The sequence below is a fragment of the Phascolarctos cinereus genome, unplaced genomic scaffold (assembly GCF_003287225.1).
Source record: "Phascolarctos cinereus isolate Bilbo 61053 unplaced genomic scaffold, phaCin_HiC Scaffold_8;HRSCAF=390, whole genome shotgun sequence".
NCBI classification, from domain to species: Eukaryota; Metazoa; Chordata; class Mammalia; order Diprotodontia; family Phascolarctidae; genus Phascolarctos; species Phascolarctos cinereus.
In genome coordinates, this window is record NW_027556291.1 from 23,101,528 (window position 1) to 23,238,931 (window position 137,404).

At 44.4% G+C, this 137,404-nt stretch overlaps 2 protein-coding genes across 3 annotated transcripts; both read right to left on the minus strand.

Moving 5' to 3' along the window:
- Positions 1-7,405: 7,405 nt before the first annotated feature.
- On the minus strand, positions 7,406-102,539 carry LOC110193056 (sodium/hydrogen exchanger 2-like). The gene is given in 13 exon segments (XM_020964617.2): positions 7,406-10,169; positions 15,280-15,346; positions 34,842-34,976; positions 37,340-37,451; positions 40,200-40,364; positions 42,784-42,854; positions 47,110-47,199; positions 54,234-54,430; positions 64,614-64,831; positions 97,178-97,428; positions 98,034-98,497; positions 101,995-102,232; positions 102,234-102,539. Coding segments are annotated over 13 exon segments (2,316 nt in total). The 5' UTR covers positions 102,411-102,539; the 3' UTR covers positions 7,406-10,038.
- Positions 102,540-127,757: 25,218 nt separating this feature from the next.
- Positions 127,758-135,848, minus strand: LOC110193048 (TLR adapter interacting with SLC15A4 on the lysosome-like). 2 transcript variants are annotated; one of them, XM_020964599.2, is made up of 2 exons: positions 135,315-135,848; positions 127,758-130,715 (listed from the first exon to the last, which is right to left on the minus strand). In XM_020964599.2, the coding sequence occupies exon 2, from the start codon at positions 130,671-130,673 to the stop codon at positions 129,759-129,761; it is 915 nt and encodes a 304-aa protein (XP_020820258.1). In that variant the 5' UTR covers positions 130,674-130,715; positions 135,315-135,848; the 3' UTR covers positions 127,758-129,758. The 2 variants fall into 2 exon arrangements, with proteins under 2 accessions (XP_020820258.1, XP_020820259.1); XM_020964600.2 differs by lacking the exon at positions 135,315-135,848 and adding an exon at positions 135,221-135,308.
- Positions 135,849-137,404: the final 1,556 nt, after the last annotated feature.

Sequence of the window (137,404 nt, forward strand, 5' to 3'; positions counted from 1 at the left end):
CATCTCCAGTCATCCTGATCTACATCTCACCACTGGACCCAGATGGCTCTGGAGGAGAAAATGAGGCTGGTGACTTTACACAACTTTCCCTTACTTAAATCCAATGTACTTGCATATCATGGCATCACCTCCCTAATGTCATGGTCCTCTTCGATAACAAAGGACAAACAACAACAATATGGCTTCAATATTCATTTCTGGTTAATGGCCTTACAAAGTCTCACTGAATAGCAATTAATAATACTAATCACAGAAAAAGCAATCAACTTGCCATCTCTCCTCTAATGGACAATAATGAATGAATGTCTCTAGGACTTTTTCCAAGATTCTCAAAGCACTGAAAGGCTAAACCAATCCTCACAGCAATGTCTACACTCTGTTCTCTGACTCCTTGAGCTTGGCAAGTCCACTGGATTGACAAGAAATAAAACCAGTACACAATTTCACACCACTAATGATGGGCAACAGACCAGACTGAATGCTCTTGGTGCTAATCTAAGCCATTCTACCATCAAATCATTTCATTATGAGAAGCAAAACTTGGATGCCAGTTTGTCTCTTCCCAGAGAAATTTAAGATGAGTCCAAGTGGACTCTCTAAACAGACACCAGACTTCACGGTTACACGTCATCAGGATGAATCTGGAAACCATTATTAGTGAAAAGGCCCAAATGCATCCAAAATGCCTTCTGGTCCGGGCTGTCCGGCCTGTCCGGCCAAGGCTTTCACTGCAGACCTTAGGGTAGTGAGAGGGGGCAGCAGAAAGTAGCAGGGTTGCCAAATGAGGAAGGATGACCTCACCTTCCCCTTGGTGCGTTCATTTGCTGCATTCATCACCTTCAAAGTTCCCTTCATGTTTCTCTAACAATTCTGGCATCTTTCCTTGATCTCACTGAGTGAGCAGCTCAGATACTCCTCTCATCCATTCCACCACTCCAGGTTTGGGATCTATCAAGAGAGGAAGTGAAGAGGGTTCGTGTTTTCTCCCAATTGCCCTTCTCCCCTCTACCTCATTTTCATTAAGCACCCTTTCCCTGGGCATTGGTAGTCCGCTAATGTTAAAAGGACCAGAGAACAGCTTCTAGAACACTAGTTTAATATTAATAGCTAACATTTCTATAGCACCTACTATGTGCCAGGCACTGTGCTAAGCATTTTACAAATATTTCATCTGATCCTCACCGATAATCTTCTGAGGGAGGTGCTATGATCACCCTCATTTTATAGATCTTCTATGGATTATTTATGGAATGACATGGATAAGAATGGCCTAGGATGAGGTATGGATGAGCTGGGATCCATACTGGTGGATGGATACCTATACCAAAGAGACCATGGAAACCTCACAGCATCTAAGTATCTCTCAAGACAATACTGCCTCCTATTCCCAATGGACCACCTTTGTTTTCAAGTCTTACGAGCTTTGTTTGATTTTCTTTATTTTCTCTTCTCCTGTATAATAGTAATTCAATAAGTTTTTATTAAGCACATATTATGTGTCAAGACACTGTGCTAAGCACTGAAGGTAAAAAGAAAGACAAAAGACAGTCCCTGCTCTCAAGCAGCTCACAGCCTAACTGGGGAGAAAACAACTATGTATAAACAAGATATATACAGCATAAATTGGGGGATGGTCTCAGAGGAAGACACAGAAATTAAAAAGGACCAGGAAAGGCTTCTTGCAAAAGGTGGGGCTTTAGCTGAGTCTTGAAGGAAGCCAGGGAAACTCAGAGACAGAGATGAGGAGAGAGAGAGTTCTAGGCATGAGGGACAGCCAGTGAAAATGCCCTGAGTCAGTAGATGGAAATGTCACATTCAAGGAACAACAAAGACGACAATGGCACTGGATCGAAGAACACCTGGAGAGCAGAAGGTATGAGAAGACTGAAAACATAAGAAGGAGTCGGGTTACGAATGGCTTTAAAAGTCAAACAGTGGATATTATTTGATCCTGGAGAAAGGAATGTTTACCCAAGTGGGAATTATTTACCAATCAGCTATTTGTGTAGTCAGACCACTGACCTGTTAGAGTACAGAGCAAAATCAACAGCAAGTTAGAAGGAAGAATAAAGATGAAAACACATGGTGTCCAATTAAAATAGTTCTAATCTAACCTTTTTAAACAAGTTCTTGATGCTAAAAAAAAATGAGAAGTTGATAAGAGAACATATCAACACAGATCATCACCATTTTCTATACAGGTCTAGCCAATGACAAGGCCAGTGAAGCCAGCAAACAGTTGATCTTTGCCAAACAGAGAGATATGACAGCCAAGGGCAACAGTTTAGCCCACTGGTTCACTTGTAAAAATCTGCAGAATAGTGGAATGTCATTGGTAGTATCCCCTCATGACTCAATGAGAAATGGGGGAAAGAGGAAACAAGCCTGCAGAAATCACATCATTCTAAAGCATTGGAGGATAAAAATGGAAGCACAAAGAATGTGAAAAATGGAAAAGATATGTCAATATTTTGATAATAAACTCTTGTCTCCATCAATGACAGAGGAATTACTACATTTGGATTCCAATATTATAGTCTCATTGTGCTCAATGAGGAAGCTGAAATGGAAAAAACCCCAGAAAGGCAGCTGGGCCAGACCAAAAATACCTAGACGGTGTCAGTGCTAGAAGGCACATATTTTGAAGGCCATTGGTCAATCAGTCATGAAGATTTCTAAAAGAAGGGAATGATATCAAACAATTGAAAAAATCATGAATGGCATTACTACTTTAAAAAAAAAGCAATTCAAAATGGCAGACAGAGAAGCAGCCAGTCAAGATGAGAGTTTAGTTGTAGGTCACTCAAGGGCAAAGTGATTAAATAGTTTGCAGAACCGCCCCATAGAGTGAGGGGGGGGAAAGGATGGCATGTGCTCTAGGTCAAAGTTTGGCCCAAATAGCAATCCTCCAGCCCACTGGAAAAGCATATGAACTGGCTGGCAAGGCTCAGACTCTTCTTGCAGCATCCCTGGAGGTGGTCCCCAGGGAAGGCAGTACACATGTCATGCCTATACATACTATGTCTACATGGACAGTGCTTACATATATTATGACTAGACATACCACGCCTAATGCATGCCATGTCTACACATACCACGTCTACATGTATAATGCTTACCTATACCATGCCTAGACATACCATGCCTGACGCAAACCATGCCTACACATACCATGCCTACACGTACAACATCTGACACACAACTCTGATGGAAAACATTAACAGTGGCTCATTCCAGCAGCTTTTTCTAATCACACGGTAGAACTGCTTTCACATGCTTTCTCTCCTAGAAATCTTTGCTAAGCAAAGGCATCAGTGATTAAGAAGCTCCAGAATAAAGACTGAATCCCCCCTCTCCCCCCCTCTCCTCCCCCACCCCTTCCCTCCTCTCCCTGCCGGATGTTTCTGGTAAGCTCCTTTGAAGACTGAGCAGTGAGGTGTGACTTTAGGAAAGAAGATGGTGTCCCAGGCATCTTAATGAAGTGGGCGCTTTGTTTTCTTGAGAACCGGGATTTTTTGAAAGAAGATAAAGAATAGCTTTTTGAGAAAGAAGAAAACATAGCGTCTCCCACTTTGGGGGGACCCATTGTTGGGGGTCTTGAAAAACTTTACAGCTGAGGGAGAACTGTTAAATGCTTGGGCTGGAGCATGGAGAATGCATTTTTGGCAGGGTTTTCATCCTGTAAAAACTGTTTCAGACGTACGTGGTTTCATGCTAGCATTGTGTATTGTGCAGTTGCTTCAGGTCCGTGGGTTCGTGAAAGTCTGTTTTAATGGTTGGATTCCCTGAAAAGTTCAGATAGATTGCTTAGAAAGACTCTCGCTCTCTCTCTCTGATTCTCTCTCTCTTTTCTGTTTCTCTCTCTCCTCCTCCTCTGTCTCTTTGTCTGTCTCTTTCTGACTCTGAGTCTCTCACCAACTCTCTCTCTTCCTCTGTTTTTCTCTCTCCTCTGTGTCTCTGTCTGTCTCTCTCTCTCTGACTTTCTCTGCATCTCACTGTCTCCTTTCCCTTTCTTTCTATTCCCCACCACTGTCTCCCTTCTCTCCCCTTTCCTCTCCTCCTTTCCCTCCCTGCTCTCTTGTTACAATGGTAGAGAGAATGTCTGTGCAGAGCTCATTCAAGATCTAGGATAAAAGGGCCACGGGGAAATTTGCTGTTGGTGGAATGGCAGTTGCTTCAAGAATGAGTAGATGAGAAGAGACAGGAGTTAGACGATTATGGAAAATAAATAATATATGAAACTGAAAACAGTCCTCTACCTGGCTGTGAAAATGAGCTGAAACTAGAGTAAGGCAAAGGAGGGGGATTGCTTGAAAGTGTGTGTTGCCCAGCTTGAGCATATTTGTTTCAAGAGAAAATATGAAAAGGCACAGTAAGCTTAATTCATTAACATTGCTACCACCACCACCTCCAAATTCAGAAAAGCACAATTAGTGGTCAAAACCCCATCACAAGAAATTGCTGCATGACAAAAAAATAATATTAATAACCAAGGCAATGGCCTACTTATATCAAGTAATTGGATGGAAACAAAATTTGTAGGAAACCAAAAAATGTAGAGAGTCCTTTAGCATCTATTAAGATTCGATCTTTAAATTGCTATTTTTTTTTCTCTTCTGTTGAGTTTTGTTTCCTCTTTCTGATGGTTCCTCCTATTGGTTTTAGTTTTTACTTACAATATCACTAACGGGAAAATGTTTAATAGGAATGTAAATGTATAGCCTATATCAGGTTGTGCGCCGTCTTGGGGAGGGTGGTGGGGAGGAAGGGGGAGAAAAATTTTAAACTCAAAAGCATATGGAAGTTATTGTTGATAAATCAAAATAAATTAATAAAATAAAAATAATTTTAAAAAAAGATTCAATCTTTGAGACATAACATTTTCGGGCTAGAAGTACCCCTAACTTAGCCCCTCCTTTTACAAATGGGGAAATGACTATCCAGAGACTTGCCTAAGGTGGTCCCCTTCATTAATGACAGTGTTGGAGCTAGATGAATGATCAAGTTTCACTGTAGGAGGGGGCAGCAAGGAAGAAGAAAAGGAGCCATGCCATCCTTATTTTCTCACTTTCCCTGGCACTTGGTCCTCCCTTCCACCCTCTGGGTTTTTGTCTAAATTATGCCAAATTCAAGGAATAGCATCCTTCCATCTGCCTGGGCTTTACTCAAGGTCCTTCCCTCCAGGAAGCTCTTCTAATGAATGGGAACCATTTCCTTCCCTCCTCCCCTTCCCACCACCAGCTCGGTCCCTGACTCACTGGCGTGCTGTGGTACATTCTACATTACTGTGGTTGCCTTTACAGTCTCTCTTGTTGAAGACAAAGTCCCTGCAGACAGGTGACATTGCATCTTTATATCCAATATTTTTAGAATTGCCCTGGGGACTCAATACATAGAGTCAAGCAGCAGTCTGACTTGGTTTATTTTTTGGGCTCCCCACTGCCATCTTTCTCTGGTGCCTCATCGTGGTGTTTGGGCGCCCTGGGGCAATTACAGAGTACAAACTCTGGCAAGGCCTCTACCGAGCTGGAAAAACTTTATGTCTGTTGTTCAAGGCCCAGTCTAGCAAAGCGCAGAGGAACTCATCCCTCAAGGGTTAGCCATCACAATTTGTGGAAAGGCAGAGACCAGAAACTCCTGTACACCATTTACTAAAGTGCAGAGGCTTTGGGAAACCTGGGCTCAGCCCTGGTGGAGGGATGGCCCCCACCTTTGCAGCCCCAGATTCCCCAAGTAACTAAAGGTGCTACAAATCAGGTGTTCTGTAAATGGTACCCAAACTTACAGTTCTCCAGGTGCTGACTTCCCGGCCCATCTCACCACCATTGCCACCCAGGAAGCAAGACCTCCTTCCTCCTCAAGATCACATTTCCAGGCATGGAGATCTCTTGAAGCATCGATGAGGAATGGGGAGAGAAAAGAATGTGTTCTACTCTGGGAAACAAAGTATGTGGCTGGCTGGGTGCTGCCTGAGAGTACTATGAGAAGGCCCTCAATGCAAAGGCACCCGCAAGGAGAACACGGAGGCCTCCACAGCACCCAGAAGTGGCCTGCCTATTCCACTTCCAGCCTCCAGCGGCCCACAAGCCTCCTTGAACTGTGACTTGAGTCAATCTCATGAAGCTGCTCTTAGCCTGGCAGAGCAGACTGCGGCATTCCAGTGTCAAAGGTTGTATCAGATGAGAAGAGGTACTGAAAGGCTTTGAGTATTCAAGTGACTGTTTAAGTAAAAGCACGACAATAAGGGGAGAAAAATCAGGACCCCTATAACTGCAATTTTGAACACAGTGACCTAGTTCCACAAAGTAGTGAGCTGGCTTTTTGCAAGGAAATTTAGCAGAACTTAATGTACATAATGACTTCATTAACAATCAACCCTTATGTTTATACAATACTTTAAAGTTACACAGCACATTCATATACATTTCTTTGTGTGGGCCCCACAACAACCCCGTGAGGTAGGTGCTACAGGGATTACTCTGCCCATTGCACAGACAGGGGAAACCAAGGCTCAGTACAGGGAGGTTGAGTGCTGCCCATGGTCACATAATTAATAAAGGGCAAAGCCAGGACTCATCAAACAGAGGAGCAGTGTGGTGTAGGGGGAAAGGCATATTCATCATAATTGTGAGGCATCTACTCTAGGCCAAGCACTGTGCTGAATGCTGGAAAGAATGCCAAGTGGAGGGTCCTGCTGGCTCTGCTCCTTCCTACCTCTGTGACCAGACGCAAGTCATAACCTCTTCGGACCCTCTTTGGGGAAATGAGAGGCTTAGACCAGATCCCCATTTTTGTTGCTTTTTCAACTATGAGCTTATGAATCTGGGATCAGGAAGTGAGCTTGAAGCTGGCCAAGCCAGTCTTTCCCTGGCTGTGCTGCCCCTGCCCCACAACCCATCCAAGTGCTCATCTAGTCTTTGCTTGAAGACCTGCAGTGAGAGGAAACCCCCTGCCCCCGCACGCAGCCTATTCCTCTCTGGGGCCACTTGGAGTTTATGACAAGTTTAATTTTTTTCTTAAAGCAAACCTAAGCCCACTTTTCTTCAATGTCTACCCGCTGCTCCTAGGTCGGCCTTCAATGCCAGGTCTTCCAACAGCATCATCAGTCCTGTCCTCCCTCTCTCTGTCTCTCTCTCTCTCTGTCTCTCTGTCTCTCTCTCTCTCTCTGTCTCTCTCTCTCTGTCTCTCTCTCTCTGTCTCTCTCTCTCTCTCTCCACCTATCACTCTCTCTCTCTTCCCCCCCCCACCTATCACACACACATACACATACCATATTGCCTCACTAGAGTGTTTTAAAGGCAAAAAAAAAGAACATCCTGCCATGCAATATCTGATTATGACAAGAAAATTGTCTCTGGCTTTCACACTATACATGGTAAAGGTTCAAACAAAAAGAAGTGTAAAGTCTTGGAAAGTGCTAAGGTTTAATTAATCAGAAACAGAATTATCTATCTACCCTCGGCATTAAAGTTTTTGTAAAGGCCCTGCCTATGTTAATGTACATAATTATTATGCGGAAGAGGTGGAGGAGGGTTCTCTGATGTGAAAGAATTGGGAGGAAAAGGCAGCTCCAAAGCTGTGTGACCCTGGGCAAGTCACTCCACCTCTAGGAGCCTTAGTTTCCCCATCTGTCCAATGAGGTCGATGGACTGGATGGCCTCGAATGTCCTTCCAGCTCTGAATCCATGATCCTCTGGAAAAGGAGAATATCAGCTCCGGAGAACCAAAGAGGTCCACTTCTCTCTTCTAGGTAGACCAGAGGTACAGAACGTTGCATGCTCTGCCTGACATGTTCACTAGGAAGATCCGTTTTGTAGAGATGATTTTCTTTGTTATAAAGGAAGAAAGGCAGGGTACCGGGCAATGAGAGTGGTATAAAAAATAACACAAATACCACAAGAATCCGAGATTTTATCAGTTTAGGGAACTCCCCTCAAACAATGCAGAATATAATGGCCTGAAAAGTTGCCTGTGGCATAGAGAAGTCAAATAAATGACTTGCCCAGGGTCACACAGCTAGTGTTTGAGGTAGGATTTGAACTCGGGTCTTCTTTACTCCAAATCTAGCTTATTGTAAAATGCAGCTTATTGTAAAAAATAAAAGCATACAAAGAAGTAGGAAATTGTAACATCCCTCCCTGGCCGGATAGAAGAAGAAGCCAGGGGAAAACAAGGCAAAGAATACAGGCTAGAAGAGACGGTACTCAGACTCTTACAGTTCTGGCCAGTTCAGGGGACAGTGGAAAGCACAATGAAGTTGGAGCAACAAGATCTAGTTTAAACACCAATTTTACCATTTCCTAACCTATGTGACCTTGGAACAGTCACCCAGGGCCTCAGTTTCCTCATTTGTAAAATGAGGGAGTTGGCCTCTCGATCTATGGATCTCTTACTCTGAGCAGCACAAACCTCTTTTCTTCCTTCCCTACTCTGGAAATTCATAATTTTGAAAAGAAAAAAACATCCTTTTGCTGCCAGCCCTTTCCAGGCCTGACGACCCTGCCAAGACTCAAATTGAGAAGTCAGTCCCATAATTCAGTTGACTCAGCATCAGAATTAGAAGGGACCTTAGTCTAGCCTCTTGTTTTACAGATAGAGAAACTGAGGCTCAGAGAAGCAAAGCCACATAATTCAGATTTTGGTGCTCCCAGGCCAGGGCTCTCCTCTATCACACTACGTCCCCTAGAGTTAGGGTAGATTTAGCTCCTTGCTTCAGAAGCTACAAGGTGATGATTAAAAGGAGGAATAAATTACGCAGTGGGTCAAATGGAAGCCAGGTTTGGACGATGACAACATTGTACAACGAGGCTGTTCAGATCAGACGTGCTTCGGCTGAAGTTTTCTCAAATTGGGAGACGTGTATAGCTGTACACACAGTGAGGCTGAAGGTAGAGAAAGACAAAGTGTCCCGTGTAGGAAGGGAGAGGGAGTATAGATGGAAGAGACTTTGAATGTCATCTCATCCAGTCCTCTCATTTCACAGAGTCAAAAGAGGTAAGGGACCTTGCCCAAGGCCACACAGTTGGCACGCTTCAGAGAAGTAACTTAAACTCAGATCCTCCAACTCTGTTCTCGGCCCTCATTCTACTGCATGCACATCCTGGCCACAGTCTTGCAGGCTTACTAATCAGACCCAAGGCAACCTGGAGCAGTGCATTTCTAACATGACCTCAAAGATATCCAGCCCAATGAAGATCATAGACCTCCTTCAGCAGTGGTGTGCCATCATTTTCATTGGTTTTGTGATTCGGACATTACAATGGCCATGGAGGGGAGGGACTGCTGATATTATCCTCATTAACAAAGAGGGGTTGGTAACTAAACACGGTCTCAATGCCAGGAAATATTAAAGGCAAGGTGTCTCCTGACTCCAACACCAGTACTATTTCTACAACACTGTGCCTTTTCCTACATTTTAAATGGTGTGTATTTCCCTAGTTCTCATAGACTACTGAGAATTTCTTCTTTATTGTAAGTTCGTCATGAGACACCTCCATTCTCTTGCCTTCAAAGAGTCTCACTGACCTTTCTTCTTGAGCTTTTGTCAAACTTTTTGCCATTTTCCTTAACTCTTTTCTAAGCTCTCCCTGTCTGATTATATAATTTTGAGATTTGAAGTTCCAAATGGAACACTGAATTCCAATAAAGGCCTGAGTGATGCTGGGTAGCAGAAATAGGCTGCTTATCATGGTTGGCAGCTGCAGGGGAAGCCCATAGCATCATTTTCCTACAGATGTAGTGGACCACATCTGTGTGAGTGTCTTCTTGGGAGCTTCACATCTGTGTGAATGTCTACTTGGGAGCTTCAACTTCTTGTTTTATTTTTTTAGTGAGATTTAGCAACTCTATAACATTGTAAGTTATAGACAAGTTGCCAATCTGCATCAGTGAAGGGAGCTTCCACACACCTGGTGAAATTACAAGTCCTGACCTTCTTCCCACAAAAAAATAAAAACAAAAACAAAAACTATGTGCTGCATAATTGGGCAAATAAGTAAGCAACAATTCCGTGGCACCAGTGATCCCCAAGTTTGAGCCTTATAATCCTTGGTCTTGATCTGTTTCTTCTTCATCAACCCATTCCATGCCACTGAACTTCAGAGGAGTGATGTGGCATGTCGACTTGGATCGGCTGCTTTTCACATCAGGAACTGCTCCAGGATCCCCTACTGGAAAGCAGAAGAAAGGGATACCCATTAGAACTGTTGTTCTTAAGTCTCTCCTGGAATGAGAAAGAATGAGAGCAAGTCTGGAAGAGATCACAGCATCTCAGTGTTGGACAGGACCTCAGAGGTCAGTGAGCCCAACCCATGCCCAGACTTTTCTGAAATATCACTGGCAAGTGGTTGTCAGCCTTTGCTTGAAGACCCTCAGTGGCAGAGAGCTCACTGCCTCTGAAGGCAGCCCATTCCACCTGTGGTTAACTCTAGTGGTTACGGACTTCTTCCTGACATTAAGTCTCTGAGATCTCTTCATTTTGCCAACTGTACCTAGCTGGGGGTTGGAGAGGAGAAGGCAAATGAGGAAGGGAAGGTCACTTCTGCCTTTCCCCAGGTAGGAGAGAAGACAGTAAACTGTTGCAAAGGGAGTGTGTCAAGAGCAGAAAAAAACAGCTGGCAGAACTGCTATTGGGCCCACCTCTGGATGGCACTCATAAAGATGACTGAGGAAACAGCCATAGAGTATTTAGAGTCCCCACAAAGAAAATCCTGTTACAACCAGATGAGAGTCTAGGGAGTTTCCAAAGAAGCTCACCCAGGGCCTGGGTAAAAATAACAACAAAACAAACCGCTGCTGAGCGGTTCATAAGACCTGAAATAAGTTACTCATCTGAGGAGAGCTTTGCAAATGCTCTTTGGCAGCCACAGTAGAGTATAACTGCCCATTGGGCAGGCATCAATAAATATGCATATCATAGACTCATTCTTAAGTATCTCTTTAAGTGACAATACAGGGTCACTAGCGTAATAACCCAGTGGGGTGTGGGAGAAGTACTGTCTGAGCAGGACTATATGGCCATCCTTTAAGGGATCCATGACTGCAGAGAATGCTGCCTCTAATGGTGTAAACTGCAACCCATCCACACTCCTCCCCCTTCTCCTTCTCCTCCTCCTCCTCCTCCTACTACTACCACCACCACTATTATTAGGTAACATTAATATAGCAGCACCTACTATGTGCCAGGCACTATGCTAAGCACTTTATAATCATGTCATTTGATCCTTACAACAACCCCATGAGGTAGGTGCTACTGTTTACCTCATTTTACAGAGGAGGAAACTGAGGCAAACAGGGTGAAGTGACTTGCCCAGGGTCACACAGCTAGTAAGTATCTGAGGCCACATTTGAACTCAGATCTTCCTGACTCCAGGTCCAGCGTTCTATCTACTGTACCACCCAGATTCCCATAACTATTCATGGGCAATCTTTGTCTCTTACCATGCCACTGGCCCATTTCTTTTTCCCTTTATCTCTCTAGTCATTTTCTGAATGACATTTGTTTGTGCATTTCTTATACACTCACATCCACTATATAGCTTTCCATAGCCCTTTGGGTCACCTGCAACTTTTATTCTTTGGAAACTGTGATATTCCACGATTCACCTCCATAAAGCAATGGTAGAAGAATACTGATGTTATAAAAACAGAGGGAAGTATGGGATAATTAAAAGCAGTATGCACCTTCTAAAAGACAATCCACTTCACTCTCCTCTTCCTATTTAATTCTGGGCCCAAATAATTGTCCCCCCACAATATTGTGCTCTTCCACTCTCTGTTTCTAGCCATCTAGCTGCCATGGCTCAGTGGATAGAGTGCTGGGCCTGGAGTCAGGAAGACCTGAGTTCAAATCTGGCCTCAGACAATTACTAGCTATGTGATGCTAGACAAGCCACGTGACCTCTGTTTGCTTTAACACACTGGAGACGGAAATGGCAAACCACTCCAGTATCCTTGCCAAGAAAACCCCATACAGGATCACAAAGAATCAAACAGGACTGAACAACACCACACACATATATGTATATATGTATGTTATGTGTGTATATACATATAAATATGCATATACATACACACACACACACACACACACACTAATGGATTAGCTCTATGAGTTGTCCAGCCGATTGCATATCAGGGAAATTCTTTATCTACTTGGCTTTCCCATGTGAATAATAAGGCTGAACTCTTTTTGAGTGATTATGGATCTCATTTAAAGATCACTACAATGTTTTGAGGCTGATACAAACAGTACAATGTCATCCTCAAGTAAGCAGAACTGAATGACCTCACCATCAACCGGAAATTCATCTTCCATTTAGACTCTACACTAGACATTTTCCGTGAAGGTGGTAAATCCCTCTGGTGAGCACGTTTCCCTGTTTTATTCCTTGCTTGACATTAATGACGAGAGAGTGGTCAAAAACAGTGAGCTCTGTTGGATATCTTCCAAGGAATCTGCCATCTCAATGAGAGGCATCCTGTTGTAGGAGATCCTTTCTGGAAGCACTGTGCTTCACCAAATCCAATGCCTTCTTACAGTCAACAATGGGGACAATGGGAGTGTGTGTTCTGCACCTCTTTTGGCCAACTGCGTGACCGTGGAGATGTGGTTCACTTCAGAATGTCATTTATGAACACCTGCCTATTCATCTCTCATACCTTTGGCAAGGATGGAAGATTATATTATTATATAAGATAAATACGTGTTACATATTATTTAAATCTTGTAAACAAGAGCAACGGGTAGAGGATGGGGCTCCCCCTTGACCCACCACGTACGTCCTGTCCTCTATTTCTCCATATTAAAGAGAGTCATCTGTAACCCGAGAGCTCACTGATGTACAGAAAGCTTCCTGAATCCATCTTAGTCATGGAAGGGCTCAGCAGAGCAGTGAGAACACTTCATTGCAGGCATCGGTTCCCCACTCCACATTTCTGGGCCCCCTTTGGCACCATGGGGATCCTTTCCCACCTGAAACGTCTCATCAGGAAAGAATCCCCTGCTGAGATCCTGCCAAGAGGCAGAAGGGATAGAGTTAGCTGACACGGAGGCGAAGCTTGCCAGGTCTCTTCACATGACAGGTGAGAAGGACAAGGTGAGAGGTCACCATTTGCTTTCTGTTGCCTCCTGGTTAGTGAAAAGTTTGAGAGAAAATTTAATATCGTAACCCATTTATCCATCGATTATCTCCATGTGTCTAAGGTCTCTGGTACAAGGAGAACAAATTCACAGCTGTTTAAATGACTTCAGGCTGGAAAGAATTCTTTTGAGAGAACAAACAATGCTCTGGTTGCTGGGTTGGAGCCCAATGTGTCTGCTGAACGTTCCCCAGAAATGGCCTCGGGCCTTTTGCACAGGTGGCCGGTAGGCCCGTCTGCTGGAATGCATCCCTCCTCTCCTCTGCCACTTGGGAGTCTGAGCTTCCTTCAAAGTACAGTCCTGGTGCCACGTCCTACATGCAGGAATGCCAGTCATGACTGATATTTAGAGAGCACTACAAATAGTATCTCATTCCCTACCCTGTAAGGTAGGGAATATTATTCTCCCCCATTTTACAGATGAAGAAACTGAGGCTGAGAAGGGCTTAAGTGACTTGACCCGGATCATATAGCTAGTAAGCAGCTATCTGCAGTAGTAAGAAGCAGAATTCAAACTCAGGTCTTCTTGATTCCAATTCTAGCACTCCATTCATTGTTCTACCTCGCTAATTAATTTTGTTTCCTAGGAAACTCTAAATACAAATACCTATAAAAGGAAAAAGAAACTATGAGACACTTTCTTGGGGGACAGGATCCAGACCTTGGGGGGACCGGAGGGTGGTCTGTGTTCAAAGGCCTGACTTCAAATCTGTCCTCGGGCTGCAGAGAAGCTGGGAGGCGATGGCCAAACCCATACCTAGGCTTTTTTGTTGTTCTTTAGTCACTTCAGCCATGTCTGACCCCTTATAGCCCTGTTCAGGGTTTTCTTGGCAAAGATACTCACTTTACAGATGAAGAAACTGAGGCAAAGAGGGTGAAGTGACTTGCCCAGGGTCACACAGCTAGGAAGTGCCTCAGGCTAGATCTGAACTCAGGAAGTTGAGTCTACCTGACTCCAGGCCCAGGACTCTATCCATTGAGCCACATGGATACAAAAGGCATGTCAGATTAACAATTAGATACCAAAATCAAGACAATTCATCAGTCTGTTTGTTAACACACTGTCCATTGTTGACAGTACTTGAAACCCACTGAAGTCTGAGGATACGCTTTACAAAGTAACACTTTTGCCAATAGGAACTATTGGTGAAAAGCATATTTACTCTTTATATAGACACATCACCATGGGAGTGGTTCCTTAACTCCATATATGCGCGGGCACTCCTCTTCCTATACAAAGATACCATTCCTGACCCCCTCAGTCAAGAATGCTCTTTCATTTCTTCTCCCAGACTAGTGCTAGTTTCTTCCTCCATTGACATCCTCCTTCACAGAAATCCTCCTCTATGGATGCCTTCTTCCAAAGCCTCAGTCACTGCAGCAGAGTAGTGAGCCTGGGTCCCTGCAAGCTATGTTGGTGGGTCACGAGCCTGGGCAGGCTTCAAGGAAGGGCTGGTGGTGGACGTCAACATCTATCATGTCTATCATCTACAGACCAGCATAGCAAAGTATGAAGAAGCATCACCAGGTTGACCACAGGGTGATTCCTTTATTTTTGGCTGTAGCACTTCATGAAAGCCCTGTATTAAGGCCTGCAGGGGTTTTGATCTTTGTGAGCAGAAGGGGTGGTCTCACTGATGAAATCACAGGTCCATGAAGTATTGACATACCAACAGGCTTACCGACCCATCTAGTATCTCACTCACCTAGGATCCCTTGGGACGAATGGCATGTGGACAATAAGGCAGTGTACCAAGAGCTCATGGAAACCAAACTCGTGAACTGAGACTCATGAGCACTATGTTCTAACCCAAAAAGTCATCCACCCTCAGGGATGCTAAATACACATATATGTCTCAATCAAACTAAGACAGACTGAGAGAAACAGGTCATGAGACAAATATGATCAAGTCTAAATAATCCCAAAAGACAAGGTGCTTAAATCCAGTTCTATGCTAATCCATTTACAATCACTTGTGAGGTTTATGATTTTTAGCATACTGTGTTGAGAAAATTGATGGGTCGGTGCCTTAGAACGCCTCAAGACGATGGGCTTACGCATCTGGAAGGGCCGATGGGAAAATCCTGAGAAGGAAAACGGTGTAGGAAATAGCCTTAGTTAGAGGACTTCAAACTTACCAGTTAGAGATTGGCACCGCTTTGACTTCATTTGGTAGCCACGATGAGCTAAGAACTCTGCAGCTTTCTGGGAAGAACAAAGAATACAAATGATTCTTCTCCCAAAGATGGCACACAAATTATTGATTCTGCTTCTATCGCATTTGAAACGAAGTTATACTTCCCGCCATTTTTTTCATTTCTCAAAATTTCCTAGAAAGCATGAAACCCCAAGATAAGATATTACTTCCCAAAAGACCTCAAAGAAGAACATTACATAAATGTCCATGAGTATTATTGAACAGCAGTGATCTGGTAAGCTCAGGCAGGAGCTAGAGTGAGAGGAGACCACCAACTGAAAAAGAGCTTGACTAAGTTAAAAATATCATCCGTTTGAGTGGAAGGCAGGGCATAAACTGAGGAACTTTGCCCCTCTGGCTTTCCAGGGAGCAGGAGGCGGGGGAGGCTTGACTTTGTCTCTTAATTTTCTTTTCTTAGTAAATTGTTATATAAGGAAAAAGCCATAGCACAAAACTCTATGTGGTATTTGGTCAGGATCATCTATATAGGTTAATGATTGCCATCATCATTAGTTAACTTTCCAATAGCACTCTCCATTTTGCTCACAAATGAAGTCAACACATCAGTGAGCATTTATTAAGCACTGTGGTGAACGCTGTTGATCCAAAGAAAAGCAAAAATCACTCTCCTGCTCTCGAGGAGCTCATAGTCTAACGAGGCAGGCAACACGCAAACAAGTATATTCAGACAAGAAATAGAGGGATAAATGAGAATTAATCTCAGAGGGAAGGTCCTAGCATTAAAGAGAATCAGGAAAGGCTTCTTGCACGAGGTGGGATTTTAGCTGGGACTTGAAAAAAGACAGGAGGCAGAGCCGAGCAAGGAGAGAATTCAAAGCATTGGGGACAACTACTGAAAAGGCCCAGAAGTGGGTGCTGGAGCACCTTTGAGGAGGAACAGCCTGGAGTTCAGAGTCACCAGATCCCAGAGTAAGGTGTAAAAAGACTGGAAAGACAGGAGGGGACTAGGTTAGGAAAAGCTTTAAAAGTCAAACTGCATTTTCAAATTGATCCTGGAAATGATAGGGAGCCAGTGGAGTTGATTGAATTGGGGGGGGGGATGACACAATCAGACCTGCACTTTAGGAAGATCAGTGGAACATAGACTGGAAGGGAGAGAGACTTGAGGCAGGGAAATCAAAAGGCCAGCCATTGCAGAAGTCTAGAGGGGGAGGTAATGATGGCCTTTGCCAGGGTGTTGACAGTGTCAGAAGAGAGAAGGTAGAAAGGTCTGGACTTGGCAAGTGATTAGATGGAGGCAGGGTGCAAGGGATTGAGAAGTTGAGGATGACACCCAGATTGTGAGCCTGGGTGACAGGGAGAATGGTGACGACCTCAACAACAACAGGGAGTTAGAAAGAGGAGAGGAGCTGAAGTGAGAGAGAATGAATTCCATTTTGTATATGTTGAGTTTAAAATGTCTGTAGCATATCCAGGATAGGCAGCTGGCAATGGGACACTAGATGTCAGGAAGGAAGTTAGGGGTGGATGAAGAGATTTGAGAATCATCTGCACAAAGATGATAATTGAATCCATGGAGGCTGAGATCAATGAGATAGTATAGAGGAAGGGGTGAAGAGGGCCTAGGATTGAGCCTCAAGGAACACTCACTGTTATTGGGAAGAGCCAGCAAAGACATTTGAGGAGCAGTCAGGGAACCAGAAGAGATCAGTGTCACAAAAATTCGAGCAAAACCAATATCTAGGAGAAGAGGGTGATCGATAGTATCCAAAGCAGCAAAGAGGTCAAGGAGGAGGAAGACTGAGAAAAGGCCATCAGATTTGATAACTGAGAGATCAGCAGTGCCTTTGGAGAAAGTAGTTTCAGTGGAATGATGAGGCTGGGAGCCAGAATTCAGAAGGTTTAAAACTGAATGACAGGAGTGGAGGTAATGATGAAAGTCAGCCTTCTCAAGGAGTTTAGACAGAAAATGGAGGAGAGATATAGAATGCTAACCAGCAGAGGTTTTAGAGGTAGTACACAAGTGCTATCAACCCTATTTTACAGATGAGAGAACATGGTGCCATTGTGGGAAAATGACTAGCTGATGGATACATGGATAGTGTCAGACTGAGAATTCAAACCCAGGTCTTTTCATTCTTAAATCACTGAAACACTCATACCAAGAAAAGTCCTACAGAAGGACCTCTCTCTTCTCAACCCTTGCCACCATACCTAAAAAGTCCATACTCAAGAGCACCAAGATTTTTCCAGTCAGAAGAGTTGAAGCCAGAAACTCAATGCCCTGAGATTCCCATACCTGTAAGGGTTTGAGAGAGAAGCACTCAGAGGTATCTTGCTCTGTGAGCTAATGAATTCAATTTGATTCACCAAGCTTTTACTAAATGTTTATTGTGGGCAAAACACTTTTCTAAGTCCTAGAGATACAAGAATGAGACTGGCCCTCCCTTCAATGAGCTGATATTCCATTGATTTTATCTATTTGAATATCATCAATGCTGCATGAGAACATTCCCCAAGGTGAGGGCCTCCATGACCCGCCCCAACTCATTAGAGACAGCTCTTCCACGGGTACCTCTGGTACCTAGAATATGGTCAAGGGACAGCACAACAAACATAAATTTTCTAATCATGGTCTAAAGGTAGGCAAAAAAGCAATGCCAGAAACCATATCTATAGGAATCAACAGACATGGGACAGAGACAAATTTCAACACAAACCAAAGTCAACATCATTTTGGCCAGTACCACAACCCCGAATATGGCCCTAACATTCTGCTCACTGTTATCTGAACCAGCCAGCAAGCATCTCAAAAAGAAGGCACTGGGGCAGGAGGGGGTGGGGGGTTGATGGGGGGGGGGGGCTGATCCAAGCAATGTTTCTGTGATTCTCTTCTATTCTCATAAGAAAATGGTGCCATACAATTGAAGAAAGAAACCACATGAGAAAATTTCATCTTCAAAGAAGGACATTTCTCATGAGTCAAGGCAGGAGAAAGGTCAAAAATTACATGTCATTCAGCATCTTTTCTTGCCCCAGAAAGTATGAATATACCTCACTCACAAAGAATTTCATGAAATTGGATCAAAGAACAAAGAATTCCCATAATGGGCAGCTACCTCACCCCCACTCACCTAGAATAAAGTCACAACCCAGAAATAAACAAGGGCTCCCCGTGTCCCCAATGATGTTTACCTAACCTCCAATGGAAGCAACCATGTGATACTGTTTGATCAAGTCCCAACAGGTTTACTGACATCATGGCAATAGCCCCTCACCTAGGCATCTCCAGAAACTACTCTTGCTAGAATATCTAGATGGGGTGGTAATTAAGTTATTGTGGGTAATTAATATATGTTCATTTAATTCAAAAACTCCTCAAAGAGATTTTTATGGGATCACAAATTCTCCAAGTCAGAAGAGATCTCAGAGGTCATCTAGTTTAACTCTTCCCTAAATAAGAATTCCCTCTCCAGTAGACCCAACAAGTGGTTGGTTAGTTTTTCACTGAGGACCTCTAGAGAGCAAAAGCCTATCCCCTTCTAGTGTACCCCATTTCACAGATGGAAAGTCTGACCAAAACTAAGTCTGTCTCCCAGCACCTTCTCTTCACTGCCCTAGTGTCTGCCCTTAGCAACCAAGTGGAACAAGGCTAATCCTCTTTCACATGAAAGCCCTTCAAATATTTGAAATGGAACTTTCCTTTGGCCAGTTCAGTTTGGCAGGGGTCTCCAGGTTGATTTTTGCTAAGCAAATGGCTTTGTACAGAAAGCATTTAGCAAGATGTTTTCTTGACTGCATGTTGGAAAGGCCCCACAAATGCTCTTAGAGCAGAACAAGAACAGGGCACACTTGCCCCTTAAGCCTGATGTCTCCATCTTAGATGTATCTCAGTGAATATCTCCTGCTCTGCTACTCCATCCCTGAACACAGCTTTCTGGGAAAGGGTACCAGCTCCACTGGGCCCCAGCTCCTGGCTCCCCATAATCCCAATTTAAGATTCTCACTAGTCCTTGCAGAGCACCAAATTCCTCTGTGTAATGCTATCAGTGCCTAAGAAGCGACGATACCAACCTTCTTGTAGCCTCAACGTGGCTTTTTATTTATTTATTTGTTTATTTTTGGTGAGGCAATTGGGGTTAAGTGACTTGCCCAGAGTCACACAGCTAGTGAGTGATAGGTGTCTGAGGCCGGATTTGAACTCAGGTCCTCCTGACTCCAGGGCCAGTGCTCTATCCACTGCACCACCTAGCTGCCTCAACACGCCTTATCAAAGGTTGGGAATGCAGAAGGCACTTGATTCCATTCCATTCCATTCAATAAGCATTTATGTGTTCATTACTGTGAACAAGGTACCTGAAGGACTAGAGCAGAGCAGAGGGGTTAGCTTTGTTCTGCCCTCCCTGGTCTATGTGCTGTATAATCTCTCCTCCATTTCAATACTGCGAGTCCCAATGTGTGGTAAAGTACCACAAAAGGCAAGGAGAGCCTGGGCTGCGTTAGGAGAACTGGGGAGGCAACAGGGCCCCGGGTCAGGCCAAGGCTCAGATATCATGAGCAGCTCTGGGCCCCCCATTTTAGGGAGCATGTGGGCAAAGTGAAGCATTCCAGAGAAAGGGCACCAAGAAAGAGAGAGGGCTCTCCTGCGTGAGGAGTGGTAGAAAGAGCTGGGGATGTTTAGCATGGAGAAGAGAAGACTTAGGCAGGCCATGACAGCTGCTGTCAAGCATCTGAACAGCTGGCATAAGAGACAGGGATTAGCCTTGTTCTGTCTGACCTCTGATCACAGACCCATGAGCAGTGGGGATAAGCTACAAAGAGGCATTTTTAGATTGGGTGCAAGAAAGAACTTCCAAACAAGGAAAGTCATCTAACACTGTCTCTGGACTAGTGGCTCTGCCCTATTTGCAGTTCTCATGCAGAAGCCTGGAGGACCATTTGATGGAGACATTATTTAAAAAGAAAGAGTGGACTGGGAGACAGGGCACTGGACCTGGGGGCGAGGAAGGCTTGGGTTCAAACGTGGCTCTGCCCTGAGCTGTGTGACCACAGTACAATAAAGGAGTGGCTGCCTCACAAAGCCGTGTGAGAACCAAATGAGAGACATTCAATTGTATATAGACAGTATTTATAAACTTTAATGTGTACGATGTAAATGTTGCAACTGTTATTAGAGGATATTCTCAGTCAAGCAGAGATTGACCTCAAAGGTCTCTTCCAGCCTTGGGATTCTGTGAAGTCCCCGAAGCCCTGAGAGTCTCTGCTTCTCCACCCATAAAACGCAAAGGTTGGACTAGAAGATAATCACTAAGGTCCCCATGGCAGCCACTCGTCACATACTATGTCCTGTAGATCCTCATAGACATGGGTATGACTAGAAGGCCTCCAAAATCCCATCCGATTTCAAACTTGTGATTCTCAAGTGGACCAACACCAGCGAAACTCTACCAATGTTATTTTCAACAACTCATTCATTCATTTAACATGTATACATAAAGCAGGCCATGATTATGATAGTCTGGCGTTCTGGGCCTTCTCAAGCATCACGCGTGTACATATGAATACACCCAAATAAAACTCCCATTGATGTACTGCTATCAGCATGTATGAGCGCTGTGGATGGAACCATAGCTCCCTGATAAGCATGTCTGCAACATCCCAACTGCCCCGAATGGGCTCAACAAATGTATAGTCCACACAAGTTCACTGCACCACCATTTCTCATCTAGCATGTGGTCTGATATCAAGATACATGATCCAGCGAGAGCCAGGTGTCCGTGCCTGGGGCTAATCTGCAGTCAGTAACTTTCGAGTGCCTTTCAACAAAGAACATTAAGATTGAACATAATTAGCATTCCCTCCATCAGTCGCCCCAACAGCTGCCACAGTACGTCATTTCTATTCACTCTTTGGTATGTAACACACAAAACTACCCAAGCAAGGGAACCAAAAATCACTGCTCCATTTCTAAACCATGCCAAAGGCAAGAATGGGGCCTCTTCCATAGGCTGAGGGAGTCCTGGGAACAAATGTGAGTTAATAATATAGCAGTACCTACTGAATCTGATTAAGAATGGGGGGGGGGACACAGCAGAGCAACAGAGAATGAAGGCAATAGATATGGAATAACAAAAAACTGAGAATTTACCAATACATAGTAGGATAAAGAACTGGAAGATTTAATTATAAATATTGGTGAAACTAGTAGACCTGAGGTCACTAATAGTGTAGTAGAACACTGCACTTGGACAGAGGACCTGGGTTCAAATCCAGGCTCTGTTACCTATGATCTTGGACAAATCCCTTCATGTTTCTGGGCCTCGATTTCTTTCTAAGTAAAATGAGGAAGCTGTATTTAATGATCTCTAGAGTCCATTCCAATTTTAAATCGAGTCATTAAGTCAAGTTATTAAGCATTGATTAAATGCCTACTATGTGCCAGGAACCTTGCTAAAAGCTGGACATACGTAGAAAGGCATCAAGGAGCATAAATTCTAATGGGAGAGACAACCTGAAGATATCTAGATATATATACAAGATACAGACAGAGCTGAGGGATGATAATCTCAGAAGGAAGGTACTAGCAGCTGACAGTTCTGAGAAAAAAACTTCTTAAAGAAGGTAGCATTTGGGCTGAGTCTTGAAGGAAGTAAGGAAACCTAGGAGGTGGAGGTGAAAATGGTAAGCATTCCAGATAGGAGGGCCAGCCAAAGGCACAGAGAAAGGAAACGGAGTGTCACATACAAGGAATAGCAAGTTGGCCTGTGAAGCTGGACCATAGAGTGCATGGAGAGAAGTAAGGTATAAGACTGGAAAGTTAGGAAGGAGCCATTTTGGGAGAGACTTCAAATGCCAGAGAACCTTGAATACCAGAGTTTACTGACTAGGGACGAGCATGCTCAGATCAACACGTGGCATCTGCACAGATGATAACCCGAGTGAGGAGGCAGGAAGACTGCAGCCTATTACATTAGGAAAGGCAAGATGTGAGAAGAGCCTGTGCCAGGGTGATGGATGTCAGTGGAGAGAAGGGGACGTAAATGAGGGATGCTGGGAAGATTAAAACAGAAAATGAAAGATTACATTAGGCAACAGAATGGACATGTGAGGTGAGTAGGGGTTAGGAGTCAAGGATGGTGTTAGGTTGTAAGCCTGGATACCTGGGAATATGGTGGTATCTTTGATGGTAGGGAGTATTGGCAGGGGAAGAGAATGAGTTCAGTTTTGAACATGTCGAGTTTAAGATGCATATGGGGTGGAGGTCCAGCTGAAGATATTGAAAAGCTAGCTGGTGATGCAGGACTGGAGGTCAGGAGGGAGATTAGGGCTGGATAAGTAAACCTGAGAATCATCAGCATAGAGATGATAATTGAACTCCTGGGAGTTGATGAGAGGCCGGTGTGGGGCTGTAGCTTTGGAGAGAGACTAGCAAAGCAAAATGGTGTATGGTGGAGAGAACAATGGATTTGTAATCAGCAGAGATTTGCTGCCTCTGCCACTTACTATGGTCTACTGACCATCGACAAGTCACTTAATCTCCCTAAGTCTCAATTTACTCAGTTATAAAAATGGGGATAATAACAGGTATTGCCTATTGCTGTGAGGAGCAAATGAGATAATGTACATAAAGCATTTGGTAAACCTTAAAGTGCCCTGTAAATGCCAATTATTGTTACTGAGTGCTCTGTGTAGACTAGAGCAGTTATATAACATCAGTAGCCAAGGTATCTAGGAAGGCAAAGGCTGAAATAAGGCTGTCCCCGAATGCAAGGTGAACGAGACAAGGACGGCTGTGCCACCTAGACTCAAAAGAAATGGAGAGGCAAACAGGTACAAGTCTGCGGTTAGCCTATTCTAAGTGATATACCAACCACAAAGCAGTGAAAAATAAAATCACTATAAAATTTCAATAGACACAAAATTTTAAAAAAAATTTTCTTTAATAACAGTGAATTTATCAATTAATGTCTCAAGGAACTACGAAATAGAAAGGTAGAAATTTTTAATAGAGTGGATGCTTCGGATCACTTCATTCATGCTTTCTCCCTCCCTTGAACTACTCAGTCTCAGCCACTTAAAAGTCTGTTTTCTTATACAAAGGAAGGAGGACTATAAGAGAATGAAAACAGGGATGGGTCAGCTTTATAGGGAAAGAATATTGGTGATGTTTTCAGAGAACGTTGGATTGAGGATCGTCAGTATGAGTACGAGTATGACAGCATGCTTCCCTACCACCTACACACACATTGATATCCCCCCTACCCTCAAAAATTTTTCACTTGTTCCATCCATCCATCCATCCATTCATCCATCCATCCATCCATCCTCTCTAGCCTCTCCTCTCTTTCATTTCTTTTCCTCTCTCTGTTTCCTTAACTCTCTGCAGTCTGGCTTCCTACCTCATCATTCAACTAAAACTGCTCTCTCTAAAATTACAAATGGGCTCTTAATGGGCAGATGTGATAAACAGCCTTTTTCTCGGTCCTCCTCCTTCTTGACTTCTCTCCAGCCTTCCACCCTGCTGATCGCCTCTTCTCTTGGATATTCTCTCTTCTTTAGATTTCCCGGACACTGCTCTCTCCTGTTATCTTCCTACGTGTCTCAGTGCCAGTCTACTGTGCCCGACCATGTGTCCACTGGCCATCTCGATGCTGGTGACTCACAGCTCTCTATAGTCAGCCTTAGTCTCTCTGTCCAACTAGCCTCATGCATTTCCCTCTCTCTCTCGGTCATCTCAAACTGATGGGCATCTCGAGCTCAACATGAACAAAACAGAATTCAGCATCTTTGCCCTCAAACCTGCCTGTCTTCCAAATGTCTCTTACTGTTGAGGGCATCATGTTCCTAGTCACCTTGACTCCTCCCTCTGAACCCCTATAACCGACCTGCTGCCAAGTCCTGGACCTTTGTGACATCTTTTGAATACACCCCCTTCTCTCCTCTGACTCTGCCACTCCCTACCCCGGTGCAGGCCCTCATCACCTCATCCCCAGATCACTGCCATAGCTGCTAGAGGCTCTGCCTGCCTCAGGTCTCTCCCCACTCCAGTCCATCTTTGACTCAGCTGTCAAACTGATCTTTCTATAGCGCGGATTTGACCATGTTACCTCTCAACAAACTATAGTGGCTCCCTACTACCTCCTGAATCAATGATCAAATCCTCCCTCTGGTTTTTAAAGCCCTTCGTGACCTGTCCCCTTCCTAACTTTCCCATTTTCTTATGCCTTCCTCCCCTCTATGCTCTTTCCCATTCAACTACACTGGCCTCCTCCTAGCCCTTGCACAGATACCATCTCTTGACTCTATGCCTTTCCTCTAGCCATGACCCCTGCCTGGAATGCCCTCCCTCCTCATCTCTCCCTCTTGTCTCCCCTGGCTTCCTTCAAGTCCCAGCTCAAATCCTGCCTTCTACAATCCCAGCTTTCCTGACCCCCCCCTTAATGCCTTTGCTAATTATCACCAATTTATCCAGTCTAGAGCATGTCAGTACATAATTGTTTATATGTTGTTTCCCCCGTTAGACTGTGAACTCCTTGAGAACAGGGACTGTTTTTTGCTTTTCTTTGTATCTCCAGGGCTTAGCACAGTGCCTGGCACATAGCAGGTGCTTAATCAATGCTTGCTTGTTAACTCAACTTGGCAGGGACACTCGGGGACTTGGGATGTTTATTGAGGGACGTATGGGGAGGGGAGGAGAGAGGAGAGAAAAGTTACTAGAGCAGATTTATCCTTGAAAACAGCACATATGAGCTTCACTAGACCGGGTTTTTAGAGGAAATCACCGAACCAGAGCTGAGAGGAGTTTTAGAGGCTGCCCAGTTCCACTTCCACTCGGTGACACTGACTAAGGAGGTGCACCGCCCCAAAGTGGACTGGGCTGCACTGGGAGGTGGTGGGGCACCTCAGTGGAAGGTTTCAAAGGTCAGTTGAGCACTCTCTGTATCACCCACAGCAACCATCACAGCCCCTGGATATGGAGGGCACTTCAGAAATGGGTTGATTGAATGGATGACTGGATGAGAGAATTAGGGGAAAAGAAAAGAAAACCAACTGTTCTAATACCTTCCAGATCGGATCTATTAACTGCACAGTGCCCTTATTAAAGTCACAGCAGGGTTTTTACCCCACAAGCATTTTTTCTTAAAAAGATTGCTAGTTTTCCTGAAAATTAGCTCTCCTAAGCTAATTAAAATGGTGATAATTCCTAGTTTTTCTCTTTATGAACATGTTACTAAGGCATTTCCCCTTTAATATGACTTAGAAGTCTGGGTGTTCATCTATGCCAAAGCCTCAACAAAACACCTTCCCTAGAAAATACACACACAAACATACACACGGACTCAGGTATTCTCTGCTGCCATCATTGGGCTGCTATTCAGGAATTGTCATCTGTCACTGGTGAACCGAATTCTAATGGTTCCATCTGGTGGTACAAAACAGAACAGAACTCCGCCTGGCCTCTGTGATGTCTCAAATTCAACCTAATGTGAGCAACAGAAACTGTGCTCCTCACTCACTCTTACCGAAACAGCTGAAAGAAAGTTCTGGGGCGTATCCTTCCCACCCCACATCTTCCCCCGGCAGAATAGAAGCGCTTGGAGGCCAAGGACCGTTTTCTCTTTTTGTCCCTCTATCACCGTTGCCTAGCACTTAGGCACTGTGTGCCTTACACACACTAGGCAATCTCTAGATCCTGGTTAGACTGGCGTTCGACTGGAATTTTCTTCACAAGCCCTCTCTGCCAAGCATTTTGAGCCTGCCTCGGACTGTACCCAGTATACAATCATTCTAACCCAGGCCTCAGATTAAAGCAGCACCTTTCTCTATTTGAAGGAGGACATAAATCCTGACCTTCATCAAGGCAGAATTCATTTCTCTATTCTTAACCAAAAACTTTTAGTTGATTTTAATTTTTATTTCTCTAGCAAAGAAAGGAAAGAGAGCCAGGCTGGCTCCAGGCACTAGAGCAGATACAACTGGGAAAACCTCTTTGTTATTGATGGTCCATAGCAACCTCGATCAAACTTCATTATGTCAGCAGCAAAAGAAAGGTGTACATCTTGTTATGCTGTCATTGATCTATTACCCAAAACAGCAGACATCTGGTCTGTGGGCAGAAGGTCTTGAGTTGGAAGGGATCTTGGAGATGCTAGACTGGAGATCCTAGGGAAGCCTGTCCTGAGGGAGGTGACTTGAACAAGGTCATGCCATTAATAAGAGGCAGAGAGATAAGATCTGAACTCGGATCCTCCAATTCCAAGTCTAGTTCTATCTCCCTGCCTCCCAATCGGGAGCTGTTGTTGTAACACACACCTTCTTCATTCCCACACATTTTTATAATGGGTTACACAAGTCTACAATAGAAAGAGTCAGAGAACTTGGGTGTAAATCATATCTCTGCTACTTACTACAAGTGTGGCCTTGGGCAAGTCACTTAACCCCTTTGGGTCTCAGTTTCCCAAGGGGGTATGTAGATAGAACAGTGATCCAAAGAACCAGATCATGTTGAGGAAGCAAAAGCTTTGCTTGGGACTCTGTTTTCCCCAGGGAGGGTGTGGACACAGCCATTGATGTCCTCTGTTGAATGGACTGATGGATATCTACTGGGATATCCTTAGGACAGCATCTAAGGCTGAGTGATGGAGGTTCAGGGATTGGACACAACCAGGCTGACTCAGGCTCTTGTGGATGGGTAAGGGTTAGTTAGTCAACCCTTGGAACTGGTTTTTAGGGTCAGTTGCAGAGTGAATCCCATGAGAGAGGGCCGAGTGCAGAGCACAAACCTGAGTGCCAACTGCTGGGAGGAGGGGCCTGGGCACTTGCATGACCTCTCCCAGCTACTAATGGCTGCTTCAGGAGAGAGGTCAAGGCACACTACATTTGCACCAGGCTCTCACCCACTAGCTAAAAAGGAAAAGAGAGTTCTTGGCCCAGCTGTGGAGAGGCATGCCTGAAAGATGGCAGGAGACTGGGGGGGCCATTTAGTTGAGATGGGAGGTCCCAAACCCCAGCCCTCAGGAAGAAAACTTTCCCCCAAGAGATCCAAGACAGCTCACAGTTCTCCTATCCTTGTCTGTTCTCAGCTCTCCTTCTAAATGTCTCCAAAAGTGCAAACAGTGAACTCTACAAGTGATGCCCTTTTCTATCAGTCTAGCACAAAGAGGCAGACCCAATCCACAATGGGCCAGGCTAAGGACATCATTCCTAGTCACTGAGACTCCATCACTCCTCCCCTAGGGCAATGAGAAACCAAAAACCAAAAACACATAGCATCATAGGAACATGGGGTGGGGATGGTGGGGGGGGGGGAGGAGCAGGCTTCCTTACACAATATGCTCTAGGTCCAAAACAAGCCAATTCCCCCTTTCATCAAGAGAAACTGATCCTCCAAATCCCATCTCTCAACTTTGCCTTTCTATGGAGCCTCCAAATGACTCACATCCTAAAGGAAGAGGCTTCTGGGCACAAGCCAAAATAATTCTAACGAAGGTGAGTGTCACCATAAACCTAGAGGAACTGGGTTTGGACTGCCCCAGCATCAGAGTAAGGTATTTCCACCTCCACTGGGTAGCTGTCACCCCATCCTCTTCTCTTGCCAGCACACACACACACACACATGCACATTGAACATATAATACACGTACCACACAATACATTTCATGCAGATGCACACATGTGTATACACACCACACAAACACACAACAGTACACACATATACCACAGACACATGCACGCATTGCACACATATATATGCCACATACTACACACAACACATACATGCACACATGTGCACAAATATACATGTGCCCACATAGACACATATAAACATACTCCCATACCTGCGCAATGAATACATGCCATGCACATATATACATTGCGTGGTGAGTACACATACATGAACACACATGTGCACATATGTACATATATACACACATACCCCTACCTCAGTAGCTAACACCTCAGGAATGGAGCAATGCTCACGGGGACAGGAATCTCCTCTCCTTGCTCCTCCCCTCCAAGTTGGCAGTTTCAGGAGCACCATCTGGGAAAGTGAGGCACTTAGCCTAGACATCCCCTATCTGCCTGCTGAAGAAAATCCTTCTGCCTGAAGACAAGGAACCGATATTTACTCTGCTAAAGAAATGAATCTAGCTTTGGTGGAGGAAGAATATTAAGGGCTAGTCCTTTATGAGGGCTCTAGTTTTTAGAAGTAAAAGCTGAGAAGAGTGGTCCCATGCTAGTGTGAGGGCCAAAGTGGCTGGGGAAGCATACCAGAGAGGGCACTGCACACAGAGCTAGGCACACAACTCCTGGAGGAGCAGAAACAGACTGAGGCCTGAATTGGGATTCATAAGGCCTAGGTTGGGATCCTCATTCTGCTACCTGCTAGCTGTGTGACCTTTAGAAGCTGTCATAGAACGTAACCAATATATTCAGGCACTGGTCCATAGGCCCCGAAGGACTTCTCTCCTTGAAGGAGGGTTCGAGTCCTGACTTTCAGGAAGGTATAGTTCAAATGTCCTCCTGTAACCTTTAGCTGACTTTATTTATCTCTGGCAAAGAAGAGAAAGCCGGGTTGGCTCCAGGTCTCTGGGCCTCAATCATACCCTATGTAAAATTACATGGTTGTACTAGGTGCACCTTTTGGTTTTTCATTTTGAAATGTCTCCCTTTGTTTCTGTTTCACAGTACAATGAAGAAAGCATCTTTTAAATTTTAAAGCATTTTAGAAATGGAAGTTGTTATTGTTATTTTAATTATTATATTGGAATGGTAGCATGGATGGAAAGCTAGCCTTAAAATCCAGGAAGACCTGGCTTCATGTCCCACCTCTGACAGATCCAGGCTTTGTGACCCTGGGCAAGTCACTTAACCTCTCTGTGCCTCAGTTTCCTCATTTGTAAAATGGAGATAATAATAGCCATTACTTTCCAGGGTTGCTGTACAGATTAAATAAGATATTAATTATAAAGCACTTAGCACAGTACCTGGCATATAAGTACTATATAAATGTTTTTAGCTATTATATTATTATGATTATGATTATGATTATTCCTATGAAGGACAGACCACCATTCTAACTATGGTTTGATTTCCTTCTTTTTTCATGATTCTGTTGGGTTCAGATATGAAGCTATTGTATGAGAATCTTTGAGTTTCATAGACTATTGGAGCTGTGAAGGGAGGTACAGTAGAAAGAACCCGAGCTTTGCAATCAGGGGTGCAGGGTTCAAATTCTGTCTCTGCTTCTTATAACAGGATTGACCTTGGACTTGGCTTCTCTGGGCCTAGTTTCCCCCTCTGGAAAATGTGAGCTAAATAAATGTTAAATGATACAAAAGTGTTGGGGTGGGGGGGAAGGGGGTAGAGAAGAGAAACAATCTCTCTACTCCATAAGAAAGCATGGCCTTTAAGGTCCCTTTCAGCTCTATATAAATGATCCTACGGCCTGAGAAGTCATTGAGGAAACAATCAAGGCCTAAGGAAGGGAAGGGCCTTGCTCAGTGTCTCACAGGAAGTCAGTGGGAAACGTGGAATTCAGACCCAGGTTTTCAGCCTCTCACCCCGATGGTCTTCCCTTCTGGCTGTCACATTTAGTAAAGTGACCCATCATTTTTGCAAGCCTGCTTTCCTGGTGCTGAGAGCTTCTAAGTATATTGACCACTTCTCACTGTCCTTTCCAGTTCAAGGTCAGTAACAGCTCCAGGCCAGGCCAGAACAGGACAAACAATATTAACTAACATATGCAGCACAGTTCCAATAAGAACATTATTGGCATTGTATCCAAAAAACTGTTATACAACATGTTCATGATAAGCTTTCTCCTAGGTTACTTGACTCCAATCGTTATCCAACTGAACCACATTGTTGGATAGAATAAGAATTCCTCTGCTTATTTGCATTTTCTCCTCATGGCAGGTTCTTAAATATTATTAATTTGTAGCAAGCATGGGCCAAGAGGAGGTGGGTATGCCCCTCCTTCCCTCACATGCCAAGGCCTCCCCAGGGTGCACACACAAAGGGACAACAGTTTCCATAAAAGAGGGAACATTTGGGCCACAGGAAACAGAGACAGAGAGAGACGCCACACAGACCTGAAAACGGCCAGCAGTTCAGGGGAGTCAGCATGAGACGCACAACACGCGTGCAGGGAGAGATACCTCTGCTCCGTGTGCACAGCCCCAGGGGAGACGGAGCTGGTGGAGACACAGAACCACATGTAGACTCAGAGGAAGTAGGGGGCCAGAAGAAATGGAGATGCCAAGGCTCACTTGGACCTGGAGAGAGGCCTGAGCTGAAGGCCCCTGCATCCATGTGGCCCCTGAGGGAAAGAACTGACAGGAGCTGGCAGTGGACAGAGAGAGCAGCTGCCCCTGGCGCTGGAGACAGGCCTGAGCTGAAGGCCCCTACATCCATGTGGCCCCTGAGGGAAAGAGCTGACAAGAGCTGGCAGTGGACAGAGAGAGCAGCTGCCCCTGGCGCTGGAGACAGGCCTGGCTTAAAGGGGGCTGCATCCATGTGGTCCCTGGAAAGAAGTGGCCAGCGCCAGACGAGGATGCTGAACCAGCAGCAGAGTGACCAGATGCTGCAAGGTGAAGGAAAATCGATGCAGCACGGAATGGCAGAACCGAGTGGTGATGAGGCAGCGAGCAATGCTGGGGAGCCATACGGCTCAGCCCTGCCCTTTACCGGTCATGGGGCCAGTGGGGCTCCGGGAGATGAAGGTGAACAGTCATCTCCCTAGCAAGCCCAAGCTGAACAGGGCAGTACCCAAAGGGCTAGAGCCCCCAAGCTCCATAGGGTAGTAATGAAAAAGTAGAGTAGTACCATAAGACAGGATTGTACCCTGGGGGAAGGTGGGGGAAAGTTTTCCTGGCTGTCTATGAGTTAAGGTACAAATCCTTTCTATCCTTTTATTGTATAAATAAAACCTTTTCTGTCTTTAATGCTTTGTTAGACTAGATGCTTGCAGGGAAACTAAGGGCCTCTTGTTGGGGGGGGGGTGCAAAATCAGTCAAATACTGAAGTTCCTAGGGTTACCCTGGATGTGGGCATGAGTCAAGGGGTTTTTAAAACAAGGCAGATACTGAATTTCCAAAAGTTTCCCTGAGTAAGGACACAAGATTTTGAGAGGGATAATCCCAAAGTTGTACCCAAGTCCTTGTGGAGGATGGGAGGGGGGAGGGAGGAGGGGATTTGGGGGAGGGGAGAAGGGAGGGAGGAAGGGAGGAAGGACAGGGGAGGGGGAGGGGAGAAGGGAGGGAGGACTGGAGGAAGCATAGAGGAGGGGGAGGAGAGAAGGGAGGGGAGGGATACTCTAACTCCAGAGTTACAATTTACTTGCAAAGATAATTTTTATGATGATAATTCTCAAAATATTACCTATTAAAGTAAATGTTGCAAATATTGTAATTATATGCTAAAACTTGGCAAATATAGATTCTGTTATGAGTTCTTTCTGTTGGGCACTCTAGTCCTACTTTGTATCTCATCACGGTGTAGCACGGAGGTATAGCACAGACTCGTTACAGGACTGCCAAGGCACCTGAGGACAGGACTGTTTTGCTGGTTTCCAACAACCAGCCTGGCTCCCCATGAGCTGGGCCACAAGAACTCCAAGGGACATCTACGCAAGTCATCAAAGAGCTGAGGGCAGTATCCACACACCATCGAAATGCCAGAGACCCTAGTGGAGAAGTGTAAAAGAAGGTCTCCATGCATCCTCCAAGCACTAGTCAATTGTAAAGAGAATTTCTATTGACCTTTTGGGTGGTCTTTGCATTTTACCGCATTGCTCATATATGCCACGTGCCATGCCTTTCCCACTGGTACAATTCTTCCTACTAGGAATGCCCCATCATTCCCCTCTTCCTTACCAATGCAAACTTGGGTAACCCTTTTTGTAAGACTGAGCTCAAGATCTGTGTGTGTGCATCCTCACCAGAGGCCTCCCTAACTAACTCTACCTAACCCCAACCTTTTTCTCTTCTGTTGATCTCTACTTTAGTTTTGTAGATTTGGGAATGGACATCAAATGTACATCTGACAGAAAAAAGAAGAGGGGAAACAGTGGCTGGGCTGTGCTAATATAATAAAAATGGATGCTGCTACCAAAAACCACTTGCCTATTTATTGTTGCATCAGTCAAACTGCCAAGGGGTCATTTTTTTAAATAAAATTAGATAAAATAATAACAAGATTCATCTGAAGAACCCAAAGGTCACAAATTGAAAGGGAAGTCAGGAGTAGTGGTACATGCCTTTAATTCCTGCTACTAGGGAGGTCAAGGCTGGGGGACTGTTTGAGTTTAGAAATTCTGAGCTGCGGTGGCCTAAGTCAATTGGGTAAGCTTCCAGGAGTGGGGACCACCAGGCTCCCTAAGGAGGGGCACACTAGCTCAGGTTGGAAATGGAACAAGTCAAAGCTTCCATGGCAGTCACCAGTGGGACTGGGCCCAGGACATAGTCTCTGCACTTCTAGCATGGGAGAGATGGGGAGACTTAGTCTCTACTTTTTACTACTACTACTACTACTACTACTACTACTACTACTACTACTACTACTACTACTACTAATAATAATAATAATAATAATAATAATAATAATGAAATAATGGGAAAAGTAAGAATAAAGGGAGGCTGGTATTATCATAACCTAAGTAACACTCTTAAGCAGTATTCATCCAAACTATTTGGTACTGATTTGAAAAACAGAAAAGCTGATTAATGGAAGAGACTTAGTAAAGTAAAACTCAGAAGCAATTGAATTTCATAGCCAGTGTTCAATAAACCCAAAGAATTCTTTATTCAACCAAAAGTGCTGGGGAAACTGGAAAGCAATTTGGCAGAAATTAGATTCAGGCCACAAAAATATCCCAATAAAGTACAAATAGATACATGACCAGAATAATAAAGGTCATAGTATGAAAAATTAGAGAATGAAAGGAATGACATTGGTTAAGAATGAAATGAGGGACAGCTAGGACTAGGGAAAGACTCGCTGCAGGAAACAGAGGTGATAAAAGAAGATAAAACAGACCCTTTCAATTACAAAGAATTTTAAAGTTTTCCTACAAAGAAAATCAATATAATTGGAAGAAAAACAGTTAATTAGGAAAAATCTTTGTAGCAAAGATCTCTGATAAAGTTCTGATACCTAAGACATACAGGGAATTGACAGAAACATATAAGAATAGAAGTCATTCCTTAAAGCTAAATGGTCAAAGATTCTAAGAGGGAGCTTTCCAGAAGCCAAAATGCAAATTAGCCACAACCACATGTAATCACTAATACTAAGCAACTTGCAAATTAAAATAATTCTGAGATTTCACCTCATGCTCACTAGATTGGCAGAGATGCCAAAGTACAGAAAATAAGAACTAATAGAGGAAGTATGAAAAGAGACCTACTGACAGTTAGCCTGCTGGTGGAATCAGCTGATCCAATAATTCTGGAAGACAACTTGGAATTATACTAAAGCCATTAAACTGAACATACCCTTTGACCTTGCAAACCTACTATTCTCTAAGGTAGGGCACACAGGAATACACCTCAAGGAGACTAAAATACCATACACACAGAAACATTTAGAGCAGCACTTTTTGTGGTGACAAAGACCTGGAAGGAAAGTGGGTACCTGGTGATCAGTGAAAGACTGGGCAAATTGTGAGTGCAATGGGATATTAATGGATCAGAAGAAATGATGAACATGAAGACCTGTACGAACTGATACAGAGAAAAGAAGTGGAGTCAAGAGACCAATCGACATGACCACTGCAGTGATGTAAAGGAAAACAACAGCTAGACACTTAAAAAATTAATGTTGCCAGTCAAAATAGTTTGCATATTTATTGTTATTCCAATCAAACTTCTAAGGGGTTATCGAGAACTATCAAGAAGTGAGTACTGGCCCTGGAATCAGGAGGACCTGAGTTCAAATCCGGCCTCAGACACATAAAACTCACTAGCTATGTGACTCTGGGCAAATCACTTAACCCTGATTGCCTCATTTAAAAAAAAAAAAGAAAAGAAAAGAAGTATGAAGAAGTGACTCCAGAAGACCTGCTTGTGAAGCCCACTTGCCTTCCTCCTCTCAGGTCAAGGGCAGAGGGGTGATGGTTCCAAGTTCACACAAGGCCAGAGTGTCATTTTGTTTTGTCTGTCTGCACTTATTGGTGAGAAGGCAGGGTTCTATTTGGGGGAGGGGATGAAGGAAGGGAGTCACTGGGAAGTGATCTTTGCATAAGAAAAAGAAAAGGACAACCTCAGAGAGGGAGGTAGGCCTGACGCGTATCATGAGTTAGGGCCAACAGATGGCCAGCCTGAGTGCTACACTGGTATCTGTGAAATATTCAGTGACCCAGAAAATGGTCTCCCGAATCCAAATCCTCTCTCTCCAGGGACTTTCAGGAAAAGTCCCACTTGGGCATCAGTGCATTAGCATCTTGTGGTCACAGCTCTGATTGCGGATAGCCACGCTCTCCCTAGAAGACTTGGGCGGGGGAATCAAGCTCTCGGTGTCTTTCAGAAGACTCCTCCCTACCTCCGTGACAGCTCTCTCCCAGTCACTTCTGGAAAGGCTGTGGCGTAGGCTCCTGTGTCTTCGGATGAGAATTTCTTTGGCCTCTTCGGCTGCCCCTGTTTCTCCTGGAAGAGTATGCCTGTTATATGCAGGAGCCTGGAAACACAGCCCAACACAAAGTAGACAGAATGAAGTCCCAATGAAATCAGTGTCAAGAAAGCGACTCAGGGTTCTGAGCATATGTAATTTAAATTGGCTTAAATTTGGAATTCTTTTAGATTATATGCACTTCACAGGGAAGGTAAACCAAAAAAGAAAAAAAGGTAGTTAACCCATCTCACCCATACATATTCATGCCCTCTTAAAATGTCCCTCATCCTTAAACTTAAAAAAAAAATCTTACATCACATTTATTCACAATTTCCTCAGAAAAATAAACTCTTCTAAGAATATTAAAATGAGAAGAAAAAAGATTCTGCCTTTAAAAGAACTACATTCTCTTGCCATCTGTCTCTAGTCTCCTCTCTCCATGGCTCCTGGCCTAAAGGGCCAGACTCAGTCACCACCTAAGCCGAGCCTCAGGCCAATCCCCTGAAGTTGCCAGGACGGCACTCCCCAGGCAGGGAGGCTCACCCGTGACTAAGAACTCAGGCAGGCCTGGCAGGCGATCTCCTATACGCTGCTAGCACAGCAAGCCAAAGCCAGGGCCTCGGCCAGGACCTCTCTGCTCTACTTTGCTATGGCTCTAGGCTCCACTCTGGAAGCTGATGAAGCACAGGGGTGTGTGGGTAAATATTTAACAACCAGATCTGCGGTGTGGGGACTGGAGGGGAATGTATGCATGACACACTTATAAGTTTAATCTACGTTAACAGTTTCTCCCTCACTTTCTTAAGTCTTAGACAATCACTGAAACAATCCACCAAGCCCTGATTTGTAGTGTTTGCTGATTTCTGAGTTTTAAAGGCTCACACTGAAAATATAACAATTAGTTTTTGCAATTCTATTTGAAATAACTCCAGCACCACCCTGAGAATATAAGGGCTAGAAGATGTCTGCAGGGTTCACATACAGGGCCCCAGACTGTGCCTTTGGGCTGATTTTTTGGTCATCTTATTTCGTATGGGTCTGGTACGTGGTAAGCGCTTAATAAATGTTTTATCTATCTTAAGAATCTTTAAGAATAAAGACTCTAGGGGCAGCTAGGTGGCGCAGTGAATAGAGCACCTGCCCTAGAGTCAGGAGGACCTGAGTTCAAATCCGGCCTCAGACACATAACACTAGCTGTGTGACCCTGGGCAAGTCACTTAACCCCAACTGTTTCACCAAAAAAAAAAAGAATAAAGACTCTACTACCCCCCTCACAAGGTCACCCATTCCCAGGTTCTATTTCAGAAATTCCTCCTCATATCCAAGCAAAACTGCATCATGCTAGATCTCGTTGGGGCTTTCAGAGCCAGACAAAATGCCTGCTTGATGGCCTCCTTATAAATCCTTTCTTGAAAATAATAATTAATTTACTCCTTATCTTCTCCAACTACAATTCTTCTGGTTGACCCTGGTACTCTTTTCAAGGTCTTTATTGATATCCATACATCTGTCCATCTGCCCATCCATCCTTTATCCATCTGCCCATCTGTCTATCTGTCCATCCATCCTTTATCCATCTGTCCATCTGTCCACCCATCCTTTATCCATCTGCCCGTCCACCCATCTGCACATCTGTCCATATGCATGTCTCTCTCTCCTCTGCTCCTTCCCCAACCCCGCCCCAGTTTCTCTACATCTTTTTTATGACGTTTGGTGGCCACGATTAGGTCCAATGCTCTCCTATGGTCTGACAATTGCAGAGTATAGTGAAAAGATTATTTCACAGCCCTTCCATATAATAATTGCCCAAACTAATAATTAATGATAATAACTCCCATTTCTATAGAACTTGAAGGTTTACAAAGCAATAACCCTGGGCAAGCATCACTAGCCCCATTTTACAGATGACAAACTTTCACCTCTGTCCTCGGGTCTTCAAGTCTAGTGTCCTTTCAACCACAACACACTATGTCCCAACATACCCCAACATAGGGAGGAATATCTTACAGATAAGCAATTTTAGGGATAACAATATGGAATGATTCCAAGTTAGGAAAGGAACTGAAATCACATGTAAATTGGCAGAATTATAATTATGTCTTTTATTGGCAGTCTAATTACTGGATTTTTATCCTCTCTTTCCTCCCGTGGGTTCCAAGTGCTTTCTATATCTATTGAATTCTATTTTCTGCATCACTCCACCATCTAATATCTTCTTAAACAGAATATTATCAATATCTCACAAGACCCCAGAATCTTAGAAAAGGAAGGGCAGCCATCAGGCTAGTTCAGCAACTGAGTACCAGACCAAGACCACCAGTGGGGCTACTCAGCCTCACAAAATCCACGTGAAATGTGCCAGAACAGAGATGGGTTCACTCCATTTGTAGAACTACTATAGCATTACTTGAGCTAAAAAGAATCCTTACCCCTCTCCTGATTTTATATAAGTTGGTAGCCAATATCTGCTGTATATTATCCACGAGGTCTTGATCCAGAGGGGTTGGAACTGTGGCTGCTGTGGCTGGTTCACAACTGTGGCTGCAAAGAAAACAACTAGGTTGTTAATGGGAATCAAATACAAAAAGGCATTGAAGTTGAAGGTATGAAAACAACTCGCATTCAAGCTATTGAGGCATCAAAAGACAAAAAGGTAAACAAAATAAAAGTGTCAAGGGAAAGATCAGGACTGCACTTGAATGATTCTTGGTGGGCCTCAACAAGAGGTAGCTAAGCCCAAATGTTAATATGTGAATGTTTCAAGGGACACGTCTAGTACTGGGCTCTAAGAACTTCAGTATTCCTTCCACTGAACAGGAAAGGAGTTGGAGAGTCCCAACGATGGGTTCTGAAAAGCCACTGGATTGGAGAATCACCTTTTTCAAAGTGATTCTTCTTTGTAATCATGTGGGGACAATGAGAAATCCAGTTAAGCAAGGCACTGAAACAAGGCATGAAAGCTGGGCATTTCAAATGGCTTGTGGGAGTTTTCCTAGCTGTGTTACCAGCTTCCATCTGACAGTAAATGTTTATGGCCTTCCCATCTTTAGTGTTTCTTTTCCAGTTCAAATTCTTAGAGGTGGAGAACTCAATGAAGAGATAATGACTGATGGGTTCGGAATGTCTCTGGGCCTAATTCTACTGCCAGTTTTATGCAGCTAATGCAAAATGGAGGCTTAAGCTGTCATCTGGCTATTTCAGGCAATGCAGACAGTTGGTCTATGAATTTCAAATAAAACCATTTCCTACTTAGGTCCTGAATTATCCAGATTAACTATCTATATCTGCCCACATCCCCAGATTATTATTCAGTCCTCCATTTTGCATTAGCAAAAAGGTCAATGCCCTGGGTCTCCCCCTACCCCAAATAATCAGGCCCAAGGAATCATATCCCTCCACTGTGCACCCACCTCTGTCTCATTCCAACTAGTCCACCCCACCCTGAATTCACAAAGAATAGAAATGAGCTGGCAAGTTCCTCAGAAGGCCATCTGGACAAGCCAGCCCCCTTTATGAAGGCACAGGAAGGAAACCTGAGCCATCTAGGACAGCTGAATCCTGCATAGGTCTGGCCTAACTTAAAAGCTCTCCAGAAGAAAAGATCCCACTGTATTCCTTGATATCCTGTTTCAACACTGAATTGACAAACTCTCTTTTTGGCTAACTGTATGGTCTAATTTTTGGTAAGGAAAGCTAACTGATGAGCATTCTGCTCCCAGCTCTCCTGGAAGATACAGAGGAAACCTGGAGTTCTAGGCAGGTTACTGAAGCTGGAGTTGGGAAGAAGCAAGTTCCAAGGCCACCTCTGATACTTGCTGGCTATGTGACCTTGGACAAGTCACTTAGTTCTGCAGGCCTCTCATAATTCCACAGGGCTAGTCTTCTAAGTCATGGAGGGTTGGGAACTGTATTAGCAGAGGAGAATTTTCCCCCCACTGATGAATCAAAAGATCTTTCCCATGTACTTGAAGATAATTGGTCAGTTCCCCTAAGGGGAATTCTTCTCTTTTCTTCTCCAAGGTAAACAGCATCATTTGCTCTAACTTTCTCCTGAAGGATCTCACTCACCCCTTTAATCATTGTTGCAATCACTCTTCTCCAGAACATCTCTGGTTTCTTTACTTCTGGACCCATTCCTCCCTCCAGGTTCTCTGATCAAAATCAGGTCAGGATGACCTAGCCACCAGTCAGGCCAGTATCAGAGTCACTTTTTAAATAGTAGTGTTCCATGAGTAACTCTCCTCAAACTTGGGGCCTGCCACTGCTGTTTTGATCTTGGACATGAGTCATTTGTATTTGGGGCCCTGGGTCAAGCCAACCATGGCCACAACTTTAAGTCAGACTCTTCAAGCCTCAATATGCATATTGCATATGTGTATTCATGACAGGTGCTGACTGGCTGACTGAATGGGATGGGCCCAGCCATCACTGCTGTCTGGTGGATCTAAAATGGTATCAGTGTAGACACACTCACCCTACCAATGCAGACTGACCAACTTCATGACGAGCCTCTCTGACTTAGCCCGAATTCATTCATTCATTCATTCATTCATTCAAAGCCATTCCAGCTCGGTAGGATGGAGCTTTTGAGGAGGACTTTAATGGACGCATAACAGGCTAACTGCAAGCCCCCAAAGTCTTCTCCAACACTAACAAAAATTCCTTAAAAATTTTACCAAGAGGGGAAAAAAAAACCTCATGGCACTCGGAGAATTACCACATTCCCATATTAATGCACATTTAATGTGAATTGCTCTATAGAAGAATTCTTTGCTTTTTCTTCTTTCTCTCTCCCCCACTACCATTATTTTCCTTTTTCAAATTCTCTCTCCCTTAACAGTCATCCAGAAAAAAGAGCAAGGAAACCCTTGGCACATCCATTATTTCTGTCTCCCTCCCTTGCAAAAAAAAATCCTATAAAGTTCTATTCATGCCTCATTCAAGAGAAGCAAAAGGTAACTTCATTTTTATTTTCATTTTTAAAAAGTAAATTTGAACACTCAGAGTGTTTTTCCTAGGAGACGGATGTTTCAAAGAATCTTCCAGTGGCTTTTTCACGTAGCTAACCACCTCATAGCCAGCCTCCCCACTTTTAGATGGACCAGGCCCTCCATGCTCAGCAATGCAGCTGTGAAGGCCTGGGGTGAGAGAGAAGAGAAGCACAGTTCCCAAGAGAAAACTTTCAACACTTTCTTTTAGTGACTGTAGCTGTTTCCATTCTCCCAAGGGCTAGAAGGCTGGGCAGGTAGTACCTGCAAGAGAACATCATGGGTCTTGAAAAATACTTACCACTCAGGTGTACTGGCTGGAGCATGGACCAGCTGACCAGCTTCTACCAGCTCAATGGCATGTTTCCTCTCCAGCTTTTCATACAGGAGCACAATGCTAGACTTGGGCTTGTCATAATCCCGCAGCAAAATCTTCTGCAGATATTGGCTATTGAAATATTCCAATCTGCTCAGGCAACAAAGAAAAAAAATGCCAAGAATTCACTGGCCTCTCTCCTCAGAAAAGTCAAGTCAGTCCCCGAACATTTGTGAAGACCTACTATATGCAAGGCAGTGAGGGCACAAAGGCAAAAGGAGGCACAGGCTCTGCTCTCAAAAACCTTCCAAGCTAACATGGGTTCAAGTACCACCTCTGCCACTTACTAACTAGCTGCATGACTGTGGCCAAGTCACCGAACGTCCTCTGGCCTCAGGTCCTCATCTGTGAAGACTGATCTTAATGCGGTGACACACCAGTGACACAAATGAGTAAGAGACTGGGTAGGAGGTAGCCACAGAAAAGGATCATGGGATCGAGAGCTAAATGGGCCTCAAAGGACATCAAGTCCAACTCTTTCATTTCTGAGATGAAGTAATACAGGAGACAGGTAAAGTGACTTGCCCAGAATCACAAAGCTGGGATTCAAACATCAGATCCTCTCATTTCAAATTCAATGCCTCTCTCTACAGCACTCTGTGGCTATTTCTTACCTCACTACTACCACCGAGCTTTGTACAAGCCCTAATTGCCACCCCGCCCTGGGCTACTGTAATTCCCTGCCAAGAAGACTTCAAGCCTCCATTCTCTTCCCCCTTCAAAATGTCTTTCAGACTGGCGTGAGAATATTTTTTTCTTACGTATAGATCTAGTTCAGTTATTCCTGTGCTCAAAAATCTTTGGTAACTCCCTATCACTTCTGGAGGAAAGGTCAAACCCCCTCTGCCTGGCATTCAAGGCCTTCTACAATCTGACACTACCCTCCCCTTCTAGTCTCTTCCACACTCTCCACCCCTAGTCAAAAGGTGCCTCCTCCATGAAGCCTTCTCTGATCCTCTAGTGTGCACCTCTTTCCTGCACTTGCCACACGTCACTGTGTGTTGGGGTTATCCCTATTGGTGCCTTATCATCCTGCTAGACTACGAACTCCATGATGCTTAGAACTGTAATGTTTGTGGAATAAAAAGCAAAACAGAAAAGATGTGAAGGATGGGAACCTTGTAAGCCAGGTCCAAATAGTGAAATTGTCTTGAAATGTTCTAATTGGGTTAATCAAGCTTCTTAAGTACATACCTGAAAATTAAGCTGAAGTCCTAATTTTTTTAGAAATAAATCTGAGTTTGATTTCGAACATTGAAGGACATTGGCCCATCTTAAAAGAGGCTTGGTATTGAGGTAGGAATAGAGAAAGAAAGAAGGAAGCATTAATTAAGCACCTACAATGTCCCCGGCACTATGCTAAGTGCTTTACAAGCATTATTTCATTGATCTTCACAGCAAACCAGGGAGGTGCTATTATTACCCCCATTTTACAGTTGAGGAAACAGAGGCAAATAGCAGTTTGGTGACTTTCCCAGTGTCACACAGAGTGTACATGTGTTAGCTCAGATTTGAACTCAGGTGTTCTTGACTCCAACCCCACTATTCTATCCACTAAGCTACCTAGCTGCCTCAAGGAAAGGAGGAAAGGGTTCAATAGATACTGTGGAAGTAGAATGCCTATTCCTTAGATATAAGAGGTGAAGTATCTTGGCCAATAAACTCAAGAAATAATCCTCACACCCAGGAACTGAATGTAGCCTAAATACCCTTTGCATTTCAGAACAGGCCATAAAAAGCAGTGGGGGTAGGGTGGGAACATGACCTTAGAAAGCCATTGGATTTTGAAAACGTCAATGGTCCACTAACTCCAACCCTAAGAACAGAATCCCTTCTGCCCATTGCTTCGGTGTGAGAACATGATGGAGAAAAGAAGTGGCCCAACTCTGTCACTGAACTCAGGTTTGTGAATCTATACTGTGACCTGTGGTATTTTCTGACACTTCACATCTCCTGGCCAATTGAGATATATATCCTAAAAGACTCAAAGGCTTATTAGTCCTCTTTCTGCCAGCTCAGCTGGCTATGTAAAGTCATAAAGAAATAGGTCAGAAGTAGCCTGTCCTACAAGGCACACTACCAACATCTCCCTGTTGGCTAGGCCACCATGACCCAGAAGCAGTGCACATTGGACCAGACTACCAGGGAGCCCAGAGTAGACCATAAATGAAGACAATACAGTAGGGCTTAGAATCCAGTGGAAAGGGTCAAAAAAGGACCCTTTAGGAGATATGAAGCCTCTCTCTAAGGCTTTCTGCAACATTCCCAGGAGAAAGGCCTTGTCTGGGAATTTGTGTGGCAGCCTGTTGGGATCTGGTAGCCCAATCTGATGACTTTCATACCTTCTGGGGTAAGGTTAAAAAAAAAAAAAACAAGAGAGATCACCATCTTTGTTTGAGATTGTCTATTACCTTCATAATACAGGAGAGGGATGAAGAAATAATCATAGGGGTCATCTTTTTTTCCCTTTCTACACATGTACACAGTTGCATTTCTAGCAGCTTCTTACTTGTCTTTCCAGTAATACTGTCCCCAGTGTCCAGATATGTCTTCAATGCCAGCCAGCAAGTGGTCCAAGAACTGAAAAAGAAGAGTCTGTCTATACACACAGCATGTAGGAGGAACTCAACTGGCAGCCAAGGAAAAGAAACTCTGCTTCAGAGGCATGAAAAAGCACAATTCTTTATATCATCACCACCACCACCACCATCATCACCACCATCACCACCACCACCATCATCACCACCATCACCACCACCATCATCATCACCACCACCACCATCATCATCACCACCATCACCACCATCATCATCATCACCACCACCATCACCACCACCACCACCATCATCACCACCATCACCACCACCACCATCATCACCACCATCACCACCACCATCATCATCACCACCACCATCATCACCACCACCACCACCACCATCACCACCACCATCACCACCATCATCATCACCACTACCACCACCACCACCATCACCACCACCACCATCACCACCATCATCATCACCACTACCACCACCATCATCCACCACCACCATCATCACCACCACCACCACCACCATCACCACCATCATCATCACCACTACCACCACCATCATCATCACCACCACCACCATCATCACCACCACCACCACCACCACCACCACCACCATCATCATCATCACCACCACCACCATCATCATCATCACCACCACCATCACCACCACCATCATCATCACCACCACCATCACCACCATCATCATCACCACTACCACCACCACCATCATCATCACCACCATCACCACCATCATCATCATCACCACTACCACCACCACCATCATCATCACCACCACCACCATCATCATCACCACCATCACCACCACCATCATCATCACCACCACCACCATCATCACCACCACCACCACCACCATCACCACCACCACCATCACCACCATCATCATCACCACTACCACCACCATCATCATCACCACTACCACCACCACCATCATCATCACCACCACCACCATCATCACCACCACCACCACCACCATCACCACCACCATCATCACCACCACCACCACCACCATCATCATCACCACCACCACCACCACCATCACCACCACCACCATCACCACCACCACCATCACCACCATCATCATCACCACTACCACCACCATCATCATCACCACTACCACCACCACCATCATCATCACCACCACCACCATCATCACCACCACCACCACCACCATCACCACCATCATCATCACCACCACCACCACCATCATCATCACCACCACCACCATCATCACCACCATCATCATCACCACCACCACCATCATCATCATCACCACCACCACCATCACCACCACCATCATCATCACCACCACCACCACCATCACCACCACCACCACCACCATCACCACCACCACCACCACCACCATCATCATCATCATCATGTTGTATCCCATCAAGTGAATGTGAGCTGCCTGAGAGCAGAGACTGTTTCATCCTTCATCTCTGTAGCCTCACGATATAGGCAAGGGAGCCCAACAGATAGAGAACTGGCCTGTGAGTCAGGCAGACCCGAGTTCAAGTGCCTGTTCTTCTGACACCTGCTGGTTGTGGGATGTGGCTGACCTCTCAGAACTCCTGGCAACTCTCTAACAAGGTAAGCTGCCAAATAGGGCCAATCTGTCCAGTGGAGGCAATGTCCTCTCTGGGAGGTGCCAACACCTGTGAAATCACAGGTTCGAACAAAACTGTCCATCCTGCCTTTTCTGAGCAGGCACGGCCCTCCTAATACCCTGTATTAGTCTCTTTATGTGCAAGATAAGACTTTCACTCCAGAAATGCATGTGTGTGCATGTGTGTATGCATGTGTCTACATGCATGTATGCATGTGTGTGCATGTCAAGGAGAAGCAGAGCAAGAGAATAAGCTTCAAAAGGCAGGCTTACTCGAGAATGCTTCTTAGGATCACAGGATCAAAGAATCATCAAAAAATGCTATAAGAAAAAGAAACCTCAGAGGTCATCTAGTCCAACACCTCATTTCAGAGATAAGGAAACTGAGGTCAATAGGGGTCGAGTGATTTGCCCGGCGTCCCTAGTAAGTGTCTGAGGCAGGATTTGAGCTTAGATCTTCCTGATTCTCTCCAGCACTCTAGCCACTGCCCCACCTAGCTTCCCAAAAGATAGCTGTGTCCAACATGAGACACAATCCACGACCTGGGATTAAGAATTTCATGCTCTCCCAACTGAGCTAGCCAGGCACCTTGAAAGAAATGAATGTGAAGCTTGATCTTGAAACAAGTAGTAACCACAAAAGAACAATGGTTCTGCAATAGATCTAGATTCAAACCCGTGCTCTGTTACTTACTACCCCTATGACTTGGGTGATTCACCTAACCTCACTGAGGTTCCTCATCTCTAAAATGGACTGGACTCTTAGATGGCCTCTCAGGTGTCCTTTGAGCTCTACACCTGTGGTTCTAAGGCATTCTACCCATAGGAAATGGTGGAAACAAAGGAGTATAGAATGAGAATGAGTGGGATACCTAGGGCAGCAACAAGATACTTAGCTAGAGCCCATGGATCATATGAAGGGTCAGGAGACAAAACATTGGATTGGCACGGGGGCAAGGGGTAGAAACCAGCTGATAGAAGGTCCTGAACACTAGTTGAAGAAGTTTAGATTTGGTCTTACGGGTAAATTCTTTCCTTTGGGTTATAGTAAAATGCTTCTTTGCCACAATGTTTTGTTCTAAAACTACCATTTTAGACTTACTGATGCTGAGTGAAGTGAGTAGAACCAGGAGAACGTTGTACACAATAACAGCACACTGTGTGATGACCAACTTTGATAGACTTAGCAATCTAAGACAATTCCAAAAGACTCATGATGGAAAATGGTATCTAAAACTACCATTTTCATTTGGGATTGGGAGAGGGTAACCTGGACCTGTGACTTCATTAGTCTAAGAAATTCCCAGGATGGAAGGTTTCTCCATAAATGCAGATTGGCAACTCATTTAAAATACTCTGACTCTTAGAGAGTTGCCTTAGGCTACTAGGAGGTTCATTGATTTGCCCATGACAGCTGGTGCCAGAGCCTGAACCTAAGCCAAATGGTCCTGGCTCCAAGGCCACACTCTTCCCACTAAGCCATACTGCTTCTCAAGACTGACATATGGCAATGTAATGGCAGAAATGACAAGGGGTCTCAGATGGACAAGGATACAGAAAAATTGGGGATGTTCAATTCTACTGTGCCTATGAATAAAGATGACTTTAGTTATACCTAGACATAAGATCAGGGCCACAGGCCAACAATTGGATTGTAACTTATCGATCAATTTATCAGCCAGCACTCACCAGGTGCTGTGCTAAGTGATAGCAATATGAAGCCAAAGGCAAGACAGTCGCTGCCCTTGAGGATCTCTGAGCTGGGCATCTTCATGACCAAAATAACAAATCACAATGGGCTTTCTTCTATGTGGAAGATGCCTCATCTTCCATCTGATCACTTCTAGCCAACGTTAAGTAATCAGCTGTCCTGACGTTGCTAGTTATGCTAGTTATACTAGCTATATTAGTGAAACTTAACACTCACATGTGTTGGAAATACTGTTACAGGTCTGAAAAGATGTCTGAGAAACCCAGAGGCTTCTGGAGTATTTGAAGAGGAGTCATAAGGCAAGCTTCACACTTTCCTGGGAATTTTTTCCCCTTCAAACCCCCAGGCTCTGTTTCAACAACCCAAGGAGGTCCTGAACTCATTCTTTACATTTGATCATGGATAACTTATCCCACATAGAAATCCGCATATCAAATCCAATTTCCTTGAGGAACTAAAGCTAAGCGCCATATATTGCCTGGCCTGAATATTCTCCGACACTTTCCTGGGTTCAAGAGCAGACATGAAGCACATGATATGACTCCGGAGTCTTTTGTTGTGGAGTAACTCGCTCAGACAGCATAGTTTGTAATCTTATTGCTTGAACCTTTCACTCTGGGGACACTATTAATAGTATGGAATAGCAGCTCCCACATTAAATAAAGTTTTCCAATTACACAAGGGTGAGACGGGTCAGCCAATAAGTGGATGATATTCCAGCCCAAACAAAGGAGTCAAGACTACCAAACTTCATTCTCAGCTCAGCATGGCTGCAATAAACCCCAATGTATGCAGTTTGGAAGGGAGGGGGTGGTTCTCCAAGTCTGCAGAGTACAAATGGAGCCTTGACCACAGCCACTCCTCCAGGGGCCCAAGGCTCATGGGTGCTTTTTCTAGGAGGAAAAACCCAAGCATAAAAAAAGCTTAAGTTGCATAAATCACTTACTCGGATATGAATCTGTTCACTCACAGTTGGAGAAGTTTCTCTTCCTCTGGTCACATCTAATAAGTCAACAAGAGGCCGGATGGTCATTCCCTGCAACATGACAACATTTTGGTAAAATGTGAGCTTGTCAAGGGGAGGAACTGTTTTGTGTGCACTAGGCCTCCCCTCCAGCAAGCCCACTGGCTTTGGCCTGTATCCAACATTCTGTACCCTGTCACTATGTCTTTGCACAGGCTTTGAACCCCTTGCCTAGATTACACTCCCCTCACCTCTGCCTCACTGGATCCCTACCTCCTTTCAGAGCTCAGCTCAAGTACCATGAAGTCTGTTCTGATCCCTCTCAAAGGGTAGTACCAGTCATCCTGATCTATATTTCACCACTGGACCCAGAGGGCTCCTGTGGAGAAAGTGAGGCTGGTGACTTTGCTCAGCCCTCCCTCACTTAAACCCAATTCACTTGCAAGTCATGGCATCACCTCGCTGATGTCATGGTCCTCTTTGAGAACAAAGGACAAACAATGACAACAACAATTATTAGCAACTTCTCCCCCAAATTATTTGGCATTTGTTTTACATATAATTTCTGCTTAGCTGTGCATGTATAGTTACCCCCCAGCAGAATCTAAAGGTCCCTGTGGGCAGGTGCTATATGGCATTTTCTCTGTACCCTCAGTACCTAATACAGTGCCTGGCATATGATATAAGCTGAATAAATGCTTCTTGTGTTGAACTGAATTGATTAGGCAATTAATACCCACTTGTCAAGTTACTGACTATACAAAAAGCCAAACATCTTTCACATGAATTGCCATTTTGAATCCCATACCTTTTTGTACTTTCTAGAGCAGCGTGCATGTGTGTGTGTGTGTGTGTGTGTGTGTGTGTGTGTGTGTGTGTTTTAGCTAGACCCTGAACAGAATGCTGGACACAATCATAAAATCCATAAGGATGGCATTTGGGGGATAGGGAGGGCACAAGTGAATACCATGATACCATGGAAAAGGGATGAGGTTTTCTTTCCCTCAGGTCAGGGGGACATGATGGCATGGTAAAATATGGGAAGTCAGAGAAACCCATGAAAACTTGGTAAATAGCACCTGCAATTTATAGGGCAAAAGAAAGTAGTGAGGAGTTCAGAACATCAAGAATCTTCTGTTGCTGTTCAGTCATTTTCAGTTGTGTCCAACTCTTCTTGACCCCTTTTGGAGTTTTCTTGGAGTGGTTTGCCATTTCTTTCTCCAGCTCATTGTACAGATGAGGAAACTGAGGCAAACAGGGTGAAGTGACTTGCCCAGGGTCACACAGCTAGTATGTGTTTGAGGCCAGATTTGAACTCAGGGAGATGAGTTTTCCTGACTCCAGGCCAGTCACTCTATCCACTGCACCACCTAGCTGCTCCCTAAGAGTCTTCTGCCCTAATTCAAATTCTACCAGGGACTTTAGCAGGCAGGTCATTTTGTCATTAGCTTCTTCTCTGCCATAGAAGGAATCCCACAGACCAGACACCATTGTTCGGTGGTGGGAGTCCAGCCCTGTGGTTAAAGGGAACTCTCAGTGTGGGAACTACTCCATCAAAGCAGATTAGTAGCTCCTCTGTAACCAAGGTCTTAGAGAATCACTGGGGACCCTGAGAGGCTGAGCAACCCCTCCAACCAGTATGTGTCAGATGCAAGGCTTGAGCGCAGACCTTCCCAACTACAAGGCCACATTCTCTCTACTCACCAGTTACTCCACTCTACCTCTCACCTGCAAACTTACCACTGTGGCAGGCTGTAAAGGAAGCTGCTATAAAAAATGAACTCTCTATTGTAACAATCGCCACACGTAGGCATTTCAGCTTAGCTCCATGGCCTAGTCTGGACGAATATCAACTGTAAGGGTGGGAATCAAATTTTCTCAAAACATAGAATGGCGTTATTATAAATGAAGACTTAGAATTTGTGCTGAAGTGGTCAATTTTCAAGGTGGGGGATGTTCTGAAGCATCTTTTCCTGAGATTCTTGTGGTAAAGTAGAAAAGCTAGCTATGAGTCTCTGGTCTCTAAACTGATTTTCTTATTCACTGACTTCCTAAGGACATAAGCCTGACTGTCCCTATGCAATGCTAATGAGACGGCAGCTGTCCAAAGCAGGACTAGTCAGTGGGCTGGGGACCCTGTGGGGTATAGTAGGAAAAGAGCTCAAGTTCCCATCAGAGGACCTGGGTTTCAACCTCAGCTCTGCCTCTGACTTCCCGCATGACCTTGGCCAAGTCACTTTGGCTGACTGGCCTCAGTTCCTCATCTGAGGTCTCTTCCAGCTCTAATTATTATTAACACCAACCAAGTAATCACCACCACTGATTGAAATCATGTGACTCAAAGAGAAAGGGCAATGACTATGGCATCAGAGGATCTGAGTTCAAATCTCACCTCTGATATTCAAATTTTCACTATTTAAAATTATAATTATGCAAAGTGCAGTAATTGGTTCCAGCCCAGTGGAAATTTGTACGTGAATTCAAATAATGTGGCCACTTCACTAGATTCCTGAATCGCACTAGTCTGGACTTAGCTGTACTTACTGTGTGACCTTGGGCAAGAGCCTTCTCTCCGGGCCTCAGTTTCCTCATCTGTAAAATTAAGGTGTTAAACTAGATGGCTTCTGGATTTCTTTGAGCTTAACATCTATGGTTCTATGATAGGTGAAAGGTTATCTAGCAAGACCTTGTCACATCTCAGGTTGCCTCATAACAATAACGAAAAAACCAGGGACCTCAGGAGAAGAAAATGTTAACATCCTTTCAAATGTGGAAAGAAGTGCTTTAAGAGCAGGGTCTCCATTAGAATGCTGGCTCTTGGAGAGCAGGGCCTATGTCAGGGCTTTGTATGCAATGTGTAAACAGAGACATGACCTTTGAGGAAAGTGGAGGGCAGGAACATCTGATAGTCCTAGAAGGCTTTTGGAAGGACGTGGGCCCTGAGCAGAGCCTTGAAGAGATATGAGGATTATTCCAAGAGGTGGAAATGAGAAGGGAGAATGTTGCAGTAATAAGGGACAGTGCATGGCACATACTAGGTACTTAATCCTAGAAAGAGTGGGTGGTATAAATGTTTGTTGAATTGAATTGAATGGAGCTCAAAGGCCCACAGTCTGGGCACTGAGAGGAATATGCCAAACCACTGCCAATGGGCAGCCAAGCTCTTCCTCCTCCTCCTCCTCATCACCAACAGGTGATTAAGCATCTACTATGTTTCAGGCATTGTGCTAAGCACTGGGCATACAAAGAAAGGCAAAAGACAGTTCCTGCTGTCAAGAAGCTCACAGTCTAATGGGAGACACAACATGCAGAATACTGTGTACAAACAAGCTAATTTCATAGGGAAGGGGTGAGGGAGGAAGGGGGAGGAATGAGGGCACTGGGAAAGACCCTGCAGAAGGTAGGCTTTAAGCTGAGTTTTGAAGGAAGCCAGGAGGTAGAGGCAAGGAATGACTGCATTCCAGCCATAGTGGATAGTCAGTGCAAAGGCAGAGTCTGTGCTAGGACCAACAAGCAGTCCACTGTCACCAGATCAGGTGGAGAGGAGTAAAGTATAAGACTGGAAAGACAGGAAGGGGACAGATTGTTAAAGGCTTTAATATGTAAACAGATGATTTTATATTTGATCCTGGAGGTAATAGGGAGCCACTGGAGTTTCTTGAGCAGAGGGGTAACATTGTCAGATTTGTGCTTTAGGAATATCACTTTGGTATCTGAGGAGAGGACAGACTGGAATGGGGAGAAATTGAGGCAAGGAGATCCACCAACAGGCTCCTGCTATCATAAGTGCACCCACCCCACTTTGTCCTCTTCATAGACCTCACAGACCTAGGAAGAAACCAGGGCTTGAGTGAGAAAGCAACAGGTAGGAGCTACCTAGCTGCTCCTTGGCTTTGTGGCACAGAGACTCCTGGGCTTGGAAATCAGGGGCCCTGGATGCATTCACCCACCACAGCATGCTGCTGGCCCCAAGAATCTCAATCACTTTGAGATTAAATCTTCAGTATTTGTAAATACTGAAGAATTAGTCAGAAGTATCAAGTCAAAATAGCCACAGAGTACTATGCCAGTGATTCTGAATAACTTGTAGGGGAAGGAGGAGAGGAACATTCTTTCAATTAAGAAACCCCACTAAAGTCATTTTGTCATTTGGAAAATTATTCTGTGTTCTTTTATTGTTGGAGCAATTGCTTGTTAACAAATATGAACATTGTGCATGGCTTGGGAGAGGGAAGGGTGCGAGGGCACAGCAAAATCTTCACCGAACAGAGGACATGAAATGTTGTCAGCAGAAGTGACAATTCTGCTCCCTTTGGCTCAGGTCTGCCTCGGCTGGCCTGGGGCACATGTACTTCTCCTTTTTACAAATTGGGAAACTGAGAACAATCCCTGGAGTGATCAGCTGTGATTCTTACAACACTCATTTGAGGTGCGACGTACAAGAATCACAGGCCCGTAGGCTGAGTTGGCAGGGCCCTAAAATTACCCAGTTCACGTTGTTCAAAGCCCTCATTTTATAGATGAGGAAACTGAGGCCCAGAGAGATAAAGTAACTTCCTCAAAGTCACAGAGGCATTAAGTGGCTGAGGCAGGATTTGAATCCAGATCCTCTAGCTCTAAACCAGGGGTCATGCTAATGTACCAATGCTGTCTCCCCATTTTTAGATGAGGAAACTAAGTCACAATTCCTGAATGATCAGTTAGCTTCACTGGCTTTCACGGGCACAGACTGTATCCCTAACCCCACTGTCATTATATATGAGGACATTTGTCAGAATGACAAAAGGGCAAACAGGAGGGTAATTACATCACCCTATAGAAAATATGGGGTCTGTGATATTATCAGTAATATTGTCAGACATGTGAACTCCCTCCATGCAGGCCAGATCATAAGCAGCCTAGGACTTAGGGAATACATCCTAGAGAATGGCCTGAGGAGAGGAGAGACGGCCCATGCTTAGGGGGCTGATGCCAAGCTTCCATGTGAACCCAGATCATCAGACAATCTGCACCCCGGCTCTCCTTCCTTCAAGCTCAACACTGGCTCCACTAGGGCACGTTTGGCACTATCCACCTTTCCTAAAGGAAACAATCGCTATGGGGCTTCCCTGCCGTGGCATTTCAATCTTGGGGAAAGCAACAAATCCTAGGAATACTTCAGCCACTAGATGGTGGTGGAATGACATTGCAGGTTCTCTCCCCCACGCCCGCCTTCAGCGGCTTCCAGCTCAACGTCAAGGCCAAAGAGAAGAAACCGAGACAAAAGATCCAGCGGTACAAGGTGAAGGACAGGGATGCCAATGCCTTTCAATGTTTTGGGGACCCAATTTCAAACAAAACAGCAGCTCTTATTGATGACAGGGGGCGGGGCTGAACCTGTAGGGCTGGCCCAGAGCAGCTTCTCCATGGATAACATATGGATGTGGTTAAAGTCACAAGTAGAGAGAAGTGGAGCACATGTAGGCCATTTCACAGGAAATGGAAATGAATTCTTGAAAATCACGTTGTATTTCAAACCAGTATTCTTCTGCTGAAAGCATCTATTAAAGTGAAAGCTGGGTAAAGCTTAGTTAAATCAAATGTGATTTTCTGAAGGCTTAATTAAAACTGATTTTTAAATGGCAAGAAAATAAATGTTGGAGCTTAACCAAAACCATTCACCAAAAATAAAAATGGGGGCTTTTCAGAGAAGATGAGTGCAGCTGGTAAGTGGCAGAGCCAGGTTGGGAGCCAGGTCTGCTGACTCGAAAATCCAAGTGAGCATTTACATAGTACATTACGGTCTGGAAAATACTTTGAAAACATGTCAACTCATTTGACCCTCACAACAACCCTAGAAGGTGGGTGCTAACATTATCTCCATTTTACAGATGAAGAAACTGAGGCTGACAGAGATTGCCCAGGGCCACACAACTAGCAGGCGTCTAAGACAGGCTTCAGACTCAGGTCTTCCTGACTCCAAGGTTAGCACTGCAGCCCTCGTGCCATCTAAACATCCCCAAACAAATCCTCGTCTCACTGCACTCGGTGGCCACAAAGTATCAAAGTCAAAGGTTTTGGGAAAAGCTGCAAATGTGTGCATTGGCAAATGAGGAAGATTCTTACCCTTCCTCCCAGATTCTTAGAGCAATCAATACAGTACAAACTCAAGTGGCTGGAGCTGACATTGACCTGGTACATGGTTTAGAAAGCCAGACAAGTCAGGCCCCCAAATAGTTTCAAGATAAATAATCAAGTGTATTCTGCATTATAGCTGGGTGGCACAATGGATAGAGCGCCAGGCCTGGAGTCGGAAGACTCACCTCCCTGAGTTCCAATGTTATTAGCTGTGTGACCCTGGGCAAGTCACTTCACTCTGTTTGCCTCAGTTTCCTCATCTGTAAAATGAGCTGGAGAAGGAAAAGGCAAACCACTCCAGGACCTTTGCCAAGAAAACCCCAAAAGGGATCACAAAGGGTCAGACATGACTGAAAATGACTGAACAACAGTAAAACACATGGCCCTTCTCCCACTCCTCCAATACTGCATAGACCTTTTGTCTGAAGTAGATGAAATCAAGGTTTGACAGCTAGCAATGACAAGCAATTCAGCAAGGCCCACAGCCTCCTGCTTTTTGACTGCAGAGACATGCCTAGGATGGGCTGGCGGGCCCTTGGTCCCAGGAAAGCCAAATTTAGAGGATACTGACAACACTATTCCAGTGTGAACTTGCTCCCCAGACATGGTCATGCTCTTCTGCAGCCAGGCCAGTCTCTTGCAGCTGCTGTGGCTGCCACCTGGTCCTAGGGCTTGAGTTTCCTGACCCTCCTCCCAGGCTCCCCCAGCACCATAGGACTACCCCATAGCATTGGCCAGCCCTTCAACACACAGGAATCTATGGTATCTTAAGGTTTCCAAAGGCCACAGCTCAAATGAAGTACCCCACTGTGCACACCTCTTATGCCATGCAAAAATTCCTAGTTACATCTCTGCCTTTGCTAATAAATCAATGCCATGGCAGACTTGCTAGTGCATGTCATAATGGGCTGTTTTCACATACAGTTCAGTGCTCAGGAAGAAAGGCCATTGCCCCCTTCCCTCTCCTTTCCTCCCAAAGCCATATTTACCTGTACAAAAACCGTGAAGAGGATCACCACCGTGGTTGCCGCAATGAAGAGCTTCTTCCGGGGGAAGTTCGGGAGGAGAAAAACGAGAGAGAAACAGATGGCCCCCCTCAGTCCCCCGTAGGCGATAATGAACTGGTCCTTTCTGGTGACTGTGTTCACATGACATTTATTCACAAAGAAGGTCAACACGAGGACACCTACATTTCCAAAGGGGAAGAAAGAAGAGGTGAGAAGTCAGTAGAGAGTCAATGGTCACAAATGGGAGGTGAGTATAAATAGAAATGACAGCATTGTAAGAGAACTGAATTCTGAATGACATGAAAACCAGTGTGGGTCCCAAGGAATGGACCTTTCTTCTTTCAGCAAAAAGGCAGGGGCCTATCAGACTGCAATGTTGCATGTATTGTCAGACAAGGTGACTGAATTTTTGCTTAGCTGCTTTTCTCTGCTACCAAGGAGTCTTCGATTCCAAGCAGAGGGGAGGATTGTATTTCAAGAAGTGATTGCAATGGGGCAGCTAGGTGGCACAGTAGATCAAGCACCAGCCCTGAAGTCAGGAAGACCTGAGTTCAAATCCAGCCTCAGACCAAACACTTGACACTTACTAGCTGTGTGACCCTGGGCTAGTCACTTAACCCCAATTGCCTAAAAAAAAAATTTTTTTTTAAAAGAAGTGATTGCAACAATGACTGTGATGCAAAAGTAAAAGGCATCAATAAAAACTTATTTTTTAATGGAGTGCAGAAAATTATTATTAAACTAAATGAGAATTCTAAGGATTGGTGATAAATAATTAAAAAGCTGAGACTAGTTAAATTCTTAAAGGCTTTGGTCATAAGCTCATGGAATTTTTTCAAGCTGGAAAGGACTCTGGATATCCTCCCATTTCAAAGCTAAGTAAACAGAGGCAGAGAGGTCAAGCGGTTGTCCCAGATCACATAGCACAGGCCCTATTCATTCTACCATACTCTGCTGCCTCTCCATCAGAGGGTTTTCTTTAAGTGGCTTCCCTCTTTTTTTTTTTCCGCTTTGCTCCAGATTTTGAAAGTGAAACTGGAATTATGGATGGTATTCCCTTGGGGCTTGAAATGGGTGTGCTGGGTAACTGCAAAATGAATCACAGAAACCAAGGAAAATATTTCCATCCATTCTCAGAAAATCTGATAACCCATGTCCAGATTCCTAGTTTGGAGGCAGCCACCTTTAAGAAACCTGGGATGCTACATGCTGAAGGTATTGAAAGAGAGTTCTAGGGTTCTGAGTGTAGGCCTGGAAGAAGGGAGCCCTGAAACCCCACTCCTGTTCAGCCCTGCCTAGAGACTCAGGAGCAAACTCTGTCCAGGATTGGCCTTGCAAGCTTCCAGGTCATGTGACCAACAAGATGGCAGAAAAGCCATTTTCTCTGATCCCCATAACTTCTCAAACTTCTCCAAAATAGGAATTATACAGCAAAGAGAAAGCAACTTCAGCTGTCTCCATGCCCGAGGATATCCAGAATCTAAAACATTAAAAAAAAAAACCATGAACTGACTCTGACTGACCCTGAGCTCGCTCAGCACCCCTCCCAAGCTACTGGCAACAAGGCTGAACTAGCAGAAACAAGGACACAAGCTCACATCATAATGTACCCCCATCCCTGGTCCCCCCTCCCTTCCAGTGCCATGGAGGCTCCAGCTCCAGGCTGTAGCATTTTGCCCAGGCTGTAGCAGACAACCGTCATGGCCACAGCCTTTCAGGAGCAAAAGCCTGCAGGGGGCCACGACTCAGTAGCACCAGTGCTATAAAGCTCTAAAGTGTCAGTGCTGGGGTGGTCAACCCTGAACACCAGCACTGTAAAGGTCCAAATTGTCAGTGCCAGGCCGAAGGACTAAGGAACGGAGGGAGTAGATCAGGACACCAGGACAGGAAACCACAATCAGAGGAGAGAGAGTCAGGAAGTGAGCAACAGGGGAGAGAAAAAAGACTGAAATTACCAAGGAAGAAGAAAATTCAAAGACCTTGAACAGAAGCAGATCATTCAACAGGAAAATCAGTAACAACAGAAGGAAACATGGCTTCCATAGCCAATAAATGAGTTCAAGCATCTACAAATAAATACTGCAAAACAAGGAAAATGATCCAACACTAGATGAGACAGGGGACCCTGTGGAAACCGAGGAGAACATGGAACTATAACATTATGTTCCTGAGTGGTTTAAAAGAGAAATAAGAATAATGACAGCAGAATTTATGGCCTACACAGCAAAAAACATTAGCAGAATAGAGAAACTGGAATTTCCAATGGTAAGCCTTACCGAAGAAACAAAAGAGAGCATAGACCGGGAATGCAAATACAAAGGAAAGGAAATTCAAATAACGCAAGATTATTCTGTACCAACTAGAAAGTGCAGGAGGGAATGGAATAATGTGTTCTGAAGAGCAATGCAGTTCAGGATGCAGCCCACAGTGACCCTGCAAATCTGAGTTTAACCATACATGAAAAAAGATGGACATTCAATAATAAAAACGTGTTCAAAACATTTTTATAAGAAAACTAGAACCGAGGATATTATTTGCTCCTGGAACACCCCAAACAATATACATGCAGGAGAGTACATAAATTCAGGAGACAACAACAGCAACAGTAACAGTGTGACAACAAAGACACTCGTAAGAGACGTTTTTCCTAAGAGACAGGGATGAAGGTAGAAATCTGGTAGAGATAGCAGCGAAAGTGGATGGGGGCATTATGGATAGAACTTGACAACACCTTGCCTATAGGTGAATCAAGGCTTTTTGTGGGACTACATTACAACATGGAAGGGTACATGAAAAGGGAGAGGGGAACAAGGGGATAGTGAGGAGTGTGCAATGTTCCAGGGTCAAATCAAGGGCTAACAATGAGGGGAAGGTTACCCCTGTGGCCTCAAAAAGAAAAGAGCCTACAGGAGAGTGGGTGATGAGGAGGGAAGATGCATCAAAAAGAGGAAAAGGAAGAAGAACTTACTTTGGTACTATGAGGGGGTTCTACTGATGAATGCTCCTGTAGGTGAAGAGCAATAGTCTGTGAAGGGAGATGGGGACCTTACACTGGGTGTAGCCTGGGGGATTTGGTGCTTGAAAAGTCTACTTCTTCTACACGGGGAAGGGAAGAGTTGGAACCATTGGGGGCAATTGGCACTTGGGGGATTGAGAAACTAAAGACCTAAGGAGTAAATTTTTAGGAAAATCTGGGAAAAAAAGAAAAAATACCCAAGGAAGGGTAGAGATCAATGGTGGGCTGAATAATCAAGGATGTGATAGAAAAGGGGCCCTACCACAGGTAAGCGTCCTCTCCAACACATACAACAATTGGCATTGTTCTGGGAGCAAGGCACGATGGAAAACAGAAATCCATGGCAGAAACTTCCCAGAAGTTTTGAGGAATACATGCATGAGGAATACAGAGAAAAGAGAGAGAGCAGATAATTACAGGAGTCATAAATCAGAAAATGAGAGTCTGGAGTAAACAGAAAAGGAGGATGGATAATGAAGAGAATGAGAGAAACCTTTTGTGGAAAAAGGTACAAAAAATGAAATTTTAAAAACTAATGAACAGGACTAGTTGAAGGGGAGAAGAGGAAGGGGGAATCTACTTGACTAACTGAGAGGAAAAAAGGCAGGGGTAAGAATTATATAAGCAGTTACTAAGCCTTTCAAAGTTGATTATCTTCACAATATCGCTGTTACTGTATAAATTATTCCCCTGATTCTGCTCACTTCACTTTGCATCAACTCATATAAATCTTCCCAGCTTTTTATGAAACCACCCTCTTCATCATTTTTTATAGTACCATAGTATTCCATCACATTCATATGTCATAACTATGAGCATCCTCACAGTTTCCAACTCTTTGCCACCACAAAAACAGACCTGCTATAAATATTTTTGTACATATGGGTCCTTTTTCCTTTTTCTTTGACCACTTTGGGGTTTAGACCTAGTAGCAATATTGCTGGGTCAAAAGGTATGCATAGTTTAATACCTTTTGGGGTATAGTTCCAAACTGCCTTCCAGAATGGTTGGAGTAGTTCACAATTCCACCAATAGTGCATTAGTGCACCTATTTTACCACATCCTCGCTAGCATTTGTCATTTTCCTTTTCTGTCATCTTAGCTAACCTGATAGATGTGAGATAGTTCCTCCACGTTGTTTTAATTTGAATTTCCCTGGTTTATCTGTCAGATTTATGGATAAGGGAAGAATTCAGGACCAAAGTAGATATAGAAAGCATTATAAAATATAAAATAATTTTGATAATATAAAATTAAAAAGTTTTTTGCCCAAACAAATACAATACAACCAAAATTATAAGGAAAGTAGAAAACTGGGGGAAATTTTTGTAACAAGTATCTCTGATAAAGGCCTCATTTCTCAGATATATAGAGAACTGAGTTAAATTTATGAAAATATAAGTCATTACCCAATTGATAAATGGTCAAAGCATATGAGATAAGGAGAAGAGCAGTTTTCAGACAAAGAAATCAAAGCTGTCTATAGTCATATAAAAAAATGCTCTAAATCATTAGTGATCAGAGAAATAAAAATTAAAACAGCTCTGAGATACCACCTCACACCTATCAGAGTAGCGAATATGACAAAAAAGGAAAAAAACGTTGGATGTTGGAGGGGATGTAGGAAAATTGGAACACTAACATATTGTTGGTGGAATTGTGAACTGATTGAACTGTTCTGGAGAGCAATCTGGAACTATATCCAAAGAGCTATAAAACTGTGCATACCCTTCGATCCAGCAATACCACTTCCAGGTCTATATCCCAAAGACATCCAAAAAAGGGTAAAGGACGTATTTGTACAAAAATATGTATAGCAGCTCTTTTTGTAGAGGCTAAGAATCAGAAATCAAAAAGGAGATGCCCATCAATTACAGAACGGCTAAACAAGCTGTGGTATGTGGTTGTAATGTAATATCATTGTGTTATAAGAAATGACAAGCAGAATGATTTCAGAAAAACCTGCAAAGATTTACATACATAGTGAACTGATACATAGTGAAGTGAACAGAAAGAGGAGAACATTGTACACGGTAACAGCAATATTGTTCGATGAAGAACCAAGAATGACTTAACTATTCTCAGCAACACAAGGATCCAAGAAAATCTCAAAGGACTAATGATGAATCTGCCTTCAGAGAAAGAACTGATATTGACTGAATACAGACTGAAGCATGCTATTTTTCACTTTTTCTTCTTTTTTTTTTATTCGAGTCTTCTTGTACAAAGTGACTAACATGGAAATGTTTTACATAATTACACATATATAACCTATATCTGACTGCTCACCATCTCAAGGGGGGAGGAAGGAGAGATAGAATTTAGAACTCAAAACTTTAAATAAAAATGTTTTTAAAAATTATAAAAAATAAAGGCAACTCCACAGGTAAAATAAAATTACATTTCCCTAATTATTAGTGATTTAGAGCACTTTTCCACATGATTATTAATAGCTTTGATATCTTCTTCTAAAAACTGCCTGTTCATATCCCTTGACCATTCATCAGTTGAGAAATGGTTATTATTCTTATAAATTTGGCTCAGTTCCTTATATCACTCCCATGTTCATAAACTCCCAAATGCCTTTATCTGATCATAATCTTTTTATCATAATCTTTTGTTATCCCATCCTTTCCTCTGCCGTTCTTTCCCAGCCCATCACCCCTGTCCTCGCTTCTCTACCAACTCCTTTGTGAATAAGTTTAATTCAATACCATCTTCTACTTTGGAGTCCTTTCCCAGCTTTGGATTACTGCCACCCTCTGCTGCGTAATGAAGCTGGAGAAAAATCACAAAAACAAGGTGACTGTTACACAATCTCAAACGGGCCCTCACTAAAGCAAGACAATCCTCTTACATCTCCTTAATCAAATATCAGTCTCACTCCCCACAGTGACTTTTGTTTTGGTTTGGTTTTTTTGGTGAGGCAATGGGGTTGAGTGATTTGCCCAGGGTTGCACAGCTAGTAAATATCAAGTGTCTGAAGCTGGATTCGAACTCAGGTCCTCCTGACTCCAAGGCCAGAGCACAGTGACTTTTCCAAACCTTTTCATCCTTCTTCAAACCTCCCGTGGCACCTCTTCCCCTTCCCAATTTGAGGACCTCACCTTCCTTCACTTGCAAAAGTTAAGACCTTTTGCCAAGAGAGCTCCCTCTTCTCCCCTCTTCCTCATCTCCTATAACAGACCTCTTCTCCCACTATCTCCTCCTTCACCCCTGTCTCTAAGAAGTAGCCCTTATCTTTGGCAAGGCAATCTCCTCTACCTGCACCCTTAATCCCATCCCCTCCTGTCTTCTCCAGCTGACTGTGCCCTCTGTCATCCCTACACTGTCTACTGGCTGCCTCCCTGCTGCCTACAAACACACTCATGTCTCTTCCATCCTTCCAAAAACATCACTCGATCCTCCTATCGCTGCTAGCTATTGCCCTAGGCTTCTTCTCCCTTTCATGGCTAAACTCCTTGAGAGAATCATCTACAGTTGGTATGGCCACTTCCTCTTCTCCAGTTCTTCTCTAACCCTTCTATATAATCTCATGCAGACCTCATCAACAAAGAAAGCTCATCATTCAACTAAAATGGCCTTCTCCAGAGCTCCCAGTGATCTCTTAATTGCCAAAGCTACTGGTCTTTTCTCAATCGTCATCGTTATCCTCTGGTCAGCCTTTGGCACTGCTGATCACGCTTTTCTCCACAACATTCTCTCTTCTCCAGGTTTCTCTTGGTTCTACTCCTCCCTGAGCGTTCCTTCTCAGTCTCCTTTGCTGAATTTTCACTCAGCTTATGTCCACCAGCTCTGGGAATCTCCCAAGGCCCCCTCGTCTTGTCCCCCATTCTATACTCTATCACTGGACAACCATATCCGTTCCCATGGGTTCAATGATCACTTCTATGCAGGTGACTCCCATGTCTACATATCCAGCCCTAATCTTTCCCCCAGGGACCAAACTCACACCCTCAATTGCATTCCGTGTATGTCAAACTGGATGACCTCTAGATGTCTCAAACTCCACATTTCCAAAGCAGAACTCGTTAACTTTCCCCCCAAACACTCTCTTCTTCCTAACTATCCTATAATTGTCAAGGACACCACCATCCTCCCAGTCAGCTATGCTTACAACCTCAATGTCATTCTCAACTCTTCACTCTCACTCACCTCCCATATCCAATCTGTTGCCAAGTCCCGCCAACTGTACCTTCCTGACATCTCTCACGTATGCTTCCTTCTTTGCTCTGACCTTGCCACCACCTCATGCCTCACCTCTTGCAATGGTCTACTGATTGGTCCCCTGTCACAAGTATCTCCCCCACTCCAGTTCATCCTCCACTTAACTGCCAAAGGGATTTTCCTAAATGACAAATCTGGTCAAATCACACTTCTACTCAATAAAGTCCAGTGGTTAGGGGCAGCTAGGTGGCACAGAGGATAGAGCACTGGCCCTGAAGTCAGGAGGACCTGAGTTCAAATCCAGCCTCAGGCCAAACACTTGACACTTACTAGCTGTGTGACCCTGAGCAAGTCACTTAACCCCAATTGCCTTAAAAAAATAAAATAAAATCCAGTGGTTCCCTTTTACCCACAGGCTCAAATGGAAATCCTCACAGCCTGGGCCCCATTTCAGGTCTTCTTACACTTGACTCCCCAAGGCATACTCTGTGATCCAGTGACACATGACACAGGCCTTTTTGCTATTCCTACAATCGTGCAGGCCATCCCCTGTACCTCTTCACTGGCTACCTCCAAGAAATACTTTCCCCCGCCCTGCTTCTTGGCTTTCTAGCTCAAATCACATCCTCTGTAGGAAGCCTTTCTTCTATATCTTGTATGGACGTAATCATTTCCAAGATGTTTCTCCTGTTAGAATGTGAGCACCCCGTGAAATAGGAAAATAAATCTACTCAGAATGTGACCTGTGGTCTTCAAGGAAGGTAGAGACATAATAAATGGCTGAGGACACTAGGTAGCCAGAGGCAGCCCATCCCACTTTGCCTTGAGACCACTTAAGCTTGCTGAGCCTCGTAAGAGGCCTTTCTTTGTGTCCTCATCACAGTGACTGGCATCAAGTAAGAACTTAATAAATGTTTGTTGACTGAATAATTGACTATCAGCATGCTGCTATTTTCATAAATGGCTAGAAATATTGTCCTTGGTCCTACGGCCCTGATCTTACTTGCTCTTGGCATAGTAAAAAGCACGATGGACCTCAGAGGACATAGGAGGACATTAGTTCCAATCCTTCTTTGTCTCTTACTACCTGTGTGACCTTGAGCAATGCACACTCTGTCTGGGCCTCAGTTCCTCATCTGCAAAAATGAAAAGGTTAGAATAGATGTTCTCAGAGGTCCCTTCCAAACAGTGGTATGCTGGTAAATTTTTAACAATTAGCTTCCCAAGGAGAAAAAATATAGGTATAACACACTTAAGTCTAATCTGCATTATTATCATTTTCTCCATCACTTTCTTAAGTCTAGACAATCGACCAAATGATAAATCCAGGCCTGATTTGCAGCATTTGCAGATTTCTGAGGCATAAATGCTCACACTGAAAATTTAATGATCGGCTCACAAGCACACTCCTGCTTCCAGCTCAAAATCCCAGAAAAAGAGATCTCCTTAACTGCCTTTACTCTACCTTTCCCCACCACTGATCTTGAGGTACATGGTCTGAGGATGTTTGTTTTCCTATTTCACTTCAAAAGTGATTTTATTTAAAAAACAACAACAACCACCCAGACATTTTACAACCTCAGTGAGGCTTTGCACTATGCCTTGGAAGAGCGGGAAATAGGCTTCTATGAACCTGGATGACATGTGGCTGTTAGCTGTCCTGGTAATAAGTACCCTACACACATGTTAATGGCTACTCAAGCGGCCCTGCCTGCCTTACTGCTCCTCCTCACACACCTGGGCAATCTGCCTAATGTGCTTCTCCATCTCCATGGGGGAAGTGTCTCAGGCTCCCTGCAAGGGCTAACAGTGCAATGATGACTATTCGTTGGGAAGGAAGGGGGAGGGCAACATATAAATGTCAAGCAAAGATGATGGACTATAAACAGAAAGCCAAGAGAAGCTATAAATTGCACAATAAAGAGGAGGCCCTGTTTAGCTTGTAATGAAGCAATGAGGTTTGCAGGCTAACATGGCATGGCCCACGTGGGCACTTCCCTTGTCTGAAGTTGTGGCCTCACACAACACAATTGATGTGGAACAGCAAGGAGCCTCCATCTAGAGTCTTGAAATCATAGCCCTCTCTCTCTCACTTCCTCTCTTTCAGTCTCAGTTTCTCCACCTGTCAAATGGGGAGGAGCGGGTTTGGACTAAGTGATCTCTTAGGGCCTTTCCTGGTCTCAATCTTATGAATGTGGGTAGAGTCGTAGGAGAAAATCTCAGGGTAGGAATGAGATGAGGGTCTAAAGTTGTGGCTGTGGTTCAAGGCCCCAATGTTAACCAGGCCTCCTCCCTCAACTCTCACTATACGCAGGAGTAAACCAAGGCAAAGAGAGGTGAAGTGACTGAGCCATGGTCATACAGTATGTTCACACCAAGATCTCTTCTGACCTTTCTCCTTCCACAGCAATGGCACCAAACATCTGCAATGATATTGGAAGGTGGAAAGGCAAGGCAGGAACATACAGATCACTGAAGATGAAAAGCGCACATTCCTTCCATACTGCCAACACAGGCCAAGTATGGGATAGTGGCAATCTGCCCTTCAAGGGCCATATGTAGAGCCGTTGTGACTGGCTGAGTGTAGCCAGGAGGGGGAGGGCACCAAAGGCAGCCCTCCTCACCCAACAACGATAATAATATTAATACAGTTCAAAGAGCTATCAGAGTCATAGGCTTAAAGCCAGAAAAACCTTAGAAACCACGTAGTCTAATTCAGGAGGAAATGGCACCCAGAAAAGTTGTGCCACGAACTCAGGTCCTCCAGATCCAGCCGACTTCCCATTGTACTACTCATTCTCCCCTATTGCACTGTTGTGAATATTCCTTTCAGTGACTTGTCCAAAAAAAATAGCAAGTTTATACTTTCATGCAAATATGATGGTTGACTTCAGAGGAGAAAATATCGTAGTGGGTGGTAACAGCATTGGATTTGGAGCAGGAGGATCTAGGCTCAAATCCTGGCTCTGCTACTTATAACTTGCGAGTCCTTGGGCAAGCCTCTGCAACCCTCTGGGCCTCAGTTTTCTTCTCTGTCAAATGAGAAAGTTAGACTAAGATAACCTTGGAAGTACTTTCCAGCCAGAAATTTGTGATTCCAGGACCACATACTATCTTGGCCTAATTGAGCCCAAAATTCAGCTCATTTGGTTCATACAAAAATACTTATGGTCCCATACCTAATGCTCGCCACACGAGGCAGAAAATGATGGTGAAACAAATATACGGCCAATTCCACTCATGGTTCTCACCGATGGTCGAAACCCCCAGGAAGATGAAGATAAGAGTATCGCTCACACTGCTCCACATCTTCATAAAGTACTTGATGGTGGTATGAGACTTCTGGGAAATGTTGGCCTCTACATAGCGCTTCATGCTCATGGCGCAGGCGATGATGCTAGAGTAGAAAAATAGCATTAACATTAAGGGGAAAGGAACACAAAACCCTCTTTGGGCTTACGTCTGACTTCCTGTGACTCGCCTCGCTCTGGTTTATTCCACAATGTGAGAAACACACAGTTGCTAAGCTATTCATCCCCTTTGACCCAAGGAGCCCATCACTGGGCATATACCTCTAGAAGGAGAATGACAAAAAGTAAAGTCCTAAAATATCCCAAAATAACCAAAGAACTGGAAGAAATGGAAACAGTGTCAGATTTTATATTCTTTGGCTCAAAGATCACTGCAGATGGAAACTGCAACCATGAAATTAAAAGACGCTTGCTCCTTGGAAGGAAAGCTATGGCAAATCTGGACAGCAGACTAAAAAGCAGGGACATCATATTGCTGACAAAGGTCTGTATAGTCAAAGCTATGGATTTTCCAGGAGCAATGTGTGGCTGTGAGAGTTGGACTATGAGGAAAGCTGAGAGCCACAGAATCCATGCTGTCAAATTGTAGTGCTGGAGAAGACTTTTGAGAGTCCCCTGGACAGCAAGGAGATCCAATCAGTCAATACTTAAAGAAATTAACTCAGGCTATTCACTGGAAGGTGAACTGAAGCTGAAGCCTAAATACTTTGGCCACTTAATGAGAAGATGGGACTCATTGGAAAAGACCATGATGTTGGGAAAGACTGAAGGCAAAAGGAAAAGGGCAGAGGATGGGATGGACAGATAGTATTATGGAAACAACAAACATGAACTTGGACACACTTTGAGAAGCAGTGGAGGGTAGAAGGACCTGGCATGATATGGTCTATGGGGTCACGAAGAGTCGGACACAACTGGACAACAACTTCCCGACTGTGGGCCTGGTGCTCTATCTGCTGAGCCACCTAGCTGAACTCTAGTGAACTGCAATGGCCAATGTTAATCCTGGAGAAGGGATGATGAAGCGCTTCTCCTTACCTTCTGTAGGGAGGCAGGGAACAACAGGGGCAAAATGTGGCATATGCCATCAGGCATGGTCACTACATTGGTTGGTTTTCTTTGCATGGTTTTTCTGTTACAAGGAAGGGCTGAATTCATGGTGGGGGAGGGCAGAGATGGAGAGCTGTAGCGTAAAACAAAAGTCATCAAGCCAACTTAAGAACAACCGCCATCACCGAGCTGGTCCACTGACAGTCCTCCTTTCCATTCCATTTCCAGGTGACTGAATGCCTTATCTCCTGAATCAGTGGCACTTTTTGATATCCTCTGTGTACTGAGAACTACCTGCCTGTTTTAGCATCCTTAACTTTGCCTAATCTGTCCTCCTTAAAGCAGGCTGGGGCTGACAGAGCCTAATCATTGGCTGGCAGTAAATCAGTGAGAAGCAGGTGCTAAAGATGAGAAATCTATTTCCTGTGTTCTCCAAAGCACTGCTGTTTTATTAATGAAACCAATTTCTGAAGTGCAGGAGGCTTTTTAGTGGCTTACCCGCCTTGCTCTGTTTTTCATTCATTCATATTCATATTTGAATCTGTCACCACTCAGCACAGAGCTGCTGCACACCAGAATTGACGGCCATGCGCTCACAACCTCTATCTCCGTCCAAATAGCAGGCTGCTTGGCTCACCCCATCAAGGCCTCAGCCTGTTGGGCAACCATTTGTGGTCCCAGGGAAACCAGTCTGTTCTCTTCTGGCCCTCCTATTTAGCCATCCTTTCTCAAGCCTCACTGATCATTTTAAAACACCTCTCAAGCTACAAATGTAATTCTTGGCCAGCAAATTTTTCCAGCTGTCTTTCATACACATAGCCATGTAGGGCTGGATAACTCCACTGGGCAACTGGGCACTTTTCCAAAGGCCTGGGGCAAGAGTAGGCACCTGAGGACGCACACCAAACCAATATACATTTCTTCCCTCTTGGAGTGGGAAAGAAGGAAGGAGAGAGGCTAGCCATCCATACATTGCCAGTGAAGCCACTTCAGAATGAGGCTTTTTTTCAACTTTGAGAGTCACTATTAAAAAGTAGGCATAGTGGCATAGTGGGAGAGAGGGAGCACCAGGACAGAAGAATATCGTGGGAAGAGGGAAGGGAAGTGGGAGGAGAGAGGAGCTTATTTCACAATTTTGTTGAGGATTGGCCCTGGCCATATCACTCAAAATGGTGACCATGTCACCCTGGGCATACAAAGCCTTGCTGTGCCAGTAATCTTTGGCACTTTAAAACATGGCCAAGAGGATGAAGCAAATGGAGAACTGAAGTAGTTTGCACAGTGGCCATTAGTATCTGGAAACAGCCTTTGGTCCTGACCAAACGCAGACCCACAAGTGATTTATACCAGTGATGGCTTGAGGGCATCTAGACGCTTCTCTAGCAATGCCCTCATTCAAGATGGTTCAGAATGAAGTCCAGAGGATTCGGGCTGCTCCAAAAGAACACTGGGGTCAGTCAGATGGATAGTGAGTAAGAGCGTCACTGGCTGCCTATAGGGTGAGAACCGCAGCTATGATTATACTGGCACATGGAACTTCTGAAGGAGGAAAGTCCCTCTACCAATGCAGGTCAGCCCCTTCTCCACAACTCTAAGACTTGGAAAGTTGCCCAAGTGATTTGCCCAGGCTCACCCAGCCAGAATACAGCAGTAGCACAACTGACTACCTACATTCACCCTTAAATACAATGCAAACTTCCTCCTGCCTTGAGGAACAAATACCAATTCCTCTGGCTGGCCTTTCAAGCCCACTTGCTGGCTCCGACCTAGCTTTCCGGATCCATTTCACAGGAATGCCTCCATGGCCTATTTGCTCTTTCCCATAAAGGACATTCCAAGTTCCACCCCTGGGGATTTACCGCATATTCCTGGAAGCTCCCTCACCTCACCTCCTGCTCACAGCCTCCCCAGCCTCCTTCAAGGCTCAGCTCAGCGCCACCTTTCCGGATGCCCCCTGTGGTTACCGCAGCCATCAGAATAACCTTATAGTTACTCAGCATATACTTTGTCTGTCCTTATCTGTACACATGTTGCCCCCCAGTAGAACATAAGCTCTTTAAGGAGCTGTTTTGCTCTTGTCCGCATATACCCAGAGCCCAGCCCAGTGTCTGGCACGTAATCGCTGTACTTAATAAAGGCTTGGTGAACTGAGCTGAAGTTCTCATTGGTCAATTTGCAGAAGGAGGAGTAGGATACACACAGGGCCTTACATCTGTGCCAACATTGGCTTGTGCTTTGCAGGTGTCCAATGTGCCAAAATCCAGGGAGACTCTGAGCTTCTGGCAGCATAGGGAACTCCTCCCACCCCCCACCAAGGTAGACTGGAACCCATCTCTGACTTAGAAGATGAATCCTAAGAACTTGTTTGTTGCCTGAGGCAGAGACAGATTGATTTGCCCAGATTCAAACGGTGAGTATGAATTACAGTGGATATTTGAAGTCTGGCCTTTTCTTCTCCAAGGCCAGAACTCTATCCACTGAGCTAGGCTGACTCCTTTTCAGGTTTTACATATTCCAAAATCATGCTCTTTTCTCTGGATTGAGTCAAAGAATCAGAGTAGGAAAGGATCTCTCTCCGAGGACATCCAGGCCAACTCACACCTGAGCGATAATGTTCTCTAGAGCATCCCCAACAAGTGGGCATCTAGATGTTACTTGAAGACCTCCAGGGAGGGTAGAAACTTACCATCTGCCAAGGCCGATCAGTCCATTTGGGAAGAATTCTCATTATTAGGAATTTTTCCCTCTATCAAACTCACATCTACCCCTCTTCGACTTCCACTCATCGCTCCTGGTTCTACCCTCTAGGTCTAAGCAAAACAAGCCAAATCCCTCTTTCTCAGGACAGTTCTTCAAATACTTGACAATAAATATCCTATCCCGCATTCATCTTCTCCTTTCCAGGTGCAATATCACTGGGTCGTTCAACTGATCTTCCTAAGTCATGGACTCCAAGACTTCCTGGTTGCCCTCCTCTGGACACTCAGACTCATCAATGGCCTTAAACCGTGGCTCCCAGAACTGAACACAAAGCTCCAGGTGTGGCCTACACCACACTAGAGGACACAGACCAGGAGGTTTTTCTCTGATTAGGAGGGGGCTGTGGGTTAGAATTTTCCTGGGGTTCTGCCTCACTATGAGACAAATCTTTTTGCTTCTATGACATGACTGAATTTGGTCCTCTCTGGAAGGAAGAAGAGTAGAATAACAGAAGCTGTCCTTTCAACGGGGGGAAAAAAACAACAATGTCCAATGCGACCTTTTCTAGTGACTATTTTAGCTCCTTTGAAGGTATAAATCCCAAGTCCTCCGATGTAGAGGACCCCAGGTGAGCAGGGCTCTGATCCTGATGGCTGTATAAGCCCTCTCAGGTGAGGAGCTCGCTCCTTGGCCTGGATGGGTTCTCCACTCCCCAGAAAGAAGGGAGGCTAGGCAAGCTCAACCATAAACAATGTTGCTAGCTCAAGCACAGTCAGCTCTAGCACAAACATGTCTCAAGTATTGCCAGCTCATGTATCAAGTATTGGGACATTCCGGGAACAAGAAGTCCATGGTGTTTTCACAGGAACAGCCCAGGAGAAGGACACAGCCAGGATAATGTTGCAAAGAGACGGGCTTGTTCATACTTTGATTGGTATTCGCATGAGAAAAATTCTGATGTCTATTGGTAAAGATATATAAACTTTGTTGCTTTGTCCACTGTTACATTGGGGTATATTCCCATGAGTCAAAGATATAAAACTACCTGCTGTGCTCTAATAAAGTTGACTCTGTTTTCCATCCCGCTTGGAGTCCCGTCTCTTTCGTATTTGCCTTGCAGTCTTCGGTCAAGAACCCTTTCGCAGACTTCACTGCTGGTTAGCGGAACTGCTCCAACTCACACTCAGCTTAGGAATCTAGTATGGTTGTGTGTGCTACAGTTACCCAAAAATAACACTCAGAGATTTTCTAGGTATAAAGTGAAAGATTTATTACGTTCTTGAGAGAAGTGGGCGTCTGCTTTGTCTGACAGTCAGAGCGAACACAAAGGCCAGGACAAAGGTTATATAGACCTAACACAGAGATACCCACCCACCACTGGCTTTGAATTCCCATTGGACAGGAATTTCAGCCTTACAATCTAAAACGTGAAAATCTACCCCAGAAACAAGGAATCTCACTATAATACTACCAATCCTAGCTATTTCATCCTTTTTAGTAATTAGCCATTACCTAATGCTGATGTAACAGTACAAATCATGTGTTTTCTAGGAACCTGAAACTTAGGCCTATTGAGGCTAGTGTAACCAACCTTGAGTTTGTAACAGTCTAAGAAATTGCTATACTCAGTCCATCTGAGAGATGTCACATTGTTTACATTGTTTCACTCAGTTAAAAAAAAACCAGATGGCAAAGAATTGGAACTTGAGAGGATGCCCATCCATTGGGGAATGGCTGAGCAAGTTGTGGTATATGAATGTAATGGAATACTATTGTTCTATAAGAAATGATGAACAGGCTGACTTCAGAAAAACCTGGGAAGACTTATATGGTCTGATGCTGAGTGAAGTGAGCAGAACCCAGAGGACTTTGTATACAACAGCAGCCACGTTATGCAATGACTAAGAATGTTAAACTGAACCCTTCTCAGCATTACTAGGATCTAAGACATCTCCAGAGGCCTCGGGATGGAAAATGCTGTCCACATCCAAAGAAAGAACTATGGAAGTCGAATCGCTCTCACTTATTTTTACCTTAAGTTGAATTTTGTTTCATCTTTCTGATGGTTCCTCCTATTGGTTTTAATTTTTACTTACAACTTCACTAATGTGAAAATATGTTTAGTGGGTATGTAAATGTAGAGCCTATGTCAGATTGTGTGCCGTCTTGGGGAGGGTGGGGGGTGGAGAAAAAGGGAGAAAAAATTTTCAACTCAAAAGCATATGGGAAAAAAAATTAAAAAAATAAAATAAATGCTTTTTAAATAAAAAAAATAAAAATAAAAAAATAAAAAAACCAGAGTCTTGACAAAAGTTTGCAAAAGGAGAGATCTCTTCACTGACTTTCTTGAGAAAGTGCACCCCCATGCTGCCTCAGCTGCCCCGAGAGTTCAAGCGCTCTTTGTTCAAGGCAAGACTACATAGACCCCAACGTAGCAGCCCACCTTAACCCCCTTCCCGTCAGCTCATTGACTGAGCCTCTATTCGTGTAAAAAGTACCCCAGCAACAGAGAGAACAAAGAGGTATAGAAATTATGTTAGCATGTTCCCCCTTTCAGAGCCTCACAGTTCAGCAGTCTTTTACCCAAGGTCATACAACCAGCTAGAGGACGAGATAGACAGGATGCTCCCATGTCTCAGGAATTTCCGCTCACACTATCCAAGAGTAGGAGAGGGAGAAGGCTAGGGGAGGGGGTCTTGCATTCCGAGGGGTCTTCACTTAGTGTTGGCACACATGTGCCACTCAAAAGCAACAGTACCAGAACCATTAACAAGAACTAATGACCCTTTGAGGAGGCTTCACTTCTGAGAGATCATCTCTCACAGTTGCCAATGTGCATTGTTTTCTTTGTCAAATTTTACTTATTCTCTCATCTCCTGAGACATCAAAAGAGCTGCCTCTTCTGTCCTTGCTATAAAGTGTTGCTTCTTTGTCCTTTAAATAGATTGGGATTTCGTCCAGCAACAAGGAGTGTTTCTTGATCATGTTCAATGGTACGGGCCAATTTTTTAATCACTATTTTCCGTTAAGGCTCAGCAACTTGAAGTAGGTGAACTTGGTCAACAGGAGAACAACCAAGCTTTCCAGAGTGTGATCAGTTACCATCTGTCCCCAATCTGTCACTGACTTTTCCTCTGTGTAGCATGGACAAGTCGTGAATGAGAAATGTGAGTTCCTGTTATAAGGGTGGGTGTCTCAGTGGCAGCAAAACTGATATTACTTCATGGAACATCCATTATATTTATTATTTTTTCAATCAATAAGCATTTATTAAATACTTACCATGGGCTGAACACTGTGCCTGGCATGTTACATACAAAGTACAAAACGATTCTTCTTCTTTTCGTTCATATCGCTTAAAATTAATTTTTTTCCAATTTTCAAGCATTTATTTTTTTCTCCCTACTATCTCCCTACACCCTGCCCCTCCCCTCCACACACAGAGATACAAAACCTTTGTAGGAAATATGCATAGTCAAATGCAAATATGCAAAACAAATTCCCATCTTAGTCACGTCCAAAAAAAATCTATGACTCGTTCTGCATCTGGAATTCATCACTTCTTTTTTAGAAGGTGGGCTGCATACTTCATCATCGGGCCTCTGGAGTCATGGCTGATCATTGCACCAACCAGAGTTCTTAAGTCTTTCAGAACTGTTTGTTTTTACGATGTCCATATTCTGGGATAAAGTGTTGCCCTAGTTCTGCTCATTTCACTCTGCACTAGTTCAGAAAGTCTTCCCACGTTTCATTAAAACCATCTCTTCATTTTCTTACAGCACAAGAGGATTCCATTACATTCACATATCATAATTTGTTTAGATATTTCCCAATTGAAAAGTAGACCCCTAGTTTCTGGTTCTTTGTTACTATAAAAAGAGCTACTATAAATATTTTTGTAAATATGGGTCCTTTCCCTCTTTCTGAGATCTCTTTGGGAGCACAGGCCTCGTAGTGATATCACTGGGTCCAAGGACACGTCCAGTAACTTTGGGGGCAATGTTCCGAATTGCTTTCCAGAATGGCTAGACCAATTCACAGTTCCACTAACAGTGCATCAATGTGTCCATTTCCCCCGGTCCTTCCAACATTGGTCATTTTCATTTTTGTCTCATGTATTACTTCTGACACTTCAAAGATCTGTGATTTTGTCATCACAGGACCTGCATAGACAAAGATCACTCTCCCTTTACCTGCTTCCTCAGGCTGCTACTGCTGCTGCTTCCACAACAGTGTTACAGCTCTTGCTAAATGAGAATGCTCACTGGTTTTTTTAATTAGTCAGGCCCACAGAGCTTGTCCCCTTCACCCACATCCACAACTAAACCATGCAAACTACCCTGAGGCTCCGGAAAGCCTCCACAAAATACTAAAAATACCAAAAAGGGAAGGGGCACAGCTGGTCATGCTACCATCAGCCTTTTAAATATGAATATACCCATTTAAGACCAACTAAACAGCTAACACTGAAACCCTCTAAAAATAATCCAAGCATCATAAGCATTATGGGAGCCTCCAATAGATAAACTATATTCAATAATCCATCATAAACAGTAATTTGCTCATGGTAACAGATTTAGAGATGGAAGGGAGCTTAGAGACCATCTAGTTCATTATACAGATGAGGACACTAAGGCCCCACACAGGTTAGGGCACCTGCTCAAGGTCACTCGAGTAGGAAATTCCAGGCCAGGGCACAGATTTAAATCAAAGTCCTCTATCGCCCCATTCAGCACCCTTTCTACCATCCTGGGCTGCTCAGATTTCTAAATCCTACTGTGTCTGTCTAATTCCAGGTTGTGAGCAGTAGTCTGGTAAAGCTTATGAGCCCCTTCTCAGAATAATGTTTTAAAATAATTGAAAGCAATGCTAAATTTTAACTAGAGGTTGGTGAAAATTAAGATGTACTATTTCCCCATCCTAGCTCAAGAACCCTCTAAAATCTCTTGGGGTCCAAGGACTTCAGTTTAAGGACCCTTGATCTAACTCAAGAATTCAACAAAGGGCCAAATTTGAGAATGGGGACAATGAAAATACTGCCCAGGACAGATTCCTGGGCTGCTAACTGCTCCATACCTTCTTCACCTACCATTTAGGCTATAATTTCAAATTGTTGCTTTTTTAATATTGTGCTACATTTATAGCAAATAACCATGACATGACTCCTGCTCTTTATCAGCTTACCTTCTGAGGTGATATGAGATCACAACGACAATATAATAATCAAACAAGCATATGAAACCTTTCCTAAGGTTAATTTTGGGGGGAAGTCTACTTTGTTTTCTAGTTATAGACATAACAATAATTCACGTTTCCCTAGTGTTTTACAGTTTAGAGAGAGTTTTTATCCTAACAACTTTGTGAAGTAGGAGTTCAAGTATTATCATCATTATTTACAGATAAGGAAACTGAAGCTCAGAAGTTATCAGGAAAAAACATACAGAGAAGTAGTGGACTGTAGATATGGAAAGAAACATACATTTTCAGACACGGACTTTTTTCTTTCTTTTTTTTGCTTAACTCTACTTATTTGTTACAAGGGAAGGTTCCCAGAGGGGGAAGGGGAGAGGGAAGGCAGGAATCTCTAGTAAGTGATAGTGACAAAAAAAAAAAAGTGCATCAATAAAGCTTCAGGTTTTTTAAAGATTGGCTAGTCACAAAGCAAGGTCAAGGGACAATGAACAGCCCATGTGCCCCAATAGCATGCGTGCAATGTTCGGAGATCTATGGGAAAACCTTCCATACCCTAAGTAGACCTCCCTCAAATGACAGAAGGGAGGCCATGGACCAGAGTTCAAGAGCAAACACGATGAGAAGGTGTGAAGAGGCTATGATCTGCACTGCCATAAGGACTTGGAGGCGGAGGTCCTGGGTTCAAATTGTGGTTCTTCAACTTACTACCTATGTGACCTTCGGCAGTTACTTCCCCTCTCTAGGACCCAGGTTCCTCATCTGTAAAATGAAAAACATGCTTCTTGTCATAGCTAGCTCACTGTGCTGTTGTGACATTCTAATGATACCGTACAAGGAAAATGCTTCATAAACTTTCAAGTCTTACCTATGTGACATTGATATAAACGCCAGTTACTATTACCAAACTCAATAAGATCATGGCTCCATCAAAGTATCAGAACTTGAGCCCCCTAAATAAGGGTTCCATAAATGCCACAAGTGTAGATCAGAGAAGGGGGAAAATGTCCAAGATCTGAAACGAAATCACAAAGAAGGCCTGAGTCTTGTCCTCAAGAGGTCATCCTCACAGGTACCTGCAACATCACAAGGTCCTAGAGAGTCAGAACTGGTAAAGACCTCCACAGGGCATTTTCTAAGCATATGCACACCAAACTGGAGGGGGCATGTTGTAAAGTATCATGGGATGCATGGGACTCGGGCCTCATTCCTTCTCAATTAGAGTAACTTAGTCATCACAACCTACACTCACTTGAAGAAGGCCGGGTGCCAATGGAATCAGCAGCCACAGCTCCTGGGGACATCAACTGCAAGCTGAATGAAGCTAAAATATGCTCCTGACGGGTCAGCACTTGCCATGCACTAATCTGGGGCTGCTTTTCAGCTCCTTGATAAGGCTCTCTGGCCCTCCCTCTTTCATTCCATTCTCTTCCACTATCAGAGATCACTCAGCACTGAGCGCATAGCATGGCGGGTGGTTTTTTTATTCCTCAGACACTGTGACCTTCAGCTCCCCTGCGTCCTCTTTATTCTTTCCTCGTTCACTGTAAGATTGCAAAATCTCATTTCACCCATCATTAAAAATTAGAAAATTATGCTATTTTTAAAAGAGCAAAACCATTTTAGGAGTTGAACTGTAAAAGTATACAGAGGATAAGAAAATATAACATTTACAAACATATGTTATTTTATAAGAAGTGATGTCTTAAGAGATTTGAACAACATATTCACTCTTCATTACTTATATAAAAGAGTGACACATTCATGTTGTCTCAAGCTGCAAGCTCGCAGACAGCAGAAAATATGTCTAATCAATTCTTTTCAGAGGGCACCTCATACAGTGAGAGTTATGGGACTGCAGAATCAATCAACCAATCAGTCAGCAAGCATTTATTAAGACCTTCCTATGCACCAAGCACTGCACAAAGAAAGGTAGAAAGAGTCCCTGGACTCATGGACCTCACAGTCTGATGGATACAACACCCAAGCAACAATGTACACACGAGAGAGATGCAGAGTCCATGGAAGGCAATATCAGTGGGAAGGCACTAGTAGCTGGGAAGACAGGCAAAGGCCTCTTGCAGGAAGTGAGATTTAAGCTGAATCTTAAAAGAAGCCGGAGAAACTCAGAGGCAGAGGTGAGGAAGCAGTCCATGCCAGGCCAGTGTGGATGGATCTTAGAATTTGGGGAGGAGGGAAAGTGGAAGAAGGGCCAGTTAAAGGGTGTGATACTGGTGATGATCCAGAAAAGGAGAAGTAGGAGAGGAGAGGACAGCACCACAAAAACCCTGAGAGGACAGATTATCCAGGGGGGAGAAGGTCATCACGACGGTCATATATTACAAGGAAGTCCAAAAAGATGGGGACTGAGAAAAGGACGTGAGATTTGGCAAAGAAAAGCTCCTTAGTAACTTTGGGGAGAACAGTGGCACTTGATGAGGTCAGAAGTCAAACTAAAGCAGTTCTAGAAGAGAGGGAAAAGATAGAAAGCATAAATACTGAATCTAGACAGATTTGTCAGGAATTCAGCAGAGAAAGGCAGAGAAATATGGGACCATGGTTATGGGAGACAAGGGTTTTTTAAGATGAAGGAGACATGGACGTGTTTGGAGGCGGCAGGTAAAGAGCCAGTATATAAGGAGAGATTGAAGATAAGGGAGAAAGTGGGCGTGACAGTGGTATCAATTTGCTGGCAATGTCGGGAGAGGAACAGTTGAAGGATGCATGCAGAAGAGTTTGCCTAGGCAAGCAGAGGAGCCATCTCTTCATTCAATATCAGAATGAAAGAGGAGATGGTAGGGGAAGAATGTGAATGATATGCGATGAGGAGAAGGGAAAATGAGGGAGTGTTCTTGGCAAACAGCCTCAATTGTTTTTCCACAATGTCCTCAAGTCCTTTCCAGACAAGGTCCTTAGAAGAGGACATAGCCAAGGGGTGCTGTGGGAGGTGTGAGGAAAGAGAAGGTTTGGAGCAGCCACTATGGGAGGGGGAGAGTGAACTGATTAAGGAGGAATAGAAAGGTTGCCTTGCTGTAGCAGGGGTCCAGTTGAGATTAGATAACATCAATTTGTAGTGGGGCCAGCCAGCATGGTGTCATGATTTCTTCCAGCTATAAGAACAAAGAAGGTATGTGGTGAGAGCAATTTAGAATTGGGGTTTGGCAGATAAGTAATAGCACAAAGGGGCATGGGATTTAAGTGTAGAAGATGGGGTATCAGTGAACTGGTTCACCAAGGGGTGGAGCTGGAGATAGGAAGGAAGTTTAGCCAGGGCAGGGGTGATGTCCTGGAGAAGAAGTTGGAGGGTGAAGGAACTAGAGGTCACATTGAGGACAAAGAACAGGGTTAGGGATTGGAAGGCATAGGGAAAGACAGAATGTTAAAAAAAAAAAAAAAGGATGATCAGATAAAAGAATTTCAGAGCTCCTAAAGCGTAATATTTGTGTGATGGCAAGGCAAAGGGCACGACCATCTCTGCATGTAGCTTAGGAGGGGTGGACGTGGAAATCATGGGGAATGGATATACTGGGAACTGAGGAGCCAGGCTTAATTGAGGGAGCATTAATATTCATACTGAAGTCTGCTAGTACAAGGGCAGGAATTGGGGAGGAGAGACTGAGTCAGGCACTGAACTCACTGAGAAAAAAGGAGAATATCCTGTGAGTGGAGAGAGAATGGCCACCAGGATATGGATTGGGTGATAAATCAGATAGCACAGATCTCAAAGGAGGAGAAGCTGCTCAGCGATGATGGTAGACAGAGAGTCTAGAAGTGGCAATAAAGAGCAAGGCATATTCAAACTCTCCAACCTCAACCCATGAAGCAGCAGCTCAGCCAGTACTAGAAAGGCAGAGAGAGAAGCAGTGTCACCAGATGGAGCCAATCTCAGTGGTTGCCAGAAGATGGAAGGAGTAAGAATGGAAGAGGTTTAAGTTGGAAGGAAGCTGATTAACAACGGAGCAGGCATTCCAAAAGGCACAGGAAAAGGAGCAGGCAGATGTGGAATGGGATGTGAGGATGGGGGGACGAATTGATTAGGAAGGTAAATTGAAGTAAGAAAGTAGGAAGTTGGAGATGGGCAATTTGTTTTATATCAGTAGTCAAGGACCCAGAATCACTGAAATAGGAGTGTAAGGGGGTAAGGCTATGCTAACCGTTCAGGAGTGAGTCTGAACAGAGTGCTGGTGCTTGGAAAGAGGTACACAGACTGTTCAAGATCCTCCCTCAAGGTCTGACTCAGAGGCTATATGGTGCATCCCCAAACTCACCAAGAATCCTCTCTACAGTATACCTGATGGTCATCTAGCGTCTGCATGAAGACCTCTAGCAAGGGGGAACCCAGAATCTCCAGAGCAGCCTATTCCATTTTTGGATAACAGTTGGTTAGGAAATTCTTAGTATAATCGAAGTATGTCTCTTTGTAACTTCCACCCATGGCTACTAGTTCTACTTTCTGAAACCAAGTAGAACAATTTCAAACTTTGTTCCACATGACAACCCTCCAAATACTTAAAGGCAGGTGTCATGACCCTCCTGAGTCTGCTCTTCTCCAGGCTAAACATCCCAAATTGCTTTGACTAATCCCACTGACATAAAATGGAGGTGTTTCACTCTTCTGGTTACCCCCCTCTATACACTCTGCAGCTTATCCATGTCCTTACCAAAATACGGTTCCTAGAACAAGAATATGACACCAGGGATGTGGCCCCAGCAGGCTTCAGAACAGTGGGCCTATCACCTTCACATTCACTCTCTTGGCTATCCTCCCACATTATTGACTCCTATTGACCTTGAGATCCACTATAACGTTCAGATTTTTTTGCAGATAAATTGTTATCTAACCATACCTCCTCTGGCTTGTAGTTATGAAGTTGACTTTTTGAACCCAAATGCGACCTCTTACATTTGTCCCAATTAAACTGAAACTTATTTGATTCAGCCCAACATTCTATTCCATCATCCATTATGTTCAGTATTCCTCCTAGCCTTCTGCCATCTGCCATGATAAATAAGCATATGACTACGTCTTTATCTGTGTCATGGGTAAAAAAATGCTGAAAAGTACAGAGCAGAGATTCCTGGCTTCCTTCAAGTCCCAGCTAAAACTCCATCTTGTAAGATAAGCCTTCCCCAGTGCCCCTTAATGCTAATGCCTTCCCTTAATTGATTATTTCCAATTTATCCTGTATAAAGCTTATATAATTTATCCTGTATAAGTCTCCCCCATTAGACTGTGAGCTCCCCAGCAGCAGGGGCTGTGTTTTCTCCTGTCTTTGTATGCCCAGCACTTAGCACAGTGTGTTTATAGAACTATTTAACCAGTTCTTAATCCATCTGAATATAATGTCCTTTCCCTCTAGCCCATTTCTTAGAGAAACTGGGTGCTTAATATATCCTTTTTGGCAAAAATGATCAATTAAAATAGGTTTGCTTTTCTGCTGGTCCAACTTTTGCCCAGGAGGCACAGAATTCAATTCAGTCCAATGGAGCTGAATCCAAAGGAGCTTGATTATGAGCGAGGCATTGTACTGATCACTGCAGGTACAGAAAGTGAAAAAAAAGAAACAGTCCCTGGCCTCAAGGAGTTACATTCTACTGGAGGGGATGGAACACAGACCCAGATAAGTAAATGTAAGAGAATTTAAGGAAGGAGAGGACATTAACAACAGAGATGAGGAAAAGCTCCCCAGAGACAGTGGTACCTGAGCTGAGCCTTGAAGGAATTTATAGATTCCAAAAGAAGGAGCTGAGGAGGGTGTACATTCTGGGGAGAGCGTGGGGATGGGCATGCAATTCAGGACTTCAGATGGACTATCAAACCTGGAGAACAAGGCTTTGGTGTGGAAGGCAATAGAGTACATAGAGGTGAAGAATATGAAATAAGACTTTCTAGAAAGGTAGCTACAGCCAAATTGTATACGGCTTTCAAAACCAGGCTGAGGAGTTTATATTTTATCCTAGAGGATAAACTTTGAGGAGGGAGTGACATGGTCAGACCTTTAGGACAGAAAGATTATCTTGGCAATTGTGTGAAGGATGGGTCGGACAGAGGTGAGACTAAAGAAAGGGTGACCATTTAGAAGACTGCTGTAACAGCCCAGATATGAGGTGATGAGGGCCTAAAGTAGGGTAATCATACAAATGGAGAGAAGGGAGCAGATGAGAGACATTATGGAGGGAGAATCTACAGGACTTTACACCTGACTGAGGAGTGGAGAACAGAGTCCAAGATGACTCTATATGGTAAAATAAATTGAGCCATCATCCATTCTACAAATAATCATTGAGGCCCTGTTGGAGGGAGGGGGAAAAGGTATGAGCAAAGATGTATACGGCAGGATCTCTCTCCTCAAAGAGCTTACAATCTAATGGGGAAGACAAGGCTTAACAGAAGCAATTTTTAAATGCCAAGAAGAGAATGAAGGCCAGAAAGAAACATAGACAAGCAAGATAGCTTTGAAAATGACATGTTGACTTTTTTTCAAAAACTGCTGGAAAAACTGGGAAGCAGTCTGTCCGAAATTGAGGCTTAGCCCAACATCTTACACCATATTCCACAGCGACATCAAAATGGATACATGACCTGAATATTAAAGATTGTACCATAAAAAAATTGGAAAAGCAGATTATATACCTTTCACAGCTGTGGATAGATATATTCTTGCCCAAACAATGGAGAGAGGCAATTAAAAAAATAAATTAGTTAATTTTGATTACATGGAACCGAAAAACTTCTGCTCAAACAAAATCAATCATCTAGAATAAGACAAGAAGCAGTCAAATGTAAAAAAAAATTGCATCAAATTTCTCATATAAGTGTTTGGAATTCAAGATATATGGAAAACTACCAGAAAAATACAGTGTATCCAAAAAGTCTTAGTGAAGTTTTAAGACTTAATAGCTTAAAACTGCATTAAGACTTTCAGAATATCCTATATAAACCCCAATACATAAATGGTCAAAGGATACGAATAAACCATTCTCAAAAGAATTGAAAACTATTAACAATCATGAAACAATGCTCCAAATTACTAACAATAAGAAAAATGCACATCAAAACAACCCCAAGGTTTCTAATCGGCAAAGATGACAAAAGATGAGCATAGTCAATGTTAGAGGGGTTATGAGAAGACGGGCACACTGGTACATGGTTGGTAAAGTTGTGAATCAATATAACAATTTTGGAAAGTAATTTGGAATTATGCGAAAAAAAGTAACTAAAATGGCCATACCCTTTTGACCCAGAGATTCTGCTACTAGGTTTACACCCCCAAGAGGCCAATAAAAAAAAAAGTCCCCATATACACCAAAATATTTATAGCAGCTCTTTTTGTGGTAGCAAAGAACTGAAAACAAAGTAGATGCCCATCAATTGGGGAATGGCTAAACAAAATGTGTTATATAAAATTAATGGAATATTACTGTGCTGTAGGAAATGATGATTACAGAGAAGCATGGAAAATTTACATAATCTGATGCAGAGTGAAGTAAGTAGAGCCAAGAAACCAACATACGTGACAACAACAATGTAAATGGAAAGAACAACTATGAAACAATCAAATGTGAATACTACAAAATGGCAAACAACAAGTATGGTCCCAAAGAAGGGATATGAGAGGACATCCCCACTCTACCTTCTTTACAGAGGTCCAAGGGGTGGAAAACTGCATACATTTTTCCATTGTATTGATCAGTTTTGCTGATTTTTTTTTCTCTTCTTATTCTTTTTTATCTTTTTCTTTAAAAAAAAATGCTATATGGGATGGCTCTCTGGGAAAGGGGAAGGAAGGGAGATGGTGGGAGAGATTTTGGTGTTGTAAAAAAATAATTAATAAAATTTATTCTTTCAAAAAGGGCAAGCTGATTGAAAATGATTTTTAAAAGGCTAACAATATAAAAGATATAGAATAGGTAAAAAATATAGAATTCAGATATTCCAATTTCCCCTTTGTAGGATGAAAAGGCAACAGGGCATAATGGACAGAGGGATTTTCTACTCTAGGTAAAGGGTAACCCACAATAATGAAATCACAGAGCCTGAACAAAAAAAAAATGAAAGTTGGGAGCAGCTAGGTGGCACAGTGGATAGAGTACCGGCCCTGGAGGCAGCAGAACATGAGTTCAAATCTGGCCTCAGATACTTGACACTTACTAGCTGAGTGACCCTGGGCAAGTCACTTAGCCAAAGGGGAAAAAAAGTAAAAGATTCTCTATTAGGCTAGAAAAACAAGTTCATTCATTTTCATTTTAATTTATGTCAGCGTCTCCTTGTTTTAAGTTTCTCTTCTCTCCAGTTTATCCTTCATACAGCTTCCAAAATAATCTTCCTAAAGCACAGGTATAACCATGTTACTTGTCCACTTAAAAAACTTACAATAATTCCCTGTTGCCTCTTAGATAACATGTAGACTCCTCAGCCCAGCATGGAAGACCCTCCACAGCTGAACCCCAGCCTGCCTTTACAGATTTATTTACTGTCTCTCTGCTGCAGCCACACTGGCTCACCTCTGGGCATTTATGCAGACCACTCCACATTCCCAGTACATGCCTTTATTATACTGGACTGTCAAAACCCTTTTCTTCCTTCATGAATGGACTCACAAATTACCTTCTTCATAAAGTATTCACTGCATCATCTGTCTCCCCCCACACACACACACAAAAGCTATCTGTCATTCTCAGATTTTCCTAAAGCTTTTTGCCTGGATCACTCTTTTTTCTCTACCATGCTATACTTGTCATTATACTTCTGTTTCCAGGTGTGTGTGTGTGTGTGTGTGCATGTGTGTGTGTGTGTGCGTGCGTGCACATGCATGTGTATGTGTGGTATTTGTGTGTGGTGTATATGACATGTATGGTGTTTGTTGTGGCGTGTGTGTACAAATGGTGTGTGTTTGCGTGTGGAACATAAGTACGTGTATGTATGTGTAGAATGTGTGTTTGTATAGTGTATATCTGTCTAGTATATGTATATTCGGTGTATTGTGTTTGCATAGTATATGTGTGTTTGTCTGGCATATGTATGTCTAGTGTGTGTATGTCTGCGGTGTTATGTGGTATGTGTGCACTGTGTAAGCATGTGTGTGTATACCCATGTGTACACACTGGTGTGAGTGTATACGTGTGGGCACATGTGTATATGTTGGGGGGTGGAATGTGTACCTGTGTATGTGTGTACATGTGTGTGCTACCCGAACTCCACCCCAGGAGATCCTTGAAGACAAGATTAATTTTTTTCACCTTTGCATCCCCAATGCCCAGCACAGCACTTTGCACACAGCAGCACTTAATTAATGAAAGTTTGTTTTGCTGAATTAATAACAAACTGAATTGACAATAATTTCATTTGACAGAAACAACATACACAGGATATGCAGAGAATGATGTTCTTCTGTCTTATTCTGCTTAAGCAAAAAAAAAAAAACAAAAAACCATGGCCTGTTTCAGTGATCCTGCAGCCATTGTCTGCTTTGCCTTTGAAATGCAATTGCATTTTATTATTTAATGGGATTTAATGTTCTGTAACAGTTACAAATTTACCAGCCTTCATCTGGCCTTACCATCCCAATAGCATGAGTCCTTTGCAAAGAACAGGATGGTGTTGGCTTGTTTTCCTTTCTTGAAATGACCTTAGCTTCCAGTCCCACCAGACCCCCCAAAACAAACTGTGATTGGGAAAGAGGTTGATGCACTCACAGGTGACAAAGGGATTTGGAGGATCTGATGCATTTTAAAAACAAAGAATGCATCTCATCTGCCTTTGAGCATTTGGTGACAGTCTCTCCTGAAGTGAGGGAGTAACCTTCCTGTCCTGGGAGTCCATGTTTCTAGCTGTGCATGTGAGTCAAGGGAAAACTGCTTTCTTCTCGAGAAAGGGCTATGGTTCTTCTCCATTGCCATCAGGGAGCCAAAAGCCCACAAACTCCCACACATATTATCCCTGTGCTATCACCCAAAAGTAACACAAAGCCCAATAAATCCCTTTACATTACTCTAGACCCTTTACAAGAAACAGCTGGATCTGTTCACAAGCTCTTAGAAGTTCAGTTTCCATTTTACTGAGTCATTTACATGTAGCTCCATTGCTGTACAAGTTTGAAGAAGGGGTGAGGGGAGTATAAAATGTTTGTCTTTACACTGATCTGGGCTCTTCCTATCTTGTGCTGACCTGGAATCAATAAATTTCATCTGAAAAATACTTGTGCTCTCCTAACCTAAACTTGTAGAGAAAAGGAGGACCAAAAAAAGGGTTCATCATGAAGCAGCACGGTATAGCGAAAAGAACACAAGGGTAGAATGAGGAAGACCTGGGAACCAGGACTATCTCCAACACTTACTAGCCATGTGTGACCCTGGGCAAGTCCCATTACCTCTCGGAACTTCAACCTCCTTACATCTATAAAATGGGAACAATAAGACCTCTAATACCTCTCTCACCAGATCATTGGGGGGATCAAATTACATAACGCATCTAACACAACCAGTGGGGGCTCAAGCCAATGGCATTAGAGAAGAGAAACTCCCTAGAACCCTGAGGGTAGGATGTAGCAGACTGGCTTTAGGGGAATGGACCAGAGAGTTCTCATCACATATATAAAACGCTCTGTCAACCTTAAAGAGTCATGTTGTTGTTCAGTCATTTTCAGTCGTGTCTGACTCTTTGTGACCCATTGGGAGTTTTCTTGGAAAAGATACCAGAGTGGTTTCCCATTTCCTCTTCCAGCTCGTTTTACAGATGAGCAAACTGAGGCAAACAGGGTGAAGTGACTTGCCTAGGGTCACACACCTAGTAAGTATCTAAGGCCACATTTGAACTCAGGTCTTCCTGAATCTAGGCTGCCACTCTATCCACTATGCCACCTAGCTGCCCCAAAGAGTCATATAAATGGCAGCTATTTTATTATGCAATTAATCTTTCAAATGAGGAAGCTGGATAAAATTAACTCCTAAAATCCCTTTTGGGCCTAGATCCTATGAAATGCTAGTATCTAAAGCTGACCCTCTGACAAAGAAAAGAAAGACTTGTCACTGCTTCAGGCTGCAATTTGTAAATGATTCATGAACAAATTGACCAATCCAGTTAAAAACAGAAATGATGAACTCCACCCAGTAGAAGAAGTGAACAATGAGGCTGCTTGTAACCTTACCATGTGCACCAAAATAAGAGAAATGGCCCTCACAAGTTCATGCAAGGAAAAGGCATGCAATGTTACCTCCCCTAGGCTCCAAAGAAGCCTGGACTCTGGTATGGCTCTTTTATGCTCCTAGCTGCAGAATCTCGTCAAACCCTAGGAATCTCATCAAACCTAGCAGTACCACATAGATCCCTAGTCTGGTAGAAGTCAAGCCTGAAGAACAAATCTAAGTTGCAGAAAAAGATGATTGATCTTCTCCCAAATGTATGAGGGAAGGTACAATGCTTGGCCTAGAAAAGTGTTGAAACTCTCAATACCCAAAAGGTCTCAAAGGACCAAAGAAAAGAGAAAAGGACATAAATATACAAAATATTTACAGCAGCTCTTTTTGAGGTAGCAAAGAATTGGGGAATGGCAGAACAAGTTATGGTATATGATTGTATTGGAATACTACTGTCCTATAAGAAATGACAAGCAAGACAGTTTCAGAAAAGCCTGGGAAGACTTATATGAACTGATACAAATTGTAGTGAGCAGAACCAGGAGAACAACGTACACAGTAATAGCAATATTATAAGGATGATCAAATGTGAAAGACTTAGCTATTCTAATCAAATGATCCAAGACAATTCCAAAGGACCCATGATGAAAAATGCTATCTACCTCCAGAGAGAGAACTGATCAACTCTGAATGCAGATTGAAGCATACTTTATTTTTGCTTTCTTTATTTTTATTGTTTTATTTTGTTTGTGTTTTCTTTTACAACATGGCTAATATGAAAATATATCTGGCATGACCTCACATGTGTAATCAAAATCAAAGTGCTTGCCTACTCAATAAGGCGGGAGAGGAGGGAGGAAATGAGAATTTGAGATTCAAAAGTCTTTTTAAATGATTATTTTAGAAAATTTTACATTAAATTGGGAAATATTTAACAAAATACATAAAAACATTTTAAAAGAAATATTATTGTACCACAAGAAAAAAATTTGAAGGGCTCAAAAATTTTGGAAAGATATATATGAACCATGCAGAGTAAAGTCAGAAGAACCAGGAGAACAATATACATATTGAATAAAATAATGTAAATGAAAATAATGCTTAAAGACATTAGAACTCATGGGACACTAATGCACTGTTGGTGGAGTTGTGAACTGATCCAATCATTCTGGAGAGCAATTTGGAACTATTCCCAAAGAGTAATCAAACTGTGCATACGCTTTGATTTGATTCAGCAATACCAACCACTACTAGGTCTGTATCCCAAAGAGATTAAAAAAAGGAAAAGGACATAATTGTACAAAAATATTTATAGGAGCTCTTTCTGTGATGGCAAAGAATTGGAAATTGAGGGAATGTCCATCAATTGGGAAATGGCTGAACAAATTGTGGCATATGATGGTTATGGAATACTATTGTACTATAAGAAATGACAAGCAGGATGATTTCAGAAACACCTAGAAAGACTTACACAAACTGATACAAAGTGAAGTGAGCAAAAGCAGAACACTGTACATAGTAGTTATAACACTGTATGATGATCAACTATGAATGACTTAGCTAATCCCCGCAATGCGATGATCTAAGACAATTCCAAAGGTTTCGCGAGGAAAAATGCTATCCACATCCAGAGAAAGAACTGATAGAGTCTGACTGCAGATTGAAGAGTACTATTTCCACTTAATTTTTTGTGTGTGTGGTTTTTTTCTTTTGGTCAGTTTCTTTTTTTACAACATGACTAATATGGAAATATGTTTTACATGATTACACATATATAACCTATATCAAACTGCTTACAATCTTGGGGAGGGGAGAGGTGAGGGAGGTAGGGAAAAAATTTGGAACTCAAAATTTTTAAATGAATGCTAAAATTTGTCTTTACATGTAATTAGAAAAAATAAAATACTATTTAAAAGATATCAGAATTCAGATCAATGTAATGAACAATCTTAACTCACTCCAGAGGGACTAATAATGAAACCCACTTGTGTCCTCTTGGTAAAGAGATGGTGGACTAAAGGTGAAGAATGAGGCATGCACTGTCAGTCGTGGTCAAATGTGGCCATTTTTTTCTTAACTGTTCCTTCTTTGTACACACAATAAGGGAGAGATAATTGGAAAGTTACAATGACAGAAAACAATAACCCTTTTTCTTAAAAAAAAGAAGGCATAATGCTAAAAAAAAAAAAAAAAACGAATTCTAAATTCTAAGAGTCATGTGCTCCAAAACAGGCAGCTCAAATATCAGAATTCTGATATTTGTAATTCAGTGAAAATTTCTGTGTCCCCACAGCCAAATAAAAGCACTTACGTCTTGTAATGCCTTTCTTTGGCCCCTAAGGACATACCAAGATGAGGGGAGGAGGGCGATGGATGAAAGTAGTCACACAGAAATTAAATGATTAATGAATGTTCACGAGCCCGTAACGAGTTCCCATTTCTATGGAAAACCAGACATTTCTTCCTGCCACACCCTTCTGTCTCTTGGTACGGCACATGCAAGGTCAATTTCAAAGTGCAAAGTGTTCATTTCAACTTTTGCCCTTTGATTTCTCTTGAATAATTGGTTCTTTAGCCAATAAGGACATATGTGGTTAGCCTAACAGATTAGCTCTCAAGATTCCCTAATTTCTTTCTAGTACAGTGCTTGATCTGGAGTCCAAGGACCTAAATTTGAATTCTGGCTCTGCCACTTACCCCTTTCACAACACTGGGCACCTCCCTTCATTTTCCTGGGCTTCAGGTCCTTAATCTGTAAGGGGATAGGGTTTGACTCGACGGACTTGAAGTGTAAATAGTCTCATTTAGGAGAGAGACTATTTCCAAGGTCCCTTTGATCTCTATCGAACTGCTGGAATACATTCTCATTGACTATTTATAAAAAGTACAGGTCCTTATCAACTCCCACGCTAACCATGTCACATAAGGATAATAAAATTAAAAATCCAAAGGGCAATGGTAAGGAGCAGTAAGCTGCAGCTTCCATCCAATGCTAACCTCTACTCAAGGAGTGGCAGAAGGAATGTGAATGAAGGAGAAATGAAAGAGGTGGGCTAGTAATGGGGCATGAAGGAGGGGTAACATACCAATGGCCTGAATATTTAATATTTATAAAGTTCTCCAAGCTGTCAGCTGACTCTCCCATGGAGGAGCTATAGAAGTACATGGACAAGAGTCAACCAGGATGAGAAGTGGACGGGCCACAGTCAGTACTGGTGGGAGGCTGAAGGGATCTCCAACGCACTGGGGTGCTGAAGGATAAGGCCACACAAAGCATCTCTGATGTCGAAGTCATCCTTTTTTCTCTCTTCTTTGAGAGAAATGCCCTGCTTGCATTATTTTTTCAATTTCTTCTGTATGTAACTCCTGATAAGGTCAACAAGGTGGCTAATGGTATTTAAGGCCTGACCTTGTACTTTCCTTAAAGGTTTAAGTATTGATTATAGTATGAGGATGGGAGTATATTAATGATTAGAGTCTAACCTAGAAGGTCAAGTTTGCAACTGACTCATTAGTGAACCACGGCAAACTCACCCCGCCTTTCCCTCCTAACTGCACAAAGAACACCATCAAAGTCAGGACGTTTCAGAGCCAGAAGGACTTCAGAGATCCCTAACTCCCTCTTGTTCTCACACCATGGATCTATTTTCTGCAGGGCTGCTAGTGGGAAAGCCTTTGGGGACTGAGTAATACAATGAATAGCCCCCCAAAGTCACAGTTTTGGAAGGCAGTGACCTTACTCTGATGTTGGCTCATCCACCATCTTGAATTCCACAAATGAAGCATTTATACCAATACGACCATGGTGCCTTTCTCTCATTCGTTCATTTCACAAACTTCCACTGAGCTTCTCTCGGGTACACAGAGCACACTAAACAAGGACCTTGATAAGCCAATCTCTGCTTTCTTTGTAAGCATCACCATTCTTTAAGTTTGGGGCCAGTCTAAGCCACAGGAACTTTTGCCAAAGATCATGTCACAGCAGGGCAGTCATCACTGCAGGAGTCCCTCCCCGACCACGGCACTTTCTGGGAGCCAGTAAAGGTGGTGAGTAGTGCCCGCCTGGCCATCCCCCCACAGCTCACTCACATATGAAGGCCAAGGCAAACAACTGTCTCCAAAGACCTAGAGGTGTGACATTTGGAAAAGAAATAATAAGGCAGTGATATTGAAAAGAAATGTTGTCTTGCTCTTATGAAATTGTGAGCAATGCCTTTGTCCCCTCTCCTCCAATCCAATTCAATTCCACAGACATTTGCTAAGCCCTAATCATATGCCAGGTGTTGTGCTAGGCACAAGGGAGATACAAAGATGAGAAGGGTCTAGAGTGATTGCTCATTTCTGATAAATTTAGAATTTAGGGAGTCTAATTAGATTTGAAACTACACAGACACTTCCTATCTCAGAGCTAAAGATAGGCAAGGCAATGCTGCCAGCTAAAAGCACAAGAAGAGTGCGCCATGTCCACAGGACAGAAAGCAGGTCCCTTTAAAATGGAAACACAAATGAGGTCATTGCTTTCCAAAACTGTGACGGGGGGGGGCATTCACTGCATTACGCAGTCCCCAATGGAAACAAACAGTGCCATAACAGACTTTTCACAAGGAATGTTCCCTCTCATCTACCACATTCCACCAGCTGACCCTGCAGTGGTCAAACATACCAGAGCTGATGGGCAACACTCTTGGATTACCAGATCAGCAGAGCATAGACTTACAGTTAGAAGTGACCTTCAAGGCCAATGAACCAAAGCTGCCCATTTTACAGATCAGGAAACTGAGGGGAAGAGAGATTGGATGACTTGTCCAGAGTCACACAGCTGGGAAGTGACCAGATGGGATTTCAATCCTGTTCTTCCTGACTGCAAGCTTACAGTGTCCTCTCCACAACTTGAGCAAACTGCTGTGATGCTCATTCTAAGCTCATAAGCGGGTTCTTCCCCAGCTCATTGCAGAACTCAGAACTGAAACTAGAAACCTCTAAATTCCAGGCCCAGGTCCTAATCAGCATATGTGGTGACTCACTCAAAGATTCACAACACAAGGAAAGATGCCCTATTACACCACAAAGGTCACACAATTAAAATTTCAGACAGTGTTCCACTCCTCAAAAAAGAAGCGCAATTCAAACAAGTTGAATGGTGAAAAAACCACAGATCAGAAAAAATATTCAACACTTTTCTATTTACTATGTCCAAAGGTTTTTTCCCAGTCCTCACCTTCCTTGATCTTTCTGAAGCATCAGTCAGTATAGACCATCCCTTTCTTTCTGAAACTCTCTACTCCCTTAACTCCTGAAGGGCAGTTAACGGTTGGCCACATGGACATGCCAAAGACAGATATGTGGCTAAGCTTGAGGAAGAGATGACTTTGCCCTCTGGCCTTGGTTTTCATGCTTGGATGACAGACACAGCATCTTGGGCCCCCACAAAATGACTAAAGTGGGTCAGACCCACAGAACTCTGGGGGTTTCTTTGGCATAGCTCCTCTAAAACGGCTTTGAGGGCACAGGTTTCCCATAAGGAAATTAATCAGAGAAATTAAGTAATTTTTATGTCAGGATAAGGTTTCTGACAGTCCCCATCTCCTTTGCCTCAAGGAGCATGAAGTCAAGGGTTAAAAAAAAATTCTTATGCCTTCTGGCCCTAGCGAGTTGTGGCTGTTCTGTATCCTGAAAAGGTTGGTCCCTGGAAGAAGAAATCTCCTTTTGGAGACGAAGCACCTTTTACCGGTAAGGCTCCCCGAAGAACAGCCAGGCCCTCCCTCTGGGAGGGAAAACCTCTGAGGGTTGCTCCCCCTTGTCTGATAGGTAACTGTAAAAGGGTCTGTCTTTCTTAAAGGGCTATAGAAAGCAAAAGATCTTTGAGCTTTAATCTACGAGAGAGGGGCCAACTCAATCTTTTTCTTAAACAGAAAGCTAGAAACAGAAAGACTTTGTACACTCTCTCATTGGAGCAATGGTTAGCAGTGGCCATCAGGCCAGTGGGACAGCAGCCATGTGAGATCAGCAGAGGACACGGCCGGGCTGGGCAAATGAGGAAGGGACCAATGGATACAGACCAGAAGAAGCTCCAATCCTACCTGCAATGCATGGACTTTCCTACTGAAGTGACGAGGTCATTCTTTGCTACTGGATTCAGGGGCAAGTTCAATTTATATCCTCTTTGGAATAAATAAGTTTATATTCAAAAACAATTAATTATAGGAAGACACATTCAGTGAAACCGTGTTATAAAGAGCAATCCATTTCAGCATTATACCAATAAGTTTGCTACTCAGCGATCAGCCAAATGACATGACATTAAGGCTTCTCAACATTAGATTGAATTACCAATTACATTTTTTGTCCAGGCCTATGATTTCATCAGTGTAGGAGAATTCCTGCTATGGAAATTCCTTCCACCAACGCAGATCAACATCTTGCCTGCAACTGGTAGTCTTGGGTTCATAATGGTCTGGTGGCACTCAACATTACCGCCAAAGCATGGTGGGTGAGGCAACATTCGGCAGCATTGGCCTACACCTGGAAAACAAGCCAACAGCAACCTTCTTTCTCCGTACTGAGAATGACACAAGACAAAACAAGGTGTTCTGCTGTCTCCTCTGCCAGGAAGTGGCATTAGCCTAACATTTAATTACAATGGCTGCTATTTTCCTAGAGCCTCAAAAGTCAGATCAAGAGCCATCAGACCCAAGCAGAGTTAATTAACAGATGCCACTCTCAAACCTACCCTAATAGGGGGAATGCAAAAACTGGGCCAATACACTGAAATGGCTCTGAGAATGACAGGCCACCTGGTTGTAAACTTCGAGAAGATAAATTTGTGCCTGCTGAGCTCAAAGGGAACGAATGCATGGTGCAGGGGAAAGAATGCTGCTGTTGAGGCCAAAGGCCCGAGGCCAATATCAGCTCTGTGGCTTACTGCCTGTGTGACTACCTTGACAAAGGCATTGAAGCCCTCCAGGCCCCAGCCTCCTCAGCTAGAAAACTGGAGACTAGATCAGATGAGCTCTAAAGTCCCTTTTAGCTCTAACTAGATAATAACTTTCCTAAGATAGGAAAGTAGGATAGTTTTTTTTTTAATTCATACTTTCCTATATTGAAATCTAGCAAAAAAAAAGTAAAAATAAAGAAATATAGCCTTAGATATTAAAAAGAGAGAGTAAGATGCCATAAAAATAGACAAAAAACATTTAAGAGAGCTTTTAACTCATAGCAGTGGTGCATAGATACCTAAAAGATACTCTCATGGAAACAGAGGTATGAGGGTGGCCCGGTGTCCAAGCACTAACTTAGCTCAGGGCAGAAACCTTCAGCACCAGAAGCTTGGCCGTGAGAGGATAAATTTTGTTTGGCCACAGCAACTCATGAAATTACCCAATAAGGTCTGGCTGGATGACCCTAGGTAAGTCCCTTAACATCTCAAGGCCACAGGTGCCTCACCAAGATGTGTTAAAACTCTTGTGCTGCCTGTGGACTCTGGAGTCATCGTGTGAAGCAACAAACATCAGAGGAAGACAACATGGAATGAGAGAGATCAAAGGGCCAGGAAACAGAAACCCATGGAATTGTTGCATTGTCAAGGACCTTGGAGGCCATGGCCTCCAGCCCTGTCATTTCACAGATGAGGAAGCCAAGCCCCAGGAAGGGCCGCCGAGATGGGAGCTGGGATTCTGAAGCGACTTCCCCAAGATCACACAGCCTCTTGATTTCAGAAACACCAATGCATAGAAAAAGAAAGAACACAGACTGCTCTCCAGAGCCTGTACCCCACTAATGCTGAAGGCAACTATCATTAAGACTGCATGCTCTCTCTAGAGAAAGAACTATGGAGTCTGAACGCAGATCAAAGCATACTATTTTCACTTTTTTCGTTTTTTTCTTTCTTGTGGTTTTTCCTTTTTGTTCTGATTCTTCTTTCATAACACGACTAATGTGGAAATAGGTTTAATATTATTGTACATGTATAACCTATATCAGATTGCTTACCGTCTTGGGAAGGGGGGAAAGGAGGGAGGGAGAAAAAATTTGTAACTCAAAATCTTATAAAAGTGAATGTTGAAAACTATCTTTACATGTAATTGGAAAAAATAAAATATTATCAAGTGGGGGGAGCCTTGGAAGGCTGAAGCCATGGGAGTCCACACTCCAGGTTCTAGTTCTCCTAGTAGAGTCATTCCTAGAACAGGAAGGCTGACAGGAGTCATTCTTGCAGAAACTAATTCTTTTGAGGGGCGGCCCTGGGGAAGACGGCCTAGACTTGGTATGCAGAGAGGCAGATCTCAGCCTGATGTCAGAGAAAACTCCCTAATGATGAGAATTGTCCCAAAGGGAAATGGGCTGCCTGGGGAGAGTGGGCTTCCCCCATCACTGCAGGGCTTAAGCAAAGGCTAGTTGACCATATGTTGGGAACGCTGCTGCAAAGATTCCTCTTCAGCAGCCTAGTAGACCAGATGATCACTTGAATCCTTTCCAGTTCTCTAACTGTATGATCCATCCTTCCGGCGCCCTCTAGTCTGCTAACTTATCTCTCCTTCCTCAGTCTGTCTGGCTTTTTCTTGCTATACTTGTCCACCCACCCAGACCCGACCCAAACCCCACAATGAACCAGTTCAACTCCTTGCCAACGCCCCCTCAACTTTCCACCATATCCCTCCTACAGACCACCTCCAGCCTAGGGCAAAGGCTGCCAGCGGCTTTCTCTGCTCCATTCCCTACTCCTCCTTCCTCCTAGGCTGCCTAGACTAGAGGAGAAAAGTGGCACCCGGCTGATGGACCACATCACAAATTCAGTCTAGCTAACATTAGCAGGGCTCTCAGAGTTGCTCAGAAAGCTTTGGATCACCTCTACCTGATTCCCTCATTCACCACTGAAACTGTTCCAAACTGTTTATACTCTCTTCAAGCCCCAGAGCCCAGCCCTGTCCCTTCACTCTCTGCAAATTGGCTCAATTCCTTTTTTACCAAGAGTAGAAAGGTCATTTGGGATGAGCTCCAGCTACTTCTCTACCCTCTACCTCAAAATTTCTCCACCTCTTCACCCCATGCCTCCTCCTACCTTCGCACCTCAAAGTTACAACCATCCCTCCTGCAGAGGGTCCAGGGGTGTCCTTTCTCCTGATTTCCTCCCTGTCTCTACTAGATCTTTCAGCTCCCCTTCCCCACTGGCCCCTTTCTCTTTCCCTAGAAACATGTTCTGGTCTTCCCTATCCTAAAAAATCTTTCCTCAGACTCTGAAAGGGATACCCTGGGAGCACTGTCTTTTCTGCCCTTACCTTTACAATGACATTGACTCCCCTGCCCTGCCCCATACTCAGAAACCTTCCTGCTGCCCCCACCACTCCAATGGAACTGCTCTCTCCCAGCTCACCAACAGCCTGCTACTTGGCAAATCCAACAGACTTTTCTTACAAAAAGAGCTCCAGAGCATTTGCCTCAAATTGGAAAGAAACCCAAATTGTTTGGGGAATTTGAGAAAAATCTATATCTCGGATGAAATATATATGGGAGATAGGATAGTACAAATCCTTCCTCCTGCTGCTACCTTTGGCTATAAAGAGACCAGATTATCTAATTAAAGCTTCGAGGGCTGCAGTCCTAGCCTATATATATATATATATATATATACATATATATATATATATATATATATATATATATATATATACATATATATATATATATATATATATATATATATATATAATAATTTTTTTTTAAAGAGCACTAGCAAATTCAAAAAAAGGCAAGTATCCTGAGCTGGGTACAGGAAGCTAAAGATGGGCTCAGCCCCATTGGTCCCTCTGGTGTGGCTGCCTCTGGGCTGAGGACAGAGTTGAAGATCAGTCTCCAAACAGGCAAGCTGAAAAAATTAGATACGGACTTCCAAAGAACAAGGCTTCCAAAGAGACACTCTGTGGAAAATCTTGAAAAATCCCCTGGACTAGATCAGCTCAATGTAAAATGCCAGAGGAAACCAAAAGGCAATCAGATTGGCTCTCTCTACCTCTCTGACAATAGCTAATATTGACTGGTAACATCAGGGGCGATTTAAATCATGGAATTCATCCCCTTGCCAAGACAGAAGACAATTTTCTGGGCTCAGAATGGAATCCTTGAGCTTAGCCAAGCCAACACACAGTTAAAACAAACTAATTCCAACCACTGCACTGTGGAATTTATTATTTCAAGTTAAATCCCTTTAGAGCTTCGAATCACCTAGAAAGTCAAATGGCATTAGTGCTCTGGAACTCAACAGTAATTCATCCTTTGTCTCTTTAAGCTTTTGGAAACCCTGACTTGAGAGCATTGGGGAAGGGGTGTGTTCTTATTTTAGTATCACACAGAGAATAGGACGCCAGCTCTAAATCCAAATTCAAGCAGAGTAAGACGTCCATTTCCTTTAGTCTACCATGTAAATATTTAGCAGATACTAAACAGTAAATATTTATTATTCTTGTTGTTATTATTATTAGTTCAATACCAACCAGATGTAGAGGAAAATATATTGCATGACCTCAAGGTAAATTTAGGGGTTTTTCTGGATTTGGGGAGGTGTTTTTGGTATGGACTTATGAGTTCATAGGCATGGGAATTCCCTGAGTGGAAATTCCCTCCACCAATAAAAAATCACCAAGACTTATCTTGCAAAGATATTTGCAAAGAATCACCTGGGGGACCTGGTATGTCCACAGACTCACAAGCCAGTATATGTCAGAGACAAAACTTGAACTCCAAGGTTGGCTCCCTGTCAACTTTATCATGATGCCTTTCAAAAGCAAAATATACCTGTCAATTTACATTAACTTCATCTTCTCAGCTATTCACTTTTATTTTATTTATTCACTTGGGGTCCAGACCTGAGATTTCATCAGCACAGGAAATTCTCAGGATTGAAATTCATTCCACCAATGCAGATCAGTAATTGTTCTACAACTTATTGGTCATAGAGAGTAACATGGAGAACTTCGAGGTTAAGTGACTTGCCCAGGGTCACACAGCTGATATGTGTCAGAGGCGAGCCTTGAACCCAGGTCTTCCTTGACTCCAAGGCCAGCCCTCTATTCACTATGTTAGGTTGCCCTAGAGGTTCTTCAAAGAAATAACACAGTTCATAATTATGCAGTGAAACAATAGTTTCCTGAATAAGAATCCATGTCAAGGTTCTTGAAATGTCCTATGCCACTCCTCATCGTAAGTATTTCTAGACTCAAGACACGATACATTAGGGGGTGATTTGTCTTCCACCACAAATGGGTCAGAAGTTGGCATGTTCTACATGTATACAATAGGGAAGGTTTTCCTCCACATGATAACAAGGGAGCCCTTGACAAAGCTATTGAACCCCTTGGCTTCCAGGGCTGTCTGGAGGAAGGCTGAAGGCAGGGCCAGATGTCATCATCCCCAGCTCCAAACTTCCCCAAGGAGCCAGTGTTTGGGGCCACCATCCAGCTGGTGACGTCTCAATGATCAAGAGATTCTTTAAGGCCAGCTGTGGGGGATCCTGAAGGGGAAGAAAAGGAGGATTTCCCTCATTCACAGTATACTACCATTTCACATTTCTGAAGCCCCTCATTTCTAGAGCTAGAAACGAAGAGGGTGTCCATTAATCAGGGAATGGCAACACAAATTATTGTAGATGAATGCAATGGAATACTTTCATGCCATAAGAAATGACAAAGTGGACAGTTTCAGAGGAAACTGGGAAGACAACTATGAACTTACATGGAGTGAAATGAGCATAACTAGGAGAACAATGACAAACAAACTTGGAAAAACAGCTTGGAAAGTCTTGGGTCCTGATCAGTGAATTCAATGACAAACCATGATGCCAAAAAACTAAAGATAAAGCAGGCCTTTCACCTCCTGCTAGAAATTGACGGACTCAGGGTGAAGAAGGAGACACACTTTTTTTGGATATGGTCAACACAGGAAGTCACTTTGTTGAACTCTGCCTATGTTAAGAGAGTTTGTTGGCGGTCATGGTTTTAATGGGTTGGAATTCAATGGAGTGGAATAGAAAGAAAATAAATGCTTGCTTAAAATTAATTAATTTAAAATGTTTATAAAACTCTTTATGGTTACAAAACACTTTTCTATCCATTCTCAAATCTGGGCCTCATATCAGTCACGTGAAGTAAATAGTACAGGTTTCATCCCCACTATACAAATGAAGAAACCGAGGTCCCAAGAGAGAAGAACTTGGCCCAGGTCCCACGGCTAGGCAGAGAGAGGGATTGTTCTTTCCACCTTATATACATCACCAGAGGCACCTCCTAGGTTTACTGGGCAGAATCAAGCATAAAACTCTAAACCCGAGGCTTCCTTGAGCCATCGAAGCTCTCTGGGGTACTTACGCCACAATCCCAGAGAGGTGAAACATTTCTGCACTGAGGTAGGAGAGGTAGCTGTACAAGAAGACAAAGAGGGGCTCGATGACACGGGTGGCCTTGGTAAAGCGAGTGGTAAAGGCAGCCACCATTCCAAACAGGAGACCGATGAAGACTCCTCCAATTCCAACCACAAAGAACTTTCCCATCCCAGCCAAAATATCCAGTGTCGTGATAGATGGCATTTCACTGAAAGACTGAAATAATTTATAGAGCACCTGGAAGAGAAGGTGTTAGAAGAAATGTCATTAGAAAAGGCCAAAAATGAAGCCCAACCAGCAAGGTAGTGTGGCATAGTGAACACAATGCTGGACTTGGAGTCCAAAGCAGGGTTCAAATATTCCCCTAAGCATTTGCTGTGTGACCCGGATGAGTCATGTAACCTCTAAGAGCCTCAGTGTCCTCACAGTGAGGCTCAAGTGAAATGATACATAGGAATTGCTTTGGAAAACTCTTAAAGCACCATATTAAACATCAGCAGTTACTACTCAGCACTTCTCAAACTTTGGGTTTCCCAGAACACCCAAAGAGTCATCAGACACCAAAGAGTAAGCCAAGCTTTGCTCTCGTTTCTCATGCCTTCTCCCCTTTGAAATCATTCGGTATTTATTGTGTCACTATTTTATGTTTATTTATCTGTGAACTGAGGACAGAGACTGTGCCCCTGGAGAGAAGCTTATTGTGAGGGCATCGCTTGGCCACTGGTGGACTGAATCCAGTTTTTTTGAATTCTCTGGTTCCCTTTACAGGGAGAGGCCTCCATCCACCATGAGGGCAGCCTCGCTCACCAGCCAACACACTTCAGGCAGGTGGCAATACTTACAACGATCACAGCATCGTTGAGTAGAGACTCTCCAAAAACCAAAATGTGTAGCTTCTCATTCACGTGCATCTCTGCGAACACTGAGAGCACAGCCACGGGATCCACGGCGGCAATTAGGGTCCCAAACCAGAGGTTATGGAGCAAGGAGACATCGCTCAAGCTGAAGTACTCCACTTGGCAAATGCCATAGAGGGAAAGGCCAATCCCAAGCACGTTCCACAGAGTGCCCACAACTGCATACAGAAGGATAGTGCCAATGTTCTCAAAAAAGGGCCGACTGGGCATAAAGTAGCCCGCATCAAGGACAATTGGGGGAAGTAAGTACAGAAAGAATATGTCGCTGTCCATGACGGGTGGGGATTTGTCATTTAAGCCATAAATGATTCCACCCATGACAAGCCCCACAAAAATCAGCAAGCAGCTTTCTGGAACAACGGAGGGCAGTTTGCTGTAAAGGTGAAACCCTAGAAGAGAGAAAAGGATGGTGTGGCTGATGAGAGTGTGACATCTTTACTCTGAGTAACTTCTTTTTGGAGAGACAGAGTGTGTGTTGGAGGGAAGTGGACCACAAGTCAGAAGACCTTTGAAACCCAGCTCTGCCATTTTCTAACTATGTGACTTTGGGGGCAAGTCATTTAACCTCTCTGAGCCTCAATTTCCCCATCTATAAAGTTGAGATAATATTTATGCAACCTTCTCTCACAGGATTGATGTTTTATGATTTGAATTCGTTGCCCCTCCCCCATCTGTGATTTCATTGATGTGGTAAACTCCCGAAGTGAAAACTCCCTTCACTGATGCAGAACTGTAATTCCTCTATAACAGTATTAGAGAGCTGCTTGAAGGATTAAGAAACTTGCCCATGGTCACATAGCTAGAATGTGTCACAGGTAGAATTTGAACCAAGGTCTTCCTGATTCTAAGGCCAGCCCTCAATACACAATACTACTGCAAAGGAAAATAACTTCTATACTTCAAGAATCTGTGGTTTTATCAGCATAGAAACTTCCAACTGATTCAGATTGCCACCCTTCTAGAATTTTATACTTTAAAAAGTCCCAAAATTCATCCCCGTGTGGCCAGCCTGGTGACGCATTTCTTCAAACTTAGCTAGGCTGTTCCTAGACTAAAAGATCATCTATCAAAAGGTTGGTATTCAGGATCCTTCTAGCCTGGTAGGACCTACTGGCATAACCTTAAAGAACCCAGGGTCACTCACATTATAAAGTAGGACTTGGGTAGGTGCACTTTTTACACAGTAGAGCACCATGGACAGTGTTTTACAGCTGCATAGTTCATCATCATCATTGAGCCTCAGGATTTACAAAAAAAAAAAAAAGTTCAATTTCAGATGTGCCAGTTTCATAATGACGTCATTAAGATGCAGAGGCACGGACAAAAGCATTTTTCCTCTATGACGAAGACAGTGTTGACTCATAAACCCTATCTAGTTACCATCAGCAGGATTATTTATATGCATCTGCTGAATTCTTCATAAATAGGTACAGACATTTTAAAACATGAAATGATGTATTTATCAGCTTGCAATATCTCCAGCGGCAGTGGGTCTCAGTACCCTGGAAAGGCACAGTACTGGTGATGGAAGGTAGAGTTTAGATTGGTATTCTATTCTCATTTAGAACAATAGGTTTGGAAGGGGCCTTTGAGGTCATCTAATCCAACCCCTCCCCATTTAGAATATGAGAGAATTAAGGTACAGATAAGAGAAGTGACTTGCCCAAGGGTACCCAGCTGCTTAATAGCAGAACCAGACTTAGAACCTGGGTCTCCTGACTCTCTTCTGTGCAAGGCTTATTCCACTCCTTACACCCCACTTCTCCCCTCTGTCATGGGCTCTGACAGGCCCTAGGGTGATAATAATCAAGGTAATCCTCGGGGCCTTTCCGTCATTGAGCCAATGAAATGTAGGTACCTCATATGGGAGCCATTGACGTTCCCACTGCACAGACATCCATTCTTTAGCATTCCCTTGGCACACATCCAGTCGTGCACTTGCTTATCACAGCAGGCTTGTATTTACACATCCTGTCTCTCGTAGGACTGCAAATATTTTTCTGCTCCCTGAAGCACTGGATGCCCTTTGTTAGAGTGCTGAATGGGTCTGTGGGACATCATCAAAGAAGCAGCTAACAGACCCAGTCTAAGAAGCACCTCCCCATCCTAGGCAGCTGCAAAGCAGACAAAAAGGAGCTTCTGCCCCTCCCCCGGAGAGGTTTTCTGAGGCCACACTGGGGATGGGTCAGTCAGCCAGTTGATATCCCGGATGGTGGCAGAACAGTCCTACCTAGAGATACAGGGATGGACACTTCCTCCAGATCCCTTCTAGGCCCACAATTCTGAAGTTGCAATCTCCTTGGGGCACTGAAATCAACATTTCTGTAAGTATTAGGAAACCACGAATATCTACAGGTGCCAAGCTTCCTTAGAATAATCCCTCACACTGGTCTGCAGAATGCTTCTGCATTCCTAATCTCCTTGAGCGCTTTGCAGCCAGGGCAGGGACCATGAACCAAATCCCTTTGTTTCTACACAGGAGGAAAGTGAGACTTGGGGACTGGAATGACCTTGCCCTCCATCACACTGTTAGCAAGAAGTCTTCAGGCTCAGTGTCCAAGCCCCTTTCCCTGGAGCAGCAGTATTTGCAAAGGCTTCTTTTAACTAAAGGCCCTGCATGGGAGAGCAGAGTCATTTTCACAAAACTGGGGACTAGGACCATTTGGAGACTGAATGTCCTTTGTCTCACAGCTAAAGGAAGCAGTATTGAAGACTGGAACGGACAAGATTCCAGCACAATGCTCTCCACATTCTGCAGATATTTACTGCATAACCACTGCATGGAAGACTCAGACAGCAGGCCCAACTTCTTACAAGGCTGCTGATATGTTTTGACATAAAATAGGCAACGCAACTGACAAAATGCAGCTCCCTCCCTTCTTTGCTGAGGTGGAGGCCTATGGGTGTAAAGCATTGCATACACTTTCCAAGCTGGTATCAACTGAGCCCTGGTTAGTTTTGTCAGACTTTAGAATAACTGATTTAAGAAGACAGTTTTGGAAGTCTCCCAAAGAGACACTCCCAAATGAAAAAATGAAAAAGTCTCCCAAAGGACTCCCAATGAAGACACTTGGTAAGAAGCATCAAACACAGTCCTGGCAAATAAAACTTGACTACAGTACATTTGGGCATGGCTGCATCCAGTATTGGGCTTGCAGTGAAACCAAGTAGGATCAAAACCTGCCTCTGACATGCACTTTACTGTGGGATCTGTCTCTGTGACAGGGTATTAGATCTAGGTCTAGAGCTGGAAGGGAATTTAGAGCCCATCTAGTCCATCCCCTCCCTCATTTTACAGTTGAAGAAACTGAGACCCACAGACTTAACTAAGGTCACATAAGTAAGTGGCAGAGTAGGTTCTAGAACTCAGGTCCCATGATTTTAAGTTCAATGTTCTTTCTACTGTATCTGCCTCAGTTTCCTCATCTGTAAAACGCAAATAATAATGGTCCTTATCTCACAGAGTTCTTGTGACAATCAAATGAGATAATGTATGTGAAGCTCTCTATACACAGGTCAGTTTTTACTAATTGAGGATTTGGAAGTATCCCCACTGCGACAAGTGAAACTAGAACGCAGGCACATTTCTTATAATACTAGAGTATTGATGTTTTCCCCAAAGCCTGGGCAGGGCTGAGTGTCCTGATTTCACCACCCATCAGACAAATATAGAGAGCTATCCAGAAGCTGGGGGCAAGTAATTCAAAGCAGCATTAAGTGAGGTCAGACCCGGTAGAGCCCGGGGCTAGTCTACCTGGTCCCTTCCCCAGAAGCCCCAGTTGTCCCTCAGGGCTGAAGCCCACACCACTCTGCCCCGGTCTCTGTGCTCCAAGGGGACAGGTTAGTGCCCAAAGAAGGCTGTGCAATCTTGGGACTCCCAACTCACCGATCTTGGCCAGTGAGGCCAGCATGATCCACAAAGTAATCTCAAAGGGCACCTGCACATGCTGGTAATCCAGAGAGAAGAAGAGTGGGTGTGCAGCCCCCGAGCCCTTGGTGTCTTCAGGGCTGCCTGAGGGTCCCCAGCCGCTGCCATGGTCAGGGCCTCCCGGGAGCCCCCAGCCACCGTCGCTGCTGAGGTCCCTGTCACTGCCCGGCTTTTCCAGGGGGCCCCAGCCACTGCCCGCTGGTCTGAACCTCCTGAGATCTCCAGCCACTGCCAGGGTCCAGGCCCCCCTGCAGCCCCCAGAAGCTACCACGACCTCGGTCAGGGGTGTCCGGGGGTCCCCAGTGTGCAGCATCACTGCCGGCATGGGAGACAGCCAAGAGTAGGGTACAGATCTGAGCCAGCCCCACGCCCATGGCAGGGCACTTTGCCCTGGCTCAGCCTAGCCTGCTCAATCCTCCCTCAGCCCTCAAAATCCCAGCCCCCTCAGTTCCCAAGCCACAGCTCCCAGTCTTCGCCTCTGCTCTCAGAAGCCTCAGGCCAGATGTGCCCTGGCCCCTGTGAGCTGCCTCTGCCAGTGGGGCTGGGGGTGGGGGTGGGGATGGATAGGGGCGGGAGGAGGGGGCGGGGGAAACAGGGAGGAAGCAGGGACCAGAAGGCTGGGGCCGGACTGACAGGCTGGGAAGCTAGCTCTCATGTGAGGGCCAACTTCTGGGAGCCCTTTGGGATCTGCCGAGAATCGCTTTCCCTGCCAGACCTCACCAGCTGCAATTCACAGCACCTCAGAGAAGAGACCTCAGAGACCATGTAGGCCACCACCTCCATGCCTGAGCTGGCAGCACGCCTGACCATTCCAAAAACTCTCCATGCTAGGAAGTGCCAGTATCAAGCAGAAGCCTGCCCCATGGCTCCCAGGCCTGCCTTTGGGCCAAGATCATGGGCCCCTGGAATTAAAGCTGAAAGACGTGTTAGAGACCATCTGATCCAACCCTCTCATTATTCAGAGAAGGGGAAACTGAGGCTCAGCGACAGCAAGTGCAAATATGAGAGGCCTAATTTTAACCCAGACCCGAGTGTACCACTTTCTCCTCAACCCACCCTGCCTCTGTCTCCTTCCATAGCCCAAAAGAAGGCAGGTTGGGTCTTGGGAGTTTTCAGCAGCCCTTTGTGGGTTCTGGAGCTTCTAGTGGCCACACTTTCACCTCTAGATTATTTTTCTGCCCAGCCCCCCTTGAAAGATGTGGCTGGCCTACCACTAGATCTGCAAACCACTATCTCGTGTGTATTGCGGTCCTCACTTTTTAGATGAGGAAAGTGAGGCCCAGAAAAGCTAGCAGTATCTGAGGCAGGATTCAAAGCCAGGCAGACCTTCCCTCCAGGGCAGAGTTCAAGCAATTTTTAGGCATCAGTGGGCCTAGTGTGAGATCTTTCCGTGAGGCCCCTCCAAGGAACCCTGGGCAAATCATGTGTTTTCTTTTCCTTGTCAGGCAATTCCAACGGCTAGAAGTAGTGTGAGGCTGGACAGTACAAATCAATGCAATGGGAATTCTTCTTGCCCAGTGGATCTCTTTTCATCTTTGATTTCTCTCACCTTGAGGGATGAAGTCAAGTATATTTGCATTTCCCAATTATCCAGTTCATTCACTTATTTCCCCTAGCTCCAGGGGCAGGAGAAATGGATAACCTGGAGAATACTGCTTAGTAGCTAAGGCAGGCTTAAGAGGCCACGTGTCAGATGGGTAATCGAGAGACCTGGGGGCCAAACCTGTCCCAGATGCACACTAGCTGTGGGACCCCTGGAAAGTCCCTTAGATTTGTCCTCATCTATAAAATGAGCATAACAGTATTTGTTGAGAGGAAAGGGTTTTGCAGAGCTTAAAGTGCCATGGAAGTGGGAGAGATTAACTTTGGCTTCTCCCAAGAATCACAGAAGCCCAAAATGGTAGAGCTGTGAGGAACCTTCAAGATCATCTAGGCCAAGCGTTCTTAACCTTGGTTGTACCTGGACCACTCTGACAGTGCAGTGAAGCCTAGGGACTAATTATCAGAATTACATTTTCAAATGCCTAAAATGAAATACACAGAGGCTCACAAAGGAAATCAATTATGTTGAAATAAACGAATATTTTTTCCCCATCCAAGTTCACAGACCCTCTGAAATCTAGCTACAGACCGAGAGATCTGCAGGCCCTGGGCTAAGAACCCCTAACTGAGTCTAAGAAAGGTCCAGGCTGGTGGTGTCAAACTCAAACAGAAACAGGGACCACTAAAGCCCACCCGAACACTCATGGGAGCTGAATTTTAAAGCCGTACATTTAGTACCCATGTGACCTTTTGCAGAGAAAAAAGCCTGAAGTCCAGAGGGGAGAAGGGCTTGGCCAAAGGTCACCCAGCTAAGAAACAGCAGGGCCTCATCAAAGGAGGCCCTGTTATTAGGGCCAACAAATTGACAACTTACAAATACTAGATATGATTTGGGCAGTAACTCCAGGAGAAGGGAAAAACAAAAAGCAGATGGATTATGCTATTGGAAAGCAGGAGAAGGTGCCTTCAGAGAGACAGAGAGTACAATCAAACAACGGAAAAGGCAAAAAGTCCAGACTCTCTCCCCTTGTTCTTCCTTCCTGGTCCTGCCTTGTCACACGGCCTATCCAGAGGCCACATCTGGGCAGATACAGAGGAAGCCCACAGCAGACTGACAAAAGAAACCTGGGCTGGATGGAGGTGATTCTTGAAACTGCAATTGTATTTTTCCTCAGTTTTAAAACAACATCTTCTCCCCTTCTTTCAAAGATTTATCCTTTTATCTTCTAAAGTGATAGATACAAAATTGAATTGCATTTTGTCAAGCGAAAAAATACGTAACATTTCATATAACCCTCATGGGAGGTAGCCCACGAAGACTTGGGGATGTTGGTGATATGGATTTGAAAGGGTATGGCAGATACCGCTAATTATGAAGCCAAGAAAAGGGTTACACTGTTTCCTTGTGCTGAGACCACAGACAGTAAAAGGGAAGGGAAAAAAGTTATCCTGGAACTATCTTGATTCCAATGCTCTTAACCCTAACAAGTACTTTGTCAGGAGAGAGAAAGAAGGGGGAGGGAGAGTTTCTCTGTGGAGGGAGAAAAAAAGAGAGAGAGAGAGAAGGAGAACAAGGATTTCACATAGCAGGATGTCCTGAGCATTAGCAACATGACTGACTAATCATAGAGAACATGGGTAATTAAAACATGGAGGCCCAAGGCTATTAGATAAATCCATAACCCATTTTTCCTTAGCTGTCCAAACACCATCCAACCAACCACTAATGACAAATCAATGACCCATTTTTCAGCAAATTGGGACTAGTTTGGAGATGCAGAATCACCAATGCATGGGCCTTTCATTTGTCAACAACAAGTCTGTCCTAAAAAGAAATTAGATGAAAAAGCAAGGTATTAACTGAAAAGTACAGGGAAAAGCTCCAAGTTGGATTTTCACATAAACTTGGGGCTGTTACCTTCTCCATCTACTTTCTTGTTTCCCAGCATCCTCTACTGGGCATTTAACCACTTTGCTATCAGCAAGTGCTAATTGGACTCTCTACAAACTTCAATCGGGCCACAGGTTCTAGAATAGGAAATTAATTTTTAAATATTCAGTATCCATGTAAATGATGAAAGGTATTGAAGGAAGAAATCAATGCACCAAAGCAAATATATAAAGTTATTAAATTAAAAATGCTAGAATCATATCCCCAAAATGTCATAAAAAGGGAAATATTCATATTCCCATTCAAAGTTCATATCTGTAGCTGCTCAATTTGTAAGAGCAAGAAACTGGAAATAACATATATGTCCAACAATTGGAGAATGGCTGAATCAATTATGGTCTAATAATGGAACATGTCAGTGCTCTTTAAAAAAAGATAAATACGATGCATATAAGAAAATATGGAAAACAGTGAAATCAGCAGAATCAGAGCTAGATTCATACTGACTACAGTTATATTCTTTTAAAAGAAAAGAGGGAGGGAAAGAGGAAATGAGGGAGGAAGCAAGGAAGGAAGGAAAGAAGGGAGGGAGGGAAAGAGGAAGGAAGAAAAGAAGGAAGGGAGAGAGGGAGGGAAAGAAAGAGTAAAGGAGGGAAGAGGGAAGGAAGGAAAGAAAGAATAAAGGAGGGAGGGAGGAAGAAAGAAAGGAAGGGAAGGAAGGAGGAAAGAAGGAGGGAAGGAAGGAAGGGAGAGAAGAAGGGAAAGAAAGAGTAAAGGAGGGAAGAGGAAGGAAGGAAGGAGGAGAGAAAGAAAGAGTAAAGGAGGGAGGGAGGGAAGGAAGGAAGGGAGAGAGGGTAGAAGGAGGGAAAGAAAGAGTAAAGGAGGGAGGGAAAGAGTAAAGGAGAGAGGGAGGAAGAAAGGAAGGGAGGAAAGAAGGAAAGAAGGAAGCAAGGAAGGAAGGGAGAGAGGTAGGGAGGGAGAGTAAGAAAGAGTAAAGGAGGGAGGAAGGGAAGAAAGCCAAGAAAGGAGGTAAAATTCCTGACAGGCCTGAAGGCCCCAGATCAAAAGCATCCTATTTGCTTCTTGCCATTCTTTTGGTTCCAGAGCTGAGACCGCGAGTCAGGAAGACATGAATTCCAATGCTGCCTCCTAAGCTGCCTCATCCCATTGTTCAACATTTCTTTGTCAACACGTAGTTGGTTGAGATTATGTTGTTATCATTCCTATTATTTTGAAGGGGCAGAAAAGGGAAATCGATAGAAGGATGGCATTCCCCTCCTCCCTCTCCAGTCTCTAAGTCTTTGCCCCAAGTGTCCTGTAGGCCCAGAATGGCCTTTTCACCCTGCCAGCCCTTCTACAGCCAACTCCTCCTACCTTAAATAACAGCTTGAGGGGCTACCTCCTTCACAAAGTCTTCCTGGATTAATGTAGCCCAGCCTCCAATTCGCCAATACATTTAGCAGGGTCAGAGGATATGGACTGTGGCTCTTTGTAGCTCGGTTCCTCTTCAGGGACATGCAAAGTTCTAGCAAGCCCATGGTCAGCCTTCAAAACACAGAGCACTTATGGACAGCCATGTTTGTTAGGGCCTTGGAGCTCAGACCAAACTCTGGACTTAGAGTCAGGATGGCCTGAGTTTGAGTTCTACAGCAGACACTGAAATTACGATGGTAATAGTATATACCTCCCAGGCTTGTTGTGAGGATCAAATAACACAACGTACATCATGTGCTTTGCAAACCTTAAGTGATACGTAAATGTGAGCTATTATTGTAAGAAAGGTGAATTGCTGTAAATTTTTCAAATTCTCAGAACCAAAAGTGTTGCAATAATAGCTATTATGGCATATGGGCCCTGAAGATGGGCAGTGAATTGGACCCCAGAGTAAACAGGAGAGAGGCCTGATCCCGTCTGAATTTTCAATGACCCCGAGCTGCCACCTGTGGCAGAAGCCCATCCTGTGAACACCAATATTCTCCCAGGGATGCCATGTGGCCGTGAATCATGGGAAATCACAGCCTTGGAAGAAACAGAACCACGGATGAGATAAGGGGAAGTGTACAGGAGATGAACAGAAGGAGGCTACAACATACTGCCAGTGATGATTCTGGCATCCAAATGGGGAAAAGATACCCGAAAAACCAGTGGTCGGCACAGGGCGAGCTGCTCGAATGGTAAGAACCTGCGACAACACCCAGCCCTCGTGCTGCACTGGGATGGGTGAAATGTTACAAGGCTGAGAGCAAGTCCTCCAGTACATTGGATCAGTCATCTCTGGAGGGTTTGTGGGAGGATGTGAACAAGATTCACGTGAGATAAAAAGGCACAGATGCTGGAGTGAGCCTCCATACCACCCAACCATAGACCCATTATTAAGTGCAGAACAAAACCAAATTAAATCGAAAGAAAAACCACATATCCTTCAAAGTATCATATGAATAGCTTATCTTCAAGACATAGCAATGAGGGTGTACAGTACATAGAGAATAAATATGAAAAGGAAGATTCGCCATTCTGATGGCTCTTACATGTGAAATTCCGACACTTCCATGTTTTTGGGTAGGGGTCCGTCATTTTGAAGGCAGTATTGCCCAGGGCCTCCTGTCAGTACCAAGGCCTAAAGGGCAGCAGGACAAACCAAATTCAACATTGTCGACTAAACTACTGTGGCGAGGCAGAGATCGACACAGGTGCCAGCAGGTGGCAGTAGGACTCAATGCCTAGACAAATGGTTAAGACATTAGGGGTTTTTGACCTTTGTAATGTCAGTCATGGGCCCCTCTGGCAGTCTGGTGAAGCCTGAGGAGCATAAAACCAAACTGTAAGATTATAAAGGACACCAAAGGTTAATGAAAACAAAGATGGTTTTTGTTTGTTTTTTCCCATCCATGTTCACGGAACCCCTGAAATCTCTGCAGGCTAAGGACCTGTGCCCATGGAGGTTAGCATGGGCAGTGCCTGTTCACAAGCCAGAATACTGAGGTTGTCACCAAGAATTTATCAGGCACCCATCATGGGGCATCGTGCTGACCTTTCGTCTCATTCAGTAGACATCCCCAGAGTTCGAGCCTGTGGCGGCCATTAGGGCTCCAGGTTTGCTGCCCTTGCCCTGTGTGGTTGGGTCTGGTTACAGGCCTGGTCTCCCAGACCCCCTTCGGCCTCAGCTGAGACAGAGAGGCCCCAGGCTCAGACAAAAGAATTCAGGAAAGTAGAAATCGGAGAAAATCCATCCAATTGTGCTGGAGAGCAGAAATAGAAAAAAATAGAGCTATAACAAAAAGAGAGAGAACTATAGTTTTACAGGTCAATATAAGTCTGAGTGAGCAGGGTGAGCAAGGATAGAGCAGGGAAAGACATTCAAAAACTCAGGTCACCTTTGCAAATCCTTCAAAATGAAACTACTAACAAAAATGGATAGTTTTTTTCTCTTTGCTGCCCTCTAGTGTTACAAAAAAATAAATGCTCTATATACTTAAGGGAAGGCAATAACATCATAGCTAAAATGGGGAAATTATAAATGGTGATATTTATGGGAGCAAGAAGATCATAGGAGCATGGACTTAGACCTATAAATGACCTCAGAGTCATCCAGTCCAACCCTCTCATATAGAGAGGAGGAAAATGAGGCCCAGAAAGGAACAAGTGGTGACTTACCCTTGGTCACATTCTTGCCACTATCCCATGCTGCTTCACTGCAGGTCCAACAAGGAAACAGAATTTTTCTTAAAATTCAAGGGAATCAGACAGTTTAGTAATGAGTGATAACAAGATCCCCAGCATCATCGCTGGGTGGCTCTTTCCCATGGGGCCCTGTTGGCTTCCTCAGCCTACTTTTACACCATAGGGCTGTGTGTCTACGTATGTATGTATTGGGGGAGGGAGTTGCAAGGGGAATTACTATTCATCTCTCAGCCAAGTGGGGCCCAGCTTCAGGACCTTCTCTGTTGCCAGGGTGCCCTGAAGACAAAACCTTCTCCATCTCCTGTTCCCCCACCCACCCATTCTCTAGGAAAGAATAAGACACCCTGGCCTCCTAACTTGGCTTCCATTTTTCCACTTATTGCTGCCTAACATGAAGCAGGCCTCCTTAGGCCTTACAAGACTCAACATCTCCATCTTCCAAGAGGCAGAATCTCAAGGGGGCACCTTGAACCGTCTAATCTCATGCTCCCCTCAATGGACTTCTCATCAACTGCTGATATTCTGCCTGGACTCGTTGCTCAAAAGTTAGCATACCCCTATCCCCTTATACTCACCACTTTGCAGTGATCAAACCCCATTTGCCATCCTCAATTGGATGCTCTCTCAGGCTCTATCTCAATCTTACACTGAAATGTCCCACTCTAGATCTAGCCACAATTCGTGCCCTCTGGAATTCTTATTCTATAACTAACAAACTTCCCAATCCACATCTTGGTGGCTGTTATCAGCAAATCCCCAGATCATTCTTCTTACCTCCTCAATGAGTTCGGCGCTTGGCTCAGACTTTCTCTCCTCTCCATCTCCTGCTCTCATACTAAGAGACTTCAATATACATTTTGATACTCCGTCAAACACTGCAATGTCACAATCCTACAATCTACTCAATTCCTATGACCCTTTCATTCCACTTCCGCCATACAAAGAGGTGGTCGAACCCTTGACCCTTGCCATCACCCACAAGTGTTCCACTTCCATGTTCACAACCACTGAAATTCCCTTATCTGATCCATTGTCTCTGGCTCCCAGTTCTTTCCACTCTCTCCTCCCTTCCCTATCTCCACTGTCCTCTCCATTTGGGTCCCTTTGTCCCTTCTACTATTGCTGACTAGGCCCTGCCAAACCCCAGCCATTTGCCTTCTTTGCTCTTAGAGCTGGAAGAAATAATGACACCATGTTGACTGGGCCCACTACACGCTATTGTTACTTATTGTCAGTTAGGCCCTCAGTGAAGTATGGTAATCATTCTACTTTCCCCCAATGAATTCACTCTCCCACCCTCTCTCCATAGTCACTGCTCCAAACCTCTATCTTCAAGCTTCCCACAGCACCTCTCCCCTACGTTCCCTTCTGAAGACCTTGCCTCATACTTCATTTAAAAATTGAGGCCATCTGCCAAGGAAGCTTCCTCTTTTCTCCTCCTCCTCATCTCACATCACTCTGAGTCTTCTCCCACTATCTCCTCCTTCACTCTGAGTTGGGATGAAGAGGTGGCCCTTCTTGACGAGGATAACTCCTCTATATGCATCCTTGATCTAATTCCCTCCTGACTTCTCCAGTAAATTAACACTATTATCATGCCTACTCTCCGGCTTATCTTCAATCTTTAGTCAGTCAGGGAGTCAGCAACAAGCATTTTTAAAGCCCTTACTATTTATGAGGCACATTTCCAACTACCTCTTGGACAACTCATTTAAATTAAGGCACTTTGGGGGCAACTAGGTGGTACAGTGGATAGAGCACCAGCCCTGGAATCAGGAGGACCTGAGTTCAAATCTGGCCTCAGACACATAACACTTACTAGCTGTGTGACCCTGAGCAAGTCACTTCACCCCATTGCCCAGCCAAAAATTAATTAATTAATTGATTGATTAATTAAGGCACTTTAAACTCTACAAGTCCAAAACAGAACTCATGTTCCCTTGCCCCGCCCCCCCCAAGCTCTCTCCACTTGTGAACTTCTCCATTACTGCTAAGAGCACCACCATCCCCCCCCCAGTCACCCAGGCTCTGAATTTGAGTGCTAGCCTTGATTCAATCCCTGTATCCAATCTATGGCCAAAGCTTGTCATTTCTACCTTTGAAACGCCTCTCATATATGTTTCCTTATCTGTACTCACACACCCACAACCCTGGCTCAGGCCCACAAGCACCTCTATCCTGGAATATTCCAGGTAAGTTTCCTGGTGGATCTCTCTGCCTCAGGTCTCTCCCCACTCAAGTCCATCCCCCCCTCTGCTGCCAAAGGGATTTTCTTCAAGAGCCTGTCTGACCATAGCACTCCCCCTTCCATCACCAGCCCCTCACCTTCAAGATCCAATATAAACTCTTCCAGTGTTTAAAGCTCTTCATAATTCTCCCCTGCATACACTCTACATATAGACACCACTGGACTATTTGCATTCTCTCCCACAAAACCCTCCATGTCTTTGTACCAGCTGTCCCCCCAGGCCCATAATCTCTGCCTCTTAGGATTCTTGGATTCCTTCAAGACTCAGCTCAGACTCCACCTTTTCCAAAAGGCTTCCCCAGCCTCGCCAACTGCTAGTACCTTCCCCTTTCAGATTACCTTTCTCCATTCCGTGTATGGACCTACACTGCATATGTGCACAGTTATTTGCATATTGCCTCCCCATTAGACTGTGAGCTCCTTGAGAGAATGGACTGTGACCAGAGATAGAGGGGGAGGTGGCCTTTCTTTGTATCCCCAGCACTTAATAGTAGGAGATTAATGAATGCTTGTTGACTGACTGACAAAAGCTACTCTCTGACAAAGTGTTCTCTGTATATTATCTCGCTGGATCTTGACCACAGCCCCACAAGGTAGGGAGGCTATTTTAACAGATGAGGAAACAGACTCAACAAGATTAAGTGACTCAACCAAGATCCTACCGCGGTTTAGTGGCAGAGTTAGGGCTAGAAGGGAAGCCTCTGAGCTCCCACTCTACTGCACTGTCCAAAATCAAGGCCTCATTGGGAAGAACTGAGATAGCACATCAGTTCAGGTCAGAGCCAGGAAACAAAGAAAGACCCCAGGAAAGGGAGTGGCTTTGCGCAGACAGATGAAGAAAGACAAGCAGCTTCCTAAAACCCCAGCATCTTGTCTCCTAACCCAGTCCTGAATTTCCTCCCTTCATTTCTACTCACTGACTCATAGAATTTGGGGGGATTGGAAAAGACCTCCAAGCTCATCTGGTGTAACCTGTGCCTTCACAGGAATCTTCCCTCTAACACTCCCAAATTTTAACCTCCATTTGACATTCCCTAAAGAGGAGGGAGCCCTATCTCTCCTGAAGTAATCATTCCTGCAACTCCTTTTTTGACACCCTCTTGTATTTTAGCTCTCAAAAAAATCCCTGGTGCTGACTTAACCTAACCTCTTGGTTCACTAAAATTACTTGGATCTCAGTTCAGATACCCTTCCATTTTCCCTGGAAATGAATTGTCTTAATCATCTACACCAGGTTGCCCCACCCCCACCCCCACCCAGGACACCACCAGCTGCTTCTAATCTACTATCCCTGGGTAACCAAGAGCAAAAGGGAATGGTTAGATTACCAAGAAAAGCCAAATAACCACAATTGTTAACCTTTGTATGTTGTCTTCCTATATTAGAATATAAGCTCCCTGAGGGCAAGAAATGGTTTTCTGCTTGTATTTGTATTCCCATTGCTTAAAATGGTGCCTGGTATGGAGTAAGCACTTAATGCACGTTTATTGATATGACTTAAATCAGTCACTTTAATTTTACATAAGATAATCTCTGGCTTGAGAGATTCATGATGCCTTCCCTTCCAAAAAGAAAAATACATGAGCTTTGAGACAAAGAAAGGTCTGGAAATAGCATGGGTGTCACACACAGCACACACAGTTTCAGGCCACTTGAGGTAATGGTCCCTCAACCTCTAACCCAGGCATGTCCATGGTCTGCCAAGAGAGAAGAACTCAGAAGACACGGTCAAGGATGCAGTTGTCAATGACTTTGGGACACAGAACCATTATTTCTCAAGCCAAAGACTTTTGGCAGCTGGCAGCACAGCCCAATACATGAGACTCCCTTAGGGACACACACAAAGGTGCGCTGGTAGGTGTTATACAACTGATTCTCAAAAAAACAACATGACTTCGACACACTTCTAAGTTTAACTTGCATCACTGACCTTTTCTTCACCATTTTCTTAAGCCCAATTAACAAAACAATAAGTCGAGCCCAGGCTGGCATTTTTCTGAAGTGCAAATGCTCCCACTGAAAACTCAACAATTAGCTCTCACTAGCTGTTTTGAGCTGGCTCCAACACACCCCTGCCACCAGTTAAGGGAATGCAAAAAACACAATATATAGGGCAAGCCTGGACTATTGTAACAGCCTTCTAGATGATCTCCCTGCCTCTAGTCCTCCTCCAATCCATCCTTCACACAATTGCCAAAATAATCTTCCTGATGAAGAGGTCTGACCCTGCTTAAAAATGTTCAGTGGCTCCCTACCGCCAATAGGACAAGATACAAATCGTTTAGCCTGGCATTTAAGGCCTTTTCTGTCTGGTGGCATATTATGCCCCTTCCCTGGTCCCACATTCTCTCCTTGTCAGAATCCTCCTAATCCTTCAAGGATCAACACAGGTACCACCTCCTCCAGGAAGCTTTCCCTAATTCCCCTCCCCTATGCCAGGGTGAAAAATATCCTCCAACTCCTCAAATTGTCTTAGCTCTCTCCTTCAGGCCCATCATGCCTTAACTCATATTACACTTATGTGGGTATTTGTAATGCCCCCAAAGGAAATCTAAGGTCCTTTCCAATCGTGAATGTCTGTGTTCAAGAGAAGCAATGATCAATGTGGGCTAGAGAAGTTTGGGGATGGCTTCATTGGGGAGGCAGTAGGAAAATTCCTGGATCTGAAGAGGACAGGGGTTCAAATCCTACCCCTGCCTCTTAGTAGCTGTGAGTGAACCTCAGTGTTCTAATCTACAAGATGAAGGGGTTGGACTAATCAGGGCTTCTTCAAATTTTTCCACTCGAGACCCCTTCAGCACTTCTTAAACTGTGGGTCTCGACCCCATATGAGAGTTTAAGAAGGGATGGATTCAATGACCCCTGAAGTCTCTTGAAGTTCTAGATCGATGAAGCTAGCTAAATTCGTGACTTAGGATCCCCAGCAACAAAAAGATGAAGAGCTGCTTTATTTCCTGTTCCATTTCAGGACCTTATTTCATTCCACGTTCTAAATGAATTTGTCCAATCCCCTGTGATAAGGCCTTCTTCCTGGCTCACCTTCCTTTCAACATACTTTCATGCACCACGGCCAGCTCTCATTTACCCAACCTGTTAAGACAATCAATCATCCCACTGAGAAGAGGAGGCCCACTATAGCCTTTACTTCCTCTTTTCCTAGCAGGATAAAACCACTCCCTAGCCCTCAGAAAAGCTGGAATATCCAAAGACTCCAATCTTCCAAGGCCAATCTCTTCATATTAAATACAGTATCAGCCTGACAAAGTGCAAGGTCTAACACTTCACACCATATACCAAGCCAGGCCTCAAATGGAAATATGACTTAGGTCTAAAGGGTGACATCATAAACAAATTAGGGGAAAAAGGAGGGAAATTCCTGTCAGATCTATGGCTAAGAGTTCATGACCAAACAAGAGATAGGAAAATAGTCAAGGAAATGGATGCTTTCGATTAGACAAATTTTGAACAAACAAATCCAGTGGGGCTGATTTAAAGGGAAACAGTTAACTGGGGGTAGAGGCAGAGGGTGGGGGGAGTCTTTGCAACAAGTTTCTGTGGTAAAGGTCTTATATCCAAAATATAAAAGGAACATTAATCAAATTGACAAAGTTGACAAAAAAAAAAGAGGAAAAAGCAACAAATGTTGGAGGTGCTGTGGGAAAACAAGCACATTGGTGCACTGTTGGTGGACCTGTGAATTGGTCTAGCCATTATGGAAAGTAATTTGGAATGATGCCCAAAAACTCAAGATGTACATCCCTTTTGAACCAGCGAGGACAATACCCCAAAGAAATCAAAGAAAAAGGAAAAGGACCTATATGAACAAAACTATTTATAGTGGCTCTTTTTGTGATGGCAAAGAAATAGAAACTAAGGGGGTGCCTGTCATTGGGGAACATACCAATACTACTGTGCTATAAGAAATGGTAAAAAGAGACAGTTTCAGGCAAACCTGGTTAGACTTATATGAACTGAAACAGTCAAATGAGTAGTAGCAGAAGAAAAATGTATACGATAACAGTCACATTGTAAAAATGAACAATGTTGAGAGACTTAAGAAGTATGATCAATGCAATAACCAACCATTATGATTCCAGAGACTCATTCAATGATACAGTATGTTACCCAACTCTTGACCTAGAGGTAATAGATTCAAGATGCAGGATGAGGCATACATATTTTATATATGGTCAATGTGGGAATTTGTCTAGTTCAATTATGCATATTTGTTACAAGAATATTTTTTTTCCAGAGGACGGGTAGGTAGAAGGGAGAAAAAATATATGCTTGATAATTGAAAAACTTTATTTTTAAAAAACCAAAGGGTATGGTCTCTATTTGTCTGTTGTCTTTAAAAAGAGCATAAATAATAAAGTTAAAGGAATTGGAATAGTTTAGTTAAAAGAAGAGAAAGCTAAGGCACTGTCATCTTCAAGCATCTGAAGGATATTTATGAATGGAACAGGAGGAAAGGATTTAAAATAAAACAGGAGAGGCTTTGGTATTTAAAGGCCTTCACACTGACTCCAGCCTACGTTTCCATTCGGATTTCACATTCTTCCCTGTCAGACCCTCTATCCTTGAGCCAATGCCACTTCCTATGCACTACATGCTATCTCCCATCTCCCATCTCCACCCTCTTGCACAGCTGTCCCCCACTCCTGGAAGGCTCTCCCTCCTCAATCCTCCCCTTGGAATCTCCACTTCCCTTCAAGGCTCAGTCCAGTTGCTACCTCCTACACAAGGCTTTTTCTGATCCCCCAAGCTGTTAGCGCCCCCAAAAAAGTTATGATGTATTTACTTTGTATATAGTTTGTATGAATTGATCTGTGTACAAGTTGTATCCCACCAAGTAGAACTAGCATCACATGAACTCCTCGAGGGCAGGGTCTCTGCCTTTTGGTCTTTGTAACCCCAGCCCTTAGCACAGTTGTTTGTGTCTGATCAATGACATCACAATGTAATGGGTGACGTCTTAACTGGCATGTGAATTGGATTTCAGTGAGGCAGAGCTGCACAAAGGCATCAGCCTCACTCTCTTCCGGAGTCATGGAAGTCCAGTGGCAAGACAAAAGTCAAGACCACTGGTGATGACCCAGGATGTAGTGGATGATCTTGGCGTCTTCGGTGTCTGGCCAAGCGCTAAGTGCTCCACAGCACTTGCTTCAGCCACCTTCATAGCCATTGTTCTGATCTGCCCATCCTGCCAGGGGAAGTCTCCGCATGCTTGGGGTAGACAGCCCCCTCCTTAACGCAGTACCAGGACACAGTAGGCACTTAATAAAGTTTTGGGTTAAATCAAACACTGAAATGAAGGACCACAAGAAGTTGTGGAGTCTTTCTCTTACTGGATTTATTTATGAATGTATGGATAAATGAAAAATCATTTATTAAATGCTTCCTATATCAGTATGTTAAGTGCTAGGGATATAAATGGAAAAGGGAGAGAGTCCTTGCTCACAAGGAGTTTACGTCCTACTGGGAGACATCACAGATAGGAGGCTTCAGCTACCAGTCAGATGGACAGGCCCAGTGGTCCTTAGGGAACAGTAGGCAGACATATGGTAATGGAGCTTCTTTAATGTCATTTCCACTGTTAAAACAATATCCCTTCTGTTAATCATTTGGCAGGTCCAAAGACTTTGGTGGCAAGGACTTTCTTGTCCAGATCTTCAGTACCTCAGACTTGGCCCACTCACGCCTTTGAAAGATCACTACACACTGTCTGCTGTGGGTTCAGAGCTCTATTTGTTGGAGCTTCTGTACAGAGGGAAAGGCCACAGTGCTGTTGGGCTCATGGAGCCTTGTGGAAGATGTTCCCTCTGGCTGAGCTTTACTGGTCCTGTGGCCTCAGCCCATCACCTGCAGGGCAGTTCTGGAGGACAGGGCAGTCTGTGCAGGAGCTGTGGCAGAGAAGTCAGCCTGGGAAAGAGGAAGTAGATACTTAGGCTCATTTTCATCAAGGATTTGTGATTATATTGGTAGGGAAGAAGATGGCAATCATAAGATCATGGATTTAGAGCTGGGAGGGGCCTCAGATGTCATCTAGGCCAGGGGTGTCAAATTCAAATAGAGATTCCTATGGGCCACATATTGACTCAGAAAACCACATATCAACGTTATCTATGTTGCATTGTATTTTTATTTGTCAAACATTTTCCACTTATGTTTTAATCTGGGGCATAAGTTTGTTACGTTTGATCTAGGACATTCCACTCATTTTAGAGAGGAGGAGATGGAGGCCTGGAGAGGGGAAGGAATTGGGCCAAGGTCACACAGAGAGCAGGTAGTAGAGCCAGGATTCAAACCCCCATCCTCTGCCTCCAAGTTCAGTGCTCTTTCCACTGCACTACCCTGATATGCCTTCCACACTTCAACGACAATCTTTGTGAGATGACATAGCCAAATACTTTATCCCCTGGTGGGCAGCCTTTGGTGCCAACCCCCCATGCACCTAGCTAGGCCAGCCCTTAGACAGCAGACACACACCACAATCTGCCTCTGAGCTCATATTCATCAATTTCCCAGCTTCCATAGGATCTGTCAGAGTCTATCTGCCATTGGCATACCCTTTTGTAACCGAATGCCCCCCAAACCATACTGAGTGCCCCCCAAACCATGAGGTAGCATCAGAGGAGAAGAAAAGCAAAGGCCCATTTTTAAAGAAAGAATATTAGGTTTCTTGATAGTTCTGAAGCCACTGATCTAAGGGCAGACTTACACTGGTGGATACTTTTAGTGTTGGTACTGAATTCTGCTGGCACATATTTCTTTATCCATTAATATTTTAACTAAGAATTCTATTAAAGACTGTTTAAAATGAAGAGCGTGGCCGTTCATCTTAAATAAATGTATTCCTGCTATTTATCGGTGTTAATGTTACGACATGGAATCACAGAGGACCTGATGAGGTCATCAGCTCCAGTTCCTCGCCCTCAGTCCAAAGCACTGGCCAGTGCCAGAGGATGACAAAAGAAGGGATGTGTGTCAGGTAAGCCAAATGACCACCTCAACCACCAGCTCCCTCATGCCTGGCTAGAGACAGCTTCTCTATCTTCTCAGTCTCCTCTGCTGAATCTTTATCTAGGTCAAGCCAGCTAATGGTAGGCGGCCCCCAAGGCTCTGTCCTGGGCCCTCTTCTCTTCTCCCTCTATGGTATCTCACTTGGTGATCTCATCAGCTCCCAGGGATTCAATGAGCATCTCTGTACAGGTGGTTTCCAGATCTCTTCATCCAGCCCTAACCTCTCTCCTGACCTCTAACACTGTATCTTCAACCACCAATTCAACATCTCCAATTGGATGTCCCACGTTGCTGCTGTTCAGTCATTTTCAGTCATGTCTGATTCTTTGTGACCTCATTTGGGGTTTTCTTGGCAGAGATACTGGTTTGCCATTTCCTTCTCATTCTATAGATGAGGAAACTGAGGCAAAGATGGTTAAGTGACTTGCCCAGGGTCACACAGCCAGTAGGTGTCTGAGGCTGGATTTGAACTCACTAAGAGGAGTCTTCCTGACTCCAGGCCCAGCGCTCTATCCGATGTCACCTAGCTGCCCTGTGCCTGCCTAGCACAACAGTGATTAATAAAAGCTGATTGACTTGGTTTGATTCTCTAGGCCTGCTGCTTCATCTGTGAAAGGAGGAATTCTGACTAGATGGCCTCTAGCATCCCTTGCAGCTCTGGACCTTGTAGAATATTACAGGAAATATCACAGGAAAGTGTTGCCAGTCAGTGAGAGGAGCCGACTTTCAGAACCCAAACTCTGCGCCTGGTTTGGCCTCCCTGTGGTACGCTTATTGGGCAAGGTGGTACATTATCCTTTCCTGTGTTTGGATCTCATCCCCCCGCAGACTGTAAGCTCTATGACCCCAGAGGCCAGGCCTTGTCTAAACTTTGTGTAACTGGGGGTTGAAGCCTGGGCCATTTGCATAAGACTCTCCCCATCGGTGGAGAAGCTGAGGACTTGGAAATCACTTGGTACAATTGCTTAGGAGGAGAGAGACTTTCTTCTTGTTTCCTGCTTCAAAAAAGGATACACATTCCAGACCCTGGGGCAGAATCTAAAAAGAAAAAGAACAGACTTTGGAAACAGACAAGCAGGGGAAAGCCATCCTCCCAGGTGTGTGCTGGTAAATGTTTAGCAATTGGCTCTGGGAAAAGCGCACCACACCTTTAAGTCCCCATTGGCACAGCACGGTTCACACCTTAACATTTTCTCCCTCACTTTTTAAAGTCTAGACAATCAGCAAAACAATAAATCAAGCCCTGCTTTGTAGCATTTGCCAAATTCTGAAGTGTAAATGCTTGCATGGACAATTTAACGATTGGCGCTCATGAGCCAGTATGAGCTGGCACCAGCCCAACCCTACATCTCCCCCAACACGTCCAACTTCCAGAATCTGTTCCCATCCTTTGGGAATTTCTCCCCAGAGAGGATCTGTGACCACATGTGTCCTCTCTTGAAGCAAGAAGGAGGTCTCTCTTCCCAAGCAGGTATGCAACAATGAGTCCTTACCAGTGAAGACAGTCATGCAAACGATCCAGGCCTGGACGTCAGGCTACATTTGTTTATCCTCCATGACCAATATAGGGCTCTAACCACTGGAGGGTGTGTGCAGCAACAAAGTTTTGATGGATGGTTAGATGAATGAATGAATGAATGAATGAATGAATGATTCTCTTGCTGTGCTGTGACAGACTCTAAGAAGTAAGAGAGCCAGCCTCAGGTAGTAGAACAGGGCCTATGTATCAGGAGATCTGGATTTGAGCCCTGGCTCTGCAACTAACTTCAAGTGTGACCTCGGGCAAGGCAAGGTCACATTTTATGTGCCTTGGTGTCTAAAAAGAGGAAGGCTCTAGGTGGGCTCCAAAGCCCCTCTTGGCTCTTCTGTGGTTCTCAGTCACTCGACCTTTCTGTGTTCCCCCCCTCCCCCTTACCACCCATATGCAAAAGTATATTATTATTGTCATCATTCAGAGCTCATTTCTCTGGCCCTTTCTATCCACCAGCTTGCCAGAGTCTCAAAGTAACCATGGGAGGGGAGTGCTACAAGTATCAGTGTTTCCATTTTACAGAGGAAGAAACTAAGGCACAGAGAGATGACTTCACCACAGCCACACAGCTAGCAGCAGAGGCAGCATGGGAACCCAAGTCTTCTGACTCCGAGCCAACTCCATTATGTGGTCTCTCAAAATAATAGAGACTTTTTAGCACTGAAGGCTTAACCTAAGTGTACATTCTAGGCCTCCCTTATCTTATTGCCCTTCCCCACCCAAATTTCTTCAATAAAAACTGCCTAGTACATGAACTGTCTTCAGCAGTTGGGTTTCTTTCCTTCACCTCCAAGAGGGATGGCATTAGTCTAGCCATATTATAAACTTTCGATCTGTAATTGTCAATGAAACAGACTGGATTGGCCCAAAGGTCCTTCCTAGCCCTAGGAGCCTATGCCTGGCCTCAGCACTTGAAGTAAAGTCCCAAACCCAGTACTGACTTCTTTTAGGTCTAATGGAGCAAAATGCATTAAGGGGGTTGGCAAATTTACAAAGGGTGAATACAGGGAGGCCTATGGGCCTAGCCACTAGGTCTACAGTACTTTACAAACATCTCATGTGAGCCTCACAGTTACCTTTTGAGGCAGGTATTACACGCATGACAGATGAGGCTCAGAGTAAGGGTGTGACTTGCTCATGATCCCAGTGTCAGTTTATTGTCATTGAGTTCAGCACAGTCCATCCACTGTCTCCCCATGAAAACATTAGAGCCATGAATGAATGAATGATAAAGCATTTACTAAGCACGGTGCTAAATGCTGGGGACACGAACCCTAGAAGCCGATTAGTGAGAGAGACAACCCTCAAAGGGGAATGGCGGCCAGGGAGAGGTCGGAAAATTACAAGGATGACCAGCGGGGCCACTGCAGTGGATCGACACACTCCCAAGGGTCAACAGCACAGTGGTTTGATCGTGGTTCAGAGTTCAAGAGCTGGGTTTGGGCGAAGGGGGAGGGGGGCAAGTTTCTCAAAGATGAGAAGGTGGGCGGTGAGATCAACAGAGGAGATGCGAGTGAAGGGATGCATGGAGAAGCAAAGAGCTAGGACTTCCTCTAGCTTTCTGTAATACATTAAGAGACAGGAAGGCCACTTCCTCTACACTGTCCATCTAGCCAGCTATGCCCCTCCATTTTACTGCTTGTGCGCGCGCACACACACCAAGCAAGCAACCACCCTCCTTTTTCCATAACTACCACAAGCTCATCCTTTACCCAAGTCAAAAATTGTTCATACAAGGTTGCCCAAGATATTACAACATGACAAAGACATCTTTGCAACACACTCAAGAATCTTGCTGATTGAGAAACAAGTGACTAGGAGACTTCCCCTTTGCTGGCTTCCTTCTCCATCTCAGCTTCTTATCATCCTGATATGATTCCACTCTCATGGCTCCACTATGAATCATACAATCTCCCTTCCATCTGACTTAAAGCAGTTGCCCTACCCCAAGGGAGAAATATACCAGAGTACTTTCCTAAAACCCATGAGCTCAGCTAGACGTGGAGGAGGAGAGAGCAGCTGGTTAGTAGGGCCCCATGCTTAGTCCCAGCCTCTCATTAGTATTTCCTAGCCAGGTCTTTCTATGTGGTAATTTATTCTATCTCCCTCTCAAAGACACCAGACCCTCTGGTCCTATTACAGTTACCTGGGCTCCTGGATTGACCCCAGACATGTGGCACTAGAACAACTCTTTCAAATCTAGAACTACCTTTGGATATCCAAGACAGTCTCAGTCTACTGAAACCTCTACAGGCTGTAAGGGACCTTAAAAGTCATCTAGTTTAGCCTCCTACACTGTACAAAAAGTCCCTCCTAGACTTCAGAAAAACCTGGAAAGACTTACATGAACTGATGCTGGGTGAAGTGAGCAGAACCAGAAGAACATTGTACATACAGCAACATTGTGCGATGACCAACTTTGATAGACTGAACTCTTCTCAGCATGCAATGATCTAAGACAATTCCAAAAGACTCATGATGGAAAATGCTATTCACATCCAGAGAAAGAACTATGGAGTCTGAGTGCAGATCAAAGCATACTTTTTTAAAAATTTCTTCTTTCTTGTGATTTTTCCCTTTGGTTCTAAATCTTCTTTACAACTTGATGAATGTGGGAATATGTTGGTTTTTTTTAAAGTCTCTTCTACAATGACTCCAGTCATGAAGAACTCATTACTCTACCAAGTAGCCCTTTGGGGACTTTTAGAAACTTAGAAAGTTCTTCCTTACATTTAGTTGAAATCTACCCTGTAGCTTCCAAGTTCTCCCCTTTTAGTACTGTCCAGAATAAATGTACTCCCTTTCCCATGAGACATTATATTTTTATGACCCAAGAAAATATCCATATGGATGTTCCTTCCACCTGGCACAGATTGCCACCCATTCATGCCTTCTCATACTCTACAACCTCTGTCTTTGTTTCTTTTATGGGTGTGTAAATACCATCTCCAATCATGGATGTCTTCCAAGATGTCTTCTGTCACATGAAAACCCTTCACATACTCAGAGGCAGCTCATAGGAGGACTAGTCAATTCCAGAAGCCTCCTGAAAAAAACAGCCACCCTCTGACCTTTTGGCATTCCCAGCAGGGCCAGAATTATTCTGGAGTCTGCAGCAATGGAGAAGTATGTACCAGGGTAAGTAGCAAAATCTAATATTTAAGGGGAGGGGGAGGGAGGAGACCCTGAACCTCAAGTCACAATGTTCTCTGAGCAGAGACTCCCTTGTGACAGGGTTAAGAAGTAAGAGTCCCCAGAGACACATAACCAATGTTGGAGGTCACAAGGGGAACAGAGCAGGGCAGGCTAGAAAGGAGTTTGGGGGGAGGGGGGAAGGGAGAGCAATAGTCCAGTTAATAGTTTCCTATTTAAACTAATTTTGCATGCTAACTAGGGTTTCAAGCTTATGTGTTTCTACCTGCTGGAGTTCAAGAGCTGGCAATCCCCTCTAAATATCAGCACCTTGGGGCAATACTCCATTGCCCCGCCTTAGTTATGACTTTGATTCCCAGACCAGCCTGAGTATTCATTTGCATTTATTAGTCACACATGCTATATTTCCGCCAATCATTTAAGGAAGTAAAAAGAAGAACTGCATCAACATTCTATAGAGCTACACACTTATCTGCCTTAAAAAAGAAACAGGACAGAATTTCAAGTCACTGGCTACAGCAATGATTCAGTGCAAATAAAGCTGAGCTTTATATTTTCCTAGCTTGGTTGCGTCGCATCCATCAAGACTAGGTTTCTATACACATTCTTCAAGAGACCCAGGAGGAGGCACAGCTAGGTGGCACAGTGGATAGAGCACCGGCCCTGAAGTCAGGAGGACCTGAATTCAAATCCAGGCTCAGACCAAACACTTGACACTTACTAGCTGTGTGACCCTGGGCAAGTCACTTAACCCCAATTGCCTAAAAAAAAAAAAAAGGATAGGGACCAGACCTTTGGTTTCACTGGCAATGGGAACTCCTGGATAAGCAAACTCCCTCCCTCAATACAGGTAGCACCTTTCATGTAACTTACAGTCTTAGAGAGTTGCCTGGATCACTGAGGGTTTAAGTGACTTGCCCAATGTGTCAGAGCCAGAACTTGAACCTGGTGTACCTGGCTCCACGACTTGTTCTCTATCCATTACGTTATATGGTACAAGGAAAAATGGCTCTGGGATTAGGAAGACCTGGGTTCAAATCCCACCTTTGAAACTTAATGGATGAGTATTCCTGGATAAGTCATTTAATCTCTCTTAGACTTAGTTTCTTCATCTTCAATATGGATATAACAGCACCTGTGAGACTCAAATGAGAAATTAATTGTTGCACACATTTTTCAATATCATAATTAAAGCAATTTCACTGTGTTAGAGAAAGTACTGTCTCCACAGATACACCATAATAAACTTTTTGGAGGCATTTAATAATAAGGACATTTGGGAAAGTTCTCGAGGGTCCCAGAACCTGCTAAGTATAGGCCCAGCCACCTCTGATGATCCCTCAGATTCTGATCTGTTAGATTTCAGAAGAGGAGATGCCCCTGTGGGCCTCTCACCTTCCTCATCTGTCGGCTTTGTTCCCAGGAATATTATGAAAAGGCCCAGAGGATGGCTTTCAACATGCACGTCAAAGGGATGGGTATTCTTTAAAGGAGCTATGGATAGACAGTGACAAGAATTAGGCTCCGTATTGCCAAAGGGAATGGCCACAGCAATGGCATGACAGAGCCACTGATTCATGGGAGTACTTGGGCACAATTCAACCCACATTGATTAAGTGCCTGATTATTATTATCAATAATAATAATAACAATAATAATAGCTATGTGCCAGGTGATGAGTTGGGTGCTAGGAATACAAAGGCAAAGCAGATCAGCCTTTGCCCTTAGAGAGCTTACAGTCTTCTGGGAGATAGGATACAATATGTACCCAAGGAATCAAATACAAAGTAAATATGAAGAATTGCAAAGTCACTTCCAGAAGGAAGGAAGGAAACAAGCATTTATTAAGCACCTACTGTGTGCCAGGCAGTGCACTAAGTGCTTTACAAATATGACCTCTTGTGATCTTCACAACAGTCCTGGGAGGTAGGCACTATGGTTATCCCCATTTTACAGATAAGGAAACTGAGGCTTGGAGGTTAAGTAACTTGCCCAGGATCACACACCTAGTAAGTGTTGGCAGTCAAACCTAAACAGAGGTTTTCCTGACTCCAGGCCCAGTCACTCATCTCTCTATTGCACCACCTGCTGCCTCTATGACAAAGTGTTAAAAAGTGAGCTAGATGGGGCAGGGCGGACAGCCAGCTGGCCAGTTTGACTTGACCCTCTAAGAGCATACCCAATGAATTGGCTAATTTTACACATAAGTGACCATGCACTGCTATATGACCTTACTTGTAATTGTCATTTAAGACCTATACGGATTTGAGTTGCGTTATGTGGGTTGCTTTGAAACCAACACCCAGTTTTCAGTTATTTACCTTTCGGTTACTCCATTTCCCCCTTATATTACTCCCCCTTCCTAATAACCCCAAATTTGTCAATATTTATCTTCTAAAGAGGAAAAAAATCAGGACTCTGTCTAGAAAACAATGCATATATGGGCCTGATCTTGCCTTGAAGTCCCATAGCAAGGCAAATGTCCCAGAAGACCACTGCCCTGGACTCTTAGTGGCCACAAACCAAACTGGCTCTGACCCAGGTCAAGAAGGGGAAGGCCAGAGAGCTCGGATTCCCTCCAAAGAGCCTGAGGACTGTGTTGTCCTCGGTATCTAAGACTCCTGGGAGGTCAGTTTGTCTGTAAGCCCAATCCAAAGGTCTGGATCCACCATAAGCCAAGCCAGCGACTTTCTAACACTGCTGATCCTTGGGCCTGTCTACAGATTGGGGAGAACCTTGGGCTGAATTGCCAAGAACTGGTACAGATCTAAGGGTGGAGGTGCCCTGTGGGGAGCTGGGGTAGGGGAAAGCACTTGGATTCCCAGTCAGACTCAGGTTACCGTTTGTAACCTAGTTTACTGCATATCCTTGGGCAAATGCCTCAGTTTCTCCGTCTATCAAATGAGGGGTAAGACTAGATGACCTCCGAGGTTCCTTCCAGCTCTAGATCTAGGCTCTTATGGTCCTACTGTGTGTTCAGTGCAAAGTGAGGCTCTGAAGAAGACACCAAGGAGGATAAGGGAGGCTTAGTGGTACAGAAGAAATCATACAGGTTCTGGACTCAGAGGCCCTAGGTTCAAATCTTGCCCTGATGCTTATTACTTATACAAGCTTGGTCAAGTCACTTAACTTACCTAGGCCTCAGTTTCCTTGCCTGTAAAATGAGGGGGTTGGACTCAAGGGCCTCCTGGAATTCCTTTCCAGCTCTAACTCTGTGATCTTATGTGTGACCTTGGGCAAATCATTTCATGTTCCTGGGTCTTTCAGCCCCTTATCTCGAAAATGAATAGTTTACACTAGTCCAGCAGTATTAAACACCCATATAAACAGAAGTCCCTAATCTATACATAAGGATCCTTGCAGGTCCCATGTTGACTTAGTTTTCAAATGTGATCATTCTCCGTGTTTTGCTGTGTGATTTATGTCAAGTGCTTCCCAATGACGTTTTAATGTGGTTGAGGCTGTAGTTGGGAGTGTCTGAGCCCTCTGAACTGGATGGCTTCGGTGGCCCTTTACAGCTCTAGAGCTGGAGGGAGGGCCCATTCTGCTCAGTGGAGGTGGGAGAGGGGAGTGACAACTGCTCCAAGGCAGGCCCCACCGGGCCAGATCCTAGCCTGGTCTGCTCCCTTTTCCCTACCTTCCTTGCCAAGGCACCTGGCTAGGCTCCTTCTCAGTCAGTCACAAACCATCTGTCCTATTTGGAGGCACCAACCTGATAGCTTGCCCTGCTCCCAGCCTCTGCAAAAGCATATGGGGCTTCTTACTGATTATGGGTTGTGATGGAAAGGGAACCATGCAGACCAGGCAAAGAGACGGAATCATCTGGGACAAAGCATGGTGTCCCTGGTCCAAAAGCCAGAGACATATTCATGTCATTCAATTCCTAAAGTCTGAAGAAGTGACCCATCACAACTAGAAATGGCACTCCTTTCAGTAGCATATTGCCTATTCCACTTGCAGCATGACTCAGTACCTGGCACAGAGTGCTTGGCTTGGAGGCCTGTGTGACCCGAGGCAAATTGTTTCTCTTCTCCAAACCTCAGTTTCCTCATCTGTAAATGGGGATAGGAATAGCACCTACCTCACAAAGTTGATGCCAGACTAAATGAAATCATAAACATAAAGGGAGAGGGAAATCTCAGCCTTTCAGGGCTCAATTCAAGGTGATCTCCCCCAGACTTGTCCTGCTGCCCCCTCCCCATTCCCCGCTGTTAATGTTTCTCACCCCACACTCAGAAGTTACTTTGGATACATTTTATATAGTTTCTCTGCCTACATGCCGTCCCCCCTCTCACTCCTCCCAATGGAAGCACCCTGAGGACAGGCATCAGTTTTTCATTTTTTGTTTTGTTTTGTCTTTCTATCCCCAGCACTTAGCATAGTGCCCAGAACAGAAGAGGTGCTTAAGAAATGTTTATTTTAGTGCAAGTCTCATTTCTACTATTATTAAGAAAGAACAAAGGAACAATTAGATGGGTTTGGCATCAGAGGGTAACCTAAATAACATTTTTTAATTAGGGAGTAAGTTAAAAGTGGCAATATCTTGTTCAAATCCTTGCATGCTCCACGTTGTCAGGACAATCACTTGTTTTGACAAGTTTAATGTTAGTCTAAATATTAAGTGTCAGAAAAAAAATTCTCCGCACCAGTGATACTGGCTGATTAGTCTTTATTTACATCAACAAAGTTGATATATTTGAAGCATTAATTAGTTTTACCGTTGTGGTGACCTTTCCATTAAAAACAAACTTTAAAAAGAAATAGAAAAACAAACATTTGCTTGTCAGTATTTTCAATTCACTCAGTCAGTTTTTCCAAAATCTTGACCCTTGGGACTCTTCTAGGAGCGTCCAAAGTGTCCAAGTCTCCCAACAGTTGGATGAGAAGGACAAAGGCCCCGGGTTCAAATCTCAGATCTGCTAAGTGTTAGCTGTGTGCCCTTGGGCAAGTCAATTACTTTCTCCGGACCTCAGTTTCTTCATCCATAAGAGGAGGGGAATGAAAGATACTCTGTAAGGCTCATTCCAAGTTTAGGTTCAAGGATCTGAGGAACTGAGCCAGCCAAGTCGTCTGCCAGTGCTTCACTAAGGGCAAGAAGGTGTAACCCTGGGCTCTCCAGGGTTATGCTGGCAAAGTGTAAGTGTGGCCAAGTCCCATCTGGCTGGAAGGACCTGGAGGACAAGCTGGCGAGGAACCCTGTGGGTTATCTGCGGGCCTCGAATTCACCAAGTTCCTAGAGTCACAATCACAAGCCAATGTTTCAACCACGGTGGCTCTCTCAGAGCCTGTCCTAAATCAAGAGATGGGTGGAGCCCTGCTTCAGTGGACAGGTGCCTGCTGGTGAAGCTGCTAGTCTGTGAAGGACTGCTCCCCTCAGTGGCCCACTCTCAAGGGTAAATGGCGTCCTTCACTGCAGGACTGCTAAGGGGGTGTGCTGACCCTGGCTCAGCCTCTGAGCTGCCTGGGCTCCCCTGACTGTAGTGACAAACAAAACTGCCAAAGTAAAGGCAGAGGCAAGGGAGAAGTCAGGGAGTAAATGAAGCAGACATCCCTTTGAAGCAAAACGCAACTGAGCACGTCAATGGTACCTCTGTCACAAAACACAGGAGTTCACCATTTGAAGGAGGTTTCAGAACCTACTGTAGCGGACAGACCATCCAGCAGTCTTGTAGTCAGAAGACCTGGCACTGAGTCCTGGCTCTGCTAGTTCCATGAAAAGTTACCTCAGGAAAGTCACTTAAACTCTCTTAGGTCTCAGTTTCCTCATGTGAAAAATGAAACTAATGGGTACTTGCTCTCCACACCCAGGACCAGAGACTAAGAGCTTGAAGGGACCTTCAAGGCTATCAAGTCCAAACTTTGATTTTACAGATGAGGAAACTGAGGCCCAAAGAGGGAAGACGACATCCCAGAATTCCAGCCTCCCAGGATCTCAGAGTTGGAAGGGTTTTCAGTGACCATCCAATCCAATCCATACCTAAAAAGGACTCCTCTCTGCAACAAGAGGCCTTGAGTCTCTGCCATATGAGAATCAGTTAAAGGAAACAGGAAGGTTTAGTTTGGAGAAGAGACTGGGAGGGGGGGAGGAGGGGACAAATGATTACTATTTTCAAGTATTCAAAGGACTGTTATTAGGAAAAGAGATCTGATTTGTTCCATTTGGCCCCAGAGGGCAAAACCAGACATATCAGGCACAAGTTAGAAAGGGGCAAGTCCAGGTCTGATGGAATGAAAGGCTTCCAGAAGTACACTGGGTGGCCTCAGGAGGTAGGGGGCTCCTCCCTTCCTGGTGGGCTACACCAAGAAGCTAGATGGTCCTTTGTTGGGTGTGGTATAGTAAGGATTTTTTTTTTTTGCTTCTGGGTTGATCTACATGCTTCAAAGGTCTTTTCCAGCTGAACAATTCTGCAATTTCGTGTTCCTGTCATAATGGCAGTAGGCAATGGTAGGGCTTCGATTTCAAAGTGGGTCCAAAATGGCTGAATTCAGCACCTTCCCACTGCACCAGGGTCGATGTGAGAAAAGCACTTGTCAACTTTGAGCTCTCGAGAAATGTCTCCCCACATGCAACAATACCTCCTCCCCCTCCCTGAACTGAAAAGGCTACTGGGGCAGTCAGTCTTCTGCCCCAGCAGCAGCCCAAAGGGTACAGCCTACACCTTTGGCAACTTCTCCCACTTTGTCTGACTGGAGATCTGCAGGTTGGGAGTGCTGAGCTCCAAGCTGTTTCCTTTGGAAGCATAGTACAGGCTGCGCAAGGCCATAGACTGTAAGAGGGCCTCTCGAGCTTGGGACACCTCAATGTTTTGTTCTTGTGAGATCTGAAGGCTGATGTGATTCAAGTTGTTCAGCAGTAGATTGGAAGCCACGAGACTGGTCACAGAGCGGCATCGGGTCAAGTTCTCTTCAAAAACCTGCTTATAGAGTTCATCTACCTTTTTTTCCACATAGCTGTTAAGCACTGAATTGGACAGGGGCCGCTTGTGTAAGAGGATGCTTCTTTCTCGAACCTCATCCCCAGGCAGGAACTTGTATGCCACAGGGGGCAGCCTGCTGGGGATGGAAGAATGGCCCAGTGGGATGTCCTCTGAGAGAAGCAGCGGCCCAGTGAAAGCCTCATCATAGATATGGTCCATGAAACAACCAGAATCATAAGCGTGCCCCACGCGATTCCCCCCAATATGGAGGTCAGGATAATTCTGGCAGATGCTGGTGCAGGACCATGAGCGATACAGATCCAGCTCATTTTCTTCTGGTGGGGCTCTTTGGGGGATCTGCAAAGCTGCAGATGCATTACCCTGGAGGACTGCCCCCTGCTGGCCCTGCAGCACCACCCCATCTGCCAATTTCTGCAGACACGCATCCTTACTGTGCTCTGGGCAGCTTGCAGGCCGACCTTTGGCCGGCCTTTTCACTTCAGTGGAGGGAGGCTTAACATCTTCGCTCTCCAAAAGCTGGTTTGTCCAAGTCTCCTTTTTCTCTTTGGGGTTCTGCTTACACACGTGTGCTTTGTAGGGCTTAGTGTATTCTTGGTACAGGATACCAGGTAGGAAAGCTTCTGCTAGCATTTTGTCAGACAAGCCTGCTAACCAGCAGAGTGCAGTATGACCCTACAAATGAAGGGTGCAGATCAGGCATATGGAGCAAATGGGCAGGGAAGGAATCGAGCAAAAGACCTTTGGTCTGCAGATTCGATTTGATCGGGCACCCGTTTTCTTATCGATAAATTACACACACACATACACACATACATACACACACTCATACACACACACATACTCATACATATACACACACACACGCACACTTGCATACAGGCACACACACACATACACACATACACATATACACACACAGAGAAGCACACATACATTCACACACATGCACACACCCACGCACATGTACACCTACATGTACCTATGCACACAAAAAGAAACACACATACATACTCACACATATGTACACACACATACACTTATACACACTCACATACACAAATAAACACAGAAACACATACACACATATGCACACACATGCACATATACACATGCATACTTGCACACAGGCACACATGTACACATATACACAGAGAAACACGCAGTATACATACACAAGTACTCACATACACATACACACACGCACACATGTGTGTGCACACACATATACACACACACACACTGCTGGCCATTTCTGGACTATCTTCTGACCAAGCTGCCCCCACTCCAGCCATCATTCTCACCTCGCCCCACCCCATAACCTTGGAATCTGCCCTCTCACTGCCTGGCTCTGAAAGGCAAGCTTGTCTCGTCCCTTCCCTTGCCCAGGCCTCCACTGACTTGCCCTTCATCTCCATACCACCCCCTACCCCTTTTCAGCTCCCTTTGACATGATATCTTCCCCCATTAGAACAGAAGCAGGGACTGGCTTGCTTGTTTATATTTGTACTCGCTGGACTTAGCACAGTGCCTGGCACATAGCGTGCACTTAATAAATGCTCATCTATCTATTACTCTATGTCCTTTATAAAACTTGCACAAAAACATCCATTGAAAATGGGTGAGAGCCAACATTTCTTAATTTACTAATAAACCACTAATCTATTAAGTGTCTCCCGTGTGGGCCAGGTGCTGGTAATGTAAGCACTAAGAAGCTTCCATTCTAATGGGGTAGACAGCAAGTACAGATAAAGATACATCTGGGACAAATGTAAAGCAAACAGACATAAAAAGGAGTGGACCAAGAGGCCCCTAGGAAGGCGGTTGGAGCAGTTTTGTGAGAGCAGGAAAGACTCTGTGCAGAAGGGGGTGCTTGAGCTCCATCTTAAAGAAAGAGAAGGCCTCTAAGGGGAAGGTGAGGAGAGAACATATCCAGGGATGGGGGATGGGCAGGGGGCCGCCTTGGAGAAGGGAAATGAACCGAGAGAATGCCATTTGGGTCTGGGATGGCAGAGTGCAGGAGAGGGAGTAACGCAGGAACACTGGAAAGATAGCTTGGTGCCAGGTTGGAGAGGGATTTAGAAGCTAAACAGAGGAGTTTGGTTGGGGACCCACTAGAGTTGGTTCAGTACGGCAGTTGCATGCTTAGATCTGTACTTTGGGAAGATTGCTTTGCATCAGCGTAGAGAATGGACTGGAGTGGGGAGAGGCTGGAGGCAGGGAGACCAAGCAAGATGCTGCTGCAGTAATCTTGGGGAGAGGAGATGAGGTAGCTGTGGAAGCAGAGAGAAGGGCTCAGATGGGAGAGATCTGGCAACTGATTGGACATGAAGATCGAGGGAGAGGGAGGAGCTGGGAATGACATCAAGGCTGTGGACCTGGGTGAGTGGGTGGACTGTAGTGTCTGGCAGAAATAGGGAGCCAGGAACAGTTTAAGGGGAAAACATGATGGGTTCAGTTTTAGATATAGTGAGTGGAACTAAAGCTTAGGGGAAAGACTGGAAGTCATCCATATAGACATTGACAGTTAAAGCCATGGGGTCTGATGAGGTCACCAAGAGAGGACAGAAGGAGAAGGGAAGAGAGACTATGACAGAACTTGGTAGAATGGCCACATCAGGGGCCAGGATTGTGGATGCTGAGTCAACAAAAGAGGCTGGGAACAAGTAGTGAGACAGATGGGAGGTAAGCCAGGAGAGAACAGCATCAGGAAACCCCAGAGAGGAGAACAACCAGGAGAAGGTGGTCCACAATGCCACATTTTAAGGATGGGTCACTCTGGATGAAGACTGAGGAAAGACCATGAGGTTGGATCATTGAGAGATTGTACCTTCAGTTGAGTGATGAGGTTAAAAGGCTGGGGAGCTGGACAGGAGAGGAGGTGGAGGCAGGCAGACAATGTTTAAAAGAAGAATGGCTAATGACAGGAGGAAAGATATAGGGGATTGTTGAGGGAATGAAAGGGTCTAGTGAAGGGGTTTTTAAGGATGGGAGAGTCATGTCTGAAGGCAGCAGGGAAACAATCAGTTGATAGGGAGAGATTGACAGAAAGGGGGGTGGTGACTGAAGGGAGATGTAGAGGAGGTGGCCTTGGCCATCTCTCTTTGTGAAAAACTGGGGGAAATGAGGAGAGAATGAAAGATGACAGAGAATGAGACAAGAGGGAGTTCCTTTTTTTTTTTTCAGTAAAATAAGAGTCAAGGTCCTCAGCTGAGAAAGAGAGGGAGGAAGAGGTGTGAGGGGCTTCAAGAGTGAAGAACAGATTTGGAATAGCTTCTGCAGGAGTGAGATAGGGAATCAATTAGGGATGAATAAAAGAACTGCCCTGCTTCAGTGAGAGCCCAGCTTTGGTTGGAAAGTCAGCATGGTTGTGAGATTTCCTCGAGCTTTGTGCGGCATCTCCTGAGTAGGAATGAAGGAGGCAGACGGTGATGAAGAGTTAACAGGGAGTCACTGGGATTTACTGGGTAGGGGAGTGACTGGAAGAAAGATGGCACCCTCAAAATAGGAGCGTTTGGAAGAGGTACCATTGGTGGGAAAGGCCATGGGATGTTTGCTGATGAAGATCACACCCCAGTGATGCCATCTCAGCCTGTGTGACTCACTTCACTCCCTCCCAAAACCAAAAGGGGGAGGGAGGGCCGTTACTCATTCAGTGGTGCTCAGGACACCTAGCCAAGCCCTGAGGTGATTTGGGAGCCAAGGGGTAGAAACACTGAGGGACAAGGTGGAGAGGGGTGGGATTTTGCCTGGATCTAGTGAGGTTAAAGACAATCGTAAGGGGCCAGTCCTACCTGGGCAGCCCTGGTGGGCCAGGGTGGGAGGGGATAGAGTGGAGTAGCCTTGAGTGAGAGTGAGAGAAGGGAGTGGTGTTGGAAACAAAGCCAGGATTGTCACTGATGCCATACCACGTCTGCTACTTTGGAGGACCTGGCTACAGACAAGTGGTTTTAGGGAAGCAATGTTTTATAGACAAATGGACGCTGGCTTAGGACTGAGAAGGTTCAGACCCTCCATGCACTGTCCCACTTGCCCCTTCCTAGTCAATCTCCCATCACTACACTTTTGCACTGGCTGTCCCCCTTGCCTGGAATGCACTCCTTTGCCTCACTGCCACTCTCTTCAAATCCCTGGCTTCCTTCTAAGGCTCAGCTCAAGTCAGGTCCTGTAAACAAGGTCCTTCCTTTTAAAGCCTTTCACACCCTAGTCCTAACCTGCTTTTCCAGACTTATTATACATTATTACCTTGCATGGTGCCCTCTTGTTCCTCACACACAACATCCCCATCTCCCACCTCCATGCTTTTGTGGGGCCTTTCCATCATGCTTAGAACACACTCCTCCCTCCTCACCTCCACTTCAGAGAACCCTCAATTCAGGTGCCTCCTCCTACATCACCTAACCACATCAGCGGCCAGTGCCTCTCCCTCTCCCTGCCATTACCTTGTCTTTAATTTATCTGTAGCCTGTATTTACTTCTATGTGCACAATGTCTACACCATAGATCAAAATTACAATGAGCCCCTAGAAGGGAGGGACTGTTTCATGCCTGTCACACAGCAGATACTTTTTTAAAATAAATGCTTGTTGAATGAATGGATAAAATAAAAATTCAATTAAAATATAAAGCTATATAATAATTAAAATAATCTACATCACTTATAAATGTTCTCACACATATAAATGTTCTCAGCACAGTACTAGAACCTAGGTGTCCTAGTACAGGAAGTTCCTACCACACTATAGGGACTGGATCTATGCTTTTATTGGTATAAGGAACTCCCTCCCTCATAAAAGAGGCACTGGTGCCCCGGCCCTATTGCCCGGGACTGTCTCTTGTCAGCTTAGCCTAGAGAGCTGCTTAGAGATCTGAGAGCTTAAGTGATCTGCCCAGGGTCACACAGCCAGCATGGGTCAGAGGCAGGACCAGAACCCCTTCTTCACAGCCAGCTCTCTCTCCACACTGCCTGGGCAATGTACCACCCTACAAAGCCAACTTAGTTTCCAGGGAAGTGGGGGCCAAATATGCCACCAATTACTAAATTTTTTGAGTCCTAGGCTATTGGCAAGTAAGGCTAGCTCAGAGTGGGGCATGTCACTGTCCCTAACCCTAGGGAGCTACTACCCTGGGAGCTTTCCCATATTCAAAGCCTGCAGGAGGGCATTTCACACAGAACATACCTGGCCCTCCCTCTCCGTTGCAGTCCTAGGCTGTGATCTCTAAGCGTTCCAGGGCAAACTCCTTGGGGACAAGGTTCGAGGGCCTGAGGCTTACCTTGCTCCGAGGTACCAGCAGTGCAGCACATGCAGCCACTCAGGACTGGCTGCCTTTTCTTGGTTCCTGCCAGAGATAGTACTGACCACAGAGCACTCCTTCCCCTTTGGTGGCCAACCCAGTGGGAGAACTGCGTGGGCTGGTCACAAGGGCAGTAATGACAGGGCATCGAAAGAGGATGTGGGAATGTGCACCCCGAGGGCCCAAGGCCAGGGTTTTCCCGGGAAGGGGGGAGATGACCCCTCCCCCACTTCCGCCCCAGGATCTCACTTCTGTCCTCAGGCAGCCTAGGCGCCTGAGGGTGTCCACGGACACCCTCCCCGACGGAACCCTCCGGGCCACTGACTGCTGGCATCCCCGTGGGTACGGCCCTTTCATCATCCTTCTGATTCCTCACACCAGTCTGGGGGGGTGGGGGTGGGGGGTGTTGTGCATATGGGATAGCGAGGGGTAGAACAGGCAGGGCCCCAAGTCGGCCCTGGGCTTTTGACAAGGAAGGAAACTGAGGCTCAGAAAGCTAGGGGACTTGCCCAAGATGCTTACGGCCAGTGAGCGCCACGGAGGCGGGGGGGGGGGGGGGGGGGGGAAGGCACACCCAGCGCGGGGAGGGAGAGGGGAGATAGAAGGGGCGTGGACCGTCGTTCTCTTCAACTTTGCCTACAACTCACTGGTTCCCAGGACCTGCCCGAGCTACCCGGAACACTGCGGGGGTGAAGGGGGGGGGGTGGAGTAGGGAATGGGTTTGCGCATGCGTAAGTAGCGGAGCGGGAGGGGGCGGAGTTAAGGAGGAGGGACGTGGGTAGCGACCATCCCATCCTCGTCTGGCCGGCTAGGCCCGGCCCAACCTCGGCTAAACTGCTGCTCAAATGGCCAGCTTTGTACCTATAACCCCGCCCTGCCTCCTGCTCTCAACTTCCTTCTCCATTGCACTCCTTTTAACTAGGAAGAGAGCATGACTAGGCTTCAGAGGACCTGGATTCGAATCCTGCCTGCCATCTTTGTGACCTTGGGCAAGTCACTCAACCCCTCTGGGCCTCAGTAAAATGAGGAGGGAGGAGGTGGACTAGATGAGCCCTGAAGACCCTTCCAGGTCTAAATCTAATAAGGATCTTGGATCAACCTTGAAGTTGCCACCTTGCAGAGAGAAAGGGGTGGGGGTGGGGGAATCCAGTCCAACCCTCAGGTAGTACCAAGGAGTAGACTGAGGTCCCTGTAAGGGACATCGACTTGGCCAAGGTCTCACTGCTAGCAAGCAGCAGGGTTGGGAGTCGAACCCCAGGTCCGCCGATGCTCCGGGTTCGGTGACCGGGCTCATTCCCATTCGCCAATACATTTCACTGTTTATGAAGCCTGCAGTCACATTAAACGCGCTAAAGTGACCAAACCGTTCGTGTTCTCTAACGCCAGGCTTGGCCACTTGATTGCCTGGTGCCTGGGACTGATAGATGGCCAGGTCTGAAAATGGGAGAGGAGAGGGGGAGGGGATAGGAGAATAAGGAGGGGAAAGAGTAAAGAAGAGGACGGGAGACAGAGAGAAAAGAGGTGAGGAGGGAGAAGAGGGGGACGAGGAAGAGGAAGGGAGGGAGGAGAAAAGAGGGAGGAGCAGGGTTGCACAGCCCACTGCTTCAGATTATTAACCGAGCAAACGCCAGCCCTCTGTCATCCAGAGATACAGAGAATTGAAAACAGAACCCTATTGTCCCTTGTTGACCTTGACTGGTTTCCTTTAGCAACAGGAGAAGTGGGTTAGGGAGGGCGCCCCTGTTGCCTTTAGGTCGCCACCAGTGAAGTAGCAGATCCCAAGCTACCCCTCAGACATTACAGTGAACATCTCTAGCTCTTTATGAAAGTTTATTACATCAGTCAGTCCCAGTCCTTAGAGAAAAGTGCAACAGGAGGAAAAAAGAAGAGCTGAGAGGAGGAAGGAGGTCAGTATTCCCTCCCTGGGAGTCAGTCACTTCATCTGTAAAATGCGAAACCAATGCAGACCTCCCAGGGTCGTGGTAAAACATTCCTTGTAACTCCACCTCTGTCCCTTCTCTCTGTATCTCTCTCCATCTGTCTTTGTCCCTCTCCATCTCGTTTTCTCT

Coding starts and splice junctions, on each gene's coding strand:
- LOC110193048 (XM_020964599.2), bottom strand. CDS start 130,673: ATGCTAGCAGAAGCTTTCCTACCTGGTATCCTGTACCAAGAATACACT.